Here is a 121896-nt window from a genome sequence, read left to right as displayed (position 1 = left end):
ACTCACCAATCACCAGCCAATCACTTACCCCTTGTCTGTGACGTCACCTTTCTATTTCTTTCTACTTCTTTTTGCCACCCTGCTGCAGCTGCACCGGCTGACCTGCTCGACGACACTCAAACTCCCGACTCCTGGGCCTTTTGTAGGCTGCCTCGATCTCCCTGCTCCGCCCCCTCAACGACACTCGAACTCCCGAGCCTCCCGACTCCTGGGCCTTTTGTAGGCTGCCTCGATGTCCCTGCTCCGCCCCCTCGATGACATTCGAACTCCTGAGCCTCCCGACACCTGGGCTTTTAGTAGGCCGCCTCGATCTCCCCGCTCCGCCTCCTCGACAACACTCGAACTCCCGAGCCTCCCGACACCTGGGCCTTTTGTAGGCCACCTCGATCTCTCCACTCTGCCTCCTCGACGACACTCGAACTCCTGAGCCTCCCAACTTCTGGGCCTTTTGTAGGCCACCACGATCTCCCTGCTCCGCCTGCTCGAGCCTCCCGATTCCTGGGCCTTTTGTGGGCCGCCTCGATCTCCCCGCTCTGCCTCCTCGATGACACTCGAACTCCCGAGCCTCCCGACTCCTGGGCCTTTTGTAGGACGCCTCGATCTCCCCGCTCCGCCTCCTCGACAACACTCTCAACTCTGAGTCAAAACGCTGTGGGTTCAAGTCCCACTCTTGAGAACAAAAATCTCGGCCGACACTCCAGTGCAGTGCTAAGGGAGCGCTACACTGTCGGAGGTGCCATCTTTTGGATGAGACGTTAAACTGAGGCCCTGTCTGCTCTCTCAAGTGGACATAAAAGATCCCATGGCTCTAATTAGAAGAAGAGCGGGGGAATTATTCCTGATGTCCTGGCCAATATTTATCCCTCAATCAACATGACATAAAAAAACAGATTATCTGGTCATTATCACATTGCTGTTTGTGGGAGCTTGCTGTGCACTAATTGGCTAAAGCGTTTCCTACATTACAACAGTGACTACACTTCAAAAAGTACTTCATTGTCTGTAATACGTTTTGGGACATTCGATGGTTGCTATATAAAGGCGCTAAATAACCTCAAGTGTCTACTTTATTGATGGAAAAAAGCAAACTGTTACCTGTACATGTCTCCTTGGGGAAAAAATATTTAATCTAATGAATTTGCCAGCTGGTCGCCCTCTTCTTTTGCTCAAAATTCTGACCTTGTGATGTGGTAAATTGGCAGCTACTGCAGTGAGCTACTGCAAATCGCTGGAGAAATACCACCAACGATGTCTCTGCAAAATCCTGCAAATCCTCTGGGAGGACAGACGCACCAATGTTAGCATCCTCGATCAGGCCAACATTCCCAGCATAGAAGCACTGACCACACTCAACCAGCTCCACTGGGCGGGCCACATTGTTCACATGCCTGACACAAGACTCCCAAAGCAAGTGCTCTACATGGCAGGTGAGCTCAAGATGGGCAGAGGAAACGTTACAAGGACACCTCAAAGCCTCCTTGATAAAATGCAACATCCCCACTGACACCTGGGAGTCCCTGGCCAAAGACCTCCCTAAGTGGAGGAAAAGTATCCGGGAGGGCGCTCAGCACCTCGAGTCTCATCGCCGAGAGCATGCAGAAATCAAATGCAGACAGCGGAAAGAGCGTGCGGCAAACCTGTCCCACCCATCCTTTCCCTCAATGACTATCTGCCCCACCTGTGACAGAGACTGTAATTCCCGTATTGGATTGTACAGCCACCTAAGGACTCATTTTTCGAGTGGAAGCATGTCTTCCTCGATTCCGAGGGCCTGCCTATGATGATGATTCAGCTGCTAGCAATGATCTGAACAATTCTGTGGACTGCCACTGTAGTGCCTTATCAGTAAATTGACGTGCAAGAGGGCTTCACTTTGGACAGCCAATGGCGGCTCTTGTTCCATTCGACACTCCTGTATTAAAAGTGGGCGGAATCCCCCTAACCGTGAAGGGGGAGACGATTGGCGGCTTGGGTTACGGTCGCGCTTTCCATTGGCGGCTCGGGAGACAGTCGCGCTTTCCATTGGCGGCTCGGGTGATGGTCGCGCTTTCTATTGGCGGGCGCGGGTGTCCATCATTACCCGGGGGGCGGGGTCGGCATGCGGCGAGGATGCGGAGGCTGGAATAGCCGTTGTGCGGACGGGACGGAGCGGATTTGAAGAGGCCGAAGCCAGGTTTGTGTAATCCTCTATTTTTTTTAATTTAAAAGACGAAGCAGAGAGGTTGAATGATTGTAATGTGTTTCTCGTTGATGGTGGCCTGGTTTCCCTCCCACGAGGGATGGAGGCCGCCCGCCCAGTCTGTCTTGGCAGCCTTCGTGTGTCGTGAGGTGACCGTCGGGAAAGCTGTAGCAGCGCCTAGAATAACCTTGCACCTGCATCTCACTCCAATCCATGGCCTTATCGGTTGCAAACATGCTCTTACTTCACATACATTTAAAGTCATTTAACGTGTTCCCTTTTTAAACCCACTGGGAAGCTAAAATAGTGACTGCTGTTGGATAACACAACATCTCCATTTAACTCTGGGCGTTCCTTAACCCTAAACCTTTGGCAATAAATGTCTCACTGGTGTACCTTGTGGGGTTTTATTTTGGACAACTACGCCAGCTAGATTTCCGTGTACATGAGCAACTTGTTCCAATTCGTATCAGGAAGTCAAAACCAAAAAGCAGGAAGCGGTTTTTTGTTCTTTAAACTTTTAAATTAGATTTGCCTTAACCCACTTTTTTTTCTGCAGTATTTTAGGAGGAAAGGGGTACTGAGGTGACTGATCAGCCATGATCTTATTGAATGGTGATGCAGACTCAAAGAGCCGAATGGCTTACTCCTGCACCCTATTTTCTATGTTTAGGTTGGTTTGCAGCATTTTGGGGTGGATCACCTGAGGATGACCCTTTGTAACAAATGCTGGGATATGTGCAGGGATGGCAAGTGTCAGCTCCAACTCTGTTGTTAGTACTCTTCCTTCTACACAAGGAAGAGTACTACACAGATGAAAACCGACACTTCAGTACAGTACAGAGACAGAGGCCAAGATTTTGTGGTCATCGGTGAAGCAAAGGCCTTCGTGGCTGGCCCTCCAAAGAAAGCTGCCCACAGAAATCTCGCGATCTCTGGTGATAAGTTTGCCTTTTGTGATGTTCAAGTGATTTCAGTGCTCTTTAGGGGGAAATCCCGAGTGCAATGCTGCTCCAATGTCAATAAGCTTTCTAAACATCCAATCCCATTGCATAATTCTCAGACAGGAAACCTGGTAATGAGAAGAAAGAAGACTTGCATTTATATAGTACCTTTCATGACCACTGGACGTCTCAAAGTGCTATACAGCCAACAAAGTACTTTTGGAGTGTAGTCACTTGTAATGTGGGAAACGTGACAGCCAACTTGTGCACAGTAAACTCTCAAACAGCAATGTGGCATGAGCAGATAATCTTTTTTTTGTTATGTTGAGTGAGGATAAATAAATATTGGCCAGGACACCGGGGATAACATCCCTGCTCTTCTTCGAAATAGTGCCATGAGATCTTTTACGTCCACCTGAGAGGGCAAACGGGGAAAGGGCCTCGGTTTAACGTTTCATCTGAAAGACGGCGCCTCCGACAGTGCAGCACTCGTTCAGCACTGCACTGGAGTGTCAGCCTAGATTTATGTGCTCAAGTTCCTGGAGTGGGACTTGAACCCACAACCTTCTGATTCAGAGGCGAGTATGCTACCCATTAAGAACATAAGAAATAGGAGCAGGAGTAGGCCATTTGACCCCTCGAGCCTTCAATAAGATCATGGCTGATCTGATCATGGACTTTGCTCCACTTTCCTGCCTGCTCCCCGTAACCCTTTAATCCCTTATCGCTCAAAAATCTCTCTCTACACCTTAAGTATATTCAATGACCCAGCCTCCACAGCTCTCTGGGGCAGAGAATTCCATAGATTTATAACCCTCTGAGAGAAGAAATTCCTCCTCATCTCAGTTTTAAATGGCCGGCCCCATATTCTATGTCCCCTAGTTTTAGTTTCCCCTATGAGTGGAAATATCCTCTCTGCATCCACCTTGTCGAGCCCCCTCATTATCTTGTATGTTTCAATAAGATTACCTCTCATTCTTCTGAACTTCAATGTGTATAGGCTCAACCTACCTTCAACCCCCTCATCTCCAGAAACAACCTAGTGAACCTTCTCTGAACAGCCTCTAATGCAAGTATATCGTTCTTTAAATACAGAGACCAAAACTGTACGCAGTACTCTAGGTGTGGCCTTATCAATACCCTGTACAGTTGTAGCAGGACTTCTCTGCTTTTATACTTCCCCTTTGCAATAAAGGCCAACATTCCATTTGCCTTCCTGATTACTTGCTGTTACCTGCATACTAACTTTTTGTGTTTCATGCATAAAGACCCCTAGGTCCCCCTGTACTGCAGCACTTTGCAATTTTTCTCCATTTAAATTATAATTTGCTTTTCTATTATTTCTGTCAAAGTGGATACCCTCACATTTTCCCACATTATACTCCATGTGCCAAAATTTTGCCCACTCACTTAGCCTGTCTACATCCCTTTGTAATTTTTTGTGTCATCCTTACAACTTGCTTTCCCACCCATCTTTGTATCATCAGCAAACTTGACTACATTACACTCTCTCTCTTCATCCAAGTCATTAATATAGATTGTAAATAGTTGAGGACCCAGCACCGATCCCTACAGTACCCCACTAGTCACTGTTTGCCAACCAGAAAATGACCCATTTATCCTGATTCTCTATTTTCTGTTAGTTAGCCAATTCCATGCTAATATATTATCCCCAACCACATGAACTTTTATCTTGCGCAGTAACCTTTTATGTGGCACCTTATCGAATGCCTTCTGGAAATCCAAATACACCACATCCACTGGTTCCCCCTTATCCACTCTGCTTGTTACATCCTCAAAAAACTCCAGAAAATTTGTCAAACACGATTTCCCTTTCATAGAACCATGCTGACACTGCTTGATTGAAATATGCTTTTCCAAATGTTCCGCTACTGCTTCCTTAATAATGGACTTCAGCATTTTTGCAATGACAGATGTTAGGCTAACTGGTCTATAGTTTCCTGCTTTTTGTCTGCCTCCTGTTTTAAATAGGGGCGTTACATTTGCGGTTTTCCAATCCGCAGGGACCGCCCCAGAATCCATGGAATTTTGATAGATTGCAACCAATGCATCCACTATCTCTGCAGCCACTTCTTTTAAGACCCGAGGATGTAAGCCATCAGGTCCAGGGGATTTGTCCACCTTTAGTCCCATTATTTTACTGAGTACTACTTCATTAGTGACAGTGATTGTCCCTATAGAGCCTTGATTATCCACTATTGGGATGTTTTTAGTGTCTTCTACCGTGAAGACCAATACAAAATATTTGTTCAACGTCTCTGTCATTTCCCTGTTCTGTATTATTAATTCCCCAATCTCATCCTCCAAGAGACCAACATTTATTTTAGCCACTCTTTTTTTCTTTTTTGTACCTGTAGAAACTCTTACTATCTGTTTTTATATTTTGTGCTAGTTTACTTTCACAATCTATCTTCCCTCTCCTTTATCATTTTTTTTTAGTTGTTCTTTGCAGGCCTTTAAAAGTTTCCCAATCCTCTGGCCTCCCATTAGTCTTGGCCATATTGTATGCCCTTGTTTTCAATTTGATGCCATCCCTTATTTCCCTAGTTAGCCACGGATGGTTATCCCTTCTCTTACAATCATTCCTTCTCATTGGGATATATTTTTGTTGCGAGTTATGAAATATCTCCTTAAATGTTTGCCCCTGTTCATCAACTGTTCCCTCTTTAATCTATATTCCTAGTCCACTTTCGCCAACTCTGCCTTCATACCTTTGTAGTCTCCTTTTTTTTAAGCTTAGGATGCTGGTTTGAGATCCAACTTTCTCACCCTCCAACTGAATTTGAAATTCAACCATGTTATGGCCACTCATTCCTAGAGGATCCTTCACTACGAGGTTATTTATTAATCCTGTCTCATTACACAGTATCAGATCTAAGATAGCCTGCTCCCTGGTTGGTTCTGCAACTTACTATTCAAGGAAACTGTCCTGGATACACTCTATGAACTCTCCCTCAAGGCTACACTGGCCCATTTGCTTTGTCCAATCAATATGAAGGTTATTATTGCCGTTCCTTTATTACAAGCCTCCATTATTTCTTGATTTATACTCCGCCCTACAGTGTAACTACTGTTAGGGAGCCTATAGGCTACACTCACCAGCAACTTTTTCCCCTTATTATTCCTTATCGCCACCCAAACTGATTCAGCATCTTGATCCTCTGAGCCAATATCGTTTCTCACTAATGCACTGATCTCATCCATTAGCTACCCCACCTTCTTTTCCTTTCTGACTATCATTGAATTGTCAAGTACTCCACAATATTTAGTTCCCAGTCCTAGTCACTTTGCAACCACGTCTCTGTAATGACTATCAGATCATACCCATTTGTATCTATTTGTGACGTCAACTCATCTATTTTGTTACGAATGCTGCGTGCATTCAGATAAAGAGCTTTTTTAAAAAAAAATTTACTCTTTTTTTCTGCTTTGACTCTACTTTCTGATTCACCTTTATGTTTGTATATTCTGGCACGCTCTGGTTTTCATTTCTCCCAGTGCTACCCTGATCTATTGCCTTCTCCTTGTTATTTGACTACTTAAATTTTCGCTCACTGAATTCTCCCTCCCCCCCGCCCCCCCCCCCCCCCACTAATTCGTTTAAAGCCCTCTCTACAGCCCTAGTTATTTGATTTGAGGGACCCTAGTCCCAGCACGGTCTAAGTGGAGCCTGTCCGAACGGAACAGCTCCCTCTTACCCCAGTACTGATCCGTAAGACAAAGGTCCTCCACCAATCTGACCCCCCCCCCCCCTCGACACAGCACTGCCCCCCCCCCCCCCCCCCCCCCCAGTCATCAAGATCCACGGTGTGGCCCTGGATAATGTGGACCACTTTCCATACCTCAGGAGCCTATTATCAGCAAGGGCAAATGTCAACGATGAGGTTTGACACCGCCTCCAGTGCACCAGCGCAGCCTTTGGCTGCCTGAGGAAGAGAGTGTTCGAAGATCAGGCTCTCAAATCTGGTAACAAGCTCATGGTCTACACGGCTGAAGTAATACCCGTCCTCCTGTATGGCTCAGAGACGTGGACCATATATAAGTAGACACCTCAAATCGCTGGAGAAATACCACCAACGATGTCTCCGCAAGATCCTGCAAATCCCCTGGGAGGACAGACACACCAACGTTGGCGTCCTCGATCAGGACAACACCCCCAGCATAGAAGCACTGACCACACTTGACCAGCTCCGTTGGTCAGACCACATTGTCCGCATGCCTGACACAAGACTCCCAAAGCAAGCGCTCTTCTCGGAACTCCTACATGGCAAGCGAGCCCCAGGTGGGCAGAGGAAATGTTTCAAGGACACCCTCAAAGCCTCCTTGATAAAATGCAACATCCCCACCAACACCTGGGAGTCCCTGGCCAAAGCCCGCCCTAAGTGGAGGAAGAGCATCCGGGAGGGCGCTGAACACCTTGAGTCTCGTCGCCGAGAGCATGCAGAAATCAAGCGCAGGCAGCGGAAGGAGCGTGCGGCAAACCAGTCTTCCCACCCACCCTTGCCTTCACCGACTGTCTGTCCCATCTGTGACAGCGATTGTAATTCCTGTATTGGACTGTTCAGTCACCTAAGAACTCAGAGTGGAAGCAAGTCTTCCTCGATTTTGAGGGACTGGATGATGATGATGATTATGTTGACTGGTGCCAGTGTCCCACGAACCAAAACCCACTTCTCCCACACCAATCTTTGAGCCACGTGTTTAACTCTGAATAATAAGGGGAAAAAAAGTCACGGGTGAGCATAGTCTATTGGTCCCCTAACAGTAGCAACTCTGTTGGTCGGAGTATAAACCAGGAAATAGTGGTGGCTTGTAAAAAGGGAACAGCAATAATCATGGGTGATTTTAACCTCCATATTGATTGGACAAATCAAATTGGTCAGGGTAGCCTTGAGGAGTTGTTCATTGAGTGCGTAGGGACGGGTTCCTTGAGCAGTATGTAACGGAATCAACCAGGGGACAGGTTATCTTGGATGTGGTCCTGTGTAATGAGACAGGATTAATAAACAATCTCCTAGTAAAGGATCCCCTTGGAATAAGTGATCATAGCATGGTTGAATTTCAAATTCAGATGGGGGGTGAGAAGGTTGGATCTCAAACCAGTGTCCTAAGTTTAAATAAAGGAGACTATGAAGGTATGAGAGCAGAGTTGGCTAAAGTGGACTGGAAAAATAGACTAAAGTGTAGGACGGTTGATGAACAGTGGTGTACATTTAGGAGATATTTCACAACTCGAAAGATATATTCCAGTGAGGAGAAAAGGGTGTAAAGAAAAGAGCCATCCGTGGCTAACTAAAGAAATAAAGGACGGTATCCAATTTAAAAACAAGGGCATACAAAGTGGCCAAAACTAGTGGGAGGACAGAAGATTGAGAAGCTTTTAAAAGCCAGCAAAGGATGACTAAAGAAATGATTAAGAAAGGGAAGATAGATTATGAAAGTAAACTAGCACGAAATGTAAAAACAGGTAGCAAGAGTTTCTATAGGTATATAAAAAGGAAGAGAGTGGCTAAAGTAAATGTTGGTCCCTTTTAGAGAACGAGACCGGGGAATTACTAATGGGGAACATGGAGATGGCAGAAACTCTGAACAAATATTTTACGGTAAAGAACACTAACAATACCCCAACAATGGATAGTCAAGGGGCTATGGGGGTGGGGAGGGGCAGAGGAGGAACTTAACACAATCATGAGAAGTTGGTACTTGGCAAGATAATGGGACTAAAGGTGGATAAATCCTCAGGACCTGATGGCTTTCATCCCAGGTTCTTAAGAGAAGTAGCAGCAAGGATAGAGGATGCATTGGTTGTAATTTACCAAAATTCCCTGGATTCTAGGGAGGTCCCAGCAGATTGGAAAACTGCAAATGTAATGCTCCTATTTTTTTTTTAAAAAGGAGGCATTCAAAAAGTAGGCTAACTGGCCTATAATTTCCTAACATCTGTTGTTGGGGAAATGCTGGAGTCCATTATTAAAGAAGCAGTAGCAGGACATTTGGAAAAGCATTATTTGGTCAGGCAGAGTCAGCATGGATTTGTGAAGGGGAAGTCATGTTTGACAAATTTTGAGGATGTAACGAACAGGGTGGATAAAGGGGAACCAGAGGATATGGTGTATTTGGACTTCGAGGTATTTGACAAGGTGCCACATAAAAGGTTACTGCACAAGATAAAAGTTCACGGGGTTGGGGGTAATATATTAGCATGGATAGAGGGTTGGCTAACAAACAGAAAACAGAGAGTCGGGATAAATGGTTCATTCTCGGGTTGGCAATCAGTAACTAGTGGGGTGCTGCAGGGATCGGTGCTGGGTCCTCAACTATTTACAATCTATATTAACGACTTGGATGAAGAGACCGAGTGTAACCTAGCCAAGTTTGCTGATGGTACAAAGATGGGAGGGAAAGCAATATGTGAGGAGGACACACACAAACCTGCAAAAGGACATAGACAGGCTAAGTGATTGGGCAAAAATTTGGCAGATGGAGTATAATGTTGCACTTTGGCAGAAAAAAAATCGAAGAACAAGTTATTATTTAAATGGAGAAAAATTGTAAAGTGCTGCAGTACAGCAGGACCTGGGGGTCCTGGTGCATGAAACACAAAAGGATAGTATGCAGGTACAGCAAGTGATCAGGAAGGCCAATGGAATCTTGGCCTTTATTGCAAAGGGGATGGAGTATAAAAGCAGGGAAGTCTTGCTACAGTTATATAGGGTATTGGTGAGGCCACACCTGGAATACTGCGTGCAGTTTTGGTTTCCATATTTAAGAAAGGATATACTTGCTTTGGAGGCAGTTCAGAGAAGGTTCACTAGGTTGATTCCGGAGATGAGGGGGTTGGCTTATGAGGAAAGGTTGAGTAGGTTGGGCCTCTACTCGTTGGAATTCAGAAGAATGAGAGGTGATCTTATCAAAACTTATATGATTGTGTGGGCTTGCCAAGGTGGATGCGGGGAGGATATTTCCACTGATAGGGGAGACTAGAACTAGGGGCATAATCTCATAATAAAGGGTCACCCATTTAAAACTGAGATGAGGAGAAATTTCTTCTGAGAGTTGTAAATCTGTGGAATTCGCTGCCTCAGAAAGCTGGGTCATTGAATAAATTTAAGACAGAGATAGACAATTTCTTAAGGGAATAAGAGGTTATGGGAAGTGGACAGGGAAGTGGACCCGAGTCCATAATCGGATCAACTATGATTGTATTAAACGGCGGAGCAAGCTCGAGGGGGCTGTATGGCCTACTCCTGCCATATTTCATATGTCCCTCTTCGCATTTTCCACTCTAAGGAGAACAACCCAAGCTTCTCAAGTCTATCCACTTAACTGTAATCCCTCATTTCTGGAACCATTCTAGTAAAACTCCTGTGTACCCTCTCCAAAGCCTTCACGTCCTTTCTAAAGTGTGGCGTCCAGAATTGGACACAATACTTCAGTTGGGGCTGAACTCGTGTTTTATATTGGTTCGTAAATCCCTTTTCTCTGGAAACACAGCCAATTATTTCTTGACCAAGAACATTGCCACTTGCATGGACTTCCCAAATAACATGTTTCATGACTTTGGTATTCTTTGCGTGAATGATTTCCTCCTGACTTCCCATCTTGCTCCTAATTTTTCATTTATGCCCACTGTTATTTGAACCATGAAGAGGTCATGCAGAAATTGGCATGTGCTCAAGTTGTAAATCTACACATGGCTCAGTTGGTAGCACCCGTGCTGCTGCTTCACAAGGTTAAAGGGTAGAGTCCCACAGTGGGACTTGAGTACATAACCTAGATTGACATTCGTATGTTACTGAAGCAGTGCTACATTTTCAGAGGCACCATTGTTCGAAAGAGATATGAAACATATCTATTTGGTTGTTATGTTGAAATTGTGTATTATAAAATCATAGAAATTTACAACATGGCAGGAGGCCATTTCGGTCCATTGTGTCCGCACCGGCTGACCAAGAGCCATCCAGCTTAATCCCACTTTCCAGCTCTTGGTCCATAGCCCTGTAGGTTATGGCACTTTGGGCCCAAATTTCCCCAGGAGTTGCTCTGTGTATTTTTGGAGCAACTTGATTTTTCTGGAGTATCTTTTTAGTTGCAATTCTGGCCATTTAATTTGTGCCACTGTAAGTGAGTTGCTTAGGTTTTTTTTAAGATTAGTTTTTTTTTACAAAAGGCGGCATTCCTAGCCACTTACGCCTGTTTTGGCCATTTTAGCGAGGTTGGCCAGCAAATAGTTGTTCCAAACTAACTTGAGCCAGCGTATGTTGCTACTTCTGTCCGCACAGAAAAATCTTAGCTAGAGTTTAGGAATCGGCGCAAGTAACTATATTGAAAGCACCACCAAGCACCAAACAAAGCACAAAAAGTAATAAGCATTCAACAAAAAATAAAGAACTGAAGTAAATCCCACCTTCAACTAAACTCGGCAGCGGGAGTCCCTTCGGCCTGGGATAGGTGCGAGAGAACATGGCATCTGAACAGGGGTGGGGAGGCACAACGTGGCAGACTGAGGGGGGGGCTGGGGGTGGTGAGTGGTGAACGCGGCATCTTAACGGGAGGAGGGAAGAGATCCACAGCGGACCCGCCCCGGCCGGTGCGGGAGCTCCCCTCACCTGCCAGATCAAACCCCTCCCCATCCCCCTGCCTGCCGGATTTAAACCCCCCCCCCCCCCCCCCCCCCCCACCAACCTGTCTCCTGTAGCTCTCAACGCGGAAAGGCAGCAGCCGGCCCCGGCCACTCGGCCTGGGATAGGGACGGCGAGCGTCGTCTCCTCCCACACAGCCTGCATCTCACACACTCGGATCCTGGGGGCTAGGAGCTGCTGCGTATGCGTGCACACTCTAGCGTGCATGTGCAGAGGAACAGTGCCGGTACCTGGCTCCGCCCTGAGTCCAGTTGTCACTCTACGCCACCATGGAGGAGAGGCTGGGGAGTGGCCAAACTCGGCCCGAAGATTTTTGGCGCCCTTGGAGTTCTACAAAAGCAGCGCACCTCTGTTGTGTGTGCCAGAAATCTGTACTGGCTAAATTTGGGCACTTTAAGTGCACATCCAAGTATTTTTTAAATGTGGTGAGGGTTTCTGCCTCTACCACCCTTTCAGGCAGTGAGTTCCAGACTCCCACCACCCTTTAGGTGAAGAAATTTCCCCTCGCATCTCTAAATCTCCCCCCCAATTACTTTAAATCTATGCCCCCTGGTTGTTGACCCCTCTGCCAAGGGAAGCAGGTCCTTCCTAACCACTCTGTCCACACCCCTCATAATTTTATGCACCTCAATCAGATCTCCCCTCAGCCTCCTGTGTTCCAAAGAAAACGACCCAGCATCACTAATCTTTCCTCATAGCCAAAATTCTCCAGTCCAGGCAACATTCTTGTAAATCTCCTCTGCACCATTTCCCGTGCAATCACATCTTTCCTGTAATGCGGTGACCAGAACTGCACACAGTACCCCAGCTGCGGCCTAACCAGTGTTTTATACAGTTCAAGCATAACCTCCTTGCTCTTGTATTCCATGCCTCGACTAATAATGGCAAGTGTTCCATATGCCACCTTAACCATCTTATCTACCTGGCCTGCTACCTTTAGGCATCTGTGGACCTGTACTCCAAGGTCCCTTTGTTTCTCTACACTTTTCAGTGTTGTACCATTTAATGTGTATTCCCTTGCCTTGTTAGACCTCCCCAGATGCATTACCTCACACTTGCCCGGATTGAATTCCATTTGCCACTGTTCTGCCCATCTGACCAGTGCATTGATATCTTCCTGCAGTCTGCAGCTTTCTTCTTCATTATCAACTACACAGCCTATTTTAGTATCATCTGCAAACTTCTCAATCATACCCCCAACATTCAAATCCATCGTCATAGGCAGTCCCTCGAAGCGAGGATGACTTGCTTCCACGCCAAAAAGGGATGAGTTCACAGGTGTTTCAATGAAGGACCTAATATTCCAGGTCCCGAACTACATCTTGGAGGGTGGAAGAGACCTGTGCGTGGATTTTTTTTTAACGTGTGGTAACTGTTGCACACCAGCCACCACATTGGTGCAACAGAGCTAGGTCTTGGTCCAGTGGCAAGGATTAACCAAGACGACTGGAGACCAGCTCTGCTGCACGGACCGAGCGCGCGCGCGCACTGTGGGCTCAGCCGTGCTGCCCCTGGGCCCTCTCCTCTTCTGAGCCCCAAACTCATGCCTCTCCTGGGCCCCGGTCACTTCCTTCTACAAACGCTTGCTGCTCCTTTGCCCCTCCTGCTGTGCATGCTTGCACTGCAATGAGCGACCTGACTTTGCAGCCGTCGCTCTCCTGCAGTGATATGCCGCCGCACGCTGCTCCCTCTGATGGCCCCGGCCTGCTATGTGTGGCGGCGGCATAATCTATGCACAGGATAAATGTATTCAAATCCAAGTCATTAATATATACCACAAAAAGCAAGGGACCCAGCACCGAATCCTGCGGAACTCCACGGTATCCAGCTTTCCAGTCACAAAAACACCCATCAACCATTACCCTTTGCTTCCTGCCTCTGAGCCAAAATAGTAGGGTTGGTGCTCCTGGAAGGATGAAAGGAGCTCTTTCATCTGAACCGATCTTCTGATCTTGTAGGGAGCTCTTGACCAAATAAAAGGTGTGCCAACATGTAGAATGGATATTGAAACATTTAGATGCTGTGATGACACACGAGTTTTCATCCTGCATCAAACAAGAAAAATATTCTGAATTTTAAGTTGTATAATTTTGGAGCAACTGGAATTAAGATTGAAGCTGATTTCCCTTTCTCCCCCCCCCCCCCCCCCCCCCCCCCCCAACCACCCTTAACTAAACATCAAGAGGAAGTGTAGAATCCAGTTGTCTGAGAATGCAGGCAGGTTCTTTTGATCAGTGGAAGAGCCACGGTTCAGAAACTTAGTTGTAAGTGCTAATCAAGTTACTAGTCCTTTGAAGAACAACGGGTATTTATGCAAAAGCAAAATACTGCAGATGCTGGAAATCTGAAATATAAACAAAGTGCTGGAAACACTCAGCGGGTCAGGCAGCATCTGTGGAGAGAGAAACCGAGTTAATGTTTTAGGCCGCTGACCCTTCGTCAGAATTTTTAAGCAAGTGTAGGGAAAGGGGGTTGGGAAGGAAAGAACAAAAGGGAAGGTCTTTGATATGATGGATGGCAGAAGGGATTAGGAGCCAAAAGTAGATGGTAATGGGGCAAGTTAAGAAACAAAAGTTAAGTCTAGATGAGGTGTAAATGGCAATGGCAGAATCATGATCAGCTGCCATGGGGGGGGGGGGGCAAAAAAATACGGACAGAGGTTATGGCCTGAAATTATTGAACTCAATGTTGAATCAAGAAGGCAGTAAAGTGCCTAACTGAAAGATGAGGTGCTGTTCCTTGAGCTTCGTTGGAACCGTATACGAGGCCGAGAATGAAAAGATCTGAGTGGAGCGGAGAATTAAAGTGACCGGCAACTGGAGGCTCGGGGTTACGCTTAGGGATTGAATGGAGGTGTTCTGCAAAGTGCCCACCCAATCTGCATTTGGGCTCCCCAATGTAGAGGAGATCACATCGTGAGCAGTGAATACAGTATACTAAATTGGAAGAAGTACAAGTAAATCGCTATTTCACCTGGAAGGAGTATTTGAGGCCCTGGACAGTGGGAAGGGAGGAGGTAAAAGGGCAGTTGTTGCATCTCCTGCGCTTGCAGGAAAGGTGCTGTGGGAAGGGGAGGGGGTGCTGGGGGTGAGAGTGGACCAAGATGTTGCGGAGGGAGCAACCCCTTCGGAATGCTGAGAAGGGAAGGTGTGTTTGGTGGTGGGATCACGCTGGAGGTGGTGGAGGATGATCCGTTGAACGTGGAGGCTAGTGGGGTGAAAGGTGAGGATAAAGAGAACCCTATTGTGCTTGTGGGAGAGGTAGGGGTGAGAGCAGAAGTGTGGGAAATGGAGCAGACATAGTCGAGGGCCATGTCAACCACAGTAGAGGAGAATCCTTGGTTGAGGAAAAAGGGAAGATTATCGGAAGCACTAGAATGGAAGGTGGCATCAGAACAGATGAGGGAGAAACTGGAATAATGGAATAGAGTCCTTACTGGAAGCTGGGTGGGAGGAAGTGCAGTCCAGGAAGCTGTGGGATTCAGTAAGCTTATAGTGAATGTTTGTCAATAGCTTATCCTCTGCCTCGATTTCTGGGAAGTCGAAGATGGACAATGTGAAGGTGAGGGAAAGGTGGAAATTGGAAGCAAAATGAATGAAATTTTTGAGTTCAGGATGAGAGCAGGAAACGGCACCGATATTGTCATTAATGCAATGGAAAAAGAGGTGAGGGAGAGGTCCTGAGTAGGGCTGGAACAAAGAATATACCACATATGCCACGAAAAAGCAGGCATAGCTAGCACCCATGCTGGTTCCTAATCCCAACCTTTAATTTAGAGGAAGTGAGTGGAGTCAAAGGAGAAGTTGTTCAGTGTGAGAACTAGTTCAGCCAGCTGGAGGGAGGGACGTGGTGGGGAATGTGGACTGGCTGGGCCACTGTTCAAGGAAGAAGTGGAGCTCCCTGAGGCCATCCTGTGGGGGATGGAAGTGTCGAGAGATTGGACGTCCATAGTGAAAAGGAGACGGTTGGGGCCAGGAAACTGGAAACTGGTGGCAGAGAGCATCGGAAGAGTCGTGGATGTAGAAACATAGAATCATAGAACCATAGAAAATAGGTGCAGGAGCAGGCCATTCAGCCCTTCTAGCCTACCCCCTTCCTGCTTTCTCGCCATACCCCTTGATCCCCCGAGTAGTAAGGACTTCATCTAACTCCCTTTTGAATATATTTAGTGAATTGGCCTCAACTACTTTCTGTGGTAGAGAATTCCACAGGTTCACCACTCTCTGGGTGAAGAAGTTTCTCCTCATCTCGGTCCTAAATGGCTTACCTCTTATCCTCAGACTATGACCCCTGGTTCTGGACTTCCCCAACATTGGGAACATTCTTCCTGCATCTAACCTGTCTAACCCCGTCAGAATTTTATACGTTTCTATGAGGTCCCCTCTCATTCTTCTGAACTCCAGTGAATACAAGCCCAGTTGATCCAGTCTTTCTTGATAGGTCAGTCCCACCATCCCGGGAATCAGTCTGGTGAATCTTCACTGCACTCCCTCAATAGCAAGAATGTCCTTCCTCAAGTTAGGAGACCAAAACTGTACACAATACTCCAGGTGTGGCCTCGCCAAGGCCCTGTACAACTGTAGCAACACCTCCCTGCCCCTGTACTCAAATCCCCTCGCTGTGAAGGCCAACATGCCATTTGCTTTCTTAACCGCCTGCTGTACCTGCATGCCAACCTTCAATGACTGATGTACCATGACACCCAGGTCTCGTTGCACCTTCCCTTTTCCTAATCTGTCACCATTCAGATAATAGTCTGTCTCTCTGTTTTTACCACCAAAGTGGATAACCTCACATTTATCCACATTATACTTCATCTGCCATTCATTTGCCCACTTACCTAACCTATCCAAGTCACTCTGCAGCCTCATAGCATCCTCCTCGCAGCTCACACTGCCACCCAACTTAGTGTCATCTGCAAATTTGGAGATACTACATTTAATCCCCTCGTCTAAATCATTAATGTACAATGTAAACAGCTGGGGCCCCAGCACAGAACCTTGCGGTACCCCACTAGTCACTGCCTGCCATTCTGAAAAGTACCCATTTACTCCTACTCTTTGCTTCCTGTCTGACAACCAGTTCTCAATCCACGTCAGCACACTACCCCCAATCCCATGTGCTTTAACTTTGCACATTAATCTCTTGTGTGGGACCTTGTCGAAAGCCTTCTGAAAGTCCAAATATACCACATCAACTGGTTCTCCTTTGTCCACTTTACTGGAAACATCCTCAAAAAATTCCAGAAGATTTGTCAAGCATGATTTCCCTTTCACAAATCCATGCTGACTTGGACCCATCATGTCACCATTTTCCAAATGCGCTGCTATGACATCCTTAATAATTGATTCCATCATTTTACCCACTACTGAGGTCAGGCTGACCGGTCTATAATTCCCTGTTTTCTCTCTCCCTCCTTTTTTTAAAAAGTGGGGTTACATTGGCTACCCTCCACTCGATAGGAACTGATCCAGAGTCAATGGAATGTTGGAAAATGACTGTCAATGCATCCGCTATTTCCAAGGCCACCTCCTTAAGTACTCTGGGATGCAGTCCATCAGGCCCTGGGGATTTATCGGCCTTCAATCCCATCAATTTCCCCAACACAATTTCCTGACTAATAAAGATTTCCCTCAGTTCCTCCTCCTTACTAGACCCTCTGACCACTTTTATATCTGGAAGGTTGTTTGTGTCCTCCTTAGTGAATACCGAACTAAAGTACTTGTTCAATTGGTCTGCCATTTCTTTGTTCCCCGTTATGACTTCCCCTGATTCTGACTGCAGGGGACCTACGTTTGTCTTTACTAACCTTTTTCTCTTTACATATCTATAGAAACTTTTGCAATCCGCCTTAATGTTCCCTGCAAGCTTCTTCTCGTACTCCATTTTCCCTGCCCTAATCAAACCCTTTGTCCTCCTCTGCTGAGTTCTAAATTTCTCCCAGTCCCTGGGTTTGCTGCTATTTCTGGCCAATTTGTATGCCATTTCCTTGGCTTTAATGCTATCCCCGATTTCCCTTGATAGCCACGGTTGAGCCACCTTCCCTTTTTTATTTTTACGCCAGACAGGAATGTACAATTGTTGTAATTCATCCATGCGGTCTCTAAATGTCTGCCATTGCCCATCCACAGTCAACCCCTTAAGTATCATTCGCCAATCTATCCTAGCCAATTCACGCCTCATACCTTCAAAGTTACCCTTCTTTAAGTTCTGGACCATGGTCTCTGAATTAACTGTTTCATTCTCCATCCTAGTGCAGAATTCCACCATATTATGGTCAGTCTTCCCCAAGGGGCCTCGCACAATGAGATTGCTAATTAATCCTCTCTCATTACACAACACCCAGTCTAAGATGGCCTCCCCCCTAGTTGGTTCCTCGACATATTGGTCTAGAAAACCATCCCTTATGCACTCCAGGAAATCGTCCTCCACCGTATTGCTTCCAGTTTGGTTAGCCCAATCTATATGCATATTAAAGTCACCCATTATAACTGCTGCATCTTTATTGCATGCACCCCTAATTTCCTGTTTGATGCCCTCCCCAACATCACTACTACTGTTTGGAGGTCTGTACACAACTCCCACTAAGGTTTTTTGCCCTTTGGTGTTCTGCAGCTCTACCCATATAGATTCCACATCATCCAAGCTGATGTCTTTCCTAACTATTGCATTAATCTCCTCTTTAACCAGCAATGCTACCCCATCTCCTTTTCCTTTTATTCTATCCTTCCTGAATGTTGAATACCCCTGGATGTTGAGTTCCCAGCCCTGATCATCCTGGAGCCACGTCCCCGTAATCCCAATCACATCATATTTGTTAACATCTATTTGCACAGTTAATTCATCCACCTTATTGCGGATACTCCTTGCATTAAGACACAAAGCCTCCAGGCTTGTTTTTTTAACACCCTTTGTCCTTTTAGAATTTTGCTGTACAGTGGCCCTTTTTGTTCTTTGCCTTGGGTTTCTCTGCCCTCCACTTTTCCTCATCTCCTTTCTGTCTTTTGCTTTTGCCTCCTTTTTGTCTCCCTCTGTCTCCCTGCATTGGTTCCCATCCCCCTGCCATATTAGTTTAAATCCTCCCCAACAGCACTAGCAAACACTCCCCCTAGGACATTGGTTCCGGTCCTGCCCAGGTGCAGACCGTCTGGTTTGTACTGGTCCCACCTCCCCCAGAACCGGTTCCAATGCCCCAGGAATTTGAATCCCTCCCTGCTGCACCACTGCTCAAGCCACGTATTCATCTGAGCTATCCTGCGATTCCTACTCTGACTAGCACGTGGCACTTTTAGCAATCCCGAGATTACTACTTTTGAGGTCCTACTTTTTAATTTAGCTCCTAGCTCCTTAAATTCGTTTCGTAGGACCTCATCCCTTTTTTTTTTACCTATGTCATTGGTACCAATGTGCACCACGACAACTGGCTGTTCTCCCTCCCATTTCAGAATGTCCTGCACCCGCTCCGAGATATCCTTGACCCTTGCACCAGGGAGGCAACATACCATCCTGGAGTCTCGGTTGCGGCCGCAGAAACGTCTATCTATTCCCCTCACCATTGAATCCCCTATCACTATTGCGCTCCCACTCTTTTTCCTGTAGGTGGGAAGGGACTGGGCAAGGGGAGAAAAAAGAGTCGAGACAGGAAGAGATATGTTCCGTGGAGCAAGAACAGGCTGAAGCAATGGGTCTACCAGGATAGTCCTGTTTGTGGATCTTGGGAAGGAGGTAGAAGCAGGCTGTGGGGTTGGGGGGCTATGAGGTTGGTGGCTGTGGAAGAAAGATCTCCAGAGGAGATGAGGTCAATGACAGTCTTGGAAATGATGGCTTGATCTTCAGTAATGGGGTCATGGTCCTGTGGGAGGTAGGACGAGGTGTCAGAGTTGGCGTTCAACCTCTGCAAGGCAGAGGTCGGTATGGGTATTTATATGTAGCCTCAAGCTCCAATCAATCATACATTAGTAAACTAGTTGCAACAGCATTGAACTGCAATATAAAAATATACCCAAAGCAAGTGTTTTGCCACTGGCACGCATCGCTGAAATGAAACAGTACAGATTAACCCTTTTGAGTACTGAATATTGTTTGGAACTTGCATGTTTGTTAACTGCCAAAACTGCTTTCTTTACTAGTTTACAATAGCTGAACCATCAAAGGAGCTTTGTTCTAAGAGGAGTTGAGGTTGTACATTATTTTGAAGCATTGATGAATATGAGAACTGAACATGATGCAAGTTCAATGGCGAACACATGTCAAAAACAAACTGAGGATCTTTTACTTCAAAGAAAGGGCACCCAATATCACTTTCAATATCATCACTTTCACTTTGCTGCTTCATTCTGCCTATACCATGACCATGAAGGACTCCATTAAAGTCGTCCTGTGTAGCATCCATCAGGGACTCAGTCAGAAAAAACAGAAAATGAAGGACAGGAAGTGCCATTTTTTTTTGATTTGAAAGCATTTATGTATTGTATAAATCAAATATCGTATTACTACAACAACAACTTGTATTTATGCAGCGCCTTTAACATAGTGAAACACCCCAAGGCATTTCACAATAGTATTATGCAATAAAAAATTTGACAGCGTGCCGCATAAGTAGAAATTAGCGCGTAACCAAAAGCTTGGTTAGAAAGGTATGTTTTGAAGGAGGCTAGAGAGGCGGAGAGATTTAGGCAGGGAGTTCCAGAGCTTTGGGCCTAGGCAACAGAAGGCACGGCCACCAATGGTTGAGCGATTACAATCAAGGATGCTCAGGAGGGCAGAATTAGAGGAGTGCTGACATCTCTTTGTGGTTGTGGCCCTATGTACATCTTTGAACACAGGGATGATGGGCGAGCGAGACAAGTTAGGACACGGGTAGCTAGTTTTGGATCAACCTCTAGTTTACATAGGGTAGAATGTGGGAGACCAGCCAGGACTGCATTGGAATAGTCAAGTCTAGAGGTAACAAAGGCATGGATCAGGGCTTCAGCAGCGGGTGTGCTGAAGCAAGGGCGGAGATGGGCGATGTTACGGAGGTGAAAGTAGGTGGTCATGGTTATGCTATGGGGTGGGGGGTGGTAAAATGGGGAGATCGGTGCCCTGGGCAGGCCCGAAGTGTTGGTAGGCCAGGTGTCGGCAACACCCCAAAGTTGGGGTGGAGGTCGGCCGTGTTCTGCGCACGTGCCCCCTGCCACCAGAACCATGCCGGACGAGGGGTGGTGCCGATAAGGGAGTCTCAGATAAGGGAGGTCCAACCTGTATTAGTTTTAGCCTGAATACACAGTCTGATTTTGGAGTGAACAGGAAAAAGCAGTGAGCATCCCTCGCAGTCCTGGAGCATCCTCTCTCATTCCAGGCACACTACGTGGCATGTAGGTTATTTTTGCATTGATACACCAGGATGTGTATAATCTTGCCCATATCTACGTTAAAGATGCTATATAAATGCAAGTTGTTGTTTAATCTGTGTCCCCCCCCCCCCCCCCCCCCCCCCTGCCCCAGTCTGTTGAGGATGTTAAAAGAAATTACAGACAACTTGATGACTTAACTGTCAAGACTATATTGATCCCCATTTAATCAATTAGTCAACCAATGTGTTTTTTTCTTCAAGAGCATCAATTCGTAGTACAAAACCATCAGTACAAGGGTTGGGAAAAATTGCCATTTAATTGAGTGTAGCCTGGGACTGACTTTTCCGGTATGAAATTTTCCATTAAAGGGGCCACGCACTCAGAAAAATCAGGAGGAACATTGATAATGGCAAGCAAAACTAAAATTCTATATTTACAAAATACACAACAACAACTTGTATTTATCTAGCATCTTTAACATAGTGAAACGTCCCAAGGCACTTCACAGGAGTATTATGAGAGAAAACAATTTGACAGCGTGCCGCATAAGTAGACATCAGTACAGGTCACCAAAATCTTGATCAAAGAGGTATGTTTTAAGGAGCGTCTTGAAGGAGGAAAGAGAGGCAGAGAGGTTTAGGCAGGGAGTTCCAGAGCTTGGGGCTTTGGCAACAGAAGGTACGGCCATCAATGGTTGAGCGATTACATAGAAACATAGAAAATAGGTGCAGGAGTAGGCCATTCGGCCCTTCGAGCCTGCACCGCCATTCAATAAGATCATGGCTGATCACTCCCTCAGTACCCCTTTCCTGCTTTCTCTCCATACCCCTTGATCCCCTTAGCCATAAGGGCCATATCTAATTCCCTCTTGAATATATCCAATGAACTGGCATCAACAACTCTTTGCAGCAGGGAATTCCACAGGTTAACAACTCTGAGTGAAGAAGTTTCTCCGCATCTCAGTCCTAAATGGCCTACCCCTTATCCTAAGACTCTGTCCCCTGGTTCTGGACTTCCCCGACATCGGGAACATTCTTCCTGCATCTAACCTGTCCAGTCCCGTCAGAATCTTATGTTTCTATGAGATCCCCTATCATCCTTCGAAACTCCAGTCAATAAAGACCCAGTTGATCCAGTCTCTCCTCATATGACAGTCCAGCCAACCCTGGAATCAGTCTGGTGAACCTTCGCTGCACTCCCTCAATAGCAAGAACGTCCTTCCTCGGATTAGGAGACCAAAACTGAACACAATATTCCAGGTGAGGCTTCACCTAAGGCCCTATACAACTGCAGTAAGACCTCCCTGCTCCTATACACAAATCCCCCAGCTATGAAGGCCAACATACCATTTGCCGCCTTCACTGCCTGCTGTACCTGCATGCCAACTTTCAATGACTGATGAACCATGACACCCAGGTCTCGTTGCACCTCCCCTTTTCCTAATCTGCCGCCATTCAGATAATCTGCCTTTGTGTTTTTGCCCCCAAAATGGATAACCTAACATTTATCCACATTATACTGCATCTGCCATACATTTGCCCATTCACCTAACCTGTCCAAGTCACTCTGCAGCCTTTTAGTGTCCTCCTCACAGCTCACACCGCTACCCAGTTTAGTATCATCTGCAAACTTGGAGATACGACACTCAATTCCTTCATCCGAATCGTTAATGTATATTGTAAAGAGCTGGGGTCCCAGCACTGAGCCCTGCGGCACTCCACGCATCACTGCCTGCCATTCTGAAAAGGACCCTTTATCCCGATTAGAATCAGGGATGATCAGGAGGGCAGAATTAGAGGAGTGCAGACATCTCTGGGAGGGGCTGAAGGAGATTAGAGATGGGGAGAGGTGAGGCCATGGAGGTATTTGAAAATAAGGATGAGAATTTTGAAATGGAGGTGTTGCTTAACCAAAAGCCAATATAGGTCAGCGAGCAAGGGGTGATGGGTGAGCAGGACTTGGTGCCAGTTAGGACATGGGAAACCGAGTAAGTGCTTTCTGTACTGGATGTTACTTGCTGCATTTGATTGAATGAGGCTATTTTTTATATCCTTTCTAAAGTCTGACTGAAATCGGCACACAAGATCTGAAATTGATCTATAACATAGCTTGCTTATCCTTATAATTGTAAAGAGTTCTTAGTTTGTAATCCAGTCTTCATGTACTCCACAGTCTGTGAAAGCTTACTAAAGTTACATGAAATGGACAAGTTCCCTCAAGTGAATTCCGAAGAAGTATCAGTTGTACCGAAATAGCATTCTTCCCTACAGGAATAATCCTTCTGATATTCTTGTAAATGCTTGTGCTTTGGAAACTAGTAGTCGTTGATTTCTAGCTTCACAGTCAACTAGCATGATACTTAACCCAAAGGGTGAGAAATTGCGCTAGGAGGTGTGCCTCTGGAGCAAGCCTCCGACTTATGAAAGAATGACGAAGTACCTGTTGGCGATCAGTCTGCGAAAACCTGCAGTCTCCGACTTCGAGGCGGGGGACAGCGTAATGGCTCCCAGATCCCAGGGATGCAGATAGTGTGGAAGTGTCCCTGGGATCACGTGTCTGGTCCTCCAATCAATAAGCCGAACTCCATTTCAATCATTTACATCCTAATGAGATGCAATGGAATCGCCAAATCTAATAATTATACAATGTATAGAATTGAGATTTTATTAATCATTACCTTCATTTCACCAACCTCACTAAAAATTAAATTCTCTTATAAATTTTATACCTCATTAAAACTGTAATCTGGGCCAATATTTGCATAAACTCACTTCATACAGCGTGCATTATTTGGAATATGAAAATGTTTAATTCATGGCTGAGAGAAAACGGGCAATTATAGACTGGTTAGCCTGACATCAGTAATGGGGAAAATGTTGGAATCCATCATTAAGGATGAAATAGCAGCGCATTTGGAAAGCAGTGACAGGATCGGACCAAGTCAGCATGGATTTATGAAAGGGAAATCATGCTTGACGAATCTTCTGGAATTTTTTTGAGGATGTAACTAGCAGAGTGGACAAGGAAGAACCAGTGGATGTGGTGTATTTGGTCTTTCAAAAGGCTTTTGACAAGCTCCTGCACAAGAGATTGGTGTGCAAAATCAAAGTGCATGGTATTGGGGGTAATGTACTGATGTGGATAGAGAACTTGGCAGACAGGCAGCAGAGAGTCAGGATAAACGGGTCCTTTTCAGAATGGCAGGCAGTGACTAGTGGAGTGCCACAGGGCTCAGTGCTGGGACCCCAACTCTTTACAATATACATTAATGATTTTAGATGAAGGAATTGAGTGCAATATCTCCAAGTTTGCAGATGACACTAAACTGGGTGACGGTGTGAGCTGTGAGGAGGACGCTAAGAGGCCGCAGGGTGACTTGGACAGGTTAGGTGAGTGGGCAAATGCATGGCAGATGCAGTATAATGTGGATAAATGTGAGGTTATACATTTTGGTGGCAAAAACACGAAGGCAGAATATTATCTGAATGGCGGCAGATTAGGAAAAGGGGAGGTGCAACGAGACCTGGATGTCATGGTTCATCAGTCATTGAAAGTTGGCATGCAGGTACAGCAGGCGGTGAAGAAGGCAAATGGTATGTTGGCCTTCATAGCGAGACGTTTTGAGCATAGAAGCAGGGAGGTCTTACTGCAGTTGTACAGGGCCTTGGTGAGGCCTCACCTGGAATATTGTGTTCAGTTTTGGTGTCCTAATCTGAGGAAGGACGTTTTTGCTATTGAGGGAGTGCAGCAAAGGTTCACCAAACTGATTCCAGGGATGGCTGGACTGTCATATGAGGAGAGACTGGATCAACTGGGCCTTTATTCACTGGAGTTTAGAAGGATGAGATGGGATCTCATAGAAATGTGTAAGATTCTGACAGGACTGGACAGGTTAGATGCGAGAAGAATGTTCCCGATATTGGGGAAGTCCAGAACCAGGGGACATATTCTTAGGATAAGGGGTCGACCATTTAGGACTGAGATCAGGAGAAACTTCTTCACTGAGTGTTGTTAACCTGTGGAATTCCCTGCCGCAGAGAGTTGTTGATACCAGTTCATTGGATATATTCAAGAGGGAGTTAGATATGGCCCCTACGGCTAAGGGGATCAAGGGGTATGGAGAGAAAGCAGGAAAGGGGTACTGAGGGAATGATCGGCCATGATATTGAATGGCGGTGCAGGCTCGAAGGGCCGAATGGCATACTCCTGCACCTATTTTCTATGTTTCTATACCCCCTTACACTGATGCAAACAGGCCCTGCGTAATATTTCCATGCGCAATCACTGGCCACCTCTGTGCCAGCGGTTGCTTTTTTTTGTGGCCCTTGCGGACAGTTTGTCAACGCATATGTTGACCGGCAGCATGTTCTGGATTTCGCGCATGCGGAATTCCCAAACTTGCAGTGCACTTTAAAGGGAGTATGACGGTGTACTCGCCATCATACTGTAATTTGAGGGCCAATATAACAGCAGCTTTGGCAAGTCCTTCGATTTCCCCCAGTGTGTGTTCAAATTGTTTTGTGTTTTGAACATGAATAATCGGGGTTCACCTGCCAAGCTACTTCATTGAGCCTGCAGCTTGAAGTGCAAAAACCACAGTTCAGTCCTTTATCTACACGGGTAACAAAGGAAGACTTGCATTTATATCATCATCATAGGCAGTCTCTCAGAATTGAGGAAGACTTGCTTCCACTCCTGAAGTGAGTTCTTTGGTGGCTGAACAGTCCAATACTAGAGCCACAGACTCTGTCACAAGTGGGATAGATAGTCGTTGAGGGAAGGGGTGGGTGGGACTGGTTTGCCGCACGCTCTTTCCACTGCCTGCGCTTGATTTCTTCACGTTCTTGGTGTTGCGACTCGAAGTGCACAGCGCTCTCCCGGATGCACTTTCTCCACTTCGGGCGGTCTTTGGCCAGGGACTCCCAGGTGTCATTGGAGATGTTGCACTTTATCAGGGAGGCTTTGGGGGTGTCCTTGTAACGTTTCCGCTGCCCGCCTTTGGTTCGTTTGCCGTGAAGGAGCTCCACTTAGAGCACTTGCTTTGGGAGTCTCGTGTCTGGCATGCGAACTATGTGGCCTGCCCGGTGGAGCTGATCGAGTGTGGTCAGCGCTTCAATGCTGGGGATGTTGGCTTGGATGAGGACACTGATGTTGGTGCGCCTGTCCTCCCAGAGGATTTGTAAGATCTTGCGGAGACATAGTTGGTGATATCTCCAGCGTTTGAGGTGTCTACTGTACATGGACCATGCCTCTGAGCCATACAGGAGGGCAGGTATTACTACAGCCCTGTAGACCATGAGCTTGGTGCTAGATTTGAAGACCTGGTCTTTGAACACTCTTTTCCTCAGGCGGCCAAAGGCTGCACTGGCACACCGGAGGCGGTGTTGAATCTCCTCATGAATGTCTGCTTTTGTTGATAATAGGCTCCCGAGGTATGGGAAATGGTCCACGTTGTCGAGGGTCGCGCTGTGGATCTTGATGACTGGGGGGCAGTGCTGTGCGGCAAGGACAGGCTGGTGGAGGACCTTTTGTCTTACGGATGTTAAGCGTAAGGTCCATGCTTTTGTATGCCTCAGCTAATACATCAGTAAATATATCCTGACGTTCAGCCTCAGAATGTGCGCAGGCGTCGTCCGTGTACTGTAGCTCAACGACACAGGTTGGGGTGATCTTGGACATGGCCTGGAGGCGGCGTAGGTTAAACCGCTTCCCACTAGTTCTGTAGTTTAGTTCCACTCCAGCGGGGAGCTTGTTGACTGAGGTGGAGCATGGCAGCGAGGAAGATTGAGAAGAGGGTTGGAGCGATGATGCAGCCCTGTTTGACCCCAGTCTGGATGTGGATTGGGTCTGTAATGGATCCATTGGTAAGGATCACGGCCTGCACGTCGTCATGGAGCAGGCGAAAGATGTTGACAAACTTTTGGGGGCATCCAAAACGGAGGAGGACGCTCCATAGACCCTCGCGGTTGACAGTGTCAAAGGCCTTTTATAAGGTCGAAAAAGGCCATGTATAAGGGCTGGCACTGCTCCCTGCATTTTTCCTGCAGCTGTTGCGCTGCAAAGATCATGCCTGTTGTGCCTCGTAGGGGACGAAATCCGCACTGTGACTCCGGGAGGAGCTCCTCAGCCATGGAGAAGACGGTTGAGGAGGACTCTAGCGACAGCTTTCCCAGTGGCTGATAGGGAGATCCCCCTGTAATTGCCGCAGTCCAACTCGTCCCCTTTTTTAAAGATGATCACGATCACTGCATCTCTGAGATCTCCCGGCATGCTCTCCTCTCTCCAGATGAGAGAGATGAGGTCATTTATCCGCGCCAACAGCACTTCTCCGCCATACTTTAGCGCCTCAACAGGGTTCCATCCGCTCCTGTAGCCTTGTTGTTCTTGAGCTGTCTTATGGCTTTTCCTACCTCGTGCAACATTGGGGTTTCACTGAGGTGGTGGCGGGTCACATGCTGCGGGATGGAGTCGAGAACAGTCGAGTCAAAGGCAGAGTATCGATTGAGGAGATTTTCGAAGTGCTCCTTCCAGTGGGTCCTGACTGCCTTTGTGTCCTTGAGTGTTTTCCTGTTCTTGGCCAGCAGTGGAGTGGGACCTTGGGAGTTTGGACCGTAGGTGGACTTGACTGCGATGAAGAATCCTCGCACACCATGGCTGTCGGCCAGTTGTTATATCTCTTGTGCTTTCTCCATCCACCACCTGTTCTTTAGGTCCTGGTTTTTTTTGTTGGATATCAGCGTGAGCTGCCTGTAATGTTGCTTTGCTGCTCCCGAGTTGGGTTGTTGCTGAGGCTCAGAAGTGCTCTGTGCTTGCGATTTATTAGTTCTTGGATCTCCTGATCATTTTCATCAAACCAGTCCTGCTGTTTTCTGGTTGTGACCAAGTGTCTCTTCACAAGCACTAGTTATAGAGGCCTGGAGGGCAGACAAAGCGCTGTGGGCATTCAGCATCTCAGGGTCATCAAGCCATTTATATAGCTCCTTTCACGATCACCGGACATCTCGAGGCACTTTTTCGCCACTGTACCTTTCGTAGCGTAGTCACTGTTGTAATTTGAAAACTATTAGAATAACTATTTGAAAATCGATGAAGTCTTTCCCACAGCATGACATATCGAGCTGGTGAGTTACTGCTTGTTCCAGGCACTGGTTTGCAGAGAGGACCAAAAAAGGAAAGCCAAAGTTGGGATTTACAAACTATTGATGGTGTTTGGGAAATTGCAATCTAGGTTTAATATTTTCAAAAATAGTTGATCATCATTGGTATATCTGTGTTTTGTTTTATTTTGGGGAGGGGATGAGTTAAAGCTTTCTTCTCCATCTTATTGATTCATTGTCTCCTTACCCCAAATACCATCGGTGACAGAGAGCGCAGGCAACTTGCCCTAGACACCCTAGTGTCCTGAAATTTGCCACTGGGAGGTGTGAGAGAGCACATTAGTGGTGACTTTGCTGTTCACCCTCCCCTTGCGTCCATCCACCCCCTTGCCTCCCCACCCCCATCTCCACCACAATGCGTCAGATCCTGGTTATTTACTACTTTAGTTTATGGGTGAGGAGTGTCAAATCATGGTGAGCTCTCCTGTACTTGATCAGCAAGCCTAATTAATGACCTGGAATTTGCAGTCAGCACCGAAGCGAAGGCGTTTGTTGCAAGGCCCAAAAGTACGCTCCCCCCCCCCCCCCCCCCCCCCCCCAAGGATCCCGCAATCCCTGTGTTGAGAACTTTGGGATTTCCGACCTTCAATTCAGCGAACAGTAGTGGGGATCCCCTTGTTCGAATTCTGTGACGTCAACAGGCTGTCTAAGCTGCCAAGCCAAAGGCTGAATTCTCAAACAGCAAACAAGGAAGTGAGTAAGCTCTCAAAATTCTAACTCTTTAAAATAGTTAGAGAGAGCAAAAGAAAGATTGGGGCTCTCGTGGGGAAAAGGCAAACCTGAAATAAAGCTGGAGAAAGTTTCTTGATTTTTATTTTTATTAAAATGGACAAATTTCACATGGCACAACGTTAAAATTAGTTTTCCAGCCCCTTAACCTTTGTTTTGCAGTCAGTACACTGTTAAAACCCCACTTACACCTAATCCCTTTGGGTCGAACTTTTAGTGGGAAACTTAACACTAATTACTGCAGAAGAGCCGACGTGTTTGTCAGTTTCAGTGATTCGGCTGACAGCGCAGCCTGTTTCGAGCCATCAATGATGAACCACAACTTCATGATTTCCACATGCGCCAAAGTTTCAAAGGTGGATTAACGTCATCCCGACCACAAATTCCAGGCCAATATGTCAAACCCCTGGCCTGTAAAGTTACATGACATGGTCACCCTACCCACTTGAGAAACTCTCCAGATGTGGAATGAGACTGCTGAGAATTTACATGCTGTTTCAAGTTGCATCATCAATTTGAAAGCAGCTGCCAAGTAGATAATTCTCTCCACAAGGCCTGCTAATACATGGATTAAACACACTGCCACGCAAATATTGCATTTCATAGTTTTTGAATAGCAAATAATAATGTTTGAGTTCTTGTAAGCACTGACACCAATAGCTTGCATTTAAATAATGCCTTTAGCATAGCGAAAGGACTCATGGTCTTCGGTGGGGTGGAATTGAGGGGAGGCGACCAAAAGCCCAGGTGACGAGATAGATTTTAAGTAGGTTTTGAAAGGCGGTGAGAGACATATTGAGGGCCACAAAGTAAATGGAAGAAATGCACAGTGGTGCAGAGTTTAAAGAGCGGAGGGCAGGGGAAGGGATTTCACTTGCATCCTAATTGATTCCCCTTCACCTACTTGTGTGGTTAATTTGTAACCCAAGTCTAAAACATCAAAAATATAAGGATGTGACTTGCCATCAAAGGCTGGTGTGGTGTTGCCTCCCTGTATTTAAAAAAAAAACAAAGATATTCCCAAAGTTTGACTTGCACACCAGAATGTACAGTTATACCTAGATAAAATGGAGCGTAAAAAATCTTGGCATTTTAATATTTTTTATATAATGCACACAAGTATGTTGCCTAATCCAAACAGAATATAAACCTGCTGCAGAAAGTGCCAATGCCATTTAACAGTTGTATAATCTATGGTTCACCGGTCCAAACTGCAGGTCCAGATTTGTGAACGCACCCTCCTCTTGATCCCATGCTGTTTGTTGCTACTCGCTCTGACATTCCCCTTTCCGTGTGATGACTAATAAATTGAGGCATCTTCCAGAATCGGTTTGATAGACTGCATCACTAGCAGTCAGTGGGTGTCTGACTATCTGTGCTACAGGCTAAATATACAAAATTAAATAGTGTTTAAAAGTAAGAGAAGTGATTGGAATTGTTACCACATAAACCCAAATGTTTCTGATAACACTCTGCCTCTTCCTCTTACTGCTACTGAATTATTCATGAGCTTAAAAAAATATTTTTTTGGTATTTAGCTTTTTTCCCCCCACATTTTTGTTCACATTGCGTTTCATGGTGGTTTTGCGATAGTATGAAGTTTATTCACATGCTGTAAAACCAGTTTGTTTCACAGATTAAAATAATCATGATCCCAATTGTGTGAATCCACTATTTGTTTCAAATCACTTTAGATCTTAAAGATAAAGGTAAACATTCTGCCTCTACCTGTCTATCTGAACATGGAGTAAGTACAGTCATTGGCACTTTAAACATTCTAATTTTAAACAGATGCATATTTAAAGTGCTAGAGGCAGAGAATCAGGACTAGGGCTTGCGGGGACAAGCAGAACATTAGGACACGTTTACTTGAGGCAGTTGTGAAGAGAGCATTATAGGGACACTCATGCAAGTCAGACTCTGTACACTTTATTTGAGGCTCTTGTCATGTAAAACATACTGTATATAAAATATACCAGCTTTACAGTCTATTTTGTGAACATTGTATATTTTAATAAAATGAAGATTGTCGGAGTGTCAGATTTTCAGAGCTATTCACCATTTTCTTTTAAGTACCTGTTTAGTTTGCATAAGTGAATCCTGTGCTTGCTGTGCGCAGATTGGCTGCCTACGGATTTGCCTACATTTCAACAGTGACTACACTACAGAAGTTACTTTTATTGGCAGTCAAGTGCTTTGGGGCGTCCTATGGACGTGAATGTCGCACTTTTCACCAAGAGTTCATACCAGGACTTTGAGTCAGGGTTAGAGAGCAAAGTTCTCTACAATGATGCAGCAATCCCATGGCTTAATGCCAAGCTTGGAGCATGCGTCACTAGCCATGTGGGTATGACTGATAGGTAGTGAAAAAATTATGACGAGTGCGTTCATGCCAGGTGAAAGCTGAGCTTGCTTGATAACGCAATTCCTCAGATTGGTTCATATTATTCGAGTCAACGAATCCAATGTTTATTTTGTAAGTAAACCTATCCAAAGCTTTGAAAGGAACCTAAATCTAGATCTGTTCTTGCTCGTCTGAACGAGACCCAAGGTGAAAAAGAGTTTATTTTAAATAAAACCTTTTTAAGTTGGCTCAATTTTCCTTTTAATGCTTGTATCTGGCACTCTTTTTGCAGAATTTCTCTTCCCTGTCCAAGAATGGAATTTTCTTTTGCTAGTGACTCCACAGTAACTGAAATTAATTCATTCTGGAATTATTTTCTTGTAAGAGCTATTCGTATAGTATGGACAGTATTAAAATGTACTTTGTATTTGAACAAGTACTTCCCAAGTGTTTGGAGCCTTATTGCAAAAACTCTGCTCATTCGTAGGGTATTTTTCTTTTTGGGAGGGTGAAACAACGGTGAGCACTTCTGTGTGTTCCGGTATCTACTGGCTGTTGTGCAGCTTGTTTAAATACTGAAACTTGCTTCATTTCCACAAAGCAGCGAAGAACAGGAAAAGCCTCTGTACTCTGAATAGGTGAGTAATATCCTTCCTATGAGAACTGTGCACAGAACTCTCGATGGGGTCTGACCAGTGCTACCTTCAGCAACATTATAACCTCTCTGTGTACTCTCCCTGTGCCAGTATACCCAATATTTTATTTACCATTTTCCGCTGCAGCCAAACATCACTCTCTCCAAACTGCACTTCTGGCGTGAGGCATCTATTCTCTCCAATTGCGGTTAGCACCTAGGTAAAGCACACTTTGAATATGTCATTTATGGATGGTTGAAGGTAATTCCTGAGAATGCAGCTAATGATGCATTTTACACTTTAGCATTCATATACAGTACTTGGTAAAGAATTGAAATATATGCATTCGTTCCCTGGGTTATTTTGATGATTGATTAAACTCTAAATTAAAAAATGTCCGAATAAGAACATTTTTATTTCATTTTGTCAACTTCAGAGACTTGTAATTTTAACTCTTGGGACAAAACTAAAATCAGAAGGCCGAGTAATTAGAATAACTGGGACCAGTTGAATCCTAGAGAATGGAATAATCCTGCGTTCAGTCCAGCTATATTGTGGGTTTGGCGTTCGGCCCTATCTTATTCAACAATGAAGTCGTGTAGGAATTGCTGTTTGAAAAAGCAATAATAATCGATGTGTACCTTTCTTTCAGGGAAACTCAAACTGAATTTGAAGGCAGACGACTATGTTGAGGTCCAGCAATTAGAGCACGGTCTAACAGCAGCTGTAAGATGGCAGGATTCCTGGACAATTTCCGCTGGCCAGAATTTGAATGTATTGATTGGGGAGAAAGCAGAAATACTGTTGCTTCTATAGTTGCAGGGGTGTTGGTAAGTTCTGTGAATAAATTTAAATTTGTGGACAGATGTTTTTTTTTAAACAATGCCTCACTTTGTAAATGTATCCAACATAGTTATATACTTTTTGAAAACAAATTATATGCTAGTGATCCATGAAATGGAGAAAGAGAATATGAGAGATTCTCTTGATGCTGTTATACATAGAAACTACAACAAGGTAACAGCCCATTGAGCACAACCGGTCCATGTCATTGTTTACATAACATGCAAGCAAATTGGATGTATTCTTCATGTATGGTTCACTCTCATGGTGAGGTTCTATTGGAGAGCCAGTGAAATGCATTTATAGTGAATGGAACCTTGTATTGAGGGTCCCATTAACTGATCATTATCATATGCAGTCCCTCGAATGGAGGATGACTTGCTTCCACGTTAAAAAATTCACGGGTGTTTCAATGAAGGACCTAATATTTCAGGTCCCAAATTGCATGTTCAAGGGTGGAAGGTGCCTGTGCATGGATTTTTTTATCGTGTGGTGGCCGTTACACACCAGCCACCACACGGACTTGACAGAGCTAGGTCTTGGTCCAGTGGCAAGGATTAACCAAGATGACTGGAGACCAGCTCTGCTGCACAGACCTAGTGCGCACACATAGCAGTGTGGGCTGGCCCGTGCTGCCCTTGGGCCTTCCACTTCTGGGCCCCAAACTCACGCCTCTCCTGGGCACCGATCACATCCCACTACAATCTCTTGCCGCACCTTTGCCCGAACTCATCTCTCCTGCAGTACCCATGTGCCAATCGCCAACCTGGACCTTGGTGACGTTCCTCTTCACTGGCGTTGCTCTCCTGCTCCAGCACGTGCTGCTCCCTGGAGTGGTCACATTAACTGCCACTTCTCCTGAACACCAACAACAACTTGCATTTCTATAGTGCCTTTATGTAGTAAAACATCCCAAGGTGCTTCACAGGAGCGTTGTCAAACAAAATTTGACACCAATCCATATAAAAGAGGTATTAGAGCAGATGGCCAAAAGCTTGGTCAAAGAGGAAGATTTTAAGGAGCTCCTTAAAGGAGGAAAGAGAGGTAGAGAAGCGGGAAGATTTAGGGAGGGAATTCCAGAGCTTGGGGCCTAGGAAGCTGAAGGCATGGCCACCAATGGTGGAGCGATTAAAATCGGGAATGCGCAACAGGGCAAATTTGGTAGAGCACAGATCTCGGAGGGCTGTAGGGCTAGAGGAGATTAGAGATAGGATGGGGCAAGGCTGCTATCCCGCTCACCTGTCTGGAGAATATTATGATGTGGATGTACAAGAAGAAAGCATTTGCCTTTGGAGGCCATGGAGAAATTTGAAAACCAGGATGAGAATTTTTAAATCCAAGGCGTTGCTGAACCGGCGAGCAGAGGGCTGATGAGTGAACAGGACTTGGTGCGAGTTATGATACAGGCAACAGAGTTTTGGAGGAGTTCAAGTTTACGGAGGGTGCAAAGTGGAAGGTCATCCAGGAGAGCATTTGGAATAGTTGAGTCTAGAGGTCATCATCATAGGCGGTCCATCTAAACAAGGATGACTTGCTTCCATGCCAAAAAAAGGATGAGTTCACGGGTATTTTGAAAGAAGAACCCGACCTACATCCTCGAGTGGAAGATGCCTGTGCGTGGATTTTTTTAGCGTGTGGTGGCTGTTGCACCACACGGGCTTGACAGAGCCAAAGTCTTGGTCAAGTGGCAAGGATTACCCAAGACAACTGGAGACCTGCTCTGCTGCACAGACCCAGTGCGCACACATCACAGTATGGGCTGGCCCGTGCTGCCCCTGGGCCCCTGGGTCCCTGGCCCGAACTCATGCCTCCCCTGGGCCCCGATCACATCCCTCCACAGTCTCTCTCCGTTCATTCGCCCCGATCTCATCGCTCGTGCTGCACCTGCCAATGTGGCAATCACCGACCTGGACATCAGCGACAGGTTGGGGCCATGAGCGGGGGACTGGGAGCAGCGTGGAGGCATATCACTTCAAGGTACAGCGCGAGCTGGTGCAGGAGGGCAATGGCAGCGAAGAGTTACGTCCAGTCTAGAGGTACCAGAGGCATGGATGAGGGTTTCAGCAGCAGATTAGTTGAGGCAGGAGCGGACATGGCCAATTTTACAGAGGTGGAAATAGGCTGTCTTGATGATATGGGATCAGAAGCTTGGCTCCGGGTCAAATAGGACGCCAAGGATGCAAACGGTCTGGTTCAGCCTCGGGCAGTAGTCAGGAGATGGGATCAAGACCGATCGATAAATGTTAGGGAACGAAGGGAATCGAGATATACGGATAGGGTGGGAAAGTGGAGAATTATGTACAAGATCAGCCATGACCTTATAGAATGACGGAGCAGGCTCGTGGGACCATATGGCCTATTCCTGCTCCTATTTATTATGTTCTCTTTGTGGAGTCGGTGGCTAGGGAACTGAGTTTGTGATGGGGACTGAAGATAGTAGCTTTGATCTTCCCAATATTTAATTGGAGAAAATTTCTGCTCGTCCAAGACTGGATGTCGGACAAACAGATTACAAATCCGAGGCAGTGGAAGGGTTGAGAGGACATGGTGAGGTAGAGCTGGCTGTTGTCAGCTTACTTGTCGAACCAGACGTTGTGTTTTTGCATGATGTCGCCGAAGGGCAGCATGTAGATGAGAAGAAGTAACAGTGCGCGAGCGGGAAGAGAAGCCCTTGTAGGTGATTCTCTGGCTACGACTGGATAGATAGGAATGGAACCAGGCGAGTGCAGTCCCACCCAGCTGGACGACGGAGGAGAGGTGTTGGAGGGTGATGATGCGGTCAACCGTGTCAAAGCCTGCAGACAGGTCCAGAACGATGAGATAATTTACCACAGTCTCAGTCTCATAGAATGTCATTTGTGACTTTCATTAGGGCCGTTTCTGTGGTGGCCAGGCCAGAAATCTGAGTGGAAAGATTCAAACATGAATGTATGGAGATAGCTAACTTTATTCCTTCAAACTGTCCAACTTTTACATTTAGGCTAAAACTAATAGATTAATCTGCAAGCAAGATACTACACAGAAGCACTGGGACACCTAAATCTGGTATAGATACTGGAATCAATTCACAAATGTTTAAATATTTTTCTAAAACACAGTCTGTACAACGTACATTATGCGATATGGCTTTTGATTGAAGATTTCTCATCGATCTTCAATGTTTTAATGGTGTTTGTGGACGATGTGATTCCTATGTTGGATTAGGGAGTCCACATGTTAATTCCAGAAACTGAAATGGATATTAAGAAAGCCTGCAGTATACAATCTAGTCTCTGAAATAAAAAATTGCCAGTCGATCAAATTCAAACAGTGGAATATCCTGTACATAAAATGACCTGACACGTTGATGTTATATCTGTGATCATAAATTTATCTCTAGAATCACTTTTTTTTTAAATTCTGTTTTCAGAATGTAAATTTAAGAATTGCACTGCAGCAGGCTTTTCTGGACTACCTGCATTTTTTGAGGAGTGGGCTGTGAGAATTAATTGGCAGAAAAAAATACTACTAAGAAATTCAACATCGTCTTCACTTTCTCCTTTTGGTTTACATAAGAACAAAAGAAATGGGTGCAGGCGTAGGCCATTCAGCCCTTCGAGCCTACTCTGCCATTCAATAAGATCAGGGCTGATCTTCAATTTCAACACCTTCCCACACTATCCCCATATCCCTTGATTCCCTTAATATCCAAAAATCTATCTGTATCTGTCTTGAATGTACTCAAATGACTGAGCATCAACAGCCCTCTGGGATAGAGAACCACAAAGATTGACAACCCTCTGAGTGAAGAAATTTCTCCTCATCTCAATCCTATTCTGAGTCTGCGACCCTTAGTTTGCCAATGACCCAAAGATAGGCGGTAGTGTAGATGAAATTACAAAGGGATATTCGTACATTAAGTGAATAAGTAAAACTGTGGCAAATGGATTTGAATGTAGGCAAATGTAAGGTCATCCACTTTGGACCTAGAAAGGATAGAACAGGGTACTTTCTAAATGGTGAAAAGCTAAAAACAATGGAGGTCCAAAGAGACTTGGGTGGGTCCAGGTACATAGATCATTACAATGTCATAAACAGGTACAGAAAAAAATCAAAAAGGCTAATGGAATGCTGGCCTTTATATCTAGAGGACTAGAATACAAGGGGGTAGAAGTTATGCTGCAGCTTTTCAACGCCTTGGTTAGTCCATACCTGGAGTATTGTGAGCAGTTCTGGGCACCACACCTTAGAAAGGATGTATTGGCTTTGAGAAACTTCACATTTCTCCACATTATATTCCATCTGGCATGTTCTTTCCCACGCTCTTAAGCATCTCTTGCATCCTCCTCACAACTTACTTTCCCATCTATCTTTGTATCGTCAACAAATTTGGTAGTGGGGAAGCTTTTAGAAACTAATCGAGGACAAAATTAAGTCACTTGGGCAAGTGTGGATTCATTAAGGAACGCCAGCATGACTTTGTTAAAGGCGAATCGTGCTTAACCAACCTGATCAAGCTTTTTGATAAGGTAACAGGGTTTACATGGATTTCCAAAAGGCGTTTGACAAAGTGCTACATAATAGGCTTGCCAACAAAGCTGAAGTGCATGGAATAAACATGACAGTGGTTGCATGGAATAAACATGACAGTGGTAGCATGGATACGAGATTGGCTAAGTGACAGGAAACGGAAAGTAGTGGTGAATGGTTGTTTTTGGCATACAGTGGTGTTCCCCAGGGATCGGTTCCAGGACCACTGCTGGTCTTGATATACATTAATGACTTGGATGTGGGTGTACAGGGCACAATTTCAAAATTTGCAGATGACACAAAACTTGAAAGTATAGTTAACAGTGAGGAGGATAGTGATAGACTTCAAGAGGACATGAACAGAGAAACCTAGGGGTATATGCACAAATCGCTGAAGGTAGCAGGGCAGGTTGTGAAAGCATGTTTTTTTTAAAAAAAAAAAGCTTACGGGTTCCTGAGCTTCGTGAATAAAAGTACAGAGTACAAAAGCGTGGAAATTGTGATCAACTTGTATAAAACACTTGTTCGGCTTCATAGAAACATAGAAAATAGGTGCAGGAGTAGGCCATTCCGTCCTTCGAGCCTGCACCACAATTCAACAAGATCATGGCTGATCATTCACCTCAGTACCCCTTTCCTACTTTCTCTCCATACCCCTTGATCCCTTTAGCCGTAAGGGCCATATCTAACTCCCTCTTGAATATATCTAACGAATTGGCATCAACAACACTCTGTGGTAGAGAATTCCACAGGTTAACAACCCTCGGAATGAAGAAGCTTCTCCTCATCTCGGTCCTAAATGGCTTACCCCTTATCCTTAGGCTGTGACCCCTGGTTCTGGACTTCCCCAACATCAGAAACATTCTTCCTGCATCTAACCTGTCCAGTCCCGTCAGAATTTTATGTTTCTATGAGATCCCCTCTCATTCTTCTAAACTCCATTGAATACAGGCCAAGTCGATCCAGTCTCTCCTCATATATGTCAGTCCTGCCATTCCGGGGATCAGTCTGGTGAACCTTTGCTGCACTCCCTCAATAGCAAGAACGTCCTTCCTCAGATTAGGAGACCAAAACTGAACACAATACTCCAGGTGAGGCCTCACCAAGGCCCTGTACAACTTCAGTAAGACCTCCCTGCTCCTATACTCAAATCCCCTAGCTATAAAGGCCAACATTCCATTTTCCGCCTTCACCGCCTGATGTACTTGCATGCCAGCTTTCAATGACTGATGTACCATGACACCCAGGTCTCATTGCACCTCCCCTTTTTCTAATCTGCCACCATTCAGATAATCTGATTTCATGTTTTTGCCACAAAAGTGGATAACCTCGCATTTATCCACATTATACTGCATCTGCCATGCATTTGCCCACTCACCTAACCTGTCCCAAGTCACCCTGCAGCCTCTTGGCATCCTCCTCACAGCTCACACCGCCACCCAGCTTAGTGTCATCCACAAACATGGAGATATTACATTCAATTCCTTCATCTAAATCATTGATGTACATTGTAAATAGCTGGGGTCCCAGCACTGAGCCCTGCGGCACCCCACTAGTCACTGCCTGCCATTCTGAAAAGGACCTGTTTATCCCGACTCTCTGCTTCCTGTCTGCCAACCAGTTCTCTATCCACCTCAACACATTACCACAATACCATGTGCTTTAATTTTGCACACCAATCTCTTGTGTGGGACTTTGTCAAAAGCCTTTTGAAAGTCCAAATACACCCCATCCACTGGTTCTCCCTTGCCCACTCTACTAGTTACATCCTCAAAAAATTCAAGCCTGATTTCCCTTTCATAAATCCATGCTGACTTGGACCGATCCTGTCACTGCTTTCCAAATGTGCTGCTATTTCATCTTTAATAATTGATTCCAACATTTTCCCAACTAACTGATGTCAGGCTAACCAGTCTTTCAATCCCCGTTTTCTCTCTCCCTCTTTTAAAAAGTGGTGTTACATTAGCTACCTTCCAGTCCATAGGAACTGATCCAGAGTCGATAGACTGGTGCTCATTTTCCGAACAATGCATCCACTATTTCTAGGGCCACTTCCTTAAGTACTCTGGGATGCAGCCTATCATGCCCTGGGGATTTATCGGCCTTGAATCCCATCAATTTCCCTAACACAATTTCCTGACTAATAAGGATTTCCTTCAGTTCCTCCTTCTCGCTAAACTCTCGGTCCCCTAGTATTTCTGGAAGGTTATTTGTGTTTTCCTTCATATTTGTTCAATTGGTCTGCCATTTCTTTGTTCCCCATTATAAATTCACCTGATTCTGACTGCAAGGGACCTATGTTTGTCTTTACGAATCTTTTTCTCTCCACATATCTATAGAAGCTTTTGCAGTCAGTTTTTATGGGCCCAAGTTTCCACACGATAAAAAACGGGCGCCCCTCCGAGCTGGGCGCCCGTTTTTCGCGCCTAAAATGGCGCCGGAAAAAAAACTCTCGATTCTGGAGAGCCCTGCAGCTCCTTGTCTGTTTGGCGTGGCGCCCAGGGGGGTGGAGCCTACACTCACGCCGATTTTGTAAGTGGGAGGGGGCGGGTACTATTTAAATTAGTTTTTTTTCCTGCCGGCAACCCTGCGCGTGCGTGTTTTCGCGCACGTGCAGTGTGAAGAAACACATTGGCACTCGGCCATTTTTGTAGTTCTTTGTAGCTGTTTAATTTTTGAACATTTTTTAATAAAAGCACATTGCCATCAGCACTGAGGCTTCTTGCAGCCTTCTCACTGTCTCCTTCCCGCCTGCCATCTGGAACGGCTACCCCCCACCGCTTTGATCGGGCCCGCACTCCCTCCCTCCCGCCGTCTGGAACGTCTTCCTCCACCGCCCCCCCCCCCCCTCCCCCCAGGCTGCGGGCGGTCGGTCGGGCCCACACTCCCTCCCGCCGTCTGGAACGTCTTCCTCCACCGCCCCCGCCCCCCCCCCAGGCTGCGGGCGGTCGGTCGGGCCCACACTCCCTCCCGCCGTCTGGAACGGCTTCATCCTTTTTCCCCCCCCCCCCCTCTGCCGTCGGGAACGAACGAACTTGTGAGGCTGGCTGAAGCACTTTCACACAGGTAGGAAGATGGTTTATTTAATCTTTTCTTTGCTTATAAATGTTTATTCAGGTTGGATTTATTTGTATAATATTTGTAGAAGTATAAATAAGGATTTATTGTAGAATTTAATGACTTCCCTTCCGCCCCCACCCCACCTCGTTCCGGACGCCTAATTTGTAACCTGCGCCTGATTTTTTTAATGTATAGACAAGGTTTTTTCAGTTCTACAAAAATCTTCACTTGCTCCATTCTAAGTTAGTTTGGAGTACGTTTTCACTGGAAACTTTGAAATCAGGCGTCAGTGGCCGGACACGTCCCCTTTTGAAGAAAAAATTCTGTTCCAAAGTAGAACTGTTCTACCTGACTAGAACTGCAGAAATAAAAATGTGGAGAATTGCGATTTCTAAGATAGTCCGTTCTCCACCAGTTGCTCCTAAAAATCAGGCGCAAATCATGTGGAAACTTGGGCCCTATGTTCCCAGCAAGCTTCCCCTCATACTCTACTCTATTTCCCCCCTCCTAATTAAACCCTTTGTCCTCTGCTGAATTCTAAATTTCTCCCAGTCCTCAGGTTTGCTGCTTTTACTGGCCTCTTCCTTGGATTTAACATTATCCCTAATTTCCCTTGTTAGCCACGGTTGAGCCACCTTCCCCGTTTTGTTTTTACTCCAGACAGGGATGTACAATTGTTGAAGTTCATCCATGTGATCTTTAAATGTTTGCCATTGCCTATCCACCGTCAACCCTTTAAGTATCATTCGTCACTCGAAGGCCATGGAGAGTGCAGTAAAGATTTACGAGAATGATTCCAGGGATGAGGGACTTCAGTTTTGTATTTAACTAGATCACTCTCCAACTCAACATAGAATTTTATCATATGGTTACTGCTCCCCAGGGGCTCCTTTTACTATATGAAAATTAAAGTCCCCAATGATCCCTGTCTTGTTCTTGTTACATGCACCTCTAATTTCCTACTGTTAGGGGGCCTATAAAGGACTCCCACCAGTATTTTTTGCCTCTTGTTGTTTCTTAGCTCTACCCAAAGTGTTTCTGCATGTTTTTTTTAAGCTAAGATCCTTTATGTCTACTGCCTTCATCCTATCCTTTATTATCAGGGTTATCCCTCTTTTTCATTCTGCCCATCTCTTCTAGAAGCCAAGTATCCTGCAATATTTAGTTCCCAACCTGGGTCACTCTCTGCAACTATGTCTCCATAATGGCTATTAGATGAAACCAGTTTATTTCTATCTGTGCTATTAATTCATCTATTTTGTGGCGAATGCATTGTGCATTCAGAATTAGTGCCTTTAGCTTTAACTTGTTTCTATTTTTCCCTGATGTCACCTTAGTTCCTGATGCCCTATTACCTTTGTTAAGCTTTCTGTCCCTTCCTGACCCTGGGAGGGTTATGCATAGAGAGCTACAACTGTATCACAGATAACTACTCCATTCCCCCCCTCCATCTGAACTAAAAAATAAATACATTTCAGTTTTATTGGGCTCCACTAAAGTCTTGTGTGTAAATTGGGTCATTGGGTCATTGCATCTTGCAGCTCAATATAGAACAGGGATCTTTGGTCACGTAGACACTGGTCTTTTATTCCCCTTACCCACCCCCCTGCCCGCCATCAACAGCTTCATTCACCACACTGTACTAGTCTCTCCCAAGAGGTATTATAACTTTAGGCACTGAAATTGATATAAGCATTGATATATTGATCTCGATCTCATCCTTATCAGTTCTTCTAGGGAAGAAGAAAAATATTTTTACCATGCTAGTTGAAGGATTAGCATTCACTCAAATGTATCTCTTTGGCTTGAAGAGGTTTTCTAATCATTTAGTCTGAAAATTAAACTTGTTTCATTAGGTGCTTTCCATACACTTCAAAATCTAAAGTGTAAAAAAACAAATTGGGCAGCCTACTGTACAATTCTGTGAAAGGGACTGTTCAGATGGATTGCGAAGGGAAGATGCTAAATGGCTGTATGTACAAAATGTAACTGCAAAGAGTGTCTGCATATTCAACTGGGATCCAAGTCATTGGGAATTGATATATAATCAAGTTGAAGTAATTAATTATTCTTTGTGTGTGTGTATGTTCATATGCTTGTTACCCTATTTGAAAATCAATTACAGTTTTTAACAAGGAAAAAAAAGAGCTAAATATTAACTATGGGACCAAAATACGTAAGTGTACATGAAGACAGGATTTTTTTTGAGACAGACCTGTCTTCAGATAGTGTCGCTCCTTGAGCCCCTAATCTTCATAAGCAGTCCCTTGGAGTCGAGGATGATTTGCTTTCGCACTAAAAATGAGTTCTCAGGTGACTGATGAGTCCAATGTGGGACCTACAGTCTCTGTCACAGTTGATTGGAGGAACGGGTGGGTGGGGTGCTTGGGTTGCCATGCGCTTCTTCTGCTGTCTACGCTTGGCTTCAGCTTGCTCCCGGCAATGAGACTCTAGGTGTTAGGCCTCCTCCCGGATGCTCTTCCTCCATTTTGAGCGGTCTTGGGCCAGGGATTCCCAGGTGTCGGTGGGGATGTTGCACTTTTTCAAGGAGGCTTTGAGGGTGAACTTGAAGCATTCCCTCTGCCCACCTGGGGCTTGCTTGCCGTGTCGAAGCTCCAAGTAGAGCGCTTGTTTTGGGAATCTCTTATCGGGCATGTGGACGATGTGGCCCGTCCAACGGAACTGTTTGAGCGTGGTCAATTCTTCGATGCTGGGATGTTAGTCTGAGCGAGAACACTGATGTTGGTGCGCCTATCCTGCCAATGGATTTGCAGGATCTTGCGGAGGCAACATTGGTGGTACTTCAGTGTTTTGAGGTGCCTGCTGTACATAGTCCATGTCTCAAGCATATAGGAGGGCGGGTATCACTACTTGACTGTAGACCATGAGCATGGTGCCAGGTTTGAGGTCCTGCTCTTCGAACACTCTCTTCCTCAGACAACCGAAGGCGGTGTTGGACTTCATCAACGTCTGCCCTTGTTGACAGTAGGCTCCCGAGGTACAGGTGCTACCTCCCAAATCCAGAGTTCCAAACTCCGGAATGTTCTGAAATCCGGACATTGCGCAGATTGGTGGAGGGGTCATCCGAAATCCGTAAAAATGTTCCAAAATCCAGATATTTTTTCACAACAGTAAATAATCCCCCCCCACACACACGCACACCCGCAAAAATTGCAAAAAATTTAAAAATCGCGATGCTTAACTATCAAATTGCTGCAAAAGAATTAAAAAGTAAAAACTTGAACTTGCCGTTTTTTGCATGTCTTCATACCTACCGCTGTCCCAAGGGCTGCAACGCAGGTTTTTCCCGAGCGTTTTTTTTCTTACTAAATATGGGTCACCGCTGAACCAAATAGGTTTCCGGATTCTGGATGCCGGATTTTGTCTCAAATTCGGAAATACACAAACCTCGGTCCAGATGTTTCCGGATTCGGGACGCGGAAATATGTTCTGAAATCTTGAAGGACCTTGGTCCCAAGGTTTCTGGATTTGGGAGGTCACGCCCGTATGGAAATATCGTGGCTTGTTCAGCTTTTGTTGTAGCACCTGTTTAATACCTTTGGGTGGCAGTATACTAAAACTGCATTCAATAGCATAGACTATAGGAAAGGAAACTGCCTGGCTTTAGAGGGGGAGAAAAATGATAGCTTGAAAGGAGTAGAATTATGTTTAATGCAAATAGAATGAAAAAAGATGAAAGAAAATAATTGGGGATAGAAAGAAAAATCTCTGCTGGAAATTTGAAATAAAAACTGAATGTCACAAAACTGCAGATCTCGAGCAGAAGCATTCACCGGTCTCTGCTGTTTCCTGATGCTGCTGGACCTGTTGCATATTTCTAGTACACTTTGTTTTTATTTCAAGGAAAAAAATGCCTGTGTCCAAAAATCATTAGAAAATTGATGCTGCTTGTGATGCTGAAGTTCGCAACCAATAAATTGCAATACATGCTCGCCCTAGGGTTAACCAATAATTATTTAAAAGTCACTATACAATTATAATTCATGTCTTTCTACTTTCTGGAATTTGTCATTTGAATACAAAGTGCACTATACTCGATGTGATCATTTTTATTTTAAGTTAGGCTAAGCAGGGAAATTATGGCGATGACCAGATTCATTCTTTTTATTTCCTTTGATTGGATTGCAAAGATTCTGTAAAATTGGTGAAAAAGAAATCACTTTAGAAATGTATTCAATTTTATATGCAAGTGATTTGGTCTGGAAGGGTGAAATCGAACAAAGAATCCCTTTAGAAATGAAGTGAAAAGAACTAGCAACTCTAATTTCTCGTCATGGGATGGATGCATTGGCTGGATTAACTATTTAGTTGAACAACTACAAATGGCCAATAGGTGGAGCCAGAAGATTGCCAAATGATTTTTTAAATCTTTTTTATTTTTTCCTGGGATGTGGACGTCATTTATTGCCCATCCCTAATTGCCTTTGAGAAGGTGGTGGTGAAACGCCTCCTTGAATCACTGCAGTCCATGAAGATACTCCCAAAGTGCTGTTGGGAGGGAGCTCGAGGATTTTTACCCAATGACTGAAGGAACAGCGATATATTTCCAATTCAGGATGGTGTGTGACTTGGAGGGGAACGTGCAGTCGATGGTGTTCCCATGGGCTTGCAGCCCTTGTCCTTCTAGGTGGTAGAGGTTGCGAGTTTGGGAGGTCATGTCGAAAAAGCCTTGGCGGGTTGCTGCATTGCATCTTGTAGATGGTAATTACTGCAGCCATGGTACGCTGGTGGTGGAGGGAGTGAATGTTAAAAATGGTGGATGGGGTGCCAATCAAGCAGGCTGCTTTGTCCTGGATGGTGTCTAGCTTCTTGAGTATTGTTGGAGCTGCACTCATCCAGGCAAGTGGAGAGGATTCCATCACACTGCTGACTTGTTCCTTGTAGATGGTGGAAAGGCTTTGGGGAGTCAGGAGGTGAGTCACTTGCGGCAGACGACTCAGCCTCTGACCTGCTTTTGCAGCCACAGTATTTATGTGGCTGTTCTAGTTAAGTTGCTGATCAATGATTCCCCCCCACAGGATGCTGGCAGTGGGGGATATGTCAATGGTAATGTTATTGAATGTCAAAGGGTGGTGGTTAGACTCTCTTGTTGGAGATAGTCATTGCCTGGCACTTGTGTGGCACGGATGTTACTCGTAACTCATCAGCCCAAACCTGAATATCGTCCAGGTCTTTCTGCTGTTTCCGCTAGTTGGGGAGTCTAGGACTCTGAGCATAGTCTTAAAAATTGAAGCGAGACCTTTAGGAGTGAAATTAGGAAACAATTCCCCACACACAAGGTGGTAGAAGTTTGGAACCCGCTTCTGCAAATAGCAATTGATGCTAGATCAATTAATTTAAAATCTGAGATTGATAAATTTTGTTAACCAATGATATTGAGCAATATGGGCCAAATGCAGGTATATAGAATTAGGTCGCAGATCAGCCATGATCTCATTGAATGGCAGTAGAGTCTCAAGGAGCTGAATGGCCTACTCCTGTTCTTGTGGGTATGTGGGTATGGACTGTTTCATTCATTACCTGAGGAGTTGCGACTGGAAGTGAACATTGTGCAATCATCAGCGAACATCTCCACTTCTGATCTTATGATGGAGGGAAGGCCATTGATGAAGCAGCTGAAGATAGTTGGGCCTAGGACACTGTACTGAGGGACTCCTGCACCAATGTCCTGGGGCTGAGATGATTGGCCTCCAACAACCAACCATCTTCCTTTGTGCTAGGTATAACTCCAGCCAGTGGAGAGTTTTCCCTCTGATTCCCATTGGCTTCAATTTTACTCAGTCTCCTTGATACCACACTTGGTCAAATACGGCCTTGATGTCAAGGGTAGCCACTCTCGCCTCACCTCTGAAATTCAGCTCTTTTGTCCATGTGTGGACCAAGGCTGTAATGAAATCTGGAGCCGAGTGGTCCTGGCAGAACCCAAACTGAGCATTGGTGAGTAAGTGCCGCTTTATAATACTGTCGATGACACCTTTCATCACTTTGCTGATCGTGAGTAGAATAGGGCAGTAATTGGCCGGATTGGATTTGTCCTGCTTTCTGTAGACTAATGGGGCAGTAATTAGCTGGATTGGTTTTTCCTACTTTCTGTGATCAGGACATACCTGGCAATTTTCCACATTGTTGGGTAGATGCCAGTGTTGTAGCTGTACTGGAACAGCTTGGCTAGAAGCACGGCTAGTTCTGGAGCATAAGATTTCAGCAGGGAAGTTGACGGGGTCCAAAGCCTTTGCTATATCCAGTGCGTTCAGCTGCTTTCTGAGGAGAGGCCGAGATGGATCATTCGCTTGGCACTTCTGACTGAAGACGGTTGAGAGCGCTTTAGCCTTTTGCACACGCGTGCTGGGCTCCGCCATCATTGAGGATGGGGATGTTCATGGAGCCGCTTCCTCCCATTAGTTGTTTAATTGTCCACCACCATTCACGACTGGATGTGTCAGGACTGCAGAGTTTTTGATTTGATCGGTTGGTTGTGGAATCGCCTAGACCTGTCTATAACATGCTGTTTTTGCTTTTAGCATGTATCTACTCCTGTCTTGTAGTTTCATCAGGTTGGCAATTCAATTTTAGATAAGCCTGCTGCTTCTCCTGGGATGCTCTTTTATACACCTTATTGAACCAGGGTTGGTTTCCTGGCTTGATGGTAATTGTAAAGTCCCAGGACATGAGGTTACAGATTGTAGTGGAATAGAATTCTGCTGCTGCTGATAGCCCACAGTGCCTCATGGCTGCCTAGTTTTAAGCTGCTAGATCTATTTAAATCTGTCCTATTTAGCACAGTGGGTGTGCCACACAAAATGGAGGGTGTCCTCAGTGTGAAAATGAAACTTCGTCCCCACAAGAACTGTCACTGCTACCAATGCTGTAATGCATCTGCGACAAGTAGATTGGAGAGGACAAGGTCAAGTAGGTTTTCCCTCGTGCTGGTTCCCTCACCACCTGCCACTTGCCCAGTCTGGCTATGTCCTTCAGGACTTGGTCAGTAGTGGTGATATTGAACCACTCTTGATGGACATTGAAGGCTCCTATCCAGGGGTGATGCAGACATTGCAATCACAGAGGAGGAGTGTGAAATATTAGATGAAATAAACATAGTGAGAAAGGAAGTATTAAGAGATTTAGCGGCTTTGAAAGTGATTAAATCCCCAGGCTGTTGAGAAGCAAAAGAGGACATAGCAGAGGCTCTGACCATCATTTTCCAATCCTCTTTGGCTATAGGGTGTGGTGCTAGAGGGCTGCTAATGTTGTACCTTTGTTTAAAAAGGGAGAAAGGGATAGACCGAGTAATTAAAGCCAGTCAGCCTAATCTCGGTGGTGGCAAAATTATTGGAAAAAATTCTGAGGGACTGAATAAATCTTCATTTAGAAAGACATGGATTAATCAAGGACAGTCAGCATGGATTTGTTAAGGAAAGGTTGTGTCTGACTAACTTGATTAAATTTTTTGAGGAGGGTCGATGAGGATAGTGTATATGGATTTTAGCAAGGCCTTTGATAGGGTCCCACATGGCAGACTGGTCACAAAAATAAAAGCCCATGGGATCCAGGGCAAAGTGGCAAGTTGGATCCAAAATTGGCTGAGGCAGGAAGCAAAGGATAATGGTTAATAGGTGTTTTTGTGATTGGAAGGCTGTTTCCAGTGGGGTTCCGCAGGGCTCAGTACTAGGTCCCTTGCTTTTTGTGATGATTTAGACTTGATTGTACGGGGTATGATTAAGAAGTTTGCAGATGATACTAAAATCGATTGTGTGGTTGATAATGAAGAAGAAAGCTGTCGACTGCAGGACAATATCAATTAACTGGTCAGGTGGGCAGAACAGTGGCAAATAGAATAGGACACTGAGAGGTGCAGAGGAACAAAGGGACCTTGGAGTGCATGTCCACAGATCCCTGAAGTTAGCAAGCTAGGTAGATAGGTTAAGAAGGCATACAGAGTACTGTCCTTTATTAGCTGAGGCATAGAATACCAGAGCGGGGGTGGGGGTTGCGAGTCACAGCTAGAATACTGCGTGCAGTTCTGGTCACCACATTACAGGAAAGATGTGATTACGCTAGAGAGGGTACAGAGGAGATTTACAAGGATGTTGCCAGGACTGGAGAATTTTATCTGAGGATAGATTGGATAGGCTGGGTTTGTTTTCTTTGGAACAGAGGAGGCTGAGGGGAGACGTTATTGAGGTGTATAAAATTATGAGGGGCCAGATAGATCCTTCCTATCCACTCCATTTCCCTTCTCGGAGGGGTCAACGACCAGGGGGAATAGGTTTAAATTAATTGGTAGGAGGTTTAGAGAGGACTTGAGGGAAGATTTTTTTTCACCCAGAGGGTGGTGGGGGTCTGGAACCCGCTGCCTGAAAGGGTTGTAGAGGCAGAAACCCTCACCACATTTAAAAAGTACTTGAATGTGCACTTGAAGTGCAGTAACCTACAAGGCAATGGACCAAGAGCTGGAAAGTGGGATTAGGCTGGATAGCTCTTTGTTGCCTGGCACGGACACGATGGGCCGAAATGGCCTCCTCCTGTGCTGTAAATATCTATGATCCAGAGTGCGTTCTGTGCCCATGCTTCTTCCAAGTGGTGTTTGACATGGACTTCTGATTCATCAGCTGAGGGAGGGCAATAGATGGTAAGGGTAGTAATTGCCCATGTTTGATCTGATTCTGAGACTTCATTGGGTCCGAAGTTAATTTTGAAGACTCCCAGGGCCGCCACTCAAAAGCTTTTGATAAGGTCTCGCATGGCAGACTGGTCACGAAAGTAATAGCCCATGGGATCCAGGGCAAAGTGGCAAGTTGGATCCACAATTGGGGTATGATTAAGAAGTTTGTAGATGATACTAAAATAGGCTGTGTGGTTGATAATGAAGAAGAAAGCTGCGGACTGCAGGAAGATATCGATGTACTGGTCAGGTGGGCAGAACAGTGGCAAATGGAATTCAATCTGGATAAGTGTGAGGTAATGCATTTGGGGAAGTCTAACAAGGCAAGGGAAAAAAACATATTAAATGGTACGATACTGAAAAGTGTAGAGGAACAAAGAGACCTTGGACTGCAGGTCCACAGATCCCTGAAGGTAGCAGGCCAGGTAGATAAAGTAGTTAAGAAGGTATATGGAATACTTGCCTTTTATAAATCGAGGCATGGAATATAAGAGCAAGGAGGTTATGCTTAACTGTATAAAACACTGGTTAGGCCGCAGCTGGGGTACTGTGCGCAGTTCTGGTCACCACATTGCAGGAAACATAGAAACATAGAAAATAGGTGCAGGAGTAGGCCATTCGGCCCTTCTAGCCTGCACCGCCATTCAATGAGTTCATGGCTGAACATGCAACTTCAGTACCCCATTCCTGCTTTCTCACCATACCCCTTGATCCCCCTAGTAGTAAGGACTTCATCTAATTCCTTTTTGAATATATTTAGTGAATTGGCCTCAACAACTTTCTGCGGTAGAGAATTCCACAGGTTCACCACTCTCTGGGTGAAGAAATTCCTCCTCATCTTGGTCCTAAATGGCTTACCCCTTATCCTTAGACTGTCCCCTGGTTCTGGACTTCCCCAACATTGGGAACATTCTTCCTGCATCTAACCTGTCTAACCTCGTCAGAATTTTAAAAGTTTCTATGAGGTCCCCTCTCATTCTTCTGAACTCCAGTGAATACAAGCCCAGTTGATCCAGTCTTTCTTGATAGGTCAGTCCCGCCATCCCGGGAATCAGTCTGGTGAACCTTCGCTGCACTCCCTCAATAGCAAGAATGTCCTTCCTCAGGTTAGGAGACCAAAACTGTACACAATACTCCAGGTGTGGCCTCACCAAGGCCCTGTACAACTGTAGCAACACCTCCCTGCCCCTGTACTCAAATCCCCTCGCTATGAAGGCCAACATGCCATTTGCTTTCTTAACCGCCTGCTGTACCTGCATGCCAACCTTCAATGACTGATGTACCATGACACCCAGGTCTCTTTGCACCTCCCCTTTTCCTAATCTGTCACCATTCAGATAATAGTCTGTCTCTCTGTTTTTACCACCAAAGTGGATAACCTCACATTTATCCATATTATACTTCATCTGCCATGCATTTGCCCACTCACCTAACCTATCCAAGTCACTCTGCAGCCTCATAGCATCCTCCTCGCAGCTCACACTGCCACCCAACTTAGTGTCATCCGCAAATTTGGAGATACTACATTTAATCCCCTCGTCTAAATCATTAATGTACAGTGTAAACAGCTGGGGCCCCAGCACAGAACCTTGCGGTACCCCACTAGTCACTGCCTGCCATTCTGAAAAGTCCCCATTTACTCCTGCTCTTTGCTTCCTGTCTAACAACCAGTTCTCAATCCATGTCAGCACACTACCCCCAATCCCATGTGCTTTAACTTTGCACATTAATCTCTTGTGTGGGACCTTGTCGAAAGCCTTCTGAAAGTCCAAATATACCACATCAACTGGTTCTCCCTTGTCCACTCTACGGGAAACATCCTCAAAAAATTCCAGAAGATTTGTCAAGCATGATTTCCCTTTCACAAATCCATGCTGACTTGGACCTATCATATCACCTCTTTCCAAATGCACTGCTATGACATCCTTAATAATTGATTCCATCATTTTGCCCACTACCGATGTCAGACTGACCGGTCTATAATTCCCTGTTATCTCTCTCCCTCCTTTTTTAAAAAGTGGGGTTACATTGGCTACCCTCCACTCCATAGGAACTGATCCAGAGTCAATGGAATGTTGGAAAATAACTGTCAATGCATCCACTATTTCCAAGGCCACCTCCTTAAGTACTCTGATGTGAAAGATGTGATTGCACTGGAAAGGGTGCAGAGGAGATTTACAAGAATGTTGCCTGGACTGGAGAATTTTGTCTGAGGAAAGATTGGCGATGCTGGGTCTGTTTTTTTTTGGAACACAGGAGGCGGAGGAGAGACCTGATTGAGTTGTCTAAAATTATGAGGGACCTGGATAGAGTGGGTAGGAAGGACTTGCTTCTCTTGGCAGGGCGGGTCAACAACCAGGGGACATAGATTTTAAAGTAATTAGGGGAGGTTAAGAATAGATATGAGGGGAAATTTCTTCACCCAGAGGGGTGGTGGGGGTCTGGAACTTACTGCCTGAAAGGATGGTAGAGGCAGAAACCCTCACCACATTTATAAGATACTTGGCTGTGCCATACCCTACAGGGCTACGGACCAAGAGCTGGAAAGTGGGATTAGGCTGAATAGCTCTTGGTCGGCCGGCGCAGACATGATGAGCCGAAATAACCTATTTCCGTACTGTAAATTTCTAGGATTCTATGACTGTATACCACTGTGCCATCACTGCCGGTGGGACAGGACATACCGAGGGATGGTAAAGGTGGAGTATGGAACATTGGCTGAAAAATATGATTGAGTGTGTGACTATGGCTAGTCTGTGGGACAGCTGTCCCAATTTAGGCACAAGTCCCCAGATGTTTGGGAGTAGGGACTTTGCAGGGTCGACTGGGTTTGTGCCGTTGTCGTGTTTGTTGCCTAGGTTGATGCTGGCTGGTCCGTCTGGTATTATTCTTCGTATACTTTGTAGCAATTTGGTGTAACTGAGTTGCTTGCTAGGCCATTTCAGAAGACATTGCTGTGGGTCTGGAATCACATATAGACCAAAACAGATAAGGACATTAGTGGATGAAATTGATTTTTATTATCTTCTAGTTTCAAGGTCACCATTAATTACACTAGCGTTTTAGTCCAGAATTATTTAATTAACTGGAAAAAGTTCGTTCTGATGAAGGGTCATCAACCTGAAACGTTAACTCTGTTTCTCTCTCCACAGATGCTGCCTGACCTGCTGAATATATCCAGCATTTTCTGTTTTCAGATTTCCAACATCCACAGTATTTTGCTTTTGTACTTCTGCTAGAAACAAACATATTAACATGTTTAAAAAAAAAATGAAGCTTGATTCACACAAGATGATTACTTTGGGAAAACTGTGCATGGTGCCCTTCTATTGGGCAAGTATCCTAAGCATTTATTTGCTCTGAAGTTACATTGTAGGATTCTATCTTAATGCATTCATTTGAAATTTCCCTCTGCTATTTTATGAGATGTTAATCTATATTTAAAATAAATGGGTTAACACCTGTGTCCATAAAGAACATCTAGATTCTTGGGTGATACACCACAACCATTGTTGCTAAGGACTGCTGAAATGGCACTTTTTGAAGTTGTACAGTGGTTTCTCTGTTTATACTTTTGGGCCTCATGCTGCTTTGAGTTTTTCACTCTGGAAGTTGACACCCTGGTGCTCTGTTCTTTCAGCTGAAGTGACCATGTATCTCTTTGTAAATGATTCCTCAATATTTCAAATTAGATGTCAAAAATGTATTGATACTGTAAGATATTGTTATATTTTTCCCCACATCATCCATGGCCAAGAGATGTTAGCTGGCTTCTCATTCACTCAACAAATTCTCTCCATGTTTGGTCTATTAGGAGGCATCTCAAAGTACCAAGAGTGACCGTCTCCCCTTTTTAAAAAAATAACTTCTACATGAAACTGTCTTGTCACTATTTTGATGGTACAGTTGAATTTGGGTACGCTTTGGGGAGTCAGGTGGTGAGCCACTTGCAGAAGAATATCCAGCCTCTGATCTACTCTTGCCACAGTATTTGTGTGGCTGGTCTAGTTAAGTTTCTGGTCCATGATGACCCCCAGGATGTTGATGGTGGGGGATTCGGTGATGGTAATTACGTTGAACGTCAAGGGGCAGTGGTTAGACTCTCCTATGTTGGAATGGTCATTGCCTGGTACTTGTGTTACATGAATGTCACTTGCCACTTAGCCCAAACCTGAATGTCATTCAGGTCATGCGGGCATGGACTGCTTCATTATCTGAGAAGCTGCGAATGGCACTGAACACTGTGCAGTCATTACAGCCAATGCAGTACTTTTGAAGTGTAGTCACTGTTGTAATGTGGGAAACACGGCAGCCAATTTGCGCACAGCAAGCTCCCACAAACAGCAATGTGATGATGACAAGCAGCGTGCGGTGGCCCGGCCCAGAAATCGGCGCAAGACCATCAGCAGGCCGGGGCCATTAGAGGGAGCAGCGCGTGCTGCGGTAAGAGGGCGACAGCTGACTGCAGTTGGGCAGGAGCGGCGAGGTCGGGGTGAAGGAGCGCCGAGAGATCGTAGAGGGATGTGATCGGGGCCCAGAAGAGGCAAGGACCCGGGGCAGCACAGGCCAGCCCACGCATCGATGTGTGCGTGCAGTAGATCCGTGCAACAGAGCTGGTCTCCAGTCGTCTTGATTAATCCTTGCCACTGCACCAAGATCTAGCTCTGTCAAGCCCATGTGGTGGCTGGTGTGCAACGGCCACCACACGTTTTTTTTTTAAAATCCACGCACAGGCATCTTCCACCCTTCAAGATGTAGTTTGGGATCCGGAATATCAGGTCCTTCATTGAAACACCTGTGAACTCGTCACTTTTCGGCGTGGAAGCAAGTCATCCTCATTTCGAGGGACTGCCTATGATGAACTCAAAAAAAAACGTCGTGGAGAAATTGAAAAAATAGTCGGGTATCTGAGGAAGGAAGAGAAACAATTTTAAGCTGGTGAGTTTGGGTCTGAAAAGTTCAGATTCGGGGTCAAAAATGTGACTATTGTATTATAATTGCCTAATATATATATATATTTCCTAAGTTCTGTGCCTTAGGAAATGGTTTATTAGTGTTACAGTATTGTGTATATAGAACTCTTACCGCCTATTGCAATCAAATGTGTTTAGAGATTGCGGTACCCCTTATAGTTGTGCTGAAGTTAACTAATTTAAATATTAACTTAATCAATTTCCTTTTGGGCCTTACTTATTACTTTGGACTTATTCCTGTTGGGCCTTATTTGTTGCAAGTTATATGCTAAGTCATTGATTTATTCAGAGAAAAGTCTTCATTGTTTTAGGAGATTCTCGGAATTCTATTATCTGACTATGATTAGCCATGAAAGTAATATGTGCTTATGAGTAAGTTTATATGGCTGTATGTCCCTTATGAAATTCCATTACACTCCCGCGAAGATTTGTATCATTGTGCAACCAGAAAAGAGGAAGTAGTATTACAGTAAGTGCGGTACTCTGACTAAAAATAACTGAAATTATAAGGAAGCTTGGCCAATTTTGAATTGGTAAGGTGTTGATGCTATTTTTAATTTGCAAGATAAATGCAGACGAGGAAGGCTATTTATCCCCAGAAAGACCCCCGTTGTGGGATCCAGTTGGTAAATGATTTCAGGATTTCCACTTCCACTAATCTGTGTGGAATCATAGAATGCTAGAATGGATACAGCACAGATGTAATTGGGCCCATTGAGTCTGTGCCGGCTCTCTCCAAGAGCACTTAAGCTAGTCCCGCTCACCTGCCCTTTCCCTGTAGCCCTGCAAATCTTTTTTCTTCAGGTACTTATCCAAATCTCTTTTGAAAGCCACGATTAAGTCTGCCTCCACCACCTTTTCAGGCTGTGCATTCCAGATCCTAACCACTTGCTGCGTAATTTTTTTTTCCTCATGTCGCCTTTGGTTCTTCTGCCAATCACCTTAAATCTGTGTCCTCTGGTTCTCGTTCATTCCGCCAATGGGAACAGTTTCTCTCTGTCCAGACCCTCATGATTTTGAACACCTCGATCAAATCTCCTCAACCTTTTCTGCTCTAAGGAGAACAACCCCAGCTTCTCTAGTCTATCCACGTAACTGAAGTCCCTCATCCCTGGAATCATTCTTACAAATCTTTTCTACACCCTCTAAAGCCTTCACATCCTTCCTAAAGTGTGGTGCCCAGAATTGGACACAGTGCTCCACTTGAGGCTGAACCAGTGTTTTATACAGGTTCATCATAACTTCCTTGCTTTTATACTCTATGCCTCTGTTTATGAAGCCCAGGATCCTGTATGTTTTTTTTAATCGCTTTCTCAACCTGCCCTGCCACCTTCAACGATTTGTGCACATATACCCCCAGGTCTCTCCGTTCATACACCCCTTTTAGGATTGAATCCTTTAGTTTATATTGACTCTCCTCATTCTTTCTACCAAAATGTATCACTATCCACATTTTATGCATTAAATTTCATCTGCCACATGTCTGCCCATTTTTACCAGCCTGTCTGTCTGTCTGTCTTGAAGTCTATCAATATCCTCCTTACCGTTCACTATACTTTTTCTTTTCCTTGTGTAAGTAACCTTTGGCATAGTTGCCAAATTAAATTAAGGGTTAAGTCATGGCAGGAGAGCCTAGTCCCGTATCATGCTCTTCCTGTGCTGTGTGGGAAATCAGGGACACTTCCAGTGTCCCTGATGACTATATGTGCAGGAAGTGTATCCTGCTGCAGCTCCCGACAGACCGCATTGCGGCACAGGAGCTGCGCATGGATTCACTCTGGAGCATCTGCGATGCTGAGGATGTCGTGAATAGCACGTTTATTGAGTTGGTCACACCGCAGGTATAGGTTACAAAGGCAGATGGGGAATGGGTGACCATCAAGCAGAACAGGAATAGGAAAGCAGTGCAGGAGTCCCCTGCGGTCATCTCCCTCCAAAACAGATGCACTATTGTGGGTACTGTTGGGGGAGATGGCACATCAGGGGAAGGCAGCAGCAACCAAGTTCATGGCACCGTGGCTGGCTCTGCTGCACAGGAGGGCAGGAAAAAGAATGGGAGAGTTATAGTGGTAGGGGATTCGATATTGAGAGGAATAGATAGGCATTTCTGCGGTTGCAACCGAGACTCCAGGATGGTATGTTGCCTCCCTGGTGCAAGGGTCAAGGATGTCTCGGAGCGGCTGCAGGGCATTCTGGAGGGGGAGGGTGAACAGCCAGTTGTCGTGGTGTATACAGGTACCAACGATATAGGTAAAAGACAGGATGAGGTCCTACAAGCTGAATTTAGGGAGCTAGGAGTTAAATTTAAAAAGTAGGACCTCAAAGGTAGTAATCTCAGGATTGCTGCCAGTGCCACACGCTAGTCAAAGTAGAAATAGCAGAATAGCCAAGATGAATACATGGCTTGAGGAGTGGTGCATGAGGGAGGGATTCAAATTCCTGGGACATTGGAACCGGTTCTCGGAGTGGGGACCAGTACAAACCGGACGGTCTGCACCTGGGCAGGACCAGAGCCAATGTCCTAGGGGGAGTATTTGCTAGTGCTGTTGGGGAGGGGTTAAACTAATATGGCAGTGGGATGGGAACCTATGCAGGGAGACGGAGGGAAGTAAAAAGGGGGCAGAAGCAAAAGATAAGAAGGAGAAAAGCAAAAGTGGAGGGCAGAGAAACCCAAGGCAAAATCAAAAAGGGCCACATCAGCAAAATTCTAAAGGGGCAAAGTGTGTTAAAAAGACAAGCCTGAAGACTCTGTGCCTCAATGCGAGGAGTATTCATAATAAGGTGGATGAATTAACTGCACAGGCAGCAATTAATGAATATGATATAATTGGCATCACGGAGACATGGCTCCAGGGTGACCAAGGCTGGGAACTCAACATCCAGGGGTATTCAACATTCAGGAAGGATAGACAAAAAGGAAAAGGAGGTGGGGTAGCGTTGCTGGTTAAAGAGGAAATTAAGGCAATAGTAAGGAAGGACATTAGCTTGGATGATGTGGAATCTGTACGGGTGGAGCTGCGGAATATCAAAGGGCAGAAAATGCTAGTGGGAGTTGTGTACAGACCACCAAACAGTAGTAATGAAGTTGGGGGCAGCATCAAACAAGAAATTAGGGATGCGTGCAATAAAGGTACAACAGTTATCATGGGCGACTTTAATCTACATATAGATTAGGCTAACCAAACTGGTAGCAATACGGTGGAGAAGGATTTCCTGGAGTGCATTGGGGATGGTTTTCTAGACCAATATGTCAAGGAACCAACTAGAGAGCTGGCCATCCTAGACTGGGTGATGTGCAATGAGAAAGGACTAATTAGCATTCTTGTTGTGCGAGGCCCCTTGGGGAAGAGTGACCATAATATGGTAAAATTCTTTATTAAGATGGAGAGTGACGCAGTTAATTCAGAGACTAGGGTCCTGAACTTAAAGAAAGGTAACTTCGATGGTATGAGACGTGAATTGACTAGAATAGACTGGTGAATGATACTTAGAGTTGCATAGGCAATGCCAAACATTTAAGGATAACATGGATGAACTTCAACAATTGTACATCCCTGTCTGGAGTAAAAATAAAACGGGGAATGTGGCTCAACCGTGGCTAACAAGGGAAATTAAGGATAGTGTTAAATCCAAGGAAGAGACCTATAAATTGGCCAGAAAAAGCAGCAAACCTGAGGACTGGGAGAAATTTAGAATTCAGCAGAGGAGGACAAAGGGTTTAATTAGGAGGGGGAAAATAGAGTATGAGGAGAAGCTTGCTGGAAACATAAAAACTGACTGCAAAAGCTTCTATAGATATGTGAAGAGAAAAAGATTAGTGAAGACAAACGTGGGTCCTTTGCAGTCAGAATCAGATAAATTTATAATGGGGAACAAAGAAATGGCAGACCAATTGAACAAATACTTCGGTTCTGTCTTCACGAAAGAAGACACAAATAACCTTCCGGAAATACTAGAGGACCGAGGGTCTAGCGCGAAGGAGGAACTGAAGGAAATCCTTATTGGTCACGAAATTGTTAGGGAAATTGATGGGTTTGAAGGCCAATAAATCACTAGGGCCATCCCAGAGTACTTGAGGTGGCCATAGAAATAGTGGATGCACTGATCATTTTCCAACAGCCTATTGACTCTGGATCAGTTCCTATGGACTGGAGGGTAGCTAATGCAACACCACTTTTTTAAAAAAGTAGGAGAGAGAAAACGGGGAATTATAGACCGGTTAGCTTGGCATCGGTAGTGGGGAAAATGTTAGAATCAGTTATTAAAGATGAAATAGCAGCGCATTTGGAAAGCAGTGACAGGGTCGGCCCAAGTCAGCAAGGATTTATGAAAGGGAAATCATGCTTGACAAATCTTAATTTTTTTGAGGATGTAACTAGTAGAATGGACAAGGGCGAACCAGTGGATGTGGTGTATTTGGACTTTCAAAAGGCTTTTGACAAGGTTCCACATGAGATTAGTGTGCAAAATTAAAGCGCGTGGTATTGGGGGTAATGTAATGACGTGGATAGAGAACTGGTTGGCAGACAGAAAGAGAATCGGGATAAACGGGTCCTTTTCAGAATGGCAGGCAGTGACTAGTGGGGTGCCGCAGGTTTCAGTGCTGGGACCCCAGCTATTTACAATATACACTAATGATTTAAATGAAGGAATTGAGTGTAATATCTCCAAGTTTGCAGATGACACAAAGCTGGGTGGCGGTGTGAGCTGTGAGGAGGTTGCTAAGAGGCTGCAGGGTGACTTGGACAGGTTAAGTGAGTGGGCAGATGCAGGGCAGCTGCAGTATAATGTGCATAAATGTGAGGTTATCCACTTTGGTGGGGAAAACAGGAAGGCCGAATATTATCTGAATGGTGACAGATTAGGAAAAGGAGGTGTAACGAGACCTGGTGTTATGGTACATCAGTCATTGAAAGTTGGCATGCAGGTAAAGCCGGCGGTGAAGAAGGCAAATGGCATGTTGGCTTTCATAGCTAGGGGATTTGAGTATAGGAGCAGGGAGGTCTTATTGCAGTTGGTGAGGCCTCATCTGGAATATTGTGTTCAGTTTTGGTCTCCTAATCTGAGGAAGGACATTCTTGCTATTGAGGGAAGGTTCACCAGACTGATTCCTGGGATCGCAGGACTGACATATGAGGAGAGACTGGATCAACTGGGCCTGAATTCACTGGAGTTTAGAAGGATGAGAGGGGATCTCATAGAAACATATAAAATTCTAACGGGATTGGACAGGTTAGAGGCAGGAAGAATGTTCCCAATACTGGGGAAGTCCATTACCAGGGGTCACAGGAGAAGGGGTAAGCCATTTAGGACCGAGATGAGGAGAAACTTCTTCACTCAGAGTTGTTGACCTGTGGAATTTTTTACTGCAGAAAGTTGTTGAGGCCACTTTGTTGGATATATTCAAGAGGGAGTTAGATATGGCCCTTATGGCTAAAGGGATCAAGGGGTATAGAGAGAAAGCAGGAAAGGGGTACTGAGGTGAATGATCAGCCATGATCTTATTGAATGGCGATGCAGGCTCAAAGGGCCAAATAGCCTATTCCTGCACGTATTTTCTATGTTTCTATGTTTCAAGTTTTGTGTCATCTGCAAATTTTGAAATTGTGGCCTGTACACCCAAGTCCCAAGTCATTAATATACATCAAGAAAATTAGTGGTCCCAGTACCAACTCCGGGGGAACACCACTGTTTTCATTCCTCCAGTCTGAAAAACAACCATTCACCACTACTTAGCCAATTTCGTATCAATGCTGCCACTGTCCCTTTTATTACGTGGGATTTAACTTTGCTACCAAGCCTATTATGTGGCACTTTATCAAACGCTTTTAGAAATCCAAGTACACGACGTCAACCGCATTGCCCTCATCAACCCTCTCTCTTCCCTCATCAAAAAACTAAGTCAAGTTAGTTAAACGTGATCTGCCTTTAACAAGTTTGAACTGGCTTTCGTTAATTAAGCCACATTTGTCCAAGCGACTGTTAACTTTGTTCCTGATTATCGTTTCTGAAAGCTTCCCCACTACCAAGGTTAACCAGCTGGTTTATAGATGCTCGGTTTATCCTTGCACTCTTTTTTTTTTCAACAAGGGTGTAACATTTTGAATTCTCCAGTCCTCTGGCACCATCCCCATATCTGAGGATGTGAAGATTATGACCAGTACTTCGCAATTTCCTCATTAACTTCCCTCGGCATCCTAGGAAACATCCCGTCCGACCCTGGTGACTTCAACTTTTAAGTACAGCCAGCCTTTCTAGTACCTACTCTTTATCAGTTTTTATTTTATCCAGTATCTCCACTACCTCATCTTTCACTAACTTTGGCAGCATCTTCTTCCTTGGTGAAGACAGATGCAAAGTATTCAAAAGGGAGTTGGATGAAGTCCTTACTACTAGGGGGATCAAGGGGTATGGCAAGAAAGCAGGAAGGGGGTACTGAAGTTGCATGTTCAGCCATGAACTCATTGAATGGTGGTGCAGGCTAGAAGGGCCGAATGGCCTACTCCTGCACCTATTTTCTATGTTTCTATCTATGTTACTTATTTAGTACCTCAGCCATGTCCTCTGCCTCCATGCATAGATCTCCTTTTTTGGTCCTTAATTGGCCCGCCCCCCCCCCCCTCCTTACTACCCATTTATTATTTATATGCCTATAGAAGACTTTTGAATTCCCTTTTATGTTAGCTGCCAGTCTATTCTCACTCTCTTTGCCCCTCTTTCTTTTTCACTTCCCTTCTGAACTTTTTGTTCAGTCTGATTCTCACTTGTATTCTCAACCTGACATCTGTCATACGCATTCTTTTTCTGCTTCATCTTACTCTCTATCTCTTTCATTATCCAGGGAGCTCTGGCTTTAGTTGCCCTACCTTTCCCCCTCGTGGGAATGTACCTCGACTGTATCCGAGCCATCTCCTCTTTAAAGATAGCCCATTATTCGATTATAGTTTTGCCTACCAATCTTTGATTCCAATTTACCCAGGCCAGATCCGTTCTCAACCCACTGAAATTTGCCTTCCTCCAATTAAGTATTTCTACTGTAGCTTGCTCCCTGTCCTTTTCCATAGCTAATCTAAACCTTATGCTATGATCAATGTTCCTCCCAATGACACTTGCTCCACTTGACTCATCTCATTTCCCAAAACCAGACCCAACAATGCCTCCTTCCTTGTTGGACCTATATCTCTTTCCCACTAGTTGGTGGCCTATAGAATACATCTAGTAGTGTAATGGCACGATTATTTCTTAACTCTAACTAAATAGATTCTGTCCTTTACCGCTCCAGGACATCCTCTCTGTCCAGCACTGTAACATTCTCCTTAACCAACACTGCCACACCACCTCCTTTCTTTCCTTCTTTATCTTTCCTGAACACCTTGTATCCAGGAATATTTAAAACCCAATCCTGCCCTTGTTATCGCCACGACATCCCATGAGTCTATTTGCACCTGCAGCTCAGCAACCTTGTTTACCATGCTTTGTGTGATTAAACACATGCACTGTAAACCTATCTTAGACCTTGCATTCTCTTAGTCTGACCCCACCTAATATCTTACTATTTCTTACTCTAGTGCTATTTGTGTCTCCCAATCCTTTGTCCACTTTGTTTCCCCTTTCGAATGCTACATCCTGGTGCACATCTCCCAGCCAAATTACTTTAAGCCCTCGACAACGACACGAGCAACCACCCCACCCCACCCCGTGAGGGTATTGATTCCGGATCTGTTGATGTGCAACCTGTACAAGACCCACCTCCCCCAGAACCGGTCCCAATATCCCAGGAATCTGAAGCCCTCCCTCCTGCACCACCTCTCCATGCATTCTTCTGCTCTATCCTGCTATTTCTATACTATCTACCTTGTGGCATAGGGAGTAATCCAGAGATTACTACCTTTTTGAGGTCCTGCTTTTTAATATCTTTCCAAGCTCCCTAAAATCTACATATGTCATTAGTACTGATATAGACCACAACCTCTGTCTGTTCACCCACCCCCATCAACATGTTCTGCAGCTGCTCTCAGACATCCTTGACCTTAGCACCAGAGAGGCAACATGCCATCCTGGTATGAATCACGCCTGTGGCCGCAGAAACTCCTATCTGTTTCCCTAACTATCGAATTCCTAATCTTGCTATTTTCCCAAACTTCCGCCCCCCCCCCCCCCAAAAGTACAGCTGAGCCACCCGTGGTGCCATGGACTTGTCTCTGGCTGTATTCCCCCATAAAAACATAGAAAATAGGTGCAGGAATAGGCCATTCGGCCCTTCGAGCCTGCACCACTATTCAATAAAATCATGGCTGATCATTCCCTCAGTACTCCTTTCCTGCTTTCTCGCCATACCCCTTGATCCCTTTAGCCGTAAAGGCCATATCTAACTCCCTCTTGAATATACCCAATGAACTGACATCAGCAACTCTCTCTGGCAGGGAATTCCACAGGTTAACAACTCTGAGTGAAGAAATTTTTCCTCATCTCAGTCCTAAATGGCCTACCCCTTTTCCTAAGACAGTCTTCCCTATCATTGGGAACATTTTTCCCGCATCTAACCTGTCCAGTCGCGTCAGAATCTTGTAACTTTCTATGAGATCCCCTCTCATCCTTCTAAACTCCGGTGTATAAAGGCCCAGTTGATCCAGTCTCTCCTCATGTCAGTCCCGCCATCCCGGGAATCAGTCTGGTGAACCCTCGCTGCACTCCCTCAATAGCAAGAACGTCCTTCCTCAGATTAGGAGACCAAAACTGAACACAATATTCCAGGTGAGGCCTCACCAAGGCCCTGTACAACTGCAGTAAGACCTCCCTGCTCCTATACTCCAATCCCCTAGCTATGAAGGCCAACATGCCATTTGCCTTCTTCACCACCTACTGTACCTGCATGCCAACTTTCAATGACTGATGAACCATGACACCCAGGTCTCGTTGCACCTCCCCCTTTCCTAATCTGCCGCCATTCAGATACTCTGCCTTTGTGTTTTTGCCCCCAAAATGGATAACTACACATTTATCCTCACATTATACTGCAACTGCCATGCATTTGCCCACTCGCCTAACCTGGTCAAGTCACCCTGCAGCCTTTTAAGTGTTCTCACAGCTCACACCGCCACCCAGTTTAGTGTCATCTGCAAACTTGGAGATATTACACTCAATTCCTTCATCTAAATCATTAATGTATATTGTAAAGAGCTGGGGTCCCAGCACTGAGCCCTGTGGCACTCCACTAGTCACTGCCTGCCATTCTGAAAAGGACCCATTTATCCCGACTCTCTGCTTCCTGTCTGCCAACCAGTTCTCTATCCACGTCAGTACATTACCTCCAATACCATGTGCTTTGATTTTACACACCAATCTCTTGTATGGGACCTTGTCAAAAGCCTTTTGAAAATCCAAATACACCACACCCACTGGTTCTCCCTTGTCCACTCTACTGGTTGCATCCTCAAAAAATTCCAGAAGATTTGTCAAGCATGATTTCCCTTTCATAAATCCGTGCTGACTTGGACCGATCTTGTCGCTGCTTTCCAAATGTGCTGCTATTTCATCTTTAATAATTGATTCTAACATTTTCCCCACTACCGATGTCAGGCTAACCGGTCTATAATTCCCCATTTTCTCTCCCTCCTTTTTTAAAAAAAGTGGTGTTACATTAGCTATCCTCCAGTCCATAGGAACTGGTCCAGAGTCGATAGACTGTTGGAAAATGATCATTGGTGCATCCACTATTTCTAGGGCCACCTCCTTAAGTACTCTAGGATGCAGACTGTCAGGCCCTGGTGGTTTATCGGCCTTCAAATCCATCAATTTCCCTAACATAATTTCCTGACTAATAAGGATTTCCTTCAGTTCCTCCTTCTCGCTAGACCCTCGGTCCCCTAGTATTTCCGGAAGGTTATTTGTGTCTTCCTTCGTGAAGACAGAACCAAAGTATTTGTTCAGTTGGTCTGCCATTTCTTTGTTCCCCATTATAAATTTATCTGATTCTGACTGCAAGGGACCTATGTTTGTCTTCACTAATCTTTTTCTCTTCACATATCTATAGAAGCTTTCTGTGCTGGGGCCCCAGCTGTTTACATTGTACATTAATGATTTAGACGAGGGGATTAAATGCAGTATCTCCAAATTTGCGGATGATACTAAGTTGGGTGGCAGTGTGAGCTGCGAGGAGGATGCTATTAGGCTGCAGAGTGACTTGGATAGGTTAGGTGAGTGGGCAAATGCATGGCAGATGAAGTATAATGTGGATAAATGTGAGGTTATCCACTTTGGTGGTAAAAACAGAGAGACAGACTATTATCTGAATGGTGACAGATTAGGAAAAGGGAAGGTGCAACGAGACCTGGGTGTCATGGTACATCAGTCATTGAAGGTTGGCATGCAGGTACAGCAGGCGGTTAAGAAAGCAAATGGCATGTTGGCCTTCATAGCGAGGGGATTTGAATACAGGGGCAGGGAGGTGTTGCTACAGTTGTACAGGGCCTTGGTGAGGCCACACCTGGAGTATTGTGTACAGTTTTGGTCTCCTAACTTGAGGAAGGACATTCTTGCTATTGAGGGAGTGCAGCGAAGGTTCACCAGACTGATTCCCGGGATGGCGGGACTGACCTATCAAGAAAGATTGGATCAATTGGGCTTGTATTCACTGGAGTTCAGAAGAATGAGAGGGGACCTCATAGAAACGTTTAAAATTCTGACGGGTTTAGACAGGTTAGATGCAGAAAGAATGTTCCCAATGTTGGGGAAGTCCAGAACCAGGGGTCACAGTCTGAGGATAAGGGGTAAGCCATTTAGGACCGAGATGAGGAGAAACTTCTTCACCCAGAGAGTGGTGAACCTGTGGAATTCTCTACCACAGAAAGTAGTTGAGGCCAATTCACTAAATATATTCAAAAGGGAGTTAGATGAAGTCCTTACTACTCGGGGGATCAAGGGTTATGGCGAGAAAGCAGGAAGGGGGTACTGAAGTTTCATGTTCAGCCATGAACTCATTGAATGGCGGTGCAGGCTAGAAGGGCTGAATGGCCTGCTCCTGCACCTATTTTCTATGTTTCTATGTTTCTATAAGAACATAAGAATTAGGAACAGGAGTAGGACATCTAGCCCCTCGAGCCTGCTCCGCCATTCAACAAGATCATGGCTGATCTGGCCGTGGACTCGGCTCCACTTACCTGCCCACTCCCCATAACCCTTAATTCCCTTATTGGTTAAAAATCTAACTATCTGTGATTTGAATACATTCAATGAGCTAGCCTCAACTGCTTCCTTGGGCAGAGAATTCCACAGATTCACAACCCTCTGGGAGAAGAAATTCCTTCTCAACTCTGTTTTAAATTGGCTCCCCCGTATTTTGAGGCTGTGCCCCCTAGTTCTAGTCTCCCCGACCAGTGGAAACAACCTCTGCCTCTATCTTGTCTATCCCTTTCATGATTTTAAATGTTTCTATAAGATCACCCCTCATCCTTCTGAACTCCCAACGAGTAAAGACCCAGTCTACTCAATCTATCATCATAAGGTAACCCCCTCAATCTCCGGTATCAGCCTAGTGAATCGTCTCTGTACCCCCTCCAAAGCTAGTACATCCTTCCTTAAGTAAGGTGACCAAAACTGCACGCAGTACTCCAGGTGCGGCATCACCAATACCCTGTACAGTTGCAGCAGGACCTCCCTGCTTTTGAACTCTATCCCTCTCGCAATGAAGGCCAACATTCCATTCGCCTTCCTAATTACCTGCTGCACCTGCAAACTAACTTTTTGGGATTCATGCACAAGGACCCCCAGGTCCCTCTGCACGGCAGCATATTGTAATTTCTCCCCATTCAAATAATATTCCCTTTTACTGTCTTTTTTTCCAAGGTGGATGACCACCTTGATATTTGGTTTTGTTTTGCTTCAGGTCCGCCTAGTAGTAATTTTAATTTCAGAGTTTGGTAGCATATTGCAAAACTGTTAGATCCAATAAACAAATTAGTGCAACTGAGGTCGTCATTCATTCCATTGGTACAGAGGTTAGCATTACAAAGGTACAGTGATAAATCATAGGGAATGAAACTTATAGGAACTACTGTCAAGCAATTGAAAGAGAAGATGGTGCATGGAAATTCAAACTGTCACTGATCACAGTGGATGACACCTATAAATGTGCCCTTTAGTACTGACTTATTAATGCTGTGCTATAAAGTTTGCTCATTTTTACATGACTATACAAGACAACCCTCATTTGGAACTAGAACGCAAATTGGATGCTAACGCAAATGTGCACAAAGCATACAGAAATGTCTAAAATGTCCCAGAACTGCGCTTATATGTTGCATGAAGTGTGTTTATCAATCACTGAAATCCCTTAAACTTGGCATGACCATGTATTTTTTTTTTATAAGTTGCATATTGTACCCCAATTAGGGGAAATCCTGAATCTAATCTGATCATACACGTTTGTTGTCCTTTGAACAAATATATGTTCAGTTTAACATTAGTCTGTCATTTGCTGGTTCCATTTCTATAGCCAGAGCCGTTTGAGTGTGAAAAGTATGAGGGGTGGGGGAAATTCCACTTGCATGGTGATTCTCTCTTTTTCCACCTTTGGTGAGGTGAACATGCAAGCAATATTAGTGTTCCTCTGCCATCGCCAATCCTCCAGTAGAAATGGTCAAGAACGGCTTCTCACCCATGCAAAATCTTTGGTTCTGCTTTCAGTATGTTTAGCTAGTTATATGTGGGAAGTAAGATTGATGTGCTCATATTTTACTGAACGGATGGGGACCACACTTACAACCGCAGACTATTACGTGGACATAAAGAGCAGGGGAGGTCTTCTGATGTCCTGGCCAACTTTATCCCTCAACCACCCTCACTAAAACAGAGTGAGTCTCGATTTGGCCCGTCCATTGAAGCTGATCGAGCATTGTCAATGCTTCAATGCTGAGGATGTTGGCCTGGTCGAGAACGCTGATGTTGGTGTGCGTATCCTGCCAATGGATTTGTAGGATCTTCTGGAGGCAGAGTTGGTGGTACTTCTCCAGTGCTTTAATGTGCCTGCTGTATATAGTCAGGTCTCAGAAGCATATGAGGGCAGGTATCACTACTGCGCCATCGACCATGATCTTTGTGCCGGTTTTAAGGTTCTAGTCTTCAGACACTCTTCCTTAGGTGACCAAAGGCTGCGCTGGCACATTGAAAGGGGTGCTGGACCTAGTCATCGATATCTGCCCTTGTTGACAATAGGCTCACGAGATATGGAAAATGGTCCACGTTTCAAAGGCCTGGTCATGGATTTTGATAATTGGGGGGGCAGTGCTGTGTGGTGGTGGCAGGTTGATAGAGCACCTTTGTTTTATGGATGTTTAGTGTAAGGCCCATGCTCTCGTACGCTACGGTGAACATGTTGATGATGGTTTAGAGTTCGTTCTCCAAGTGAGCGTAGATACAAGCGTCATCTGCATATTGTAATTCGATGACTGAGATGACCACGACCTTGGATCTGGTCTGAAGGCGACAGAGGTTGAACAGTTTCCTGTTTGTTCTATAGATTATCTCCACTCCAGCAGGAAGCTTGGTGAGATGTAGCATTGCAACAAAGAAGATCGAGAAGAGCGTTGGTGAAATGACACAGCCTTGCTTCACCCCGTTGGTACATGAATTGGGTCTGTGGTGGATCCGCTGGTCAGGATCACGGCTTACATGTCATCATGAAGTAAGCGGAGGATGGTGACAAATTTTTGAGGACATTTGAATTTGAAGAGTACGCTCCATAATCCCTCACGGTTGACAGTGTCAAAGGTCATTGTCTGGTCAAAGACTTTCCCTACATTACAACAGTGACTACCCTTCAAAAGTAATTCATTGGGTACGAAGCATTTTGAGACATCCTGAGAACATGAAAGGCGCTATATAAATGCAAGTTTGTTCTTCTGTACAACAACGGCTAAGACACTAGGATCAGAACATGATCATCAAAGGGAACCACAAAACATATAACCATTGCTTAGGCTCTGTCTCCCCATCAAAATTGTCATCCTCAACACTCTCTTTCCCCACTCCCTGCCAAAGCTGGTTCTTCTGTCAGTACCAAGGTAGCCAAGTGTCTTCAGTAATTGCTTCTCATCTTTTCCCCACACCGTCATCTCCAGTATCGCATGGTTGCATACCTATTGCACTCTGTCCATTTGTAAGTTGCTTCTCTGTAACATTATTTATATCTATCTATCCCATTTAAATGCTGACAACATTAAAAAATTTGAGTCGAGTTAATGACACCCACTAATCTACCTCTCACCATCTCCCTCAACTAGCAATCCTTGATGCCACACAGTCAAATGCTGCCTTGATGTCGACGGCAGTCACTCTCTCCTCACCTCTGGAATTCAGCTTTTTTGTCCATGTTTGGACCAGGGCTGTAATGAGGTCTGGAGCTGAGTGGCCCTGGAGGAACCCAAACTGAGCATCGGTGAACAGGTTGTTGGTGAGTAATTGCCGCTTCATAGTACTGTCGACGACATCTTCCATCACTTTGTTGATGGTTGAGAGTAGATTGATGGGGCAGTAATTGGTTGGATTGGATTTGTCCTGCTTTTTGATGGCAGGACATACCTGGGCAGTTTTCCACATTGTCTGATAGATGCCATTGTTGTAGCTGTACTGGAACAGCTTGGCTAGAGGTGCGGCTAGTTCTGGAGCACAAGTCTTCAGCACAACAACTGGATGTTGTATTGACAATCATGTGGAGCGAATCGAATTGGCTGAAGACTGGTTTCTGTGATAGTGGGGAACTCCGGAGAAAGCCGATATGGATCATCCATTCGGCACTTCTGGCTGAATGTGGTTGCAAATACTTCAGCCTTGTCATCTTCTGATTTAAAATATATTGGTGAGCGGTGCAAGTCTAACACATCCTTGGTTGATAATATATCAGGTCTTTTCACATACCAATATATATGACAGCTGTTAGCCAGTATATATTTTGTATACAGGATTTGAAATATTCTACTGTTTTGGAGGACGAGAGGAGAAGGGTGAATTTGCTGCTGTGAGTCATATTTTCATTGGATACCCTGGTTGAATGTGATGCAGGGCAGAAAGGTCTGGAGTAGGTACTGGAATGTACTTAAAACTGTTAAGAGTTCTTTGGAGAACAAGTGTGATTCAGCAAATGATGGCGAATAAGCGCATAAATCTTCAGGTATGCAAATATATATTAGGAAGTTCCAGAATGGCTGTGAGAGCTTGGATAATGAGTGTTGGCAGACTATTTGTGCGATAGGGGAACCATGGGGCGGGTGGCGAAGAAATGTTGCCACAGCTGAATACAATGTCCACAAGTACGTCTATTTCACTTTCTTCCCTCCCCAGCCTAGGGGCACTGGGGCCACCATTACCCCAATCCAAACTATTTTCTGTTAAGAGTATTGATTGAGGATCAAACCTATGACTCCTGGTCCATTCTGGCTATATTCCTCACCAAGCAATGCGTTTACAGTTGAGCTATTGGAGAAGCCAGTTATGAACTTTAAGATGCCCATGCCATTTTACAACATTGTAAATTTTGGAACAGGATTATAAGTTTTTTACTAGGAAAAATCAATTGTAAAATTTGTGTGCATTGATTTTGTAATGCTACATTTTCCTTTTGTAGTTCTTTACAGGTTGGTGGATAATTATAGATGCTGCAGTGGTTTACTCTACAAATGAAGACATGAATCATGCTTTTCACACATGTGGTGTTATGTCAACCATAGCTTTTTTCATGTAAGTTCCTGATTGAATACAGTACTTTGTTGCTTGCCTGTCTTTATCATTCTTATGTGCACTATATAAAGTTTTGTTCTTTTATGGGTTTAAAAAAAACCACGTGTGAACGCAGAACCTTGCTGGTGTCAACTGTGGCTTAGTGGGTAGCGCACTCTCTCCTCCGTCAGAAGGTTGTGGATTCAAGACCCACTCCAGGGACTTGAGCACAAAAATCTATGCTGACAGTGCAGTGCTGAGTGAGTACTGCACTTTCGGATGAAACATTAACCCGAGACCCTGTCTGCCCCCTCGGGTGGACATAAACGATCCCATGGCACTATTTCGAAGAAGAACAGGGAAGTTCTTCATGGTCTCCTGGCCAATATTTATCCCTCAAACAACAACACTAAAACAGATTTATCTGGTCATTATCACAATGCTGTTTTTGGGACCTTGCAGTGTGCAAATTGGCAGCCGCGTTTTCTACTTTACAACAGTGACTACACTTCAAAAAGTACTTAATTGGCTGTAAAGCACTTTGGGATGTCCTGAAGTCATGAAAGATGACCTTGTGATGTCCTAAATGCAAATAGTTCTTTTCTAATTTCAGTTTGTTGATAACCCAGCCCACAGGAAAATTTACACCTGGGTAAATCTGCCAGATATGCTCAAATCAGAGGGAGAGATACTGTTGAAACAGTATCTTGGTTCTGGTAAGACTTACAGCAGATGCCACAAGAATGCTCCTTGGTGTTGGAGAAGGAGTTATGAGGAAAGACTCTTGTTTTACACAAACTGCGTTCCCTAGACATCGACTCCATCCCTCTCCCCAGCATCTGTTTGAGGCTGAATCAGCAACCCTGGTGTCATATTTTGTCCTGAAATGAGCTTCTGAACACATCCGTGCCATAACTAAGACTGCCTTTTTCCACCTCCATAACAACGTCCATCTGCTGAAACTCTCATCCATGTCTTTTTTGCCTCTAGACGACTATTTCAACGCACTCCTATCTGGCCTCTCTCATTCTACCCTCAGTAAACTTGAGGTGATCCAAAACTCTGCTGTTCATGTCCTAACTCGCACCAAGTCCCGTCCACCCATCACCCCTGTGCTTGCTGACCTACATTGGCTCCTGGTTAAGCAATGCTTCGATTTTTTTTTATTTTATTTTTTTTTTTATTAATTCTCATCCTTGTTTTCAAATCCCCTCCCCATCTCTGTAATTTCCTCCAGCCCCACAACCCCCCCGTCCCCAAGATATCTGCTCACCTCTAATTCTGCCCTCTTGAGCATCCCTGATTTTAATCACTCAGCCATCGGTGGCCATGCCTTCTGTTGCCTAGGCCCTAAGCTGTAGAATTCCCTGCCTAAACCCCTCAGCCTCTCTATCTCTCTTTTCTCCTTTAAGACGCTCCTTTAAAACCTACCTCTTCTGCCCTAATTTCTTCTTGTGTGACTCGGTGTCAAATTTTGTTTTATAGCATTCCTGGGAAGCACCTTGGGATGTTTTACTACATTAAAGGTGCTATATAAATGTTGTTTTAAAAGAGAGCAAATGAGAGGGGTCCTTAGAGTTATATGTGATAAGTGGAATAGAATTGGTTAATCTTAAACAGTATTTCAAATTAAATTATTACAGGACAAGAGGACATAGGTTCAAACCGATTGAAAGCATGTCCTGGACACTTTTTTAATTCTTGGGATGTGGGTGCCGCTGGCAAGGCTGGCATTTATTGCCCATCCCTAATTGTCCTCGAAGGTGGTGGTGAGCCACCTTCTTGAACCACTGCAGTCCATGTGGTGAAGGTATTCCCACAGTGACTTTGTTGTAGCAGTTTGGTACAGCCGAGTGTCTTGCTAGGCCATTTCAGAGGGCAGTTAAGAGTCGACCACATTTCTGTGTGCATCTGGAGTCGCATGTAGGCCAGACCAGGTAAGGATGGCAGATTTCCTTTCCTAAAGGCCATTAGTGAACCAGATGGGTTTTTACGACAATCTGGTAGTTACATGGTCACCATTACTGATGCTAGCTTTTATTCCAGATTTCTTTAATTGACTGAATTTAAATTCCACATTTGCCATGGTGGATTTGAACTCGCGTCTCCGGATCATTAATCCAGGCCTCTGAATTACTAGTCCAATAACATTACCATTATGCTCCTGTTCCCATAATAGGAAGCCTCTCTTCACCTGAATAATATCTGGAGTGGTCTTCTGGGTGGAACTAAAAACTCTTGAATCGTTTAGAAGGTAGTTGGATGCCGTGATAGATGACTAGGTTCCTAGAGAAGGATAAGCTAATCTCATCTGTACTTGCCTTTGTGATTATAGGGTGTTTGAATCTTTGCACAAGATTGTCCTGTAATGACATGAATCATTTTGTAATCTAGGTTGCTAAAACTCCTACATAGGTTAATAATAAATGTATGTATTACCGTTCATCACCGCACTGCACTTGTCTTATAATGTAACTTATTTATAATTCTAAAATTTAGGATAAATGCTGTGTCGAATGGACAGGTCAGAGGGGATGGGTACAGTGATGGCTGCTTGGGAAGAACAGGTACGAATAGTTGAAGCTGTTTATTTATTGTAGTGATTACTACATTTTGAGAAGTATCGAAGAATACAATTGCCTATCAAATACATTGCAGACAGAATTGAAGAATAAATATCTGTTACATTGGAAATGGGCATGTTGGTTCAATATACCAAAGAACCTAGCCAGCTGTTTTTTTTTGCAAAGAAACTTCGTTAACTGTGAAGGGTTACCGTATTGGTGATGAGGGCTTGAACTGGCTTGGCAATATGGAATATTGGGCTGAGCATATTGAACTATTCTGTGATGTTAACCTATAGGATTGTGCCCCAGTTAAGCGTCCAGTCTTGGTTCTATTGTCAACTGGAGATGTTAACGATTGATGTGAATTGTTTTCTCTGAGAGAGAAATGCTATCAGCTTCCCTCCAGTCAGTCAGCTCTTAAGCAATGGCTTGGGAACAGGCTGACTCCACTGGAAGTTGTGTTGCTTGGGTGGGGGATGGGGGGAGGGAGGAAGAGAGGAGAAGAAAACGAAAGGGAGAAAATACGTTTAAAAGGGGCATAGCATCTGAGTGTTGTTTTTCCCAGATACGGAGTGGGTTAAAACGAAAAAGCCCTGAAGGGGTGTGTCAGTGCAAATTACCAAAAGGAAACTATAGCTTAGAAACATAGAAAATAGGTGCAGGAGTAGGCCATTCGGCCCTTTGAGCCTGCACCGCCATTCAATAAGATCATGGCTGATCATTCCTTCAGTACCCCTTTCCTGCTTTCTCTCCATACCCCTTGATCCCCTTAACCGCAAGGGCCATATCTAACTCCCTCTTGAATATATCCAATGAACTGGCATCAACAACTCTCTGCGGCAGGGAATTCCACAGGTCAACAACTCTCTGAAGAAATTTCTCCTCATCTCGGTCCTAAATGGCCTACCCCTTATCTTAAGACTATGTCCCCTGGTCTGGACTTCCCCAACATCGAGAACATTCTTCCCGCATCTAACCTGTCCAGTCACGTCAGAATCTTATGTTTCTGAGATCCCCTCTCATCCTTCTAAACGCTAGTGAATAAAGGCCCAGTTGATCCAGTCTCTTCTCATATGACAGTCCAGCCATCCCTGGAATCAGTCTGGTGAACCTTCGCTGCACTCCCTCAATAGCAAGAATGTCCTTTCTCAGACTAGGAGACCAAAACTGAACACACTATTCCAGGTGAGGCCTCACTAAGGCCCTGTACAACTGCAGTAAGATCTGCCTCTAGTTTTGGGTTCTAGGTTATTCATGGGCAAAATGTCAGATTGAAGCATGCAGGAGAGTGCAGAACCAGACGAGTGTGAAAAATGATGCCAGTGTAATGTTCGTTACACGTCAGATTTACAATGCATCTCACTACACATTTCTAACACCAGGTTAATGAGTACTGTGTATATCTCTTGCTACATCTGTATGTGCCACTCGAGTGGTTAAAGCCGTTCCTATACTGAGTTGCGAGTCATATCGAAAGCAAGTTATTTTTGTTGGTCACTGAGGAAACCACTGGGGTTTTTTTTGTTTTGTTTTTATTTTTGCTAATTTATTTTGCAAGGTAAGTTCCCTTCTAGTCCCTTGAGTTTTGTTCGTCTCTCTGGCTCCGAATAGTCTCTGCCACTGTTGTGCCGAAGTGAAATGGGAGGAGGTACACACGAGTGTACTAGTTTTCTCCACTCCCATTCCTTCCTATTGTCCCTGGCATCTGCTTTGTGCCATTCCACAGCAGTGAAACTGAAGTTGGTAACTCTGGAGTAGGACAGATTGAATCTGTGCACTAATGCATGTGTTTTCATTCCAGCAGCTTGTGTTATCAAGCTGCGTAACTACATATTTATTCTTTCTAAAGAACTGACTTCCAATCTCAGGTGAGCACAAGCTGGACACTAATACGAGAACTATACAGCACTAAAATTTTGGGGCTTCAGCTAAATTTAAGAAAATGGAAACATTTGTTTCTGATGTTGAAAAATCCTCCCATCTCTCTTCTCTCCCCAGGAGTTACATAGAAACATTGACATTTACAGCGCAGAAGGCGGCCATTTCGGTCCATTGTGTCTGTGCCAGCCGACAGAGCTGCACGGCCCTTGGTCAGCAGCCCTAAAGCTTACATATAAACCTATGAACAATGACGGAAAGGCAAAGAGCACCCAGCCCAACCAGTCTGCCCCGCACCACTGTGACACCCCTTATACTGAAAACATCTACACTCCACCCCAACTGGAGCCATGTGATCTCCTGGGAGAGGCAACAACCAGATTAAAAAACCCAGGCTAATTTAGGGAGAAAAAAAATCTGGGAAAATTCCTCTACAACCCATCCAGGCGATCAAAACTGGTTCAGATCATCACCCTGGCCATATTCGATCCCCTGCAGTACTTACCATTATATCTGTGCCGTCCCAACAAAAGGTCATCTAGTCAATCCCAATTACCAGCTCTAGGTCCGTAACCCTGCAGGTTACGGCACTTCAAGTGCCCATCCAACCATCTCTTAAAAGTGGTGACGGTTTCTGCATCCACCACTTTTCCAGGCAGCGAGTTCCAGATCCCCACAGCCCTCTGCGTAAAGAAGCCCCCCCTCAAATCCCCTCTAAACCTTTCACCAACCACCTTAAAACTATGCCCCCTCCACCAATGGAAATAGACCCTTTTCTAGCCACTATGTCCAGCCCCCTCAATATTTTGTACACCTCGATGAGGCCTCCTCTCAACCTCCTCTGTTCCAATGAGAACAATCTATCCAATCTGTCCTCATAACTAAGATTCTCCATTCCAGGCAGCATCCTAGTAAATCTTTCCTGCATCCTCTCTAGTGCAATCACGTCCTTCCTATAATACGATGACCAGAATTGCACGCAGTACTTCAGCTGTGACCTAACCAAAGTATTATACAATTTAAGCATAACCTCCCTGCTCTTATATTCCATGCCTCGGCCAATAAAGGCAAGCATTCCGTATGCCTTATTAACCACCTAATCCACTGGCCTACTTTCAGGGATCTGTGGACAAGCACTCCAAGGTCCCTTTATTCATCTAGACTATTAAGTGGCCTACTGCTTAATATGTATATCCTTTCCTTTTTTAGCCCTCCCAAAGTGCATCACCTCACACTTCTCTGAATTAAATTCCATTTGCCACTGCTCTGCCCACCTGACCGACCAGTAGATTGATATCCTCCTGCAGCCCATGACTTTCCTCTTCATTACTTTCTTCCTCTGAAGGCAAGGGATCATGGTGGGTAAATGAAATTGACATGCAGTCTAGTCACGATCTAATTGAATGGCAGAACAGGCTCGAGGGGCTGCCTGGCCTCATTCTATTCCTATGTTCCATAGATATTGACGCTTGCTAGTTTTACAATACCAGAAGCCCTTGGATACCTTGCCCAAGTAAGCCTTCATCTGTGAGACTAAATTGGAGTGTTTACTGGTCTACTTGACCCTATTCTCACCCAACATCCATAGATATGCTTATCAGCAGGATTCATTAGATAGCAATTAGGAATAAGAAACCTGATTTTTTTTTTTTTTCTCCTTCATGCTGGGTCCAAAGACCATTTGTAGCACTCCAGCTACTGCAATGGCTAAAATCAACAAACTCCACACCGATCAGGAATTGAATTATGGACATTTCAGGTCTATTTGGCTCAATATTGCACTGGGTGACACTTTTATCTGTTGGGGAGGAGGTGGTTTTTAAAAAAAAAAGACAGTAAATACCAAGAGCATTGTAAATATTAATCTCTTCCCAATATTGAATCCTTGAGATCAAAAATGCCAATTGATGGCTAGTAGTATATGGTGATAAAGTGTAGGAACGCCATTTGCCATGATTTTTCCAGCTAGAAGAACTGTGGAACACGGTGTCTCCATACTTTGGAGCCGAAATTCGCCCCGCCTGAACGGGACGCATCTACTGATCCTGAAATGTTTTTTCTGCCACGTCGGATGAGGTCGTCTCTTTCATGAAATTCAGCTTTTTGTCGTTTCATTTGAAGCGGCCTGGAAGTCAGTCATCATGGGGGTGAAAGTGGGGCAATAAATACTGTAGAGGTGTGGAAGCGGAGGTAGGACAGAATCATTGACGGAGCGGTGATGACGTCATGACACTTGCATCATCACATATCTCCCCTTCACTTAAAGGGGAGAGACGCTGTGATTTTTTTATAGGTTCGATCCACTGGGGCCACCAGGGAGGGTTTCGGCCGAGCCAACGGCCTGCCACCCAAGAGGGCGTGAGAGGCTGCCTGTTGGCGGCCCGGCCGAACCTGGGCGCATAATTGGCCGGCTGATCTGGAATTCGGCCGGGAAACAAAATAAATGCCGGCCACGGCAGCGGGCCCTCGCCTTTAATGGCCACTGCGCAGCCAAGTCTCGCACACAGAAAACAAGGTGCACCAACAGAAACGCTGTCAGTGGCACTGCTTGGCAGATGGAAGATTTTCTAACCCTGAATTTTACTGGCAATGCGCGCTTTGATTAAGCCCTTAGGACCGATTGGCAGCGGCAGGGCGGAAGTGAGGACCGACAGAAAAATCCCTAAGCTGAATTTCGCTGGCGGTGGTCATTGGACCGGAAGTCGGCGGCCATTCAACTCCGCCACTTTCTGGCAGTAAGTGGCCTTTTTGGGGAGCTGAATTTCAGCCACTTTATCTCCAAGGCTGGTGTTTTTAAAAGGCATTCCATCGTAAGCTAAGTCTCCAGGATCTGCTGGTCAGATAAAGAAATAGTTTCCATATGCTACTGGCTTAGATGCATTATTCTATTCGTAATATAGTAAGTTTGTTTTATTGTAACTTCTCAGGAAATCACAACATTTGGAGTTGAACTTTTTATGTGTCAAAAGACATTACCTTGGCGGATCCGAATTTGATGCATACACTTTAAGACCCGCAAAGTCATTTTTGTGGATTGTACATTTGTTTTGAGCAAACATTTATTACCTATAAATCACTATTTAATGGCATGCGGTGCTAATGCTATTTATTGTCACACTATTTTTTAAAAAAAACAATGAATTGATTCCGCGTCCCAAAAAAATTGGCAGTAGAGTAGGAATTCTTTCCTGTGCAGATTTTGATGGGATGCGACATGCAAATCCTCAGTAATGCTGAGCTGCAATAGAATTGCACACAAATGTTGATGCCAATAGAAAGTGTGCTTGTAGGCACCTGGTCTGCTGTCACCAGAATGTGTCTTCAAAATTTTAAATCAAATTCAGAATACTGTCCATGGCTCTGAGAATCTGCACCTCCCTTCCTTTTCAAAATAAAACACTCCAGGGGTTAATAAGAAATGCAAGCCTGTCAGCGTCTGGAAAGAAAAAAGATACGTTTTAGGTGTAATCTCTTTAATTTGATGAAGGGTCTAAATCTGAAATATTAACCATCCTTTTCTCTCCAGATGTAGACTGAGTCATATATTTTTAGCATTTTTTTTTAACATTGTTTCAGTACAGAAAATTGTTGCTTCCGTGTCCACTGATGTTGTTCTGCTGATGTTTTTTTGTGGAAACACACAGCAAGTTTACATTTACAGGAACAATTATAGTCCATCTCGCTGACATTCATATTGCGCTGTTTAAATAGAATAGATTTCAATCTCCAGGGCTCTTGGAATTGTGCTCGGCATCAACACTAGTTCCAACATTAATGGCAAGAATCAGCTTTTATACAAGTGGCAAATGAGGTTAGATGGAAGTTGCATATGCACAACAACAGTTAAGGAAAATGATTGGCTGCATCTTGGGACCTAACTTCTGGAGTTCAGTGGTAGTTGCTATAGATTTATAGTAGATATGTTTGCATAATGTTTAGTAAATGTGACATTATGGTGCAGTGTATTGGAGCTTCAACAAACTCCTACAGAATGGTAAGGCATGTCACCTGGTAAGGTGAAGGGCAAATGCTTTCTTACAAGAAGGGGGGAAGTTAAAGATTTACCTTTTCTGGGTCCCTCTGATGCTGTTATTTGCTGGCTTTGGGCATTATTGGAGCTTCCTTTTCTGGCTCCCATGTTAGCTGACATTTAATGGTTCTCTCTCCTCAGGTACTGTCCCCCTCGCCCTCAAATCTGTTGTCATCACCCCTCTCAAAAAAAAAAACAATCCTCCATCCTTCTGTCTTTGCAAAGTACTGCCCCATCTCCAACATCCCTTTCCTCTCAAGTCCTTGAACATGTTGTCGCCTCCATAATCCGTGCCCATCTTTCCCGCAATTCCATGTTTGAATCCCTCCAATCCTCGCCGTCCCTATCTCTGTAATCTCCTCCAGCCCCACAACCCCCCGAGATGTCTGCACTCCTCTAATTCTGCCCTCTTGAGCATCCCTGATTATAATCGCTCAACCATTGGTGGCCGTGGCTTCTGTTGCCCAGGCCCTAAGCTCTTGAATTACCTGCCTAAACATCTCTGCCTCTCTACCTCTCTTTCCTCCAAGACACTCCTTAAAACCTAACTCTTTGACCAAGCATTTGGCCACCTGCCCGAATTTCTCCTTATGCGGCACGGTGTCGCTGCTTTTTTAATCTCCTAATACTTCTGTGAAGCGACATTTCACTACGTTAAAGGCGCTTATATAAATACAAGTTGTTGTCTTGAGACCAGGGGGCTGAAATTCAGGCCCGCCAGAAAGCTGGCGCACTTACGATTTTTTAAGTGTTTTTTACCACTGCCTCGGAAGAGGTCGACTCTTGATCGATATTCAGGTCTTTGTCTTTTTTTTCCAAGTGGACCTGAAGTCTGTCATAATGGGGGCGGAAGTGGGTGCTGGACGGATTTTCCGCCGCTGTCACTCAATGGCGGAGCGGTAGGACATCATTGCGTGTCTGCGTCACCACGTATTTCCCCTGCTTTAAAGGGAAGATAATCGCCGAATATTTAGGATCAGCCGCTGGGCCACCAGGGAGGGTTTTGGCCAGGCCAGCAGCCTGGTAGCGAAGAGGGGGTGCCAGGTTACCTGTCGGCGGCCCGACCAAACCCGGGGGCACAATAATCCAGCCGACTTAAATAAAATGACGGCACTGCGCCCTTGCCTTTAACATAGAAACAGTCGAGCAGCAGGAGTCCAAGGTCGGAGGCCTATAAAAGGCTCATCAAGGAGGAGTTTGGGCAGTCGAGCAGCGGGAGACCGGGGTCGGAGGCCTATAAAAGGCTCGTCGAGGTGGAGTTCGGGCAGTCGAGCAGCGGAAGTCCGGGGTCGGAGGCCTATAAAAGGCTCGTTGAGAAGGAGTTCGGGCAGTCAAGCAGCTAGCTGGTGCAGGAGGCCTATAAAAGGCTCGTCTAGGAGGAGTTCGGGCAATCGAGCAGCTAGCCGGTGCAGCTGCAGGGGCAAAAGGTAAACAAAGAAGTAGAAAGAAATCGAAAGATGACGTCACAGCCAAGGGGGTAAGTGATTGGTGAATAGTTTTTTCTTTCCTTTATCAGTAGATAACCTTTATCATTGTTGCCAAATTAAGTTAATCTAAGGGTTAAGTCATGGCAGAAGAGCTCGGTCACGTGTTATGCTCCTCCTGTGCTATGTGGAAAGTCAGGGACGCTTCCATTGTCCCTGACTACTACATGTGTGGGAAGTGTATCCGCCTGCAGCACCTGACGGACCGCATTGCGGCACTGGAGCTGCGGGTGGATTTACTCTGGAGCATCCGTGATGCTGAGGATGTCGTGAATAGCACGTTTAGTGAGTTGGCCACACCGCAGGAAAAGAGTACACAGCCAGATAGGGAATGGGTGACCAACAGGAAGACCAGTGGAAGGAAGGTAATGCAGGGGTCCCCTGCAGTCATCCCCCTGCAAAACAGATACACTTCTTTGCATACTGTTGAGGGGGATGACTCATCAGGGGAGAGAGAGCAGCAGCAGCTAAGTTCATGGCACTGTGGGTGGCTCTGCTGCACAGGAGGGCAGGAAAAAGAGTGGGAGAGCTATCGTGATAGGGTATTCTATTGTGAGGGGGATAGATAGATGTTTCTGCGGCCGTAATCGAGACTCCAGGATGGTATGTTGCCTCCCTGGTGCAAGGGTCAAGGATGTCTCGGAGCAGGTGCAGAACATTTTGAAGGGGGAGGGTGAACAGCCAGTTGTCGTGGTGCATGTAGGTACCAACAATATAGATAAAAAACGGGATGAGGTCCGACAAGCTGAATTTACGGAGCTAGAAGTTAAATTTAAAAAGTAGGACCTCAAAGGTAATAAGCTTAGGATTGCTACCAGTGCCACGTGCTAGTCAGAGTAGGAATCGCAGGATAGCTCTGATGAATATGTGGTGCAGAAGGGAGGGATTCAAATTCCTGGGACATTGGAACCAGTTCTGGGGGAGGTGGGACCAGTACAAACCGGACGGTCTGCACCTGGGCAGGACCGGAACCAATGTCCTAGGGGGAGTGTTTGCCAGTGCTGTTGGGGAAGAGTTAAACTAATATGGCAGGGGGATGGGAACCAATGCAGGGAGACAGAGGGAAACAAAAAGGAGACTAAAGCAAAAGACAGAAAGGAGATGAGGAAAAGTGGAGGGCAGAGAAACCCAAGGCAAAGAACAAAAAGGGCCACTGTACAGCAAAATTCTAAAAGGACAAAGGGTGTTTAAAAAAACAAGCCTGAAGGCTTTGTGTCTTAATGCAAGGAGTATCCGTAATAAGGTGGATGAATTAACTGTGCAAATAGATGTTAACAAATATGATGTGATTGGGATTACAGAGACGTGACTCCAGAATGATCAGGGCTGGAAACTCAACATTCAGGAAGGATAGAATAAAAGGAAAAGGAGGTGGGGTAGCATTGCTGGTTAAAGAGGAGATTAATACAATAGTTAGGAAGGATATTAGCTTGGATGATGTGAAATCTATATGGGTAGAGCTGCAGAACACCAAAGGGCAAAAAACCTTAGTGGGAGTTGTGTACAGACCTCCAAACAGTAGTAGTGATGTTGGGGAGGGCATCAAACAGGAAATTAGGGATGCATGCAATAAACGTGCAGCAGTTATCATGGGTGACTTTAATATGCATATAGATTGGGCTAACCAAACTGGAAGCAATACGGTGGAGGAGGATTTCCTGGAGTGCATAAGGGATGGTTTTCTAGACAAATATTTCGAGGAACCAACTATGGGGGAGGCCATCTTAGACTGGGTGTTGTGTAATGAGAGAGGATTAATTAGCAGTCTCGTTGTGCGAGGCCCCTTGGGGAAGAGTGACCATAATATGGTGGAATTCTGCATTAGGATGGAGAATGAAACAGTTGATTCAGAGACCATGGTCCAGAACTTAAAGAAGGGTAACTTTGAAGGTATGAGGCGTGAATTGGCTAGGATAGATTGGCGAATGATACCTAAGGGGTTGACTGTGGATGGGCAATGGCAGACATTTAGAGACCGCATGGATGAACTACAACAATTGTACATTCCTGTCTGGCGTAAAAATAAAGGGAAGGTGGCTCAACTGTGGCTATCTAGGGAAAGCAGGGATAGTATTAAAGCCAAGGAAGTGGCATACAAATTGGCCAGAAATAGCAGCGAACCCGGGGACTGGGAGAAATTTAGAACTCAGCAGAGGAGGACAAAGGGTTTGATTAGGGCAGGGAAAATGGAGTACGAGAAGAAGCTTGCAGGGAACATTAAGACGGATTGCAAAAGTTTCTATAGATATGTAAAGAGAAAAAGGTTAGTAAAGACAAACGTAGGTCCCCTGCAGTCAGAATCAGGGGAAGTCATAACGGGGAACAAAGAAATGGCAGACCAATTGAACAAGTACTTTGGTTCAGTATTCACTAAGGAGGACACAAACAACCTTCCGGATATAAAAGGGGTCAGAGGGTCTAGTAAGGAGGAGGAACTGAGGAAATCCTTATTAGTCGGGAAATTGTGTTGGGGAAATTGATGGGATTGAAGGCCGATAAATCTCCAGGGCCTGATGGACTGCATCCCAGAGTACTTAAGGAGGTGGCCTTGGAAATAGCGGATGCATTGACAGTCATTTTCCAACATTCCATTGACTCTGGATCAGTTCCTATCGAGTGGAGGGTAGCCAATGTAACCCCACTTTTTAAAAAAGGAGGGAGAGAGAAAACAGGGAATTATAGTCCGGTCAGCCTGACCTCAGTAGTGGGTAAAATGATGGAATCAATTATTAAGGATGTCATAGCAGCGCATTTGGAAAGAGGTGACATGATGGGTCCAAGTCAGCATGGATTTGTGAAAGGGAAATCATGCTTGACAAATCTTCTGGAATTTTTTGAGGATGTTTCCAGTAGAGTGGACAAGGGAGAACCAGTTGATGTGGTATATTTGGACTTTCAGAAGGCTTTCGACAAGGTCCCACACAAGAGATTAATGTGCAAAGTTAAAGCACATGGGATTGGGGGTAGTGTGCTGACATGGATTGAGAACTGGTTGTCAGACAGGAAGCAAAGAGTAGGAGTAAATGGGTACTTTTCAGAATGGCAGACAGTGACTAGTGGGGTACCGCAAGGTTCTGTGCTAGGGTCCCAGCTGTTTACATTTTACATTAATGATTTAGACGAGGGGATTAAATGTAGTATCTCCAAATTTGCGGATGACACTAAGTTGAGTGGCAGTGTGAGCTGCGAGGAGGATGCTATAAGGCTGCAGAGTAACTTGGATAGGTTAGGTGAGTGGGCAAATGCATGGCAGATGAAGTATAATATGGATAAATGTGAGGTTATCCACTTTGGTGGTAAAAACAGAGAGACAGACTATTATCTGAATGGTGACAGATTAGGAAAAGGGGAGGTGCAAAGAGACCTGGGTGTCATGGTACATCAGTCATTGAAGGTTGGCATGCAGGTACAGCAGGCGGTTAAGAAAGCAAATGGCATGTTGGCCTTCATAGTGAGGGGATTTGCGTACAGGTGCAGGGGGGTGTTGCTACAGTTGTACAGGGCCTTGGTGAGGCCACACTTGGAGTATTGTGTACAGTTTTGGTCTCCTAACTTGAGGAAGGACTTTCTTGCTATTGAGGGAGTGCAGCGAAGGTTCACCAGACTGATTCCCGGGATGGCGGGACTGACCTATCAAGAAAGACTGGATCAACTGGGCTTGTCACTGGAATTCAGAAGAATGAGAGGGGACCTCATAGAAAGGTTTAAAATTCTGATGGGTTCAGACAGGTTAGATGCAGGAAGAATGTTCCCAATGTTGGGGAAGTCCAGAACCAGGGGTCACAGTCTAAGGATAAGGGGTAAGCCATTTAGGACCGAGATGAGAAACTTCTTCACCCAGAGAGTGGTGAACCTGTGGAATTCTCTACCACAGAAAGTTGTTGAGGCCAATTCACTAAATATATTCAAAAAGGAGTTAGATGAAGTCCTTACTACTAGGGGGATCAAGGGGTATGGCGAGAAAGCAGGAATGGGCTACTGAAGTTGCATGTTCAGCCATGAACTCATTGAATGGCGGTGCAGGCTAGAAGGGCTGAATGGCCTACTCCTGCACCTATTTTCTATATTTCTATGAACCAACTCGAGGGCTGGCCATCCTGGACGGGGTGATGTTTAATGAGAAAGGACTAATTAGCGATCTTGTTGTGAGAGGCCCCTTGGGGAAGAGTGACCATAATATGGTAGAATTCCTTATTAAGATGGAGAGTGACACAGTTAATTCAGAGATTAGGGTCCTGAACTTAAGGAAAGGTAACTTTGATGGTATGAGATGTGAATTGGATAGAATAGACTGGCAGATGATACTTAGAGTTGACTGTGGATAGGCAATGGCAAACATTTAAAGATCACATGGATGAACGTCAACAATTGTACATCCCTGTCTGGAGTAAAAATAAAACTGGGAAGGTGGCTCAACCGTGGCTAACAAGGGAAATTAAGGATAGTGTTAAATCCAAGGAAAAGGCATATAAATTGTCCAGAAAAAGCAGCACATGTGAGGACTGGGTGAAATTTAGAATTCAGCAGCGGAGGACAAAGGGTTTAGTTAGGAGGGGGAAAATAAGAGTATGAGAGGAAGCTTGTTGGGAACAGAAAAACTGACTGCAAAAGCTTCTATATATATATGTGTGTGAAGAGAAAAAGATTAGTGAAGACAAGCATCGGTCCTTTGCAGTCAGATTCATGTGAATTTATAATAGGGAACAACAAAATGGTAGACGAGTTGAATATATACTTTGGTTCTGTCTTCACGAAGGAAGACACAAATAACCTTCTGGAAGAACTAGGGGACCGAGGGTCTAGTGAGAAGGAGAAACTGAAGGATATCAATATTAGGCGGGAAATTGTGTTCGGGAAATTGATGGGATTGAAGGCAGATAAATCCCCGAGGCCTGATAATCGGCATCCCAGAGTACTTGGGGAAGTGGCCCTAGAAATAGTGGGTGCATTGGTGATCATTTTCCAACAGTCTATCAACTCTGGATCAGTTTCTATGGATTGGAGGGTAGCTAATGTAACACCACTTTTTAAGGAAGGAGGGAGAGAGAAAACGGGTAATTATAGACTGGTTAGCCTGACATCAGTAGTGGGGAAAATGTTGGAATCAATTATTAAAGATGAAATAACAGCACATTTGGAAAGCAGTGACAGGATTGGTCCAATTCAGCATGGATTTATGAAAGGGAAATCATGCTTGACAAATCTGCAATTTTTTGAGGATGTAACTAGTAGAGTGGACAAGGGAGAACCAGTGGATGTGGTGTATTTGGACTTTCAAAACGCTTTTGACAAGGTCCCACACAAGAGATTGGTGTGAAAAATTAAAGCACATGGTATTGGGGGTAATGTACTGACGTGGATAGAGAACTGGTTGACAGACAGGAAGCAGAGTCGGGTAAATGGGTCCTTTTCAGAATGGCAAGCAGTGACTAGTGGGGTGCTGCAGGGCTCAGTGCTGGGACCCCAGCTATTTACAATATACATTAATGATTTGGATGAAGGAATTGAGTGTAATATCTCCAAGTTTGCAGATGACATTAAACTGGGTGGCGATGTGAACTGCGAGGAGTATGCTAAGAGGCTGCAGAGTGACTTGGACAAGTTAGATGAATGGGAAAATGCATGGCAGATGCAGTATAATGTGGATAAATGTGAGGTTATCCACTTTGGGGGCAAAAACACGAAGGCAGAATATTATTTGAATGATGGCAGATTAGGAAAAGAGGAGGTGCAACGAGACCTGGGTGTCATGGTACATCAGTCATTGAAAGTTGGCATGCAGGTACAGCAGGCGGTGAAGAAGGCAAATGGTATGTTGGCCTTCATAGCTAGGGTATAGGAGCAGGGAGGTCTTACTGCAGTTGTACAGGGTGAGGCCTCACCTGAAATATTGTGTTCAGTTTTGGTTTTCTAATCTGGGGAAGGACTTTCTTGCTATTGAGGGAGTGCAGCAAAGGTTCACCAGACTGATTCCCGGGGATGGCTGGACTGACATGAGGAGAGACTGGGTCGACAGGGCCTTTATTCACTGGAGTTTAGAAGGATGAGAGGGGATAGAAACATCTAAAATTCTGACGGGATTGGACAGGTTGGATGCAGGAAGAATGTTCCCGATGTTGGGGAAGTCCAGAACCAGAGGACACAGTCTAAGGATAAGGGGTAAGCCATTTAGGACTGAGATGAGGAGAAACCTCTTCACGAAGAGAGTTGCTAACCTGTGGAATTCTCTACTGCAGAGAGTTGTTGATGTCAGTTCATTGGATATATTCAAGAGGTAGTTAAATATGGCCCTTACGGCTAAAGGGATCAAGGAGTATGGAGAGAAAGCAGGAAAAGGGTACTGAGGTGAATGATCAGCCATGATCTTATTGAATGGTGGTGCAGGCTCAAGGGGCCGAATGGCTACTCCTGCACCTATTTTCTATGTTTCTATGTATGTGTCTCTTGCCATAACCATTTGCACAGGCTTGGTTGATCTTCGTTAATGCTGTCCAACAGCAATAGAGTCAGAAACATAATGGCACGCATTGCTTTACTTGGGAGAAAGCCAATCAAACTTAACACTTGCAACATTAAGTCAAAGGAAGATTCCCAAATTATACCTGAGCAATCTTTCTTTGTCTTTTAAATGACTCCTTCCGTACCCAGTATGTAAAAAGCCCAACAAGAGAGGGAGCCCTGCTGGATCTAGTAATGGGAATTGAACCAGAACACAAGAGAAGTAAGTGTAAGGGAGCATCTGGGCAATAAGATAATATGGTTTACGATAAAGATTGAGATGGACATAACTAAGACTAAGGTAATAAATTGGGGGGGGGAGGGGGAGTGGGTGCGGAAAGCTGATTTTAAAGGCATGAGAATGGAAATAAGGTAAATAAACTGGAAACATTTACTGACAAACAGAACAGCATTTGAAAATGAGACCCGTTTATGGATTAATTTTTTTTACGGTGTTTCAACAGGAAAAGACTCAAAATTCCAACTTAAGCAAAACTAATATGCGACTAGCACGAACAAATGTCTGGCTAGTTGCTTCATTTAACTGTACAAATAAAAAAGGGTGGGGGGGCTATGGGGAAGGAGATCTGCAAATGCTGGCAGTCTGGAATAAAAACATACAATGCTGGAAATCATCTTAGGCAGTCCCTCAGTCAAGGATGGCTTGCTACCACCCTAAGAATGAATTCTCAGGTGATGAGTCCGATACAGGATCTACTGTCTGTCACAGGTGGGGCAGACGGTGGTTGAGGGGATGTTGGGGTGCTTGGGTTGTCGTACACTCCTTCCGCTGTTTGCGCTTGATCTCCACTTGCTCCCGGTGGAGAGACTTGAGGTGTTCGGCACCTTCCCGATTCTTCTCTTCCACTTTGAACAGTCTCCGGCCAGGGATTCACAGGTGTCGGTGGGGATGTTGCACTTTTTCAAACAGGCCTTGAAGGTGTCCTTGAAGCCTTTCCTCTGCCCATCTGGGGCTCTCTCTTGCCTTGTCGGAGCTCGGAGTAGAGCGCTTGTTTTGGGAGTCTCGTATCGGGCAATGCGGACGATCTGGCCTATCTATTGGAGCTGATCGAGCGTGGTCAATGCTTTGATGCTGAGGATGTTTGCCCGAACAAGAACAGTGACGTTGGTGCGCCTATCCTGCCAATGGATTTGCAGGATCTTGCGGGGGCAGCGTTGGTGGTACTTCTCCAGTGTTTTGAGGTGCCTGCTGTACATAGTCCATGTCTCTGAAGCATATAGGAGGGCAGGTATCACTACTGCTCTGTAGACTGAGTTTGGAGCCGGGTTTGAGGTCCTGGTCTTCAAACACACACTTCCTCAGGCGACTGAAGGCTGTACTGGCACACTGAAGGCAGTCTTGGATCTAGTCATCGATGTCAGCCCTTGTTGACGGTAGGCTCCCGAGGTATGGAAAATGGTCCATGTTGTCCAAGGCCTCATCGTGAATTTTGATAATCGGGGGGCCGGGGGCAGGTTGGTAGAGGACCTTTGTCTTACGGATGTTTAGTGTCAGGCCCATGCTCTTGTACGCTACGGTGAAGGTATTGACGATGGTTTGGAGTTTGACCTTTGAGTGTGCGCAAACGCAAGCATTGTCTATGTACTGTAATTCAATACTGGAAATATGCAGCAGATCATACAGCATCTATAAAGTGGAGAAAACACACTAACATTTTGAATCTACCTGAAATATTAGCTGGTCTATTTTTCTATCCAGATTCTGCTTAATCTGTAATTTCATCATTTTCTATATAATTTCTTCATTTATCTCTGTGAACATCACTGAGAGAATAATGCAGCCTCACACACAATGGGGTCAAGTTTCGGCCTGAGTTGCTCCTATTTTTTTTTGAGCAACTAGTTTAGAATGGAGTATCTTAGAATTTGCAATTCTCGGTATTAGTTTGCTCCAGTTCTAGTGAGTTAGAACAGTTTCATTGTAGAACAGATTTTTTTTCAAAAGTGGGTGTGTCCAGCCACTTAAGCCTGTTTTGCAAGTTTAGGCAGTAAAAACTTACTCCATTCTCAGTTAGTTTGGAGTAAGTGTAGATTTTTGTATGCTCAGAAAAACCTTGCCTACACTTACAAATCAGGCGTAGGGAATGAGAGGGGGTGCGGAAGTAATTTCATTTTACAAGCATTCAACAGTCTCACTTATACAAATAAAGAGCCATCCTGAATAATAAATGATAAATAAAGCAAATAAAAAATACTTTGAATTTTCCTACCTGTGTGAAGCAGAAGCAGCAGCAGCCTTCGATCTGCGGAGCTTCAGGCCGTTCACCCAGGAGACGGGGACGGCGTCAGTCCAACATTGGCAGCCCCACGACGACAGCAGCAACCTTCGAGCTGCGGAGCTTCAGGCCATTCAGTCAGGGCTGTCTGCTGCTAGAGTGGCTGAGAAAGGAGCATGGGCGGTTGGAATCCCAAACGGTCGGAGGCAGTGCAGTGACTGTCGGGAGCCCCATACGGCTGAATGACCAATGTGGCCATGAAGGTGCATAGGCCATCAAAGCCAGCAGCAACCAAACCAAAATCACTCTTGCAGCTTACTCCTATTTGCCACATAAAGTAGTTCCTTCAATACTTTTTGTTCCGGGCCAACTCGTAATAAAATGAGGACAAATATTTGTAAATGTATAAGCTAAATAATTCTTCAGTCCAACGACGGCAGCAGCAGCCTTCGCGCTGCGGAGCTTCAGGCCGTTCGGCCAGGAGACAGGGCGGCGTCAGGCCACCCACAGAGGCAGCAGCAGCGCGTGCGCACATGCTCCAACGCGCATGCGCAGGGCTGCCAGCACGACGTCTTCTGCTGTGAGATAGCCCCGTCCCCCTGCACACTCAAAATCGGCGTGACGCTTTGGCCACGCCCCCCGCTGAACTCTGCGCGCCGAGCTGGAAGCAAGCTGCTGGGAGGCCGAGAATTGCTCAGTAAGTTTTTGACACACTTTTGAGCACGGAAAACGGGTATGGATGTCGGGCCTGAAACTTGAGGCCATAAGGTGTACAGTAGTTTGTGCTTTGCCAGATGTGCATGGCAATGATCTTATCTATACAGTTATTGATCTTAGATCCTTGTTATTTTTACTAGCCCTGTTTCAAAAAGCTTGAATCTTAAAGCTACTCTGTTAATTCAGAGCAGAGAGTACTGCGAGCATGTGGTTAACCAGGAAGAACAGGATGTGGTTTACAGAAATTATTTTATGTTCCTTTGCAACAAAAGACAGCTAGTGCATTGCAACAAACTAGCTGTATTGATAAGATATATTATCTCCCTGGGTGTAGATGTAGGAACGTAAGAACATAAGAAATAGGAACAGGAGTAGGCCATACGGCCCCTCGAGCCTGCTCCGCCATTCAATAAGATCATGGCTGATCTGATCATGGACTCAACTCCACTTCCCTGCCCGCTCTCCATAACCCCTTATCCCCTTATCGTTTAAGAAACTCTCTATTTCTGTCTTAAATTTATTCAATGTCCCAGCTTCCACAGCTCTCCGAGGCAGTGAATTCCACTGATTTACAACCCTTTGAAAGAAGAAATTTCTTCTCATCTCTGTTTTAAATGGGCGGCCCCTTATTCTAAGATCATGCCCTCTAGTTCTAGTCTCCCCCATCAGTGGAAACATCCTCTCTGTATCCACCTTGTCAAGCCCCCTCATAATCTTATACGTTTCAATAAGATCACCTCATTCTTCTGAATTCCAATGAGTAGAGGCCCAACTTACTCAACCTTTCCTCATAAGTCAACCCCCTCATCCCGGAATCAACCTAGTGAACCTTCTCTGAACTGTCTCCAAAGCAAGTATATCCTTTCGTAAATATGGAAACCAAAACTGTACACAGTATTCCAGTTGTGGCCTCACCAAAACCTTATATAGCTGTAGCAAGAATTCCCTGCTTTTATACTCCATCCCCTTTGCAAGATACCATTGGCCTTACTGATCACTTACTGTACCTGCATGCTATCCTTTTTGTGTTTCATGCACAAGTACCCCCAGGTCCCGCTGTACTGCGGCACTTTGCAATCTTTCTCCATTTAAGTAACTTGCTCTTTGATTTTTTTTCTGTCAAAGTGCATGACCTCACACTTTCCGACATTATACTCTATCTGCCACATTTTTGCCCACTCACTTAGCCTGTCTCTGTCCTTTTGCAGATTTCTTGCGTCCTCCTCACATTGCTTTTCCTCCCATCTTTGTATCGTTAGCAAACTTGGCTATGTTACACTCAGTCCCTTCTTCTAAGTCGTTGTGTTGTGTTAACTTGATTATGGAATTATGGTTACTCAGAAGGACACCATGTTTTGTGAAGCAATTGATCTAAATAAAACTTTAGTGGCTTCAAGTCTATTTTATTTAATTTCTATTTTAAGCAGTACATTGGTGAAATAAATACAGGTTTGAGAGGTGATTGGTGTAGATTGCTGTGGTCTTGAGCTTTATACAAGAAACCTCAAGTTTACTTCCTTTGTCCACAAAACATGTGTGTTGTGTCTGTGTGTATGTATGTATTGGCTATTGCTCCAGACCCGAGTCTCCTCCTCCCCCCCACCCCCCCCCCCCACACCCACACCCACCTCTTTACTAGTCCATTGTGTTCTCTTCTATCTCCATCCTCTTCTCTCCCTTAGAGTCCCAACTACTCATTCATTTTACTTCTCCTCTCCTCCCCGTCCCCCACCCCCCACCCCCCACCCCATTACTTCCACAACATGCCTTTCTCTCCTGCCCCCAAACCTGGATCCTACTAAATTCTGCTGAGAGCCAATTTCCTCTCCTGCTCTAGGTTACTGAATTGGCCACAGCTCTGATCTAGGCATTGTCTGTCACATTACCCACCTTTGGGTTTCCCCAAGTAGCAATGGCAACTTCCTCATCCCCCTTCTCCCACCACCAAACCTGCTCTCTCATCTTCCCCCTTTCCTCTTCATTCACCTCTGACATGGTGGATGTCCACTGCGGAATACTCCCATATAAACAAGGGCCTCCACATCCATGACCTGATCCTGAAGGACTCCATCGACAGGCTGACCTGACCAAAACCTGGCTCACGGGCGATTCCTTTCCCTTCATCAAGTTCCCTTGGCCTAGCTACACATTCTGTTATATACCCAGCCAAAGCACTGTGTCTCTCACCTTGACCTGACCCCTTGCAGCTTGGCTCCTCCACTTACAAGCACCTCACCATTTATCACCCCTCCTACCACTACTTCAAAACCCTCTGAAGCTTCCTGGTGAATTTCTTAATTAATTAACTGCTACCTTGATCTCTTCCTAACGGCTTCTCATCATTCAACTACCCCTCCTGGTTGCAATGTTTGGCAAAATCATCAACTGCTTCCTCTCGGACATTGTTTCTCTTTCTCTTCCCCCAACTTCTACCTCTTTCTTTCTTGCTCCTTTCTCTTTCGTTCTCCTCTCTCTCTCTCAAACTCTCAATCTCTCAATCTCAATCTCAACCCACCAGTGGCAAATATAGGTGGCAGCCTCCATTGGTAGCACAAACCGCTGCTTTGCTGTGAATAGTTTGAGCTCACAGCCTACTTGTACATCCCAGCAACAGAATTTTTGCATTCCTGGCCCTTAGATATTCTATCTTCTATTTATTTTTCCCTCTCCCTCATTAATGATTGCAGGAAGAGGTGGCTTTCAGTCTGGCTGATGCACTCCTACGGTCCTCTTTCCTCTCCCTACCTCCAGCATAGGAATGAATCAGTTCTGTTAGTACTCATCTGTCCAAAGCTTCCCCAGCCATTGGAAAAGTCATCAGAACCAATTAAAAAGGTTGTTTGTGTAATTTGCTAAACTGATGCAGGTGCAGCTTTGGAAAAGTCCCCGTCTCTCTCTTTCTCTCCCCCCCCCCCCCCCCCCCCCCCCCCCCGCTGCTTTGTCACAGGAGCTCAATGTGTACATTTACTTGGGCACTAACATTTTTGCATTCTTTCACAGGTGCAAGAATCTGGCTTTTCATTGGCTTCATGCTAATGTTTGGATCTCTCATAGCTTCCATGTGGATCCTATTTGGAGCGTATGTTGTACCTAGTAAGTAGCATCTTTTAAATGCGCTTGTAAATGTTCGCTGACTTTTTCTAAACGACTGTTTCAAGCAACTGTTTAGCTAAGGTTGGCTGTATATTCTGAATGCACCTGTGCTTGAGTTGGGGATTTGTTTTAAATTAAGATAGGTCCTGTCCAATCAAATCAGATTAAATTTCACAGTTAGAAAACATTGGAAAGTATAACGTCACTGATGCAGTGCTTTGTTGTGTGAATCCCCATTCCCTCAGGATGGTAGGATGATGAGCTTTCATTATTCCCTGATATGCATTCCATCCTCCTAGAGCTTCAACAGGAGAAGCCATTGACATTTTTAGCACAGAATGAGTCAACTCGGCCTATTGTTTCTGTGCTGACTGCCCTACAGTCTCCCCATAGACCTATATCTTCCTCTGCTTCAAATGTTTAGCAACTCTTTATTTTAAAAGACGCAATGCTCTCTGCCTCACCAATCCCTATGACAAATCACTCTGGCTCTAACAGATCTCTGCATAAAGACATTTCTCCTGATCATTGTCCTCAGTTTAGTAAAAGTTTACCTCTTCTTGGAGAATATAGACAAATGGAAGGGGATGTCATCCAGAGCTGCCCGGCTCCTAGATACTTTCTCAAATGTGGTATTGATGGGTCCCTGAAAGCAGGAAGCCTACCTGCCTCAGAAATGTATGTGCCATAAGAAGTCAGAAAAGTGAGGGGAATAACAGTACTAGGTGGGAGGGGGAGAAGAGAAGTGAGGAAGGAACATATTGGAATTACAATTGTTTCAATAAATGGACTGAAGCTATTATAAATTGTTCTGCAGTTAAGTCAATTCACAATTACTCCAATGTGACTTTGGTCAATCACTTAAGACAGGATTGTGCACAGTAGTTAAAAACTCATTGAATTAGTTATGACATAATGCTGTCTATTTTCTTTCCATTTTTTTTCCTAACTTGAATTTCTAACCTGTTTGCCATCTATAATCAATGACAGCAATTCTTATTTATATGTTGTGTTTAACATAGAAAAGGGTCCCAAGGCGCTTTTCAAATCTGTATGGTAACGAAATGAATGGCATGCCATGGAAGGAATTGCGAGGAGAGGTGACCAAAAGCTTGGTAAAAGTGGTGTGTTTTAAAGCGGGTCTTAAGAGAGATGTGGAGGGATTTAGGGAGAGAATTCCAGAGCATGGGGCCTAGGTGGCAAAAGGCACAGCCATCAATTGAGTGGAGGGGAGTGTGGTAGAGTTGCACGAGAGGCTAGAGTCAGAGCAATGGAGTGTTCAGGGGGAAAGGTTGTAGCACTGGAGGAGGTTAGAGTAGTTAAGATGAGATTTGTTTTTAATTATAAAGCCGCTTTATTTCGCTACAAGATAAATGTGCAGAGCAATAGTTAAGATCAGATTCTCTTAATTAAATCAGTAAAACTTATTTTATTGCTATTATGTAAAGATACTAAGTTTGTGACAGCAACCCACAACCGGTGGGTTGCTTTCTTAATTTGAACAGAGTAACTCCTGAATTCTGTTCTACACTCCATGGCAGAAACCCCTCTTTCACAGCCTTTTGTTGCTTGACTGCCTGTACAGTGTCCTCTTTCCAAATTTATAGTGCCTTTTTTGGTAACTCTCTCGCTCTCGCTCTCTCTCTTTCCCCCCCCCCTTCTCTTTTTCCCCCCCCCCCACCCTTAACCCCGGTTCACAGAGACAGATCAAGAGTTTCCAACACAATGGGTGAGATGTTTTCCCATTACCCAGAAATGCTACCATATTATTTACTTTGTGGGGGAACAAAAAATCTTCCTTTTAAGCATATTACCCACCCTTTGTTTGGGTACCCTCTTTTTTGTTAAAAACTGATGAGAATTGACACTGCTTTTAAAATACAACATTAATATTCTCTTCCTCAAATTGATTTTGTGGCTAGATGGCCAAAAACCTCCTGATATGTAAGTTGTTGAGTGGCCGCATGCAGATGAGGGAGCCAGGGATGGCTTCTTGGGGGACTCCTGAGGTGATGGTGTGGGGTGAGAAGAGAAGCCATTGGTAGAGATGTTTTGACCACGATCAGGTAAATTAAGATTGGACCCAAGTAAAATTAGTCCCACCGAGCTCTGCATTGGAGGAGGATGATATGATCAACTGTGTCATAGGGTGCAGAAAGGTCAAGATGTATAATGCACTATGGTCACAGTCTCAGAGCATGTTATTCATGACTTTGATTAGGATCATTTAAGCACTGTGGGAGGGCTTCAAGCAAAGAGTTGAGGGGGAGGTGGGTGTGCATTTGGAAGGTGACATCATGGTCAAGGACTTTGTAGTGGAAAGGGAGACCAGAGATGAGGTGGTAGTTTGCAGATGAGGGTGTTTTTTTTGAGGGAAGTGATGATTGTGGGTTTGAAAAGAAAGGGAACAGTATCTGAGAATTTATATCAGCCAGTGGGGAACCAGGAAGGTAAATTGAGCTGTCAGCAGTTCAATGGGAATCAAGGGAACAGGAGGTGAGACTCTGGCAAAATGAGGTTGGAGAAGGCCAGGGGTGGGGTTAGGTGGGCCCAAATGGGGGAGACGTGGCTTGTGAGCAAGGGAGAGAGAAGGACACCGGCTGCTGAATGGATGGCCTAGCTTGGTGACAAAGTAATCCATGAGCTCCCTGCACTGCTGTTGGGAAAAGAGAGAGATTTAAGGAGGCGGATGGTAGTGTCAAAAAGAAGTCTAGCTTTACTCTCCAGGATCATCCATCCTAGAGCAATGGTGGTTTGGGCAGAGGAGAGTGAAGCTTGATGGGGTCCAGCCAGATCTCGTGAAGGCTGGCCAAGCCATTTGTGAGGCAGATATGCTCAAGTCTGAGCTCCTTGGCCTTGAGGGAGCAAAGATGTAAAGAAAATAGGAACAGATTTATCCTAATTTACCTAATCTGAAAGTACTACAGTTCTATGCTTGACTATTTTTAGGAGTGAAATGTTAAATCAACATCCAATAGTTTAACAATTAATAAACATTTGTGGGGGGCTGGATTTGAATACAGCCCAGACTAATAATCTGAAAGAACTCGCAGCGTGAACAATGAAGATTTGCGTGAATTAACTCAGTGTCAGTCAAGTTCTTCGTGAGGTGACTCACCAGCAGAATCACAATGGTTTGGTCGGAATAAAAATTCAGACTGGAAGAGCAGCAGGTGCTGTTCTCGGGGTTTAGTTTAGGGAAGGTTACTACGGCCCATGTTGTGCCTGGAATGCAAAATAAATAATGCGCTCCATTCATTTTGACAAGCTCAAAAGATTTTCTCTCTTTTATCCCCTCTTCCCCATTCCCCTCAAAAAAACAAGTTAACCCATTTTCTTTGTAATTTCTTCTGTTTACTGATGGACTGAGATAGGAAGTAAATTGTGTACCACATGAAGTAAAACCTTCAGAGAACAAGTATACTTTAATTATTCTATTTACAGGTACATGAACTAAACTATTACAACTAAATGATTAGTTGATGTGTGTATAGCAACAGGCCTTATAAGTGCTTTTAGCCAATCAAGCGATGTTAAAGTAGATTATTTTCAGTTTGCTTGCTTTTGTGCTTAATTTTTATTTTGCTGTAATAAAGATCCACAGTTACAAACTCTTTCTAGAATTTAGTAAAATCAAATGAACAGATTCAGATAGATGGTAAGATCTGTGTCATCTAACTGCTCCATTTAAACCGCTATGTTCTAAATCTTATTTGTTTCTCTTGGTTAATGGTCCTATACTTTTTTTGCAGAGCTTAATGTGTATCCAGGCCTGGCTGTGTTCTTTCAGAATGCATTAATATTTTTTAGGTAAGTGGGTCATTTCATTCAGTAAACGGTCAGTTACTGCATGGCTACTCGGACAGAGGCCTGCTTACAAAACACTAACTGTACCTCAAACGTTCTTTACCAGGCTGTATGGCCTTACCAGACTTGTCTCTTCTGTGAGACCCACCTACAGCTTCCTTGATCCCCTGCCAGCTCCGCTCCTAACCACTCACATTATCCTGCCTCGTTTTCAGGCTTGATCATCCTCAAGTGCTCCCTCTCATCAGGCATTGTTTCCCTTCTTGTTCAAAATTGCTTGCTTGCTTGCCTGCCTCTCTCCCCGACACCTTAAAGGGTATCCATGACTCTTCCACCCTCTAGCCATCCTCAACTTCAAACTCTACTTTCTCTAAGGTTCTGGAAATTGCTCTCACCACTCAACTCCATGCGTACTGCTCCCTATTCAAACCCATTGGTCTGGCTTCCATCTCATTCCACAGCAGTGAGACCATCCTGGTCAAAGCCACCAACAACATTCTGTTTGGCTCTGACCTTGATGCTGTGTCCCTCCTCAATCTCTCTGCAGCTTTAAACACCTCTCCACCATTGCCTGTCTCCATGGCACTGCTGTCTCATAGTTTCAGTCTTGTCTTTCACACTTCCCTCTTGCAATGGCTTCTCATCCTATGCCCACAATGTTGGCTCTGTCATGGCCCAAGGTTCTATCCTTGTCGCTCCTATTCTTCATCTGTATATTCCCCCAAACAACGCTATCTGAACAATAAAGGGATATGGGATCAGGACGAGCTCGTGGGATTAGGACTATTGTTTGTGTGCAAGTTAAACCAACGTGGACTGGTTGGGCAGAACGGCCTGTTTCTATGTTGTAAGCATGGCGTGGGATTTCACAAGTATGCCAGTAATTCCCAGCATTCTCTCTGCAAACGGCCTTTATTCCATGATTATCGCCATGTTGTCTGACAGTCGTGCATGAGCTAGAGCTAACCGCTCAACATTGGCAGAAACTCATGCTTTCATGTTTGACCCACCACCAGAAACTCCTTGCACTAATCCTCATCCTCACACCTGGATGCCTACCCAATCTTAACCTGACTGTGCTCAACTTTACTATCCTGCTCGACAAATGAGCTGAGCTTCAAATCCCACATCCAATTCATCACCAAGACTATCTACTGCGGCCTCTGAAACACTGCCGGTTACACACACTATCTCTAATACACTGAAAGCAAAACTCTCATCCATGTCTTTTCACATCTCGGACTTCATTTGTTTCCAGTGCTAGCTTCCCAACCTCCCAGCCTCCCAGTTCACTCTGAACTCTTTCACCCACATCCTACCCTGTTTAAAAATTCTGCTTGCCTATCCGCCTTTTCGAACCAATCTCTATTAACAACATGTTGTTAATAATGAAACAACTTTGTATGTGCAAGATTGAGTCATTGAAGTTGGTCAAAAATTGCAGCTGGGGCTTTACGTTTCAGTGGCCACCCCCTTGCTGCTGTGGGGGAAGTCCGAAAAGTCCACAGTGATGGCCTGTGATGACCATCCACTGCCATTGATGGTACCCATTAATGTTCACCGTTGGCAACGTGGGCCGTGGTGTTGCATAAATGTACGTATTTTTAATTGAGCCTCCAGTTCTCTCTCTCCCCTCCTCCTGAAGCTGCTACATTTTGCTGTGTTTGTAGTTCTAGTTCTGGTAGCCTGATAAGCCATCATTATCTTGTTCAAGTGGTAGTCCTTCATCTTTATGTGTAAGCCTAGTCAGTAAGTATTGGCAGACAATTTGGCCATGCCGGATATTTCCTAAGTGCTTTTTTCCAGCAGGAGTTACTGGATAGTGATGAACAGAATTTGTTTTCGATTCCAAGATCAAAGACATAGAGACCAGTTGTAATAAAAGAAAAAAAAGAAAGACTTGGATTTATATAGCGCCTTTCACGACCACGGGACATCTCAAGGTGCCTTACAGCCAATAAAGTACTTTTGGAGTGTAGTCACTGTTGTAATGTGGGAAACGCGGCAACCAATTTGCACACAAGCAAGCTCCCACAAACAGCAATGTGATAATGACCAGATAATCTGTTTTTATGTTGATTGAGGGATAAATATTGGCCAGGACACTGGGGATAACTGCCCTACTCTTCTTCGAAATGGTGCCATGGGATCTTTTACGTCCACTTGAGAGAGCAGACTGGGCCTCGGTTTAACACCTCATCCAAAAGGTGGCACCTCCAACAATGCAGCGCTCCCTCAGCACTGCTCTGGAGTGTCAGCCTAGATTCATGTGCTCAAGTTTCTGGAGTGGGACTTGAACCCACAACCTTCTGACTCCGAGGCGAGACTGCTACCCACTGAGCCATGGCTGACACAAGTAACCTAATTGTTTGCCCCCAGCGGAGATTAGCTAACAGCACAGAATGAAAATCAAACCTGGGACCTTCGGGTCTAAAGTTCTAAATTGGGGAAAGGCCAACTTTGCTAAGCTGAGAGGTGATTTAGCCATAGTGGACTGGAAACAGCTAAGTCCGGAGCAGTGGGGGACATTCAAGGAGGAGATCCGAAGGGTTCAGACCAAATATGTGCCTTTAAAGAAAAAGGGTAAGACTAACAAATCTAGAGCTCCCTGGATGTCTAGGAACATACAGGGTAATATCAAGAAAAAAAAGGAAGCTTACGACCAATAGCGAGGGATAAATACTGCAGGATCTCTAGAGGAGTATAGAAAGTGTAGGGGTGAAATTAAAAAAGGATATTAGGAAAGCAAAGGGAGAGCATGAAAAATTCTTGGCAAGTAAAATCAAGGAAAACCCAAAGATGTTTTATAAATGTATTAAGAGGATAACTAAAGAAAGAGTAGGACCTATTAGAGATCATGAGGGCAATCTGTGCGTGGAGGATGGAGATGTGGGTATGGTTCTTAATGAATACTCTGTGTCTGTTTTCACAAAGGAGAGGGGCGATGCAGACACTGCTATTGGGGAGGAGGAGTGTGAAATATTAGATGAAATATACATAGTGAGAGAGGAGGTATTAAGGAGTTTAGCAGCTTTGAAAGTCGATAAGTCCCCAGGCCCGAATGAAATGTATTCCAGGCTGTTGAGCGAAGCAAAAGAGGAAATAGCAGAGGCTTTGACCATCATTTACCAATCCCCTCTGGCTTCAGATGTGGTGCCAGAAGGGTGGAGGACTGCTAATGTGGTACCTTTGTTTAAGAAGGGAGAAAGGGATAGACCGAGTAATTACAGCCCAGTCAGCCTAACCTCGGTGGTGGGAAAATTATTGGAAAAAATTCTGAAGGACAGGATAAATCTTCATTTAGAAAGACACCGATTAATCAAGGACAGTCAGCACGGATTTGTTAAAGGAAGGTCGTGTCTGACTAACTTGATTTAATTTTTTGAGGAGGTAACAAGGCGGGTCGATAATGTAGTGTATATGGACTTCAGCGAGGCTTTTGATAAGGTCCCACATGGCAGACTGGTCCCAAAAGTAAAAGCCCATGGGATCCAGGGCAAAGTGGCAAGTGGGATCCAGGGCAAAGTGGCAAGTTGGATCCAAAATTGGCTGAAAGGTTGGGAGCAGAGGGTAATGGTTGATGGGTGTTTTTGTGACTGGAAGGCTGTTTTCAGTAGGGTTCTGCAGGGCTCAGTACTAGGTCCCTTGCTTTTTGTGGTATAAATCAATGATCTAGACTTGAATATAGGGGGTATGATTAAGAAGTTTGTAGATTATACTAAAATCGGCTGTATGGTTGATAATGAGAAAGCTGTGGACTGCAGGAAGATATCGATGTACTGGTCAGGTGGCCAGAACAGTGGCAAATGGAATTTAATCTGGAGAAGTGCGAGGTAATGCATTTGGAGAGGGCTAACAAGGAAAGGGAATACACATTAAATGGTAGGAAATTGAGAAGTGTAGAGGAATAAAGGGATCGTGGAGTGCATGTCCACAGATCCCTGAAGGTAGCAGGCCAGTTAGATAAGATGGTTAAGAAGGCATAGGGAATACTTGTATTCTATGCCTCGGCTAATAAAGGCGAGAGTTAGGGGGTTATGCTTGCACTGTATAAAACACTAGTTAGGCCATAGCTGTAGTACTGCGTGCAGTTCTGGTCACCGCATTACAGGAAAGCTGTGATTGCACTGGAGAGAGTACAGAGGAGATTTACGAGGATGTTGCCGGGAATGGAGAATCTTAGTTGAGGACAGATTGGATAGGCTGTTTTTGTTTTCCTTGCAACAGAGGTGGCTGAGGTGAGACCTCATTGAGGTGTATAAAATTGAAGGGCCTAGATATAGTGGATAGAAAGGGCCTATTTCGCTCAGCAGCGGGGTCAACAACCAGGAGGCATAAATTTAAAATAATTGGTAGAAGGTTTAGAGGGGATTTGAGGGAAAATGTCTTCACTCAGGGCTGTACGGGTCTGGAACTCACTGTCTAGTAGAGGCAAACCCCCCCCCCCCCCCCCCCCCACCACATTTAAAAAAGAAATACTTGGATGTGCACTTGAAGGGCCCAAGTTTCCACACGCGCCTAGAACGGCACAGTCCCGACCTGGACGCCCGTTTTTCACGCCACAAAGTGCGCCTAAAAAAAACCTCGGTATTCTCCACCTCCCTGCAGGTCCTCTGGCCCTAGGCGCAGCGCAGCACGAGCTGTGGGGGGACGGAGCCAGGTCCCTGCGCTGAAAACAGTGCCGGGACCTCTGCACATGCGCGCTACAGTGGGCACGCAAGTGCAGTAGCTCCAGGCGCCCGAAACTGTGTGGGAGGGGCCCGAAGCACGCAGCCCCTAGCCCTGGCCCAATGGCCTCACTGGGGCTGCGTGAATAAGGCTCCTCCCACGGCCAGCTCCTGCTTCCCCCCCCTCCCCCGACCAGACCCGACACCCGCTCCCCCCCCCCCCCCCCCCCCGCCGACTGGACCCGACCCGCGCTCCTGTTCCCGCTCCCCGACTGGACCCGACCTGACCCGCGCTCCTGTTCCCGCTCCCCGACTGGACCCGACCCGACCCGCGCTCCTGTTCCCGCTCCCCGACTGGACCCGACCCGACCCAAGCTCCTGTTCCCGCTCCCCGACTGGACCCGACCCGCGCCCCGCCCCGCCCCCCCGACTGGACCCGACCCGCACTCCCGCCCCCCGACCCCCCCACTGGACCCGACCCGACCCGACTCCCGCTCCCGGACTGGATCCGACCTGACCCCCCCCCCCCCCCCACTCTCTCTTTTCCCCCCCCTCTCTCTTCCCCTCTCTCTCTCCCTCTCTTTCCCTCCCCCCCCCGACCCGAACCTCCCCGACCCGACCCAACCCAACGCCACCTACCTGTAAATCTGGTGCTGGGGACGGGCCCTGCCCGAAGTCTCAGGCCAGCCCGTTCAGCCTTCGGTCCGAAAGGCCTGCCTGAAGCACTTTCACACAGGTAGGAAGATGGTTTATTTAATCTTTTCTTTGCTTATAAATGTTTATTCAGGTTGGATTTATTTGTATAATATTTGTATAAGTATAAAGGATATATTATAGAATTTAATGACTTCCCCCCCCCCCCCCCCACCTCATTCTGGACGCCTAATTTGTAACCTGCACCTGGTTTTTTAATGTGTAGAACAGGTTTTTTCAGTTCTACAAAAAATCTTCACTTGCTCCATTCTACTTTAGTTTGGAGTACGTTTTCACTGTGGAAACTTTGAAATCAGGCGTCAGTGGCTGGACACGCCCCCTTTTGAAGAAAAAATTCTGTTCCAAAGTAGAACTGTTCTACCTGACTAGAACTGCAGAAAAAAAAATGTGGAGAATTGCGATTTCTAAGATAGTCCGTTCTCCACCAGTTGCTCCTAAAAATCAGGCGCAAATCATGTGGAAACTTGGGCCCGAAGTGCTGTAACCTGCAGGGCTACGGACCTAGAGCTGGAAAATGGGGTTAGGCTGGATAGCCTCTTGGTGGCCGGCATGGACACGATGGGCCAAAATGGCCTCCTTCCGTGCTGTAAATTTCTATGATTCTATATGTTAGTAGCATGCTACTGTAACCAACTGAGAGATTGAAGAATTTTCCCTTCGCTCTCTAGTATCTGGGGATATTGAGCATTTTCATGTTTTAGCATTACATAGAATTTTACAGCCCAAAACGGACCATTGGGCTCAACAGATTTATGCTCCACACATGCCTCCTCTTGCCTTACTTCATCTCACCCTATCAACATATCCTTCTATTCCTTTCTCACTCAGCTATCTCTTAATTAGGTTAGAATCTACATTCGCAATGTAGACGTCAGATCCATTAATTTAATGTTCTATTTAATTCTGTTAAATTCTGACATTGCTTACATATTACATAGTAAAGCTCTGACTTTTTTAGGGTCATGGGGGAAAAAGGGGCTATTTTTGCCTTCAATTCAGCACTCCTTTGTGTCAGTACATAAGGTACATCTCTATTTGATGATTTATTTCCCTTGTCTTTCCATTCCCATCACCCCCTCGCCCCCGACCATATTATTTTTCTGTAGAGGGTTTGAGACCAGCCGATTAGTGCACTCTTCTACAAACCATATGACACCTCAACCACACTAATAGTTTGGCCTTTCACCTCCTTCCTGCCTTATGCTAATCTCTCTTAGTGTTTATTCTCCTTCCTTAACCTCATTATGGATGAATCTATTGACATTCTGAGCACAGAAATCTGGTTTATAGCCATTAGCTCCTCTCACAGAATCTATAGCCAGGCAGAAAGCTTCAATCATCAGCCCCTCCCAAACAACTGTGACAGTGGGCTAGCTCTTATCAGCAGCCTCTTCCTGGATTCCTCTAGCATTTCTGCCTCCTTTTGAGTACCTCACCCTGTCCACACCTCTCAAAATCCTCAATGTGTACATTGCTCCCTGCCAACTTCCTCACAGACCTCCCTTAGCCTCTGCACCATAACTATTCATGCTTACTGATTTCAACTCCACCTAAACTCCTCTTGTTCTCTTCCTCTGGATTCACTGCCTTTTTCTTCACTCGTTCTCACCTTTCACAAACCCTCCCAAAACATTTCTTGTGTCTCTTCACTTCCAAGGCCTCAGTCACCAATGAAGCCATTTATGAAAACCTTCTCATCTCTGTTAATGATCACATTCCTCATCTTTACTTCCTTAAGTTTGAGGGCCACAGATTTGAGTGCATCTGACCTGCAAATAGTCTAGTCATTTACTGCTGGATAATGCAAAGCACAACAATTTTTTTAAATATTTATTCACGGGATGTGGGCGTCACTGGCAAGGCCAGCATTTATTGCCCTTGAGAAGGTGGTGGTGAGCCACCTTCTTGAACCGCTGCGGTCCGTGTGGTGAAGGTTCTCCCACAGTGCTTTTGGGGAGGGAGTTCCAGGATTTTGACCCAGTGACGATGAAGGAACAGCGATATCTTTCCAAGTCAAGATGGTGGGAAACTTTGAAGTGGTGTTCCCATGCGCCTGCTGCCCTTGTCCTTCCAGGTGGTGGAGGTCGTGGGTTTGGGAGGTGCTACGGAAGAAGTTGCTGCAGTGCATCTTGTAGATGGTACACACTGCAGCCACGGTGCGCCGGTGATGGAGGGAATGAATGTTTAAGGTGGGGGATAGGGTGCCAATCAAGCAGGTTGTTTTGTCCTGGATGGTGTCTCACTTTCCTCAACCAAATCTTCCTCCTCCTCCAAGACTCCTTTTCTGTGTGTCTTAACCCTGTTCCCCCTTCCCATCCTATTTGCTAAGTAAAAGATGCTATATAAATGCAAGTTGTTGAAGAGCTTAAAGATTTATTTTTATCTAAGACCGAAACCATCTGTGCAGCTGCCTTTGCTGCTACCTCCCTCGGTGCTCCTATTTTACTGAAGTCTCCCACCCACTCTACCCTCGATCCCCTGTCACATTGCAATTTCTATTCCATCTTTCCTTCTTGCCCTCTCCAAGCTAATCTTATCTATAAGACTTGCTCACTTGAAGCCCACCCCACTGAAACCCTGACCACTAAACTACCCCTCCTGGCGCCTCTGCTTGCTGACCTTGAGTGGTTCTGTTTCTTCACTTTCCTTTCCCTTTCAAAATCACCATCATCACTTCCCTCAAAAGCCCTGCCACTGATCATCCCAGATTCCGGAACATTCCAGATTCCGGAACTCCGGATTCTTGACACTGCACCTGTAATAGTAATACTGTATTTTAAAATGTGCTACCCAAATCTTTATATGAAGACAGAGGTTTGGTAACCAGAGGTTAAAGTGATTGGCAAAAAAAAACAGGCAACATGAAGAAACATTTTTACGCAGCGACTTGTGATCTGGAATGCACTGCCTGAAAGGGTGTTGGTAGCAGAATCAACAGTAACTTTCAAAACTGAATTGGATAAATACTTAAAGGGAAAAACATTGGAGGACTATGGAGAAAGAGCGGGGGAGTGGGACTCGGTGGATAGCTCTACCAAAGAAGCCAGCACAGGCATGATGGGCTGAATGACCACCTTGTGTGGTTTATCATTCTATGATTCGATGAGCCTCCCCATTGCTGCAAAAAGTAGTTCTAGTTTTCGATATCCCATAAATGAACACATTTTCACAGCTTTCCTAATGCTTAATGGGTAAGATTAGCTTCAGCACCCTAGGCTAGGATGGGGAAATGGATCAGCCACTATTCTTACATTTCACGGTAATCCAGTTTATCCTTCTGGAGCGAACACATATGCGGACCGCATCGGGCCTGACAATATGATTTCCTTGGTTAAGTTGCTTCTGACACTGTACAATCTCCATTTCAATGAGCTACTGTACGACAACAGATACTCTTGACACTTTGGAACTGTACCAAGCAAGACTCAGTGCCTTCAATAGAGGACAGGAAAACATTAGAGCTGGAAGGGAAAAAAAAGCCCTGCATGCCCTAATAAAAAAAAAAAGCTGCAACACTAACTGAATCCAAGGAGAAGAAATCCCAATTTGCAAGAATCTCGCGAGGTGGGTCTCCTAGTGCCACCAGAGATAATGTCAACAAAGGCAAGCTTGCATTTACAGTTTCATTACTGTTGCTAGTGCTCTATATCTTCCCTGCAACATAAATGGGGTACATTCCAGACCAGAAGTGGAAATAGTTGCACTGTATACAAGCCACACTAGAAATCTCCAGAAATTCTGGTGTGAAGAAGGTTTCCCCCCACATTTAACTGGAAATTATGGCTGCTGCTTAGTTTTATATACAGATTTTTATGGACTGTAGCTTGAAAACTTTTTATGATATTAATATTCAATTAAATTCACCTTTTTCTGATCCTATGTTTGGATATTTTTAGTTTGAAAGCTAAGATTTCCATGGCCAGGTATTTCCTCAGAGCTACTCCATTGAAACCATATTTACACACACACTGGGTTTCTGCTACACTTACGGTGAAGTTACGGCAACGGATTGAGGAAATTCCCAGTATGTGACTATTGCCGGGTTTACAGATAGCTGATGTAGATCCTAGCTAAGCTTTGCTTAATGGATTGAGTCCTGCACGTTAAAAATGTTTTACTGGCTTCTATTCACATCCGATAAATGTGACACTGTAGCTATTATGTGCTCAGGACACCATTCCATCATACTAAATCTATTTTGCTTATTTCTAGCAATCAGACTCAACATGCCAGATCAGTTGTTTTCTAGTGAATAGTATGAAAAATATTCAGGCTGCTAGGAATTTCATTGTAGTATCAGTCATTCGGTTTGAGTGTTTCTAGACTAAGATTAGCAAAAGTAATGTTCAAGATTCTGAGGGTGTTTTAGATAATTTAAACCTAAAATTTTGTTTTGAAATATTTTTGTGCAAATGGTGAGGGCTGATTATTTTATTGAGGATACTGGCTCAAAACACTTACTTAGCCTAACAAGTAAACAAAAGCTCAATTAAATACAGTTGAAATAGCTCCTACTGATAATTCAGTGCCCTCTCACTTTCAGACTCTGCCTCCTACAGCCAGTTATCTTGAAACTCGCTTTAAACTTGCAAGAAAAAATTGCTTATTTCCTCTGAACTAATTTCTCCTCTTATCCCACCTTCCTCTCCTTTTCACGAACAAACAAACTTACATTTATATAGAGCCTTTTTCCTCCCTTCAGGACACCAAAACATTTCACAGCAAATTGGTGTGAAAATTACTTTTGAAATGTAGTCACTCTTGTCATGTTAGGAAATAGGGCAACCAAATTGTGCACAGCAAGGTTCCACAAACCGTGATAAATGATGGATTAATCTTACTTCAGAGATAGATGTTGACCAGGTCATGATGAGAGCTCTCCAGCTCTTACTCAAATAATGCTGTGGGATCATTTACATTCAACTGAGCAGGCAGTTTAACACCTCATTCGAAAGACAGCACCCTTGACAGTGCAGCACTCCATCACTGCCAGTCTAGATTGTGTGCTCAAGTTCTGGCCTCAGCCATCTCCTGAAGGTGATGACTATCACTGGCTTCTAGTGCCAGCTGTGGCTCAGTGGGTAGCACACATGCCTCTGAGTCAGAAGGTTGTGGGTTCAAGTCCCACTCCAGGAACTTGAGCACATGAATCTAGGCTAACATTCCAGTACAGGGCTGAGGGAGTGCTGCACTGGTCGGAGGTGCCATCTTTCAAATGAGATGTTAAACCGAGGCCCCATTTTCTCTCGGGTGGACATAAAAGATCCCATGGCACTATTTCGAAGAAGAGCAGGGGAGTTATTCTTGGTATCCTGGCCAATATTTATCCCTCAATCAACATAACAAAAACAGTTTATCTGGTCATTTTCACATTACTGTTGTGGGAGCTTGCTGCGTGCAAATTGGCTGCCACGTTTCCTACATTGCAACAGTGACTTCACTTCAAAAGTACTTCATTGGCTGTAAAATGCTTTGAGACGTTAGCTGGTCATGAAAGGCGCTATATAAATGTAAGTCTTTCTTCCATGGTTTCTGACACAGCTCCAGGAGCTTGCCTAAGTGGCCATTCTTAATGTTTGATATATAATAGAAGCCATCACATCCACACCTTGCCTAGTTTGCACTGTCTAACTTGGGGTCCTGGATAACTGAGGCTGATTCACCATTCCCTTTCCTCTACACCAGCTGAAATCATCTAACTCATGCTGGAGATCAAAATGGGACCCTTCTGGTCTGTGTGGCTTATCACTACATCAGGCCTGTCTTTTTACTTATTTGATGTGCAGTAATAATATCTTGACTCTCATTAAGTGTGATTGAACATTTTGCACCCAGATTAAGAATGTAGGAATCTATTAAGCATCTTCCCTTGTCTTGTTTTGCAGCAGCCTGATCTATAAGTTTGGAAGAACAGAAGAACTTTGGGCATAAGCTCTGCCCAGCTCAGCACTGACTCAAGATATTCTGCACATGAACGGCATTGCTTTGTATTTTCAAGTTGATTTTAGTGATGAAGCATATTCGAAATAGTTTTGAAAAATTCATCATTTTATTTTAAGAACATTTAATATTTTGTATACTGATACTGCTTTGTGAATGTCATATTGAGTCATATAAACAGAAGATGATGCACTTTTTGGGCTGATAACTGTCATATGGCATTTTATTTGGTTAAAATCATTGGAAAAATGAATAATATATCAGATGTATGCTGTTGCAATTACAATTATTGCTGCTTTGCATTTTTTTAAACTTTTATTCTTTGCATCCCAAAGCTTTATAAACTTGTAAACTTTAGATTTTGCAAAATATTTGTAGGGGTTTGTGGTCTAACTATTTTAAATTTTAAGAGCACTTAAAAAGCATTGCTGTTGAATCAGAATGTTTGCTCCAACTCTTTTTAGTTGTCTCACGAGGGACTGCCACTGTTAAATAATAGGTTTATTTTTTTCCTTGAATAATATTTATGAAATAAACCTTCTCGGTGGCATATTTTCTTGTGGAGTTTTCTGTTAAACAAAATTCACAAAAGAAATTGACTCTGTTCTGTTAAAAGGCTGAAGAAAATGAACCGTTTGAGACTCTGGCTGGCTGATTTTCATTTTATCCACGACCCTCATCTTATGAATAATTTTTTTTAATTGCTAATTTTGCATGGTCAGCCTGACTTGTATTGTAGAGAAAGTGGAGAGGCTGTGCTAATTGAACGAATGATGAACCACCTGGAGAAACTTGGAACTATAAGAGGGAACCAACATAGAAACAGAACTAAGCTACTCCGCCCCTCGAGTCTGTTCTGACATTCAATTAGATAATGGTTGTTCTGCACCGTAACTCCATATATCTGCCTTTGTTTCATTTCCCTTTATACCCTTATCTAAAAAATCAGTCCGTGTCCTTCTTGAATATTTCAATTGACCCAGCATCCACGGACTTTTGGGGAGAAAATTCTAGATTTCCACTCTGAACAGTGCTTCCCGATTTCACTCCTGAAGAGCTTAGCTCTAATTTTAAGATTGTTCTCCTTGTTCTGGATTTCCCCACCAGAGGAAATGGCTTCTCTCTCTACCATATCAAATCCTCTTAGCATTTTAAACAGCCCAATTAAATCAACCGTGAGAACTCGAGAGTTCAACCTGTCCTGATAACTTAATTCCTTAAGCCCTGATATTATTTCTGGTGAATCTGCACTGTACTCCCTCCTAGACTAATATATTCTTTCTGTGGTGCGGTGCCCAAAGCGGAGAGCAGTATTCCAGATGGGAGCTAACCAAGCCCCTGTACAACTGTAGAATCACTTCCTTTTGAATTCCATTCCCCTCAATAAAATCCAACATTCTATCAGCCTTTGTATGTGTGCGCCAGCTTTTAGTAATCTGGATTTTCAGATCTAAAGTGGATGATCTCTCATTGGCCCCACATTGAATTCCAGCTGCTAAAGTTTGGCCCACCCACTTAAACTGTCTATGTCCTACACAGCTTATTCTGAACTTAGTGTCATCTGTAAACTTGGATATACAACACATTATTCCTTCATCCAAGTCATCGATATACAGGGTGAAAAGCTGAGGCCCTAATAGATTCCTGGGGAACATTACTTGACACATCCTGCTGTTGGAGAATGAACCCTGTATCCTGATTTTTTTTTTTTCCATTACTTTCTTTACATCTCCTTGTTGCTTTTTACAGCTCTTCTGGAAATCCACTTTTCCTTGCATTTCTGTAATCTTTTCTTTCAGTTTGATGTCTGATTGCTCAACTGTTCAAGTGGAGCTTTGCCTTTTAAGAGTGTGTACTGATTTTGTATTGTACCAAAATGTCTGAATACTGTTTGTAGGTGATGGAAAAAGACCACCTTTTTAACAGCTACAACCTGTCTCGACAGGCTCTATCCACTTTGCATCAACTGAAAAACCTATGGTTTAAAACTTGGGTCTCTGGACCCTAGCAGATTTACAATGGGATCGCATGGAGGCGGATTTGACTATAATCAGATGTTGTGCATGTCTGTATTTGTTAACTTACACATTCTACTTCTGCTACATCTTGATGCACTGCAGTACTCTTTTCCTTGAAGTAGCTGACTACCAAAAATTAGAATAGCGGGTCATATTTGCAGGGATTTCCTATGCATAAAAAGTTAAATGTGAATTTTTTTAAAGTTCCATTCTATGTACAGTAAAATCAATACAGAAGCACATAGTTCTTGGACTTTGATAAATATTCTCACGTACTTTTTTTTATGGGGAAGTGACAAATTGAAAACTGCTGTAATGGTGGAATGTTTTAATCTCAGCAACCTTGCTAAGCTATTATATTGTCTTAAGTTATCCTGATTTTCTTTCAGGCATTTCCCTTTGTTTGTGATTGAGTGCCATCAGCTAAAATTCCAGTTTCCTTCCAGCAGAAGACCATTGATCTATCTAACTTACCTTTTCCCAATTCCCATAAGGTGCCTTGCCCGTCACTAGAACATGCAGCCCTGTATTCCCTTCTAACAGGAATTTATCTAGATTTTAAAAAAATGCTGTGGTTTTCTATTTTACCACCCCACTGGTAACCAGTTCAGTTCTATCATTGGTTACTGAAAATAATGTTGCCTAAATTTCCTTAAGTTCACAGCACGACAGGAGGCCTTTTAGCCCATCATGTGTGTGTTGGCTCTTAACTAGAGCAGTCCAAAACTGGCATGGAATTAGTTTTCATATGTATGCTGCAATAGTGAGCTCCATTTCTCAACCACCACAGTCACACCATTTTGTGATACAGCTATTCCAATACTAAAACTTGATTACCTAGGTGTGTGTATAAATATATATATATATATATATATATTGGAAAGACATTGCAGCTCTCTCAAACTTGTGTCTCCCATCTCCCTCCGACTGCTCAGTCATTTAGAACTAGGTAGTGTGTATTTCAGTATCTGATTTGATTCTGAGCTAAACATCAAATTGGATATCTTGCCCATTATGAAGACTGCTTACTTACACCTTGATAACATCTCCCACCACTCTTTCCTTTGCTTCATCACCATTGAAACCTTAATCCATGCTTTTTTTTAAACCTCCTGAATCAACTTCTCATGTTCTTTCTGGTATCATAGAACAGTACAGCTTGGGAGGAGGCTATTTGGCCCATCGAGTCTGCACTAGCTCTTTTGAAGAGCAATCCAGTTTAGTGCTGCTCCCGCAATTTTTTCTCCTTCAGGTATTTCATACACTTACTTCCACCCTACACAAGCTCCAACTTGTCCAATATTCCACTGATTGCACCATATCCGGCATTAAGTTCCACTCATCCATCACCCCATTCTAGCTAAATTTCATTAGCTCCCTGAATTCAAAATCATTGCCCTCATTTACAAATCTGTGTAGGACCTTGCCCCACCCTACCTCAGCAAGCGCCACTAGTCCCACCATGCCCATGTTCTTCAGTCCTCTTGGGTCTCCTGTACAGCATTCCCCACCCCCCGGCTCCATCATTGGTGGCAGAGTCTTCAGTAGCCCTGGGCTACTCTTTCAACCTCTATCTTGGTACTTATTTCCATGCCTTTAAAAGCCTCCTCAAAAGCCATCTTTCAAACATGCATTTGATCATCTTGGGGTCTTTAAAGTGTTAGCTTCTGGTGTGTGGGACTAAATTGGACAGCTCTTTCAAAAAGAGGCACGACAAGCTGAATGGCCACCTTCTGTGCTGTAAGATTCTATGATTCCTCAGCTGATTATTACAGTAGCCACTAAAGTCATACTTTAATCTCATGATTGATGCCTTTCCAGTCACATTTCTTTACACAAGCATTTCTCAGTCATAACTCAAAAACAAAAGATAAGCTATGCATTCTTCTCATGACACCCCAAAGCTATCTTGTTTATATTGGAAAGTCTGTTGTTCCAAGATACAAGGAAGTTCAATTATTAACCTTTAACTCTCCAAGATGTTCAACAGTAGCCAAAAATGCAAGCTCTTTCAATCTACAACTTCTCGACTAAATTGTGAGACTCTGCATTCAAATTGGAACACGGGCTGATGGTAAGTCTAGATAAGACATTGCAGCTCCCCACTGGGAAGGTGGAACTATTGAATTTATGGTCTCTGCCTATGAAGCAACCACAGTGGTTGGAAATTTTCTAAATCCATTTACATATAGAGGAACAGATGTTTTCAGGGCACACTTTATTTATATCTGTAATAAGTTCTACTGCACAATGGACATCAAATACTGGCTATCAAGCAGGTGGCACTTGTCCCCAGCCATGCAAGTGACTCTATCCCTGCAATTTGATAAGGGTCTGTGGTTACTGATATGAGTAAATGGGATTATGCTCCTTCACACTTTTACTGGAATCAGGGCCAATGACTATTGCTGGCCAGCCACTGGAAATTTACTTGCATAGTGTTTAGCAAATGCCATTGATGCAATCTGCCTCCCAATGTGCTTAACATAAGGTCCAATCAAAATCTAAGTACACTACAACAATGAGTTAAGTTCTTTATTTTCAATTGCAAAGCTAATTTCACATTCATAAAAAAAGATAAATCCAGTGAGATTACATTTTTTCATAGTTCATACATCAAAATAGAAACAGGAAAACAAAAAAGTGCTACTAATTGATATTTGCAGATGTTCATTGAAATATTAAGGGAGCATTGACAACAGTTAATAGTTTTTCAATAGACACCGTAGATGTACCTTTCACAGTAATGAAATGTGACCAGGCCCCCTGTAGAATGGTGAATAGTTTACCAAGGGTTATTAATTAGTTTTAGTAGTGGTACGTTTTTACTAATTTGTAAACACCAGACATTGACAATTGTATCAATGTTAACAGATACCTATATGCAAATATGTAATTATGCAGTTCAGATGACCATAAACTTCTACTCTTCACTCTCCTGGTTTATGACACACAAATCCATTTATTGTAGATTCCAGATAGACTTGTGCAATTCCATTAACCTTTATTTGTTCTACAAAGTAAAACCATTTTGAGGCCTACATCCTGCTGAAAGAGTGGAAAGCCTTACCCCCCCCCCCCCCCAGCAGAGTCAGGCTGGAGGTAACTAATTAATAACCCTTGGTAAACTATTCCCGTGCCGAATTACTACTGAACATTATGGCCCATTTATTGAAGTTACTTGATTTTCAGTTAGAAAATGTGTTTTACACAAGCTCACAGCTCCCAATAAAAGCAAAAGTTGTAGTACACATTAAGGCCAGGAAAACAATCAGCTGAATGATTTTTGCCCCAAAACATGTGCATGGACTCTTGCCTTATTGGTGACAAGACATATGCGTCTCAAGAGTTGCATCCATTGTTGCTTTGTCAATGTAATTATCATTTCAGCCACAGTTGCCATGATCTATAATCAGAGGACTAATTGCACTAATGCTGTGCAACTACCTACCAGCAATGTTAATCTTCATGAATATGCAGATCCTCAATCTTATATAAAAACAGGTAAACAAACATTTGAAGGAGTAGCTCACTTAGTGAAGTCAATTACAAGGTGTGCTGGTTTTTCACAATATTAATACTGAAGTAGTTTTCTTAACTTTCATATTCCCCAATTACACCCCCTTGCTGCCACCATTTTTGCTATGCTTCCTGCTTTAGTTTGGAGGCCGACACGAGTCTGGTCCATAGATACAGAACTAGATAATGCTGCTTTACAATTCAAAAATGAGGAGCTACAAGTTTGCATAGAATTTACAGCACAGAAACAGGCCATTTGGCCTAACTTGTCTATGTTGGTGTTTGGGCTCCACACAGGCCTCATCTCATCCCATCAGGAAATACTTGCATCAACTTATTACTGCATAGCCTTCTGGAGTTTCCGTGCAGTGTTCCATCTACTGGCCCTGCCGCGAATCGCCGAAAGGTCACCCAGTAACAGTAAACAACCCAAGATGACACCTGAGGCCAAGGGCTGAGCTCATGTCCTGTGGTTGAGAGTTTTGTGGTTATCTACTGCTAAAACATCCCAGCCACTTATTAGCAGAAATGTTTTCAGTATTATGTAATTATCCTCCCGTTTAACTGTGTTTCACAATAGCACAGCTGCAAGATTTCTTTTGTCTGAATTAATTTGCGTCTTTGATTTAGAAAACATGTGCTAATGCTCACATCTGCATCTAATAACCCAGCACAAAATATGTAACTTCCACAGCCATTAAAGGATTGTTCTTGTGGTAAATTACAACATAATATTCCTTTTTGGAATTTTACTAAATGTAAACTATCTGGTCAGATTGTAAAGTACACTTTCCTGAATACATCTAGAACATAGTTTAATAATAATAATCATCCTTATAATTCCCCATTTTAGACCAATGGAAATGGATCATGTTAGAAAAGCACAGAATGAAAGTCCTTTCTACTGAATCGTTCTGACTAACCTGGGTGGGACCTGAGCCAATTTAACATTAATCTGAAAAATAAAAATGGCAGAAAGGTCACTGATAGAAAATGCTGCGGCAAATGAAGCCAGTTACTGGTGTGCTTTGTAAGTTCCACATCACACAGTACATAAAGTATAACAGCTGTAAAATATTCCCACATAAATATTTTACTTAATTATTAGCAACTGCATATTCGGTCTCTTCATTGATGGAAACAGCAGGCATATTCAAAATATTCTATTAGGGCAAAAAATATGACCAGTTATCTATCAGTCAATCATTAATTTGTGTCAATTTTATAAAATGAGATGTTGTGCAACACATGAAGGACACCTGTTCCCATTATGGTAAGTTCTTAGTATTAACCATGCTGCTGTGGGTAGACACTACGTGGCGACCAGGGGCTAGAAATTGCATAGCGTCCCATTTAGGGCGATAACTTTTGCAGGAGCACAAAAGTATCGCCGGGCGAAAAACATTTGCAGCTGATGGGAACTTCCGCATTAGCGCTCCAAGAGGGAAATGGAGAACTAAATCAGGCGCCATCACTTCCCTTGGAGCACTAAAGGGACTGAGAGGAGCGGTAGTAGCAGAGCGCTGCACAATGTTCCGTGCAGCGCTGCCGTCTGCACAGGCTACTTCCCTCACTTAAAGGAAAGGGCCAATGATGGAGTGACTGAGTTTTCCTGCTGTCTCTGTTGGGCCATGGCACCTACGCTACGTCCATGGCAGCCCCAAGCACTCTCTAAGAGTGTGCACGGCTGAGCAATCACGGGGACCAAAAAAAGCAAACACTACACTGGGGAGATAAAAAAATGTTGCCCTCCCAGACTACCACTGCCTTTAATTAGCGCTCCCCAAGCAGCTGGCTGAGGTGACAACGCCTCCTGCAGCTGCTGTTGTTGATGCCAGACGATGCTGCAGGGGGCGGGAGTATATATTGCATCCGTGGCGCTGTGCGCTGGATGATGTCACGATCTCCGGGGCACAAGAGAGTGAGGCGGTAAGTGGTAATGCCAGCGCAAAACCGCTAGGGAAGTGTGCAGGAGTCGCTGAATTTGCCGCGCCCAGTCGGTAAACCCTTAGCGCTCCCTGCAGATGCTAACGGGAGGCACAAAGCAGGCCCATTTCTCCCTCTAGGTTCCTATACCACATGGAATAAGGAAAATCAGTAGAGTTAACAGAATTTTCTCTTGCTTACTGCTAGCTGTTAGCGATACCGCAACTTTGGCAGAGGCCTGCAAGGTCCAACCTATCCTCTCCATCCAGAATATGGGAAGACTATGGGAGGCGAGTATTGAATGGGGAAGTTAGAGAGAAAAACATTTGGCTGAGCCTGCTCAGAGAGATAAAACACACCCTTGACTTGACATCATCTTGAAAAATCTCCAACTTGCCAACCTGTACTGTTGTTACTGAAAATAAAAATATTTGCTGGGAATTGCCTCAGATCTCCTTCTCAGCCACCGCCCTGGTAAGATGTGGAAACAAAGTTTCGGCCCATCTTCTGCTGAAGATACTGCGACCGATTGAGAGAACTTCCAAGGAACTTCCTGACGATTATGCTCACTTAAATATAAATCAAATGACATCATCAAGAACAAATCAAATAGAAATGTCTAAAATAACACCTTCCTGTTGCTAGGTCAACTCAATCTTGACTTTAGATGGTAATTTTTCATTATCCTGTACAATAAGAGGCACTGGCATGTTGGGAGTTTCTCACTACTGTCCCACATAGTGATGGAAGCATTCAATATCTACCACTCCCATCAATTGCTAACAAAGGTATTCATTTTGTCATGGATTGTGGCTCAATGAATAACTATTATGCAACAAATAATCAAATTAATCCATTTGCTCTCTAGCTTTAAAACAATTGACATGCATCAGATAAATTGATTTTAAATTGCCATCAGGATAATCTGAAAGTGTTAATGTTGGCACTAGCACCTCAAAATTAAATAAATCCTGGTGCGCTCCTTATGGTTAGTTTATCTAACATGCAAATACATTTGTTCAGCTTTGTGTGACATGCACCAATTGCAAGTAACTGCACTAAACTTGAGAATCATCAGAAAACAGGGTGTGTGTAAATCAAGAATAATTTTTAATACGCCACAAAACTTCGTCTTTGCTACTGGCCGATACTCTGGCAGTGCGGAGCACACATCCATTTTAGAACCCTCCTGATTTTCATTCCACTGAAAATCAGAGGATTTCTGTAAATAGTGTGAGGTGAAGGTGAAAATATCCATAGACACTCTCCTGTCTACCTTGTAAGTGACTTACTCAAAAAATTCAACTGGATTAGTCAAACATGCCCTACTCTTCACTAATCCATGAGGACTCTGATCAGCTCATACTTGTTCAAATGTTCAGTCCCTTTGTCCCTGGTGATAGATTGCAATAGTTTCCCTGATGCTAAACTGACTGTTTCCTGGTTTCCCCCTCCCTCCTCTCTTAAATAATGGAGTGACATTTCCAATTTTCTAATCCAAGGACATGATTCCCGAATTTGTGGCTTCAATTTGCCCTCATCTATTTCAGTAGTTAACTCTGAATAAATGCCACCTATAATCCAAACAGAACTCCAACTACATGTTCAATTCACTCCCATTATGAGTTCCAATGTACCAAACTACATCTCATTTACTCCCATTACACCAAATTATAATGCACCATATCATATGGCATTCCTATTCTAGAGTTCTAATGCACCACTCTCTCCTGTATTATACTGAACTTCACTGTTACCAATCCACGCTTCATGAACTTTTACTATGCAGAGTTGCAATGCATCAAACCACGTTCCACCCACACTCATTTCAGTAAATCTACTGAGCAGGACTGATTACCACATTAACAGAGAACGTGTGTTCACCTTAATTATTATACTGTTTACCAGTTCCTGTTTGAAAGAGAATATTCTGGAGGGAGATCTTCTGTTAAGCATTCCTCTACAGCACAAAATACTTGTCATGTTCAAATATTTTCATATTCCAATTATTTTGAGATTTAAGATTAGTCTGTGTACTTTCTTCAGTAGTCCTACCATTCAAAATGTTAGCAGCCTGAAATGTTTACGCTTTCTGGTAAATTCCAAAATGCTCTTTGTTGGGTAGTGAAAATAATGTAGATTACAGCAGTACCCAGTTACATTTCCTTTAGTGAGGGCATCAGTACTTAGTATACCACAAAGTCAACATCTGGAGGCAAAGGCAACGTTAATGTTAATCCACCAAATTCATTTTGTCTTCTATTTCCTATGTTTTAGACACATCTTCTCGACTCTCTGGAGTTTTAGGGGAAGAATTTCTGGTACCACTGGAATAATGTCCGGAATCTACACTTGATTGATTGCTTTGCAGATCATCCTCTTCGTTAAGGATCTTTCCGTCAGACTTGGTTGTGTCTTTGTCTGACTTTGACCCATCAGTTTTAGTCGAATTTAGCAGTACTGAAGTTATTTCTGATTGAGAGACAATGGAGAGCTTGTCCCAGTGGTCCTCCTTCGGGTCATCTTTATGGAGCGTGGCAAATGTGGGTTGTGGGGATGGTTCAGCCAAGTACTGAAAAATGTAAAGCACAACTATTAACATATTTATTCAGTGTAACAATTTGGCAATTTTTTACTGAAAATGCTAACTTAATATTTTATTTTGGTCGTCAAATTCAACAACAGAAAATCCAAAAAAATGAAGTCTCCCACCCCTCCTCCTCCCCCAAGAGTTTTATTTGTAGTTTCTCCCCAACCCATACACACCCGTAATTTGTAATTTTATCTCCCACTTCACCCCGACAGCACTGCCCATCATTGCTCAGCTGGAAGGCTCAGCAGATTATCTTCTCCCAAGCCCTAGTCTAACACTCGGTGCTTCAGAGGAGCAACATAATTCAACGAGAACTGCAGAGTGTGGCTATTCACCCCACCCAGCTCCTGCTTTCATGGAAATGCGTAGAGCTAAAATAATCATTTTCACATTTTTTATTGTCTTCTCACTATCATTTTTTAGCTCCTAAAGATTGCTCTACTACTAACACCCCAAGTTGAACTCATCTGACCTCCCTCGTTTTAGTTTGTATCGCTCCCAATCACACATGCCGGGTGAGCACATTGGAGCACTAACACACATAATGGACGATGATCATGATGTATCGAAACTGGAATTTTTTTTGGTACCCACCGACTAACTATTGTAATAAATGCATTGTCCCACTCAATTCTTAATTCCATGATCTTTATATAGTAAGTATAAAAACAAAATCATTTTATGCATGAACCCAACTCTAAAAATAATGATTTTGATTACGCTAACCCTCCCAAAAACATGCTTTCACTATTCCTGTTGCTGTGTAGCTGTGAACAGTGCGTGGATCACCAGCTACAGATTAATGTTGGTAAACAACGGAAAAGGAGTTGAAGCATAAGGTGACTGCACAGTACTTTTATGCATGTTCTGGTTTGTTAATAAATAATGTATTTACTGCTTAATTGTAACTATCTTCATGGTTAAAACCTCTGCAGCATTTTCAATACAGGGTCTTATTTCAGCAAATAGTGCCAAAAACAAAAATCAATGACAAACACGATTCATATTAATCAACAGAAGAACAGAATTTCCAGGTTCTTTTAAGGGGAGAAAGTGAAGCCTCCTACTTATTCTCCTCCTCTGGATTTCCCTGTGCCACAACACCATTCCCTAGCTTTGTTCGCAGGCAGTTAGGAGGTGTGGAAGGTTAGTTTGAGATGATTCTCCTTTTTCTGTTTTTCCAATGGAAAACATAAGAAATAGGAATCTAAGAAATAGGAGCCATTTGGCCTCTCGAGTCTGCTCCGCCATATAATAAGATCATGGCTGATCTTATCAAAACGTTTGACATCAGCTCTTCAGCTTGCCCTGATGGCATGGCTAAGACCACGAGCGTTCCAAGTAAGAAATGTTGGGTACTTGTCTGTAACGCTACATGCTTAAACAGCAATCACGATTATCACTCAACCCCAAGACCTTTTAGCTGCACTAAAGTATAAACTGCTGAGATAAAAGATTAGCCATACCTCTCTTATATGAACCGGGAGACTGTAGGAAGGATACATGAGGTACTTGATGGCTCTGCGTGCATAGATCACAAAGAAAAAACATCCCAACGTTACCACCAAAACAGCAATCAATGTTATGAAAAGGATCTGGGCTGCTTCTATTGCTCTTCTCTCAGCTGCAGATAAAAAAACAACACTGACTGTAATTCCGAGGACGAGATTCAACACAAGACATCAGCACTGCACAATACTTCAATATGCCACCTGGAGCTGGGCTGCTAACTGTAATATCTTGCAACTCCCTATAATTTGAGTTCTGACCACAGAGATTGCTAAATGAAGTCAGCATTCCCTCAGAGTTTTTTTCCATCTCTGAAAGGGATCACGGCCATCAGCCTTAAGTTATCCCGAAGTTTATTTCTAAATGGAGACATCACTAAATCACTATTTCGCTGTCCAGCACAGGGGTTCAGTGCAGACCAAACGGAGTTGGATAAGCAACTGCACTATTGGCCTCTGTAGCTGAGCATGCAATACCTTGACATGTTCTTGGAGTAAGCAAGCAAGGTAATAAGGGGCAGTAGATCAACAAGGAACAAAATTAAGCTTGAGGAGCATATCAGAAGCGAAGCCATAGCATTTTGGTGAAATAATGAGAGAGTTAGGTTGTGGATTTATACTGGAAGACCCCCATCTCTCCCCGCCTCCCCCCCTCCCCCCAAAGATTCAGTTCGGTCTTAATCAGACTGCATATACCAAAGGTACATGCTCACAGGAAAGGAATAAAAATGAGGGTACAAACTAACCACTATAGTTCATCTATCTTCTGAATAAAAGCATTGGGAGCAGTTGGAGAATGGCATGTGGTTTGAGAGACCCAAAGATAGGAAAAGCAGGGCCGTTTTAATTATGTATATTGTGCAAAGTAACTTATGTTCAGTGGAGACATTATACCAACATTTTCTACATCCAGGAATGAAACTAGAGACACTCACAATGGCTTGGAAATACATGAGTCACTTTCACAGCATTGTTACAGGGTCTTCAAATTTACAATTACATTCTGCTAATGGTAATATTTCAGAGGAAGAAGGTAATGGTCCCACAATGTACCAGCCTAATGTAGCTATTCCCTCCTCTTGCATTTCCAGAATCAAATATATAGTCAAGTCAGTACAGTACAATTCAGAGATATGATAAGACACTGCAGTTTCTGGTTAGATTGCAGTGCCAGGATTGTGCCCAGTTTGTCTACAAGACACAACAGACAGTCGACACAGGTAATGGGGTGCAGAAAGGAGTCATGAAAGAAAAAAGACTTGCAATTATATAGCACCTTTCTAACCTCAGGACGTCCCAATGCGCTTTACAGCCAATTCAATACTTTTGAAGTGTAGTCACTGTTGTAATATTGGAAACACAGCAGCCAATTTGCACACAGCAAGGTCCCACAAAAAGCAATGAGATAATGACCAGATATTCTGTTTTTAGTGGCGTTGGTTGAGGGATAAATATTGACCAGAACATTAGACATAACTCCCCTACTCTTCTTCAAAATAGTGCCGCGGGATCTTTTACACTGGAGGCGGCCTCAATTTAGCGTCTCATCCGAAAGATGGTACCTCTGACAGTGCGGTGCTCTCTCAGTACTGCTCTGAAGTATTAATCATGAGGTTAATCCCATGTGCCAGAGGTCTGTATTGTGAGGGAAGACTGGAGAAACTGTCAGAGGCATATAAGTTTGTAAATGTTTATAGAAAATCTTAACCAATAACACTTAAGTTGTCAGGTTCTACATGTACACTGCTCTACCTTATCACCACCTCTCTCGACCCCTCCACTGTCTCTAATTTGCCTGACTGCTTGTCTGACATCCAGTACTGGATGAGTAGGCACTTCCTCCAAATAAATGTTGGGAAGACTGAAGCCATTGTCTTCAAGCCCTGCCACAAACTCCATTCCCTAGCCACAGACTCCATCCCTCTCCCTGGCAACTGAATCAAATTGTTTACAACCTTGGTGTCATATTTGACCCCGAGATGAGCTTCCAACCACATATCTGTACCAAAGCAAAGACCGAATATTTCCACCTCTAACATCACCCGACTCCGCCCCTGTATCAGCTCATCTGCTGCTGAAACCCTCATCCATACCTTTGTTACCTCTAGACTTATTATTCCAATGCATTCCTGGCCAGCTTCCCATCTTCCACCCTCCATAAACTTGAGCTCACCCATTCACCCCTCTGCTCGCTGGCCTACATTGGCTCCCAGTTAAGCAATGCCTTGATTCTAAAATTCTCATCCTTGTTTTCAAATCCCTCCATGGCCTCGCCCTCTCCCTATCGCTGTAACCTCTTCCAGCCCCACAATCCTCCTCAATACTGGCCTCTTGCGCATCCCCAATTTTAGCCGCTCCGCCATTGGCGGCCGTGCCTTCAGCTGGTAAGGCTCTAAGCTCTGGAATTCCATCCCTAAACCTCTCTGCCTCCCTTTCCTCCTTTAAGATGCTCCTTAGAACCTACCTCTTTGACCGAGCTTTTGGTCAGCTGCCCTAATAGCTCATGTTTCAAAATTTGTTTAGCGCTCCTGTGAAATGTCTTGGGACATTTTACTATGTTAAGGCGCTATATAAATGCAAGTAATTGTTGTTGTACACCATAACACGAGGTCTAGGGGGCAACAACTTTGCCAAAGCATAGCAGAGATATGTATAACTTTGTGATGTCAATGCACCACATCACCTGACAGAATTTGCGGTTTGTTACGCAATGGAGCACAGTAGCACTAACAGAAGGAATAGAATTCTGCCCACATCAACCACAACAACTTGTATTTATATATTAAAATTATTCAAATATAATAGAGTGAATGTAAAATTCTTACTATTAGCAGTGACAGCGTCACAATACACTGGGCTGAGCTGCCCTTGCTTTGAGCTCTCCTTACTATAGGCCTGTACTTGCAAGCAGTAGCTGGTCCATGGTTGGAGACCA

At 44.4% G+C, this 121896-nt stretch overlaps 2 protein-coding genes across 7 annotated transcripts in view; one reads left to right on the top strand and one right to left on the bottom strand.

The window, feature by feature from the left end:
• The first annotated feature begins 2087 nt into the window (after nucleotides 1-2087).
• Nucleotides 2088-109115, top strand: LOC139276182 (transmembrane protein 50B). Of its 5 annotated transcripts, XR_011595840.1 has the most exons (9): nucleotides 31850-31989; nucleotides 32134-32206; nucleotides 32639-32816; nucleotides 69674-69786; nucleotides 72265-72332; nucleotides 92177-92269; nucleotides 96022-96079; nucleotides 97540-97670; nucleotides 107343-109115. XR_011595840.1 is itself a non-coding variant. In XM_070893770.1 (7 exons), the coding sequence occupies exons 2-7, from the start codon at nucleotides 32718-32720 to the stop codon at nucleotides 107386-107388; spliced, it is 477 nt and encodes a 158-aa protein (XP_070749871.1). In that variant the 5' UTR covers nucleotides 2088-2173; nucleotides 32639-32717; the 3' UTR covers nucleotides 107389-107916. The 5 variants fall into 5 exon arrangements, 1 of the variants encoding a protein (XP_070749871.1); XR_011595839.1 differs by lacking the exons at nucleotides 31850-31989; nucleotides 32134-32206 and adding an exon at nucleotides 2088-2173 and having other exon boundaries at nucleotides 107343-109114; XR_011595842.1 differs by lacking the exons at nucleotides 31850-31989; nucleotides 32134-32206 and adding an exon at nucleotides 31499-31558.
• A 2836-nt stretch (nucleotides 109116-111951) lies between these two features.
• LOC139276181 (interleukin-10 receptor subunit beta-like) overlaps nucleotides 111952-121896 on the bottom strand; it is a 95522-nt gene continuing 85577 nt past the window's right edge. Inside the window, exons 7-10 of one of the 2 annotated variants that reach the window (XR_011595838.1) lie at nucleotides 121787-121896; nucleotides 118920-119077; nucleotides 116745-117432; nucleotides 111952-115429 (exon numbers count right to left, since the gene is read on the bottom strand). The exon at nucleotides 121787-121896 is cut by the window's right edge and continues 38 nt beyond it. Coding sequence is in view for 1 of the 2 variants with exons in the window: in XM_070893769.1 (XP_070749870.1) it covers nucleotides 117127-117432; nucleotides 118920-119077; nucleotides 121787-121896 (574 nt within the window). In the remaining variant the exon portion in view is untranslated. Of the gene's footprint in view, nucleotides 117433-118919; nucleotides 119078-121786 lie in introns of both variants that reach the window. The other variant, XM_070893769.1, reaches the window with a different exon arrangement.

This window comes from Pristiophorus japonicus, chromosome 11, assembly GCF_044704955.1.
Source record: "Pristiophorus japonicus isolate sPriJap1 chromosome 11, sPriJap1.hap1, whole genome shotgun sequence".
NCBI classification, from domain to species: domain Eukaryota; kingdom Metazoa; phylum Chordata; class Chondrichthyes; family Pristiophoridae; genus Pristiophorus; species Pristiophorus japonicus.
This window is presented reverse-complemented; position numbering and strand designations above follow the sequence as displayed.

What these genes read in the sequence shown, in the direction of transcription:
- LOC139276182 (XM_070893770.1), top strand. Translation starts at nt 32,718, where the DNA reads ATGGCAGGATTCCTGGACAATTTCCGCTGGCCAGAATTTGAATGTATT. An exon ending in TGGAGCGTATGTTGTACCTA is followed by an intron (nt 92,270 to 96,021) that starts GTAAGTAGCATC and finishes CTTTTTTTGCAG; the next exon opens with AGCTTAATGTGTATCCAGGC. An exon ending in AATGCATTAATATTTTTTAG is followed by an intron (nt 96,080 to 107,342) that starts GTAAGTGGGTCA and finishes CTTGTTTTGCAG; the next exon opens with CAGCCTGATCTATAAGTTTG.